We start from the raw sequence: 144,179 nt of genomic DNA, 5'->3' as shown, positions 1-144,179 counted from the left end.
TGTTGCTTTCATTCGTTATTTTTTTTATTCACCGACAAAATATATATATATATATATATATATATATATATATATATATATATATATATATATATATATATATATATATATATATATATAATAAATAAAAACTGCTACGCTGCCTCCTCTTTTCTTTTCTCATTCAGACTAATCAAGTTGTATTAGCTAGTCCATTATCTTTCTGTTATTGGATTTACACATTGGGCTTTTGATATAACTTGGGCCGGGTTCCAATGTTTGTTCTCTAATGGACCGAAATCCATCACTTAACTATTTCAAAATTTAGATGATGAAGATGAGTTATGGGTATGATAATGGTAAACGGGTATGAATAGCGAGATGATTTATGGTTATGCTGATGATTACACGATGGGTATAATGGATAGTATGATAATGATAGTTGATGAATGATGATTGTGATGATGTTATTCGGATGATATTAGATGACGTTAGGTGATAATAGTATTATGATAATGATGATGGTTTGATAATGATAAAATGGTTGAATAGAGTTAAGTTATGAAACAAAACAGAAATGAACGAACAACATAATGGCTAAGGACATTATCGGGTTAGCGGGATGTCGCGGGTTCAACCCCGGACTTGGGCATTATTTTTAGGGCTACTTCCTTAAGGTAGTTATTTATCTAATTATTATTATTATTATTATTATTATTAATGTTATTATTATTATTATTATTATTATTATTATTATTATTATTATTATTATTATTATTATTATTAGTATTTTTAAAATTATTATTAAAAGTATCATTAATATTATTATTAGTATCACTTTTATTAAAAACTATCATTTATATTAAAAGTAACATCATTACTATTATTATTACCATTATTAGAAAGATTATCATATCTATCAAAATTGTTATTATTACTATCATTATTATTATTTTGAAATTAATATTATTATTTTCATGTTATCAATATTATTATCATAATAACTATTATTATTATTATTATTGTAAAATAAAACAACTTTTGGTTATTATTATTATTATCAATATTATTTTGTCAAATAACTATTAGTTATATAAAGCTATATTTTACTACATATAACAATTATATCACTATTAATATGTAAATTCGTTCGATTACAATTATATGTGTTAATATATATATAAATGATATAGGTTCGTGAATCCGAGATCAACCCTATATTTGTTCAATGACGGCATATGTATTTTTACTACAAATTACATTTGGTGAGTTTCATTTGCTCCCTTTTTAATTGCTTTTGCAATATATATTTTTGGGCTGAGAATACATGCGCTGCTTTTATAAATTTTTACGAAATAGACACAAGTAATTGAAAATATATTCTACGTTGAGTTGTGCCACTGGCATACTTCCCTGTAGCTTGGTAACTACTATTTACATGAGGTATTGTAAACGTGAATCCTGTTGATAGATCTCTCGGGCCTGACAACCCCAACCGGACTGGACAACCAGTATTCAATGGTTGCACAGTACTTCGTTTCGTTACTACACTTGGTACAGTGTAGGGAGATTTCATAATATAGGGAATATGCGACGTTGATTAAATGTTAAGTATGGTTACCAAGTGCTCAACCACTTAGAATGCTTTACATACACTTGCGAGTGTATTATGTTTATGAAAACGGAAATCTTGTGGTCTATTAATATATTGAAATGATTGTTACGATAAACCTATGAACTCACCAACCTTTTGGTTGACACTTTTAAGCATGTTTATTCTCAGGTACGAATTAAGTCTTCCGCTATGCATTCGCTCATTTTAAGGACATTACTTGGAGTTGATCATCGCAATGGGACTCAATGTTGATGACTTCGTCCAGGTGGATAAGGACGGGTCTTTACAGGTGGTATCAGAGCGGTGGTCGTAGCGAACCAGGTCTTGCATTAGTGTGTCTAACTAGTAGTTGTTAGGATACATTAGTGAGTCTGGACTTCGACCTAGTAGTTGCTAGGTTATATTAATGAGTCTGGACTTGAACCTGGTCTGCATTTTAAAAGTGTTTGTTTACCACCATTTGTCGAAAAATATCTACTTGTCATTTTCAGTCTCGACGCGTCTTATTGCAATTATTGCATAGACGGTGTACAGAAAAATTCACATCCCATCATATTAAGTCTTGTCTGACACGTTTCCAAAATTCTCTCCGTAATCTACGAGATCTTCTGTACTATACATAGATATTCTATGTAATTAGAATATCATCCCATATCCGAAATTCATTTCATACCAAAAACTCTTTATCTAACCGAGCAAAATGTAACTCACCATTAGTTCAAGCCTCTCGGATTCCGATATGGAGTCCCACTCAAGCTCCGAAAGTAGTATGACCAGAATGGATCAACCAATTCATCTGATGGGTTCGTAGTCGACTGAATCATTGGAGGCAAGAAGAAGGTGATCCTTTCCACCAACCGAATTCACCTCTTGGCGAAGAACCTGAAGCACTTACCGGCGAACCAGTCCAAAACAACATTTTCACCCGCATTTCCTGAATATCTCGTCATGATTATATTCTATCTAAAATTCTAAACCTTATCCATCCCCTTGTTCAAACCGCCAATCATTCCGGAATAATAGAAGAAGTCAACGAATTTCGCGCTCGAGTTGTAGCTTTGGAAAATATGGTGCAGAACCTACCAGCTTCAGCAATATCACCGGCACCAACAGTACCATCAGTAACAGCACCAGTACCATCAACAATCCATGCCTCAACATCTCATTCTATACCTCGAGCATAATTATCGTTCTACGTATCGTTCTATCTACTTTATCTTCGTTCTACATATCGTTCTACATCGATTATCTTCGCTCGACATGGCGATTATGTAATTTCTAAAGTTTTAGAGATTATGTAATCTAGTACTAACGATAAATTAAATGAGTTTAATATCTTATTGACTCATTAAATCCATGATTACATCTGTAGAAAATACATATGCAAGTATATTTTCATAAAGATTGTAATTAAAAATTCTTTCGTACAAACTGTTAATGGTGAAAGTATTTTAACGGGTAGGTAATACCCGAGAAATATTTAGATTTCACATTAATAAGTTACACTGTACATTCTTCAAATCTGATTCAACAGTTATTTACTATCCTACTTACATCCACAGAGATACGAATCCGTTCATCACAGAATAACCATTTTCATTCAATTTCATATTTGGATTTTGACCTATTAGAATCCAACAAGTGGCATAATGAAGAAAACATTGAACAAAATAAAATTTGTTAGAAACAAACGAATTAACTAATTGAAATATTATTAAGAATCCACGCTAACTGTTCCTAGCTAACTGTTCCTAGCTAACTGATTACATTTTACTTATTGCAATTTAATTATCGTAATTTACATTCTCGCAATTTATTTATCGTCATTTAATTTCTGTTATTTATTTTTACACACTTTAAATATCGGGACACGTATACAAGGTTTTGACATATCATATCAACGCATCTATATATATTATTTGGAATCACCATAGACACTCTATATGCAGTAATGATCGAGTTCTCTATACAGGGTTGAGGTTGATTCTACAATAATATATATATATAGTTTGAGTTGTGATCGAGTCTGAGACGAATACGGGTCACGATACGTATTAATTAATTCGAATATTACAGATTAAACTATATATGAATTATTGAACTGCTAACTGTGGACTATCAACTGAGGACTACAAACATTGGACAATAAAAATGAACTAAAATATGGATTATAACATATAAAACTAAACAATTCTTCAAGTTTGCCACTTGATTTCATCTTAAAACTCATTTGTATCTTGACGATTACAATCTCCATTCAAATCCTTTGAAATTCTTGTAATACCTCGGATTGATAACCAACAATTCAGTTATGATAACTTTGAATGATGATGAAGCAGCAAAACTGTAGATGGTCTTAATGGCCAAAAGTTTGATGATAAAGAATGGAGTGTTGGAAACGCTTAATAGAAAAATTGAGTACCGAAAAGCGGATTATGCAAAACTATGAAATAGGCTATGGACAAATCACCAGGATTAAAACCTGTACTTAATGAATCCAGATGATTCTGTATCTGATGAAATCTTTAGCGAATACCTTGCTTCTACTTATTCTAAATCCTTACGGATAAATTTCTTCATCATCTTCCGATCTTAAATATTTTAAATTCTAAGATTTCATTATATCTTTCATTATAAATATCCTCGATATTTCTGAAGATATCTTCATAAATATCTTTATCCGAAATTATCTATCTCCTCGTGCTATCTATGTTACATCATAAATGAAACTGTTTTAGTTTCTATATTCTGTAAAATTCGAGTTTAATTTATGAATGGTTTCTGGAGAAGTGTAGGGAATTGAAGCATGAGTTAGTATAATATAATGCGCTTGCCCAACGTAATTATATTACAGTAAGTCATGTTAAATTTCTAATGGAATGTGATGATGGTTCATAGACCTTATCCTCATCATGTGCCATGTTACACGACTCTTTCATTCTACTAAATTTCTAAGCATATCACGAAAATATTTCTTTGATATTTCTGTTCTTTCGTAACTCCAACAGTCTGCTAATAAATCGTGCTATTACATTTACTTCTGATTAGAAGATTTCCTTAAATTTCTTGAATTTCGGAAATCAACCGTGACTACGTCAAAAGTTAAATCTCTATCTCAATCTTTTGTGATAGCTTCACTCGTACCCTTCGAGTAATCAAATTATCTTACCCATATTACTCAACAGTAATAAAACTCTATTTATTAGCTCAAATTCGTCACAAAAATATTTTTATCGTTAACCATGACCACCTCACTCAAATTTCGGGACGAAATTTCTTTAACGGGTAGGCACTGTAACGACCCGGGAATTTCCGACCAAATTTAAACTTGATCTTTATTTGAATTCGACACGATAAGCAAAGTCTGTAATGTCGAGTCACAAAAATTTTGAACTGTTTAATATATTCGTTTGACTTTAGACCATTCCCAATGATTCACGAACAATTATTCATAAATAGATAACATATATATTTAAATAAGTGTTTATAATTTGAATTTGAAATATAATTTAGAATATTATATAATATGATTATTAGGATTTATATTGTAAAATAAATAAAAATAAAATGCGATGTAATTGAAACTATATTTAAGGATATATGGATATATATAAATATGTATATAAATATTACTTGTAAGTATATAAAGTTATAATAAATCTATTTGTTTAAAAATATATAATATATTTTAGTAATTAAATTTGTTATTTTAAAACTGTTTATATATAGAAAGGGTATATAAATGATTTCAATTAGTAAACATCAGTAATACTCAGAAGACATTTCGATAGCATTCATATAGATTTAATGTAAGTTTATGAAGGATTAAAATAAAAGTTGAAATGTAAATCGATTACGAAGATTTTAGATTTGTTAAAAAGTATTTTTACCTTTTAAGTTTAAATATTAGTACTCCGTACATATAAATCGGAATAGAAAATAAATAATTTTTGAACTATTTTGATCAGGTTTCAAACAGGTAATGAGTGAAATAATTAAATATGTTTAATTTAAAAATTTGAGATTTTTAGGAACACTTTTATATTTTAACTGTTTAGCAGTGGACACGAAACGCTTCCTATTAAAAACTGTCGGCAACAATTATTTTAGAACTATTGTTGTTGCACGTTTCTTTGATTTCTCTATTAATAGGATATTATTATTAAATTATTGTTATTAACCTATTATATCCACTTGTATTTTATATTTATATACATATGCAATTAGATATACACTGCACCAACCATATTTATTTTCTCTGCTTCTGTTTTCGGTTTAAGCTAGAACACCATGACCATATTTTTCCTCTTATTACTACTACCCTACTCAAGGTAGTTGTTTCCTTTCCTTGTCCACACACAAACACCCATCGGTTTAACTACAGCTTTTCGAGACTTCATAAATAACCCAAGATCATAACCTCCTCGTTCAACAACCAACACCATGATCACCCTTGTGATCGCTAACAACCACCCTCGGTTAACTTCTAGCTAAACCCAAAACCAAACCCATCTTGATTGTTGTTATGGCCTACGAGATTGAACACCAAACCGCCACCATAAAAACACGATCACCTTCATCACCCCGAATCCACCACAACACCATCATTCATCGTCACCACTGTTTGAACCACCACAAACCATTGCAACTGCTACACTCGTTAACAGCTACTGCAGCCTAATTTCTTCTGTTTCTGTTAGAAAATTTAACAAAAATTGACAAATATCGAAACCCACCACTATTCATCACCACCTTAAACTTAATATATATATATATATATATATATATATATATATATATATATATATATATATATATATATTTTTATTTTTATTTTTTTCTTCTTCGTCGTTCTTCCTGGTTACTTCTTCTGTTATAACCCTAAACCACAACCACTTACTTTTCAATATCATCAAACCCTTTTACATCTACTGTTACTGTTCCGGTACTCAAAACCACCACCATCGAGCATATTTTTTTTCCTTCTTTCTTTTCTCTGTCGCTGCTACAGCTGCTTCGTTTTTTTTTCTGTTTACTTTCGAAAACCCAAACCAATCGATGAAGAAGTTAACAGCTTATGTTGCTTTCATTCGTTATTTTTTTTTCTTCACCGATAAAATATATATATATATATATATATATGTATATATATATATATATATATATATATATATATATATATATATAATAAATAAAAACTGCTACGCTGCCTCCTCTTTTCTTTTCTCATTCGGACTAATCAAGTTGTATTAGCTAGTCCATTATCTTTCTGTTATTGGATTTACACATTGGGCTTTTGATATAACTTGGGCCGGGTTCCAATGTTTGTTCTCTAATGGACCGAAATCCATCACTTACCTATTTCAAAATTTAGATGATGAAGATGAGTTATGGGTATGATAATGATAAACGGGTATGAATAGCGAGATGATTTATGGTTATGATGATGATTACACGATGGGTATAATGGATAGTATGATAATGATAGTTGATGAATGATGATTGTGATGATGTTATTCGGATGATATTAGATGACGTTAGGTGATAATAGTATTATGATAATGATGATGGTTTGATAATGATAAAATGGTTGAATAGAGTTAAGTTATGAAACAAAACAGAAATGAACGAACAGCATAATGGCTAAGGACATTATCGGGTTAGCGGGATGTCGCGGGTTCAACCCCGGACTTGGGCATTATTTTTAGGGCTACTTCCTTAAGGTAGTTATTTATCTAATTATTATTATTATTAATGTTATTATTATTATTATTAGTATTTTTAAAATTATTATTAAAAGTATCATTAATATTATTATTAGTATCACTTTTATTAAAAACTATCATTTATATTAAAAGTAACATCATTACTATTATTATTATCATTATTAGAAAGATTATCATATCTATCAAAATTGTTATTATTACTATCATTATTATTATTTTGAAATTAATATTATTATTTTCATGTTATCAATATTATTATCATAATAACTATTATAATTATTATTGTAAAATAAAACAACTTTTGGTTATTATTATTATTATCAATATTATTTTGTCAAATAACTATTAGTTATATAAAGCTATATTTTACGACATATAACAATTATATCACTATTAATATGTAAATTCATTCGATTACAATTATATGTGTTAATATATATATAAATGATATAGGTTTGTGAATCCGAGATCAACCCTATATTTGTTCAATGACAGCATATGTATTTTTACTACAAATTACATTTGTTGAGTTTCATTTGCTCCCTTTTTAATTGCTTTTGCAATATATATTTTTGGGCTGAGAATACATGCGCTGCTTTTATAAATTTTTATGAAATAGACACAAGTAATTGAAAATATATTCTACGTTGAGTTGTACCACTGGCATACTTCCCTGTAGCTTGGTAACTACTATTTACATGAGGTATTGTAAACACGAATCCTGTTGATAGATCTATCGGGCCTGACAACCCCAACCGGACTGGACGACCAGTATTCAACGGTTGCACAGTACTTCATTTCGTTACTACACTTGGTACAGTGTAGGGAGATTTCATAATAAAGGGAATATACGACGTTGATTAAATGTTAAGTATGGTTACCAAGTGCTCAACCACTTAGAATGCTTTACATACACTTGCGAGTGTATTATGTTTATGAAAACAGAAATCTTGTGGTCTATTAATATATTGAAATGATTGTTACGATAAACCTATGAACTCACCAACGTTTTGGTTGACACTTTTAAGCATGTTTATTCTCAGGTACGAATTAAGTCTTCCGCTGTGCATTTGCTCATTTTAAGGACATTACTTGGAGTTGATCATCGCAATGGGACCAAATGTTGATGACTTCGTGCAGGTGGATAAGGACGGGTCTTTACAGTCTCCTTCAGCACACTTACTTATGGCAAACACCGATTCAACTTTCTCGGTCCACCGTTCAATCCGATTGGTCCTTCGGTCCCATCAAATTCTGATGGTTTGCAGGCAGTGAATTCCTTGTAGGAGCATCCTACACGATTTCTTGCGCCGTTAGCTGTATTGCTAGATTCAGAGTTATTGTTGGTATGTAGCGCGGCCTGTACTGCGGCTATGTTTGAAGCAAGAAAGACACGAAATTCCTCTTCGCTCATATTCAAGGTGTGTCGAGTAGTCGGTGCCATTTCCTTTAAAATAGTCAAATGAAACAATTTAATCATATAGAATATTAAGAGTAGTCAATAGTATCTCGTAGCATAATATGAATTCATTTATAAAAGCTTTTTCTTCATATTAGCGTTTTATAAGTTTAAATTCGGGTACTATCTACCCGTTAAGTTCATATTTAGTAGCTAATATACAATTCAACTACTACAATTCCATATGAAAAACTGATTATAATAATATATCACATACAAATATTCTTCAAACTTACAACTTCGCTATATTACATATAACATGAAATATAGTACACTATGATACAGGACAGTTTTGAAGATAAATCTAGTTAATACGCAAGTTGTTCAGCAAAGGAAATAAAGACACGTAATTCATAAGTCCAGAAACAAGTCATGCATTCTGGTTTTACTAAGACGAATTCCCATCCTTGGTCTTGTGGAAAATAACCGTTATGACCATTAGCTAGGCAGCATGTTGTAATGCCATCAAAAGGACGAGGGTTTCGTAATGTCCAACAGCCCCGTAATAATCTAAAAACCTTGTTTCTCACCCCAACTACTGAATCCGTCACTTGTGGGAAAGTTTTATTTAAAAGCTGCAATCCGATGTTCTTTTTTTCACTTTGGTAAGAAGCGAATATCACTAACCCGTAAACATAACATGCTTCTTTATGTTGCATGTTAGAAGCTCTTTCTAATTCACGAAATCCTATGTTGGGATATGTTGAGTCAAAATAGGTTCTTAACCCGTAGCGTAAAATTGCATTTAGGTTCCCCGCATTTAACGCTTTAAAGAAAACACGGCGTAACTTAAAGTCTCCCCAATGTGATATACCCCACCTATCAAAGGAAAGCCTTTTATAAACTAAGGCATTTCTGGAAAGTCTTTCACATGTTTGACAAGTTAATTTCGCCATAACTAAATGTGCTGATGAATTCTGACCAACTCTAGACAAGATTTCCTCAATCATATCCTCTGGTAGGTCTTCTAAATTATTCGGTTGTCTACGCTTAACGTCCATTTTGTTTTTATACTATAAAATAGACAAGGATTAGATTCGTAATAACAAACAATACAAGCAATTTTTACATAGAACATAAAAGTACAAGCACACTACAATACATTTATTACACAACATGCTCACACCCCTCTAATCTGAATCACTGGTTTCTTCTTCTTCAGACTTGGTTCTTTTTCCTAATCTTCTAGGGATATATGATGTTCCTCTAATACGAGTCGTCATTTTCCACATTGGTTTAGAAAAACCTGGTGGTTTAGAGGTTCTCGGGTTATTGTCACGATATTGAAAATACGGGTGTTGACGGTACATATAAAGTTCATCGGGGTCGGAATCAGATTTCTCTATTTTGATGCCTTTTCCCTTATTATTTTCTTTTGCCTCATTAAATTGGGTCGAGGTAATTTCTATAACATCATCGGAATCCTCATCAGGATCCGATTCATCGGAAAATTGGTAATTTTCCCAATATTTTGCTTCCTTAGCGGAAACACCATTGACCATTATTAACTTTGGTCCATTGGTTGAGGATTTTCTTTTATTTGACCGGTTTTCTGTGGTTCCTACTATTCCCCCCTTCGGAACCTCTTCTTCTTCCGGTTCCTCTTCTTCCGGTTCCGTTTCCTCTTCTTCCGGTTCTTCGGGAACTTGTGAATCTTGCCAATATATATTCAACTCTTCGTTATTATTAGGTGAGTCAATGAGATTTGTGCTAGAGGTAGACATCTATCACACTATATCAAACATGTTAAGAGATTAATATATCACATAATATTTACATGTTAATAATATATAGTTTCCAACAAAAATGTTAAGCAATCATTTTTAAAGAAAACACGGTCGAAGTCCAGACTCACTAATGCATCCTAACAAACTTGATAAGACACACTAATGCAAATTTTTTGGTTCTCTAAGACCAACGCTCGGATACCAACTGAAATGTCCCGTTCATATTGATTATAAACGTTCCATATTAATTGATTTCGTCGCGAGGTTTTGACCTCTATATGAGACGTTTTTCAACGACTGCATTCATTTTTAAAACAACCATAACCTTTATTTTATCGATAAAGGTTTAAAAAGCATTACATAGATTATCAAATAATGATAATCTAAAATATACCGTTTACACACGACCATTACATAATGGTTTACAATAAGAATATATTACATCAAAAATAACTTTCTTGAATGCAGTTTTTACACAATATCATACAAGCATGGACTCCAAATCTTGTCCTTATTTTAGTATGCAACAGCGGAAGCTCTTAATAATCACCTGAGAATAAACATGCTTAAAACGTCAACAAAAATGTTGGTGAGTTATAGGTTTAACCTATATATTATCAAATCATAATAATTGACCACAAGATTTCATATTTCAATATACATCCCATACATAGAGATAAAATTCATTCATATGGTGAACACCTGGTAACTGACATTAACAAGATGCATATAAGAATATACCCTATCATTCTGGGAAATCCTTCGGACATAATAAAAATGAATTCGAAGTACTAAAGCATCCGGTACTTTGAATGGGGTTCGTTAGGCCCAATAGATCTATCTTTAGGATTCGCGTCAATTAGTAGATCGGTTTACTAATTCTTAGGCTACCAAGCAAAAGGGGCATATTCGGCTTCGATCATTCACCCATATAATGTAGTTTCAATTACTTGTGTCTATTTCGTAAAACATTTATAAACTTGCATGTATTCTCATCCCAAAATATTAGATTTTAAAAGTGGGACTATAACTCACTTTCACAGATTTTTACTTCATCGGGAAGTAAGACTTGGCCACTGGTCGATTCACGAACCTATAACAAATATGTACATATATATCAAAGTATGTTCAAAATATATTTACAACACTTTTAATACATTTTTATGTTTTAAGTTTATTAAGTCAGCTGTCCTCGTTAGTAACCTACAACTAGTTGTCGACAGTTAGATGTACAGAAATAAATCGATATATATTATCTTGAATCAATCCACGACCCAGTGTATACATGTCTCAGGCTAGATCACAACTCAAAGTATATATATTTTTAGAATCAACCTCAACCCTGTATAGCTAACTCCAACATTACTGCATATAGAGTGTCTATGGTTGTTCCAAATAATATATATACATGGGTCGATATGATATGTCAATACATTTGCATACGTGTCTATGGTATCTCAAGATTATATAATATATTAGAATACATCTATAATACAATATAAGTTAGCTAGGATATGATTTGTATAGAATTGTTAATATTTCCCTAAGCTACAAAAATAAAAAAATATTCAATCTTGTTTTACCCATAACTTCTTCATTTTAAATCCGTTTTGAGTGAATCAAATTGCTATGGTTTCATATTGAACTCTATTTTATGAATCTAAACATAAAAAGTATAGGTTTATAGTCAAAAATATAAGTTACAAATTGTTTTTGTAAGAGGTAGTCATTTCAGTCGAAAGAACGACGTCTTGATGACCATTTTGAAAAATATACTTCCACTTTGAGTTTAACCATGATTTTTGGATATCGTTTCATGTTCATAAGAAAAATTATTTTCCTAGAAGATCAACTTTTAAATCAAAGTTTATCATAGTTTTTAATTATCAAACCCAAAACAGCCCGCGGTGTTACTACGACGCCGTATGTCCGGTTTTACGGTGTTTTTCGTGTTTCCAGGTTTTAAATCATTAAGTTAGCATATCATATAGATATAGAACATGTGTTTAGTTGATTTTAAAAGTCAAGTTAGAAGGATTAATTTTTGTTTGCGAACAAGTTTAGAATTAACTAAACTATGTTCTAGTGATTTCAAGTTTAAACCTTCGAATAAGATAGCTTTATATGTATGAATCGAATGATGTTATGAACATCATTACTACCTCAAGTTTTGTGGATAAACCTACTGGAAAAGAGAAAATGGATCTATCTTCAAAGGATTTTGGATGGCTTGAAAGTTCTTGAAGTAGAATCATGACACGAAAACAAGTTCAAGTAAGATTTTCACTTGAAATAAGATTGTTATAGTTATAGAAATTGAATCAAAGTTTGAATATGAGTATTACCTTGTATTAGAAAGATATATTACTGTAAATAAGAAAGATTTCTTGAGGTTGGATGATCACTCTACAAGATTGGAAGTAAGCTAGCAAACTTGGAAGTATTCTTGATTTTATGAAACTAGAACTTGTAGAATTTATGAAGAACACTTAGAACTTGAAGATAGAACTTGAGAGAGATCAATTAGATGAAGAAAATTTAAGAATGAAAGTGTTTGTAGGTGTTTTTGGTTGTTGGTGTATGGATTAGATATAAAGGATATGTAATTTTGTTTTCATGTAAATAAGTCATGAATGATTACTCATATTTTTGTAATTTTATGAGATATTTCATGCTAGATGCCAAATGATGGTTCCCACATGTGTTAGGTGACTCACATGGGCTGATAAGAGCTGATAATTGGAGTGTATATACCAATAGTACATACATCTAAAAGCTGTGTATTGTACGAGTACAAATACGGATGCATACGAGTAGAATTGTTGATGAAACTGAACGAGGATGTAATTGTAAGCATTTTTATTAAGTAGAAGTACTTTGATATGTGTCTTGAAGTCTTTCAAAAGTGTAAGAATACATATCAAAACACAACATGTATATACATTCTAATGGAGTCGTTAAGTCTTCGTTAGTCGTTACATGTAAGTGTTGTTTTGAAACTTTTAAGTTAACGATCTCAATTAATGTTGTTAACCCAATGTTTATTATATCAAATGAGATGTTAAATTATTATGTTATCATGATATTATGATGTATGAATATCTCTTAATATGATATATACATTAAAATATCGTTACAACGATAATCGTTACATATAAGTCTCGTTTCGTAATTCTTGAGTTAGTACTCTTGTTTTTACATATGTAGTTCATTGTTAACACACTTAATGATATATTTAAATATCATTTTATCATGTTAAATATAGTGTATCAATATCTTAATATGATACATATGTATTTAGTAGACGTTATCATAACGATAATCGTTATATATATATATATATCATTTCGAGTTTCTTAACTTAGTAATCTCATTTCTTATGTATATCACACATTGTTAATATACTTAGTGAGATACTTACTCATCATAATCTCATGTCAACCATATATATATGTCAATATATACCACAACATGTAGTTTTTACAAATTTGTAACGTTCGTGAATCGCCGGTCAACTTGGGTGATCAATTGCCTATATAAAATTTATTTCATTTAATCAAGTCTTAACAAGTTTGATTGCTTAACACATTGGAAACATTTAGTCATGTAAATATCAATCTAAATTAATATATATAAACGTGGAAAAGTTCGGGTCACTACAAACATCGTTCTAACTCGCATCATTATAGTCATTCTATCATCACCATGGTCATATCATCATACCATAATCATCATTAATGTTTTTGTCTCCTCAATATTCTCGTAACATTCGATAATTATCATCATGACTATGACATAATCATAATCTTTATCACTTAACATATTATGATCATTATTTATCATCAACCATAATCATACTCATCGACATGGCCATAACATCATCACTAACATCATAAATCATTGATTGTGAATCATAATTATATCATTAACAATATCACGATCCTCATCATCAATTAATCTAAATCATAGTTTATCTAAAGTTCAAAGGACCGTAGCAGCCCAACGAACAAATTGAATTCTTTGCCCAACAACACTTAAAGTCCAAAACTAACTTAAACCTAGCAGCCCACTACATGAATTTTCGGTGACCCAATTTCCCCAACAGAAAATACGGCCCAACAGATTTCACAAATCCAATAGGAAGTCTAAATTCATACGACTCACAAGTTGCATCGTTTGTTAGAATACAACAATTATTAGTGAGGGATTTAGAATCTAAAGAATAAGTCCTTATCATGACCCCCAATCCTCTCCTTTTATTCGTAAATCAATCAAATCAAACAAATTACTTTACTTTAATCAATTTATTTTGCGTTGACAAACAGGAAGCAGAAGCAATTAAATAGGTTCGATCATGGTGGGTTTAACACAGAAGCTGGACTGGTCACCATATTAGCGATAGGATATCACGATGGAAACAGAAAAAAAATATATGTGCAGGTGGGTTTAATGGCGGAATCGATGGTGGTATGGTGGCTTGTAACCGGAACAACAGAATCATAGCAACCGTTTAAATTGGATAGCATGTGTGGCCTGGTTCGATTTCCCTCACCACAGTAAGTTTAATATTTTATGTAAATAAAAAAATTGAAGGTGAAGGTTGTGGCTATTCTTGAGTGTTAGTGAAGGTGACAACTAGAGATGCTGAGGGTTTAGTGAGGGTGTCATGGTGGTCGATGGTTTAAAGCAGAATAGAAGCCTTGTAGCAACAATTAATTTAATGATACTTGGGTTTGGTTGTGAAAGATGGTGGATTTTGGACAAAAGAGATATATAAAGTGAGTGAGATGGTGGTCTACAATGAACCAGGAGATAGGAAGCTTACAAGATGATTCGATGGTTGGTTTATCTTGACTTCGACTTAGTAACAGAAACAGATGGATACTATAGTAGCCTTGTAGTAATATTAGTTACAAGTGTTGGTTATGGGGCTTCGTTTGAAACCAAAACAGTAGCAGTCGACCCAAAAGCTACAAGTAGGTTTTGTTTACTATCGAACATGATGAGGTTTGCTTCAATTCACTACGGTTACGATAATAGAAACAATCAACATAATAGTATCGTAGCAGCAAGTAAGTAACGAAGGTGGTGACTTGTGGTTAAATGGTGATTCTATGATGGCGGTTTATAGTTGTAGGAGGTGGCGGCTTGATGGTCATTGTGTCGGTTTTCATGTAGTGGTCTTGTGGGCTGAAACGACAACCATAGTGTAGGTGGTGCTCGGTTATATGTTGGTAAAGATAGTTATTATGGTGAATATCAAACATGGTGAAGATACCGACGGTAGTGTTGGTCGAATAGATACAAGCAGCGGTAGTCATAGTAGACATGGGTTTTTGGGTTCATGAATGAAGATGAGAGAGGGAGAGTGATGGTTCTATCTATCTGTATATGTATACAATTATATATTATATCGAAAGGTGAAAAGGAAATAGAAAGTTTAACAATCATTCAATTAAGTAAAGTAATTTTATCAATCATAATGTCGATTCACGGATCCATTTTCTTGACATAATTGAATCATAACGTAATAATTTAAATTTAATAATAAATATAATATATTTTAAAATAAAACGTGTTAGTGGGATGAATAAAGAACTAATCAAGCACAATAATAAATTATAAGTTCAATAGATAACAGCCGAATATTTGGATTACACTACCGACACGGATGTGTATCGTGCACTATTTGAAATCAGTGGCAGATAAAAGTGTTCAGAAAAATCTCATATTTTTAAATTAACTGTATTTATTTATTTTGATCATTATGGTATAAAATTCGATCATTAACTATTAAATAAAACTTACATTAATTATTCACTCCTAACCCCAAGTAAAATATAAAAAGTTTTAAAATTTAATAACTAGGTCCTAATTGTATTTTTAGTAAGCCTAAAGTTTATAGAACTCATTTTCGAATCACCAATTATTTTAAAATCATATAAGTTTAAATTTAACTTACTTAATATCATTAGGAACATCAATTGAAAAGTACAATCATTTAATATTTATTTTTAAAATACTTTATTTATATATATAGATATATTGTAGATAATAATTATTATAATATCCTATTTTTATTTTTATTAATTTTAATAACAACAACATATAATACTTCAAATTATATTTCCAATTATTATTTATATATATATATATATATATTTATACACACATATCTATTTACAATTAATTGTTCGTGAATTGTTGAGAGCAGTCGAAGGTCAAATGAATATATATATACATCATTTCAAAATTTTCTAGACTCAACATTACATACTTGGCTTATCGTATTGAAATTATATAAAGATTAAGTTTAAATTTAGTCAGAAATTCCCGAGTCGTCACAGTACCTACCCGTTAAAGAAATTTCGTCCCGAAATTTGAGTGTGGTCGTCATGGTTAACAATAAAAATGTTTTCATGACGCATATGAGTTGATAAATAGAGTTTTATCATTATTGATTAATATAGATAAAACGATTTGATTACGCGGAGAGTATAAATGAAGCTATCACAAAAGAGTGAAATAAATAAATAAAGTTTCTTCTTAACTTTTGACGTTGTCTTGGTTGAATTCCGAAATTCAAGGGATTTAAAGAAAATCTTCGAAATCTAAAAGATTTGATTCTTCGGCGAGTAAGGAAATTAAGTTCTCTATAATTAAATATGGTGATCTGCCTCAATTACTCTGTCTGATATTTCTATTATAAATTAAACTTTTTCCGTTCCATTATTCTCACCATTCCTATACTTTCTTTCTTAGTTCGTATATCCAAAAGATTGTGAAAATGCTTAATCCATTCCTAATCCTTGATATTTTTCTAATTATTATTTATGTCATCTCTCTTTTCAATCTTTCCACCAAAAAAATCTGTTTACTTCTACTATTATCTTGGGGTGATACTATTCTTAATTCTACCGTGTCCTTATAGTGCTATTCATATTAATATCCATGGTTTGTAACCTCCGTGTTGTTATTGGCTTTATATTTTCTCTTATATTTTGAATCTCTTTGCCTTTTTATTATCCTCTCGACCTCTAGTAAAGCGAGCAATGGTCCAGAATTCGTAAGTACAGAGTTTTCGAATGAACTTAATGTTCTAACCAAGAAAGAACGTAATCGTACGATTTGATTTGTCAAATTATCAGAATCATTGAGAATAGAACTATCAAGAATATACTTTCTTGATATGTTCAGAAGTTAAGCAGAATGAAAGAGTTATGTAACATGACACATGATGACGTTATAATCTGTGAATCAACATGTTCCATTTAGAAACTCAGCATGACTTACTGTAATATAATCACGTTGATCAAGTGTCATTATATTATACTAACTCATGCATCAGTTCCCAACATTACTTCAATAACATTCATATTTTAAGCTCGAAAGTTTACAGAATATAGAAACTAACAGTTTCTATATGATGTAACACTGATAGCACGAAGAGATTAATGATTTCAGATAAGAATAGTTATGAAAATATCTTCAGAAATATGGAGGATATTTATAATGAAAGATACGATGATATCTTGGAATTTCTAATATTGAAGGATGGTGAAGAAAATTTGTCCGCAAAAGTTTGGAGTCAGAAGCAAGGTATTCGCTAAAGATTTCATCAGAAACAAAATCATCAGAATGCTTAATGTACAATTTAGTCCTTGTGATTTGTGTAGAGACCCGTCCTAATCCATCCAAATGAAGTCCATATCAATTATAAACGATTCACAATAGTTGATTACATCGCGAGGTACTTGACCTCTATATGATACATTTTACAAATATTGCATTCGTTTTTGAAAAGACAATCTTTCATTACATCAAAAGTTGACAGGCATGCATACCATTTCATAATATATCCAACTATAATTGACTTAATAATAATCTTGATGAACTCGACGAATCGAATGCAACGTCTTTTGAAATATGCCATGACTGACTCCAAGTAATATCTATAAAATGAGCAAATGAACAGCGGAAGATTTGTTTTGTACCTGAGAATAAACATGCTTTAAAGTGTCAACCAAAAGGTTGGTGAGTTCATTAGTTTAACATAAATAATCATTTCATAAATTTAATAGACCACAAGATTTCATATTTCCATTTCTCATAAACATACGTCCCATGCATAGAGACAAAAATATCATTCTTATGGATTGAACACCTGGTAACCGACATTAACAAGATGCATATATAAGAATATCCCCATCATTCTGGGATCTTTAATCGGACATGATATAAATTTCAAAGTACTAAAGCATCCGGTACTTTGGATGGGGTTTGTTAGGCCCAATAGATCTATCTTTAGGATTCACGTCAATTAGGGTGTCTGTTCCCTAATTCTTAGATTACCAGACAAAAAAGGCATATTCGATTTAATAATCCAGCCATAGAATGTAGTTTTAAGTACTTGTGTCTATTTCGTAAAACAGTTATAAAAGCAGCGCATGTATTCTCAGTCCCAAAGATATATATTGCAAAAGCATTTAAAAAGGGAGCAAATGAAACTCACCGGACTGTATTTTGTAGTAAAAATACATATGACGACATTGAACAAGTATAGGGTTGGCCTTGGATTCACGAACCTATATCATTTGTATATTTATCAATACACATAATCGTAATCAAACAAATTTATTTATCATATCTTAATTTATATATTATATATTTAATTTGTGTATATATTCAAAATGATTAACATCTATATAGTTATATTAATATATATTTGGTTAGTATTATATTAAAATACTTAAGTTGTAATATATGAATATTTATATATAAAATGTTAATATGATTATTAAATACTTATATGTAATATTACTAAAAGTATATTTTATATACAAAATATTTATTTGGTAACATAATATCAATAATAGTAATAAAAGTTGTTTTTGATTATAATGATAATATACTACTAATAATAATAACTATAAAAATAATGATATCAGTGTTAGAAATAATAAAATTTATAATAAAAATAATAATAATGAAAATAATGATAATTCTAATAATAATAATTATGATAATAATAATACATTCATTAATAATTAATAATCATAATCATAACGAAGATAATAATAATATTAATAATAAAATTAATAATAAACATGATAAAATTAATGATAATAATAATAATGTTAAGACTACCTTAAGAGGTTTAAAAAAAGATAAAGTGCCCGAGCCGGGACTCGAACCCACGACCTCTCGCTCAACCGCAACCTCTCTTAACCATCGAGCTGTTTATATTTTTCTGAAATAATATGAACCTATATCTATATAACCATTATTCTTTTATCATTTGGCCCAACAGAACCTAGGAAAATGTATCTCGGCCCACGGTAGTTTCATAAGCCCAACAGTTAAATTTTCTAAACTCATTTACTAGCCTAACTCAAAGTCCACTAAACTTAATGGACTGCAGCAGAATAATCACAAAAAAATGTGTAGTATTCTAGGATCGAACCCAGGTCCTTTCGTTAACAACCATCCACCAACCATTGAGCTGTTTGACACTTTCTGTATTTATTATTACACTAAATACTTTTAAACCGTATAAACCTGAATTCATCTTCTTCATGATATCACTGATGTTATGCGAGGCGTATATGAAATAGCTTATATTTTACTAGGAAATACTATTAAATATGATACAATTTTACACAAGATATTTATTTATTTATAGAATGGATATACCTAAACCTTGCTACAACACTTATAGGCAGTATACCTAATCGTACAGTAGTGTAGTTTTTAGTAAGTCCAGTTCGTTCCACAGGGAAATCTTTTAAACAAAGCTTAACGCTATATTAGTTTTATCTTATAAAAATACAAATATATATAAGTAATATTATTATTATAAAAAGGGGGTTTTTACCGTTTAATGACCGGTTTGTCGATTTTTAAAACTTTTAGTCGCAGTTAAAACCTAATGTAAAATATTAAATAAATAAAAGACTTAATTTAAAGCATAAAATAAATAACGATAATGAAATTGCAATAAATAAAAGTGCGATGAAATAAAATTGCGATAATTAAAAAGTGCGATAATTAAAAGTGTAATTAAATACAATGACAATAAATAAAAATGTGATAATTAGAAGTGCAATTAAATATGAAAATAAAGAAATTATGCTTATTTAAACTTACGTAATCATGATGTTTGACGTGTTGATTTTAGTTTATTCCCATGGGTTAATTGTTCTTTGTCCTGGATTATTCAATATGTCCGTCTGGTTTTTGTCCATAACAGTCCGTCAGTCATAAATATAAAGTGCCAGTGTCCTCGTCAAATTATCCTTATACCCGAAGTTAAATATTCCAACTAATTGGGGACTTAAACTGTAACAAGGTCTTAATACTTTGTTTAATAATTACACCAGGGTATCGACTGCGTGTAATTCAAGGTTTTAATACTTTGTTATCAATTATGCCAAGTGTCCTTGTACATAATTTCACCCATGTTTTAATAATTCCATAGACTATTAATCCATTCCCGTATCCGGTTAAATGAACGATTATTCGTACATATAAATATCCCGCCCATCGTGTCCGATTGAGTGTATATGGTTATTTATAGGTATGTCCAATTGTAAATCTTTATATTAAAATTAACAAACTATCATTTAGTTAAACAAATATAAAGCCCATGAATAGCCCATAGTCTAATTTCCACAAGTGTCATTCTTTTGTCCAAACCCCAATTATGGTACAAAGCCCAATTACCCAATTTTAGTATTTAGCCCAACATCATGATTACTTCGGCATTAAATAAGCATAATAATAACTTAGCTACGAGACATTAATGAAAATAACATAAACATAACTTACAGTGGGTGTTATTAGTGTAGTGGTACACGGACAGAGTTTCGACTTACAGAACCTTAAAACATTCGACTAATTGATCCTTATTATTATCACTAACTTAAAATTAAAATTACAAATTGAGATTACGATTTGGAGTGATACTTGATACATAAAAATGGGGAAAGAAAAATATATACAAAATATAAAAGGTATCTATAAATCGTCGAAATGCATGTTCTTTTATAGGCAGAGAGTGCTCCGCGAGTGCGACCTTTTTGGGCTTTCAAACTCCACGAGTGCGAAGGTCATGATTCCAGCTCATCCAAGTTTGGATCTTAGTCTGTCGACGGATTTTATTATAAATATAATATAAATATATAATTTATATAATTAATTATATATTATATTATATTTATATACATAATTAATTTATAATTTCTGATCCGTTGCGTCGTACGTTGAAAGCTGGTTCATGTCTCGGTTCCGGATTTTCAAATGTCCTTTCGTATAATTTAATATCTTGTACTTTGCGTTTTGCGGCTTGTACTCTTATAATTTTGAGACGTTTCTCATCAATAATTGGAACCACTTTGATTGTACTTTGTACTTTTGAACTTTTGAACTTTTTGGTCGTTTGCGTCTTCAATTCATCGCATCTGTCTTTTGTCTTCACCTTTTATTATTTAAACGAATATCACTAGTAAATAGAACAATTGCAACTAAAAGTTTGTCTTTCTTGAGGGATAATGCTATGAAATATATGTTCGTTTTTAGCATTATCAATCACCATTATCATTATCATCACTAATATCCTTGTATCATCATCAAAATTCTTATCATTTTATGTATCATACCACAACTAAAATCATAACCCATTTAACATCTTATCACTATCATAATCATTTTAATACATCATCATCGTCTCCATCGATTCATCAACACAATCATCATCATAATCATCTAACATCACGATCATCATCACAACTATCATCGTCATCATACATCTTCACACCGATATATTATCATCATCACGATAACAGTTAAATCATCATCATCTTATTATCATCATCGATTATCATCAACCCCTTCAGCTATCATCGTTATCAGTTTTCTGTAACATCATCATTCTTCTTCGTTTGATTACAGTAATAGTTGGGTCTCGATGGTTTACACATGATAGTGGCCCAAGAAAGATTGAACACAGCCCAAGTTATACGATCCAACATATCATCTAATTGAAATATAGTGGCCCAACATTCTCGAACAATTTAAGTCCATGTTATCCTTAAATGGCCTGAGTGGAATTCTTGGTAAAAGTGATCGACAATCATAAAGATTTTGGTGCTTGTGTACAGCTGGCTTCCATCAACCAAGAGCCAACAACTTATATAAGGTAATAATTCTCTTACAGCACTAACCTTTTTCTTTTATTACTACCTTTATATCCTATCATCACTTTTCTTTCAATATCCATTTAATCAGAACAAGAAAAATATCATTACGTAGCTGGGTTGTATGTGATTTGTGTCGGTCTGACCCAGAAATAGAAACATAACAGCTGGTAGCATCTTCATGAAGGTTGCAGGTGTTGATGGTGATATTTCGATGGTGGTGGCTGTGGGTTCGAGTAGCAGAAGCCGTATGCTGTTTGTGATGGTTTTGGTTTGGTGATTGTGGTAGGTTATTGGTGATTCATTGATGGTTAAAAGATGGTTGTTTGATAACTTCTAGCATGAAACCAAATTAAGTAGTTGTTGTGGTTTTTGGGTGATTACAACATGAAAGAAGGAAACGAGCAGGTGGTTGTAGGTTATTTGTTGGTTGATAGTAACAACAACACAAGTGGCTTCAATCTTTAGTAACTTACGGTTCAAGGATAATGATGATCGAAAGAAAAAAATAGAATAGAATTGGTGGTTAGCAAGGGTAGTGTAGGGTGACTCACTGTTGAAGAAAGAGGAACAAAGTGGTGTTGATCGTGAGTATTCGAGTGGCGATTACATGGTGAGAAGGGTGAAGAACAGGGGAGCCCGATAGTTTTCTTCAAAATTTCAGTTTTATAATTGTGTTTCTATTCGAATTGCAATAGCAGAGAGTTATGTAAAGGTTAAGTGATATTATTGCTGCATAATTGACTCAATTAAATTTTTGTTTTGTAGTTTGGTGGAATCCACAATAAATATTCGCTCAGAAGGAAAGTTGTAAAAGTAAGATTGACCCTAAATTAATTTTGTTTGTGTTAGAGATAATTGATTCGAGTTGTCAGATCCAGAGGACAGATTCCACAGTTTAGATAACGACTTACAACTGAATATGAAAATTCTCGTATATACATATGTATATATAACCGTATAAATATTTGTATGTAAGTATATAGCTGTATCTTGTGTATATATATATATATATATATATATATATATATATATATATATATATATATATATATATGTATTTATATATATCAGTATTTGTAAAGTTGTGTTTCGATGATATTTATATCTGTATATAAAATATATAATGAAAACATAATAATATCAACTAAATATGCATTAATTTTTTATACTGATGATGAAACTAATAATAACAATAATAATAATAATGAAAGTAATGCTAATAGTATTAATTTATCATTTATATTCAAATTTATAATTTATTATAATACTATATTATTATTTATGTATTATTATAAAATGACATTTATTGAATAGTTAATATTTATATTATATATATATATATATATATTCTATAGAAATAATATATAGATTCATAACAACATATATATATATATATATATATATATATATATATATATATATATATATATATATATATATATATATATATATATATATATATATATATTTTAACAATAACTTATACTAAATATCTTTTTACATTTTAAATTAATGTATACATTATTAATTCAAATTATTATATAAATATATATATACTTATAATTATATTTATATATACATATTTATTTACAAACAAGTGTTCGTGAATCGTAGGTACAGTCAAAGGGTAATTGAATATATGAACATCGTTTCAAAATTTTTCTAGACTCAACATTACATGCTTTGCTTTTCGTGTCGAAAACATATAAAGATTAAGTTTAAATTTGGTCGGAAATTCCCGGATCGTCACAGTACCTACCCGTTAAAGAAATTTTGTCCCAAAATTTGAGTGAGGTGGTCATGGCTAATAATAGAAATGTTTTCATGACAAATATGAGTTGATGAATAGAGTTTTATCATCATCGGGTAATACAAATAAAACAATTCGATTATTTAAAGCATTTGAGTGAAGCTCTCGCAAAAGATTGAAATAGTTAAAGTAAAGATTTATCTTAACTTTTGACAGAGTCAGGGTTGAATTCCGGAATTCAAGGGATTTAAAGAAAATCTTCGAAATCTAAAAGATTTGACTCTTCGGCGAGTAAGAAAATTAAGATCTCTATAATTAAATACGGTGATCTGCATCGATTACTCTGCCTGATATTTCCATTATAAATTAAACCTTTTCCATTCCATTATTTTCCACCACTCCCATTTTCTATACTTTCATTCTTAGTTCTTACTTTTAAAAGGTTTTGAAAATGCTTCATCCAGTTATAATCATTGATATTTTCCTGATTATCCTTTCTGTCATCCTTCTTTTTAATCTTCCACCAGAAGAATCTGTTTACTTCTACTATTACCTTGGGATGATACTATTCTTAATTCTACTGTGTCTTTATAATGCTATTCGTATTAATATTCACAGTTTGTAATCTCCATATTGTTATTGGGCTTTATATTTTCTCTTATATTTCGGTGTTCCTGCTTCTATCTCCTATAATCATTGTCATTCACAGTTAATGCTCTCTCTTATTTACTGCGATTTATACCCCCTTTCTATTTCGGAGCTTCATGCTTTTGTTTTCTTTTCACAGGTATTGGTCCAGAATTTGTAGGTATGGAGTTCCGAATGAACTTAATGTTCTAAGCAAGAATGAACGTAATAGCAAGATTTAATTTGTCAAATTACCAGAATCACTGAGAATAGAACTATCAAGAATATATTTTATTGATATGTTCAGAAGTTAATTTGAATGAAAGAGTTATGTAACATGGCATTTGATGACGATATGATCTGTGAATCATCACGTTCCATTAGAAACTGAACATGACTTACTGTAATATAATCACGTTGATCAAGTGTAATTATATTATACTACTTCATGCATCAATTTCTTTACATTTCTCCAGAATTTATTCATAAATTAAACTTAGATTTTTCAGAAGTTTCCAATATAATGAAACACAGGAAGCACGAAGAGGTATATAATTTCGGACGAGAATATTTATGAAAATATCCTCAGAAATATCGAAGATATTGATGATGATATTTTGGAATTTCTAAGTTCGATGGTTGATGGAGAAAGATTTTCCGCAAGATTTTAACATGATTTTGGAACAAGATATTCTCTAAAGATTTCAACGGATCCAGAATTACTTGGATTCTTTAGATATAGGGTATGGTTCTTGTATTTGTCCTTGTTCTCCTTCGTGGTTAGCTCAATCCGTTTTCCAGTTCCAACTTTTCTGAGCTTTTCCAACATACTATTTTTTTATTATCAAACTTCTGATGATTAAGGTCATTTACGGTTGTCTACGGTTTCTGTTGCTTCATTCAGCTTTTTCAACATTCAGAGTATTGATTTGTAGACTGAGTACTTTTCAGAATTTTAGAATGAAAGATCATAATTCTAAGAGATAAATGTTATACATATAACTGTTGATGTAGATATGCCGTGAGTCTTCAAAGTACTGATTGCTGATTCCCGGTAATTGGTATGGAAGTTCTTGTTACAAGATGCGGATGAGTATATGATAGAGTTTCAATGAATAAATACAATGATTTATCAGAGAGATTTAAGCCAAGAAGCAATGAGGTTGCTGGTACGTCTGCTGGTAATATGGTAGAATATGAAAGGTTCTCCTGTAACAATAAATGAGCATGCATATATATCAAGGTTATATAAGACTAGTACGGTTGAAAAGTCGAAGTTGACTTGCTGGAGCTGTGACAAAATGGGTTAATTCGGAAAAGAATTGCATTGTTATTTACGGTAATAACAATGCCAAAGGAGCTAGCACAGATACGTTTTAAACATTTACTCAGTTTCTGAAAGTTTTTCAGCTGCATAACTATATGGATAAATCTTTCCTTCCGTAGACGAAGTGCGGTTGGTTCATCCTCTCGATTGAGGTGTTTTCAAGAATCATGAATGGTTTGATCGCAGATTGTAATCATCGAGATACAAATGAGATTTAAGATGAAATCAAGTGGCAAACTTGAAGAATTATTTAATTTCATATATTATAAACAATATTTTAATTCATTTTAATTGTCCAATGTTGGTAGTCCTTAGTTGATAGTCCACAGTTAGCAATTCAATAATTCGTATATAGTTTAATATATAATATTCGAATTGATCAATACATATTGTGACCCGTGTACATGTCTCAGACTCGATCACAACTCATAATATATATATTATTATAGAATCAACCTCAACCCTGTATCGAGAACTCAATCATTACTGCATATAGAGTGTCTATGGTTATTCCAAATAATATGTATATATGCGTTGATATGATATGTCAAAACCTTGTATACGTGTCCCGATATTTAAAGTACGTAAAATAAATATAGAAATTAAATGACAATAAATAAAGTGCGTAAAGTAAATAACAGAAATTAAATGACGATAAATAAAATTGCGAGAATATAAATTGCGATAAATAAAATGTAATCAGTTAGCTAGGAACAGTTAGCTGAAAACAGTTAGCGTGAATTCTTAACAAAATTTTCATGATAGTTAATTTGTTTGTTTCTAACAATTTTTATTTTTGTCCAATGTTTTCTTCATTATACCACTTGTTGGATTCTGATAAGTCAAAATCCAAATATGAAATTGAATGAAAATGGTTATTCTGTGGGGAACGGATACATGTATCGGTGGATGTAAATAGGATAGTAAATAATCTTTGAATCAGATTCGAGGAATGTACAGTGTAACTTGTTAATGTGGGATCTAAATATTCCTCGGGTATTACCTACCTGTTAAAATATTTTCACCATTAACAGTTTGTACAAAAGAATTTTTACTTACAATCTTTATGAAAATATATACATATATATTTTCTTCAGATGTAATCTTAAATTTGATGAATTTATATGATATTAATATCATCTGATTTATTGTTAGAACTAGAATACATAATCTCTAAAACATTAGAGATTACATAATCGCCAGGTAGAACGAAGGTAAATGATGTAGAACGATAGGTAGAACGTTGATTATACTCGAGGTACATAATGATATGTTGAGGTGTGTGATGTTGAAACTTGGGTTGTTGGTGACACTAGTATTGATGTTGGTGGTACTGTTGGTGCCGATGATATTGCTGAAGCTGGTACGTTTTGCACCATATTTTCCAAAGCTACAACTCGGGCCCGAAGCTCGTTGGCTTCTGCTATTACTCCGGGATGATTGTCGGTCGGAACGAGCGGATGAATAAAATCTAGAATTCGAGATAGTGTATAATCATGACAAGATACTCTGGAAATGAGAGAGAAAATAGTATTTCGAATAAGTTCGCCGGTAAGTGCTTCAGGTTCTTTGCCAAGAGGTGAACTTGGTTGGTGGAAAGGATCGCCTTCTTTGCGTCTCCTTTGATTAAGTAGACTACGAACCCATCAGATGAATTGGGGATGGCTGATTGATTGATTCATTCTGGTGACACCGCTTTCGGAGCTTAGGTGAATATCCATGTCAAAATAGCCGTCAAAATAACTATCGGAATAGCTATCGAAATATGAGGGACTCGAACTGGTTGAGTGATTCATCTCGTACGATCAGATGAAGGATTTTCGATAAGAAATAGATTATAGGATGTAGATTAGTACCCTGCAATACACAATATTACATTTGCATATATAATACTAAAATCCCATAAGTTACGGAGGAATCTACGAAAGCCGTCAGGCAAAGGTAACAATAACAGATACGCTAAGATATGAATTTATCTATACACTGTCTACACAATAGAGGCAATAAGATATGTCTAGACTAAGAACGATAAGCAGATAATTTTCTAAAGATGATAAGCAGATGATTTCCGACTAGAAATGATAAGCAAAACTTTTGACATGCAGACACGGTCGAAGTCCAGACTCACTAATGCATTTAAACAACTATCAGTTAGACACACTAATGCAAGACCTAGTTTGCTAAGACCATCGCTCTGATACCAACTGTAGAGACCCGTTCTAATCCATTCGAACGAAGTCCATATCGATTATAAATGATTCACAACAGTTGAGTACATCGCGAGGTACTTGACCTCTATATGATACATTTTACAAACATTGCATTCGTTTTTGAAAAGACAATCTTTCATTACATCGAAAGTTGACAGGCATGCATACCATTTCATAATATATCCAACTATAATTGACTTAATAATAATCTTGATGAACTCGATGAATCGAATGCAACGTCTTTTGAAATATGCCATGACTGACTCCAAGTAATATCTATAAAATGAGCAAACGCACAGCGGAAGATTTCTTTTGTACCTGAGAATAAACATGCTTTAAAGTGTCAACCAAAAGGTTAGTGAGTTCATTAGTTTAACATAAATAATCATTTCATAAATTTAATAGACCACAAGATTTCATATTTCCATTTCTCATAAACATACGTCCCATGCATAGAGACACAAATATCATTCTTATGGATTGAACATCTGGTAATCTACATTAACAAGATGCATATATAAGAATATCCCCATCATTCCGGGATCCTCCATCGGACATGATATAAATTTTGAAGTACTAAAGCATCCGGTACTTTGGATGGGGTTTGTTAGGCCCAATAGATCTATCTTTAGGATTCGCGTCAATTAGGGTGTCTGTTCCCTAATTCTTAGATTACCAGACTAAAAAGGGGCATATTCGGTTTAATAATCCAGCCATAGAATATAGTTTTAAGTACTTGTGTCTATTTCGTAAAATAGTTATAAAAGCAGCACATGTATTCTCAGTCCCAAAGATATATATTGCAAAAGCATTTAAAAAGGGAGCAAATGAAACTCACCGGACTGTATTTTGTAGTAAAAATACATATGACGACATTGAACAAGTATAGGGTTGGCCTTGGATTCACGAACCTATATCATTTGTATATTTATCAATACACATAATCGTAATCAAACAAATTTATTTATTATATCTTAATTTATATATTATATATTTAATTTGTGTATATATTCAAAATGATTAACATCTATATAGTTATATTAATATATATTTGGTTAGTATTATATTAAAATACTTAAGTTGTAATATATGAATATTTATATATAAAATGTTAATATGATTATTAAATACTTATATGTAATATTACTAAAAGTATATTTTATATACAAAATATATATTTGGTAACATAATATCAATAATAGTAATAAAAGTTGTTTTTGATTATAATGATAATATACTACTAATAATAATAACTATAAAAATAATGATATCGGTGTTAGAAATAATAAAATTTATAATAAAAATAATAATAATGAAAATAATGATAATTCTAATAATAATAATTATAATTATGATAATAATAATACATTCATTAATAATTAATAATCATAATCATAATGAAGATAATAATAATATTAATAATAAACATGATAAAATTAATGATAATAATAATAATGTTAAGACTACCTTAAGAGGTTTAAAAAAAGATAAAGTGCCCGAGCCGGGAATCGAACCCACGACCTCTCGCTCAACCGCAAACTCTCTTAACCATCGAGCTGTTTATATTTTTCTGAAATAATATGAACCTATAGCTATATAACCATTATTCTTTTATCATTTGGCCCAACAGAACCTAGGAAAATGGACCTCGGCCCACGGTAGTTTCATAAGCCCAACAGTTAAATTTTCTAAACTCATTTACTAGCCTAACTCAAAGTCCACTAAACTTAATGGACTGCAGCAGAATAATCACAAAAAAATGTGTAGTAGCCTAGGATCGAACCCAGGTCCTTTCGTTAACAACCATCCACCAACCATTGAGCTGTTTGACGCTTTCTATATTTATTATTACACTAAATACTTTTAAACCGTATAAACCTGAATTCATCTTCTTCTTGATATCACCATTATCATTATCATCACCAATATCCTTGTATCATCATCAAAATTCCTATCATTTTATGTATCATACCACAACTAAAATCATAATCCATTTAACATCTTATCACTATCATAATCGTTTTAATACATCAGCATCATCTCCATCGATTCATCAACACAATCATCATCATAATCATCTAACATCACGATCATCATCACAACTATCATCGTCATCATACATCTTCACACCGATATATTATCATCATCACGATAACAGTTAAATCATCATCGTCTTATTATCATCATCGATTATCATCAACCCCTTCAGCTATCATCGTTATCAGTTTTCTGTAACATCATCATTCTTCTTCGTTTGATTACAGTAATAGTTGGGTCTCGATGGTTTACACATGATAATGGCCCAAGAAAGATTGAACACATCCCAAGTTATACGGTCCAACATATCATCTAATTGAAATATAGTGGCCCAACATTCTCGAACAATTTAAGTCCATGTTATCCTTAAATGGCCTGAGTGGAATTCTTGGTAAAAGTGATCGGTAATCATAAAGATTTCGGTGCTTGTGTACAGCTGGCTTCCATCAACCAAGAGCCAACAACTTATATAAGGTAATAATTCTCTTACAGCACTAACCTTTTTCTTTTATTACTACCTTTATATCCTATCATCACTTTTCTTTCAATATCCATTTAATCAGAACAAGAAAAATATCATTACGTAGCTGGGTTGCATGTGATTTGTGTCGGTCTGTCCAAGAAACAGAAACATAACAGCTGGTAGCATCTTCATGAAGGTTGCAGGTATTGATGGTGATATTTCGATGGTGGTGGTTGTGGGTTCGAGTAGCAGCAGCCGTATGCTATTTGTGATGGTTTTGGTTTGGTGATTGTGGTAGGTTATTGGTGATTCATTGATGGTTAAAAGATGGTTGTTTGATAACTTCGAGCATGAAACCAAATTAAGTAGTTGTTGTGGTGTTTGGGTGATTACAACAGGAAAGAAGGAAACGAGCAGGTGGTTGTAGGTTATTTGTTAGTTGATAGTAACAACAACACAAGTGGCTTCAATCTTTAGTAACTTACGGTTCAAGGATAATGATGATCGAAAGAAAAAAATAGAATAGAATTGGTGGTTAGCAAGGGTAGTGTAGGGTGACTCACTGTTGAAGAAAGAGGAACAAAGTGGTGTTGATCGTGAGTATTCGAGTGGCGATTACATGGTGAGAAGGGTGAAGAACAGGGGAGCCCGATAGTTTTCTTCAAAATTTCAGTTTTATATTTGTGTTTCTATTCGAATTGCAAAAGTAGAGAGTTATGTAAAGGGTAAGTGATATTATTGCTGCATAATTGACTCAATTAAATTTTTGTTTTATAGTTTGGTGGAATCGACAATAAATATTCGCTCAGAAGGAAAATTGTAAAAGTAAGATTGACCCTAAATTAATTTTGTTTGTGTTAGAGATAATTGATTCGAGTTGTCAGATCCAGAGGACAGATTCCATAGTTTAGATAACGACTTACAACTGAATATGAAAATTCCCGTATATACAGTTTAGATAACGACTTACAACTGAATATGAAAATTCCCGTATATATATGTATTTATATATATCAGTATTTGTAAAGTTGTGTTTCGATGATATTTATATCTGTATATAAAATATATAATGAAAACATAATAATATCAAATAAGTATGCATTAATTTTTAATACTGATGATGAAACTAATAATAACAATAATAATAATAATGAAAGTAATGCTAATAGTATTAATTTATCATTTATATTCAAATTTATAATTTATTATAATACTATATTATTATTTATGTATTATTATAAAATGACATTTATTGAATAGTTAATATTTATATTATATATATATATATTCTATAGAAATAATATATAGATTCATAACAACATATATATATATATATATATATATATATATATATATATATATATATATATATATATATATATATATATATATATATATATATATTAACAATAACTTATACTAAATATCTTTTTACATTTTAAATTAATGTATACATTATTAATTCAAATTATTATATAAATATATATATTTTTATAATTATATTTATATATACATATTTATTTACAAACAAGTGTTCGTGAATCGTAGGTACAGTTAAAGGGTAATTGAATATATGAACATCGTTTCAAAATTTTTCTAGACTTAACATTACATGCTTTGCTTTTCGTGTCGGAAACATATAAAGATTAAGTTTAAATTTGGTCGGAAATTCCCGGGTCATCACAAATTGTTTAGAGACTCCTTCGTAGTTTGCTCAATCAGTTTTTCAGTTTCGAACTTTTTCCGAGCTTTGCCAACATACAATACTTTATCATTAAATTTTGGCTGTTGAGGTCGTTTACAGTTTTTGTTGCTTCATTCAACTTTTCAAAATTCAGAGCATTAATTCGCAAACTGGGTGCTTTTCAGAATTTCAGAATGAAAGATCATAGTTCTAAGAGATAAATGTTATATGGATACATATAACTGTTGACGTAGAAACGTTGCGAGATTCAAAATACTGATTGTTAATTCTCGGTAATTAGTATGGCAATTCTTGTTACAAGATGCGGATGAGTATATGATGAGACTTCAATAGATAAATATAGTGATTTGTCGGAGAGATTTAAGCCAAGGAGCAATGAGGTTGCTGGTACGTCTGCTGGTAATATGATGGAATATAAAAGGTTCCCCGGTAACAATAAAAGAGCACGCATATATATCAAGGTTATAATAAGGTTGTTTATAACGAAAATTCGAAGTTGACTTGTTGGAGCTGTGACAAAATTGACTAATTTGAAAAGAATTGAAATGTTATTTTCGGTAATAACAAGGCCAAAGGTGCTAGCACTGATATGTGTTAAACGTTTACTCAGGTTCCGAGTGTTTTCAGGTACATAACTATATGCATAAATCTTTTCTTCCATAGATGAAGTGCGGTTGGTTCATCCTCTCGATTGAGGTGTTTTCAAGAATCATGAAAGGTTTGAACGCAGATTGTAATCGTCAGGATACAAATGAGGTTTAAGATGAAATCAAATGGCAAACTTGAAGAAATGTTTAGTTTCATATGTTATAATCAATATTTTAATTTATTTTTAATTGTCCAATCTTGATAATCCACAGTCGATAGTCCACAGTTAACAGTCCAATAATTCATATATAGTTTAATTTATATATTCAAATTAATTAATACGTATCGTGACCCGTGTACATTTCTCAGACTCGATCACAACTCAAAGTATATATATTATTATAGAATCAACCTCAACCCTGTATAGCGAACTTGATCATTACAGCATATATAGTGTCTATGGTTATTCCAAATAATATATATATATGCGTCGATATGATATGTCAAAACCTTGTATACGTGTCCCGATATTTAAAGTGCGTAAAAATAAATAACAGAAATAAAATGACGATAAATAAAGTGCGTAAAGTAAATAACAGAAATTAAATGACGATAAATAAAATTGCGAGAATGTAAATTGCGATAAATAAAATGTAATCAGTTAACTAGGAACAATTAGCTAGGAACAGTTAGCGTGGATTCTTAACAAAATTCCTCATAGTTAATTTGTTTATTTCTAACAAATTTTATTTTGTCAAATGTTTTCTTCATTATGCCACTTGTTGGATTCTGATAAATCAAAATCCAAATATGAAATTGGATGAATATGGTTATTCTGTGGTGAACGGATTTGTATATCGGTGGATGTAAGTAGGATAGTAAACGACTATTGAATCAGCTTCAAAGAATGTACAGTGTAACTTATTAATGTGAAATCTGAATATTCCTCGGGTATTACCTACCCGTTAAAATATTTTCACAATTAACACTTTGTACGAAAGAATTTTTAATTACAATCTTTATGAAAACATATATACATATATATTTTCTTCAGATGTAATCATGGATTCATTGAGTTAATATGATATTAAACTCATTTGGTTTACCGTTAGAACTAGAATACATAATCTCTAAAACATTTAGAGATTACTTAATCGCCAAGAAGAACGAAGATAATTGATGTAGAACGATACGTAGAATGATGATTATACTCGAGGTACAGAATGAGATGTTGAGGCATGGATTGTTGATGGTACTGGTGCTGTTAATGATGGTACTTTTGGTGCCGGTGATGTTGTTGAAGCTGATAAATTTTTGCACCATATTCTCCAAATTTATTTTTCGAGCGCGAAGTTTGTTGACTTCTTCTATTATTCCGGGGTGATTGTCGGTTGGAACGAGCGAATGAATAAGGTTTAGAATTTTAGATAGAATATAATCTTGGCGAGATATTCGGGAAATGAGAGAGAAAATAGTATTACAAACAGGTTCGCCGGTAAGTGTTTCAGGTTCATCGCCAAGAGGTAAATTGGGTTGGTGGAAGGGATGGTCTTCTTCGCGTCTCCATTGATTAAGTCGACTACGAACCCATCAGATGAATTGGGGATGTGATAATGCTAAAAACAAACATATATTTCATATCATTATTCATCAAGAAAGACAAGCTTTTAGTTGCAATTGTTCTATTTACAAGTGATATTCGTTTAAATAATAAAAGGTGAAGACAAAAGACAGATTCGACGAATTGAAGACGCAAACGACCAAAAAGCTCAAAAGTACAAAAGACAATCAAAGAGGTTCCAATTATTGATAAGAAACGTCTCGAAATTACAAGAGTACAAGATTCAAAACGCAAAGTACAAGATATTAAATTGTACGCAAGGACGTTCGAAAATCCGGAACCGGGACCAGAGTCAACTCTCAACTCTCGACGCAACGGACTAAAAATTACAAGTCAACTATGCACATAAATATAATATAATATTTAAATAATTCTTATAATTATTTATATATTATAATAAATAATAAAAACCGTCGGCAAGAAAGACTCCAAACTGGACTGAGCTGTAATTTCAATCTCCGCGACTCGCGGAGTTTGAAGGCCAAAAATGCCGCGAGTCGCGGAGCCCCAAGTTTTGAAAGTCCCTATAAAAGCAACCGAATTCTGAGCATTTTTCATCATCTTTTTCTTCTTCTCTCATAATACTAAGTAAATATTTATATTTATATTTTAATTTTAATTTTAATTTTAATTATAATTCTAATAATAAGGGTATGTTAGCGAATGTTGTAAGGGTGTAAGTCGAAATTCTGTCCGTGTAACGCTACGCTATTTTTAATCATTGTAAGTTATGTTCAACCTTTTTATATTAATGTCTCGTAGCTAAGTTATTATTATGCTTATTTAAAACGAAGTAATCATGATGTTGGGCTAATTACTAAAATTGGGTAATTGGGCTTTGTACCATAATTGGGGTTTGGACAAAAGAACGACACTTGTGGAAATTAGACTATGAGCTATTAATGGGCTTTATATTTGTTTAACTAAATGATAGTTTGTTAATGTTAATATAAAAATTTATAATTGGGCATCCCTATAAATTACCATATACACTCAATCGGACACGATAGGCGGGGTATTTATATGTACGAATAATCGTTCATTTAACCGGACACGGGAATGGATTAATAGTCACTAGAATAATTAAAACAGGAGTGAAATTATGTACAAGGACACTTGGTATAATTGATAACAAAATATTAAAACCTTGGGTTACACTCAGTCGACATCCTGGTGTAATTATTAAACAAAGTATTAAAATCTTGTTACAGTTTAAGTCCCCAATTAGTTGGAATATTTAACTTTGGGTATAAGGATAATTTGACGAGGACACTCGCACTTTATATTTATGACTGATGGACTGTTATGGACAAAAACCAGACAGACATATTAAATAATCCAGGACAAAGGACAATTAACCCATGGGCATAAAACTAAAATCAACACGTCAAACATCATGATTACGGAAGTTTAAATAAGCATAATTCTTTTATTTCATATTTAATTTCCTTTATTTTATATTTAATTGCACTTCTAATTATCGTACTTTTTAATTATCGCAAGTTTATTTTATCGCACTTTTATTATTCGCAATTTCATTATCGTTATTTACTTTATGCTTTAATTTAAGTCTTGTATTTATTTTTAATATTTTACATTTAGTTTTAACTGCGACTAAAGTTTTAAAATCGACAAACCGGTCATTAAATGGTAAAAAACCCCCCCTTTATAATAATAATATTACTTATATATATATATATATTTGTATTTTTATAAAAGTAAACTAATATAGCGTTAAGCTTTGTTTAAAAAGATTCCCTGTGGAACGAACCGGACTTACTAAAAACTACACTACTTTACGATTAGGTACACTGCCTATAAGTGTTGTAGCAAGGTTTAAGTATATCCATTCTATAAATAAATAAATATCTTGTGTAAAATTGTATCGTATTTAATAAGTATTTCCTTGTAAAATTTAATAGTATTTTATATACACCTCGCGAAACATCAAGTATTTTTGGCGCCGCTACCGGGGAACTTCTTAAACGCCGGAAGCGCAACGCTAATAGAAAAAAAAAATTTAGTTTACTTTTATTAAAATTCGTTTTTATAAAAATACGTTTTAAAAAATTCGAAAATATAAAAAGAAAAACAAAAATATAAATACTTTTAGGAGTTTGATAAATATTTAAGTTTTATAAAGTTTCTTTAGTTTGTAAAAATATAAGTTTTATTTAATTTATTTTATAAATATATTTTATAAATATAAAAAACTGAAAAAAAAATATAGATATATATAAATCTATTTTTTTTATTGTTATAAAGTATTTTATTTTTATCTTAGTTATTAAAGATAAGTTTTATTTAAATTATATAAATATTCTAATTAATATAAACAGAAAATATAAAAACAGAAAACAGAAAATAAAAAAAATAAAAAAAAAGAAAAACGCGTCGAATTTTAAACCTGTCAGTTGAATTTCTGAACCCCGCGAGTCGCGGGGTTTGGTGCCTTGAATACCGCAACTCGCGGAGGGGACCTGACACCAACAGGAATCCCTAATCCTGCATTTATTACGGAGTATTATTAATTATTATTAATTAATTTGTAATTAGGGTTAAATATTTAATTAATTTAGTATTTAATTTAAGTTTTAATTAATTTGTATTATTTAGTATTAATTAGTTTAATTAATTTATAAAATTAGTAGTTTTAATAAATAAATAATATAAAAATAATATTTTTATAAAAATTGTACTTTTTACAACTTTTTGTATATTTTTATATTTTATCCCTTTTTAATTGTTTTAGCATAATATTTGTATTTTTAGCTCATATTTAGTTTTAAACATAGGTTTTGCCATAGTTATATTTACTTCTAGATTTTTAGGCTTTGCCGTAAAATCCCTTAAGTGCTTTTTATTTAGACTAAGATTTAGGTGCTTTAGAATTTTGCGACGCCTTTTTAAGTTTTAGTTTCTTTTTAAGTTATTTCCATTTGGGATATAGTTTTTCCTGTAAGCTTTAATATTTTTAGACACCTTTTACTATGTACCAATTATCATTCCAATTAGTAATCTCAATTTGCGATTATAATTTTAAGTTAGTTGTAGTAATAAGGTTAGGTTAGTCAAGTATTTTTAAGTTTTATAAGTTTCTTTTATTTTTCCGTCACCTTTTATTTTTCAACCATTTTTCTTTTTCGACCTTTTCCGACGAACTCTTTTTCTTTCTTATTTCTCGCTATTCTAGTTTTAGGACATAGATTTTTATTCTACTTCCTATCTAAATTTTCTTAAAATTACAAAAATTTATTTTAAGTGGTTAAATTGATAGACATCAAAATTTTCTGGTTCGTAGTAATAGTTGGATTTGTACGTGGATCGGGTTATTGGAGCCAAACAGTCCTCAATTATATTGAGACCAAACGAATCCTGCCCCTCTGCTGCATCTTTTGGCTATTCGAAACGTGGGCAAAATCAAAAAAGTCTATTGATTGGATAACTTATTATAATTTTTCTTTCCTTTTAAAAACTAATAGGATATTCAGTGAATGCACCGAGCAAGACGTTCACCACCTTTTGTACGTTCACCACCTGTAACTAGATCAAGACATTTAGCAAATATTACTGCCGTTGATTTTTCTTTAGAATCGTCATCCAGTCAACCAAGTACTTCAGTTCAAATTTACGATAATCCATTTTTTGAACCCGACCTCACAATTGAGAATCCGGAGAATATTCAGGAACGGTTCGTAGATCCTGAACCACTAAACTTTCCTCCGGAACCACCAATCATTCAAACAGAGACTGTTGAGGAATGAACCATTAAATCAGAATCCTCTAGTGATTCCGATTCAACAAATTCAATTATGGAGAATCTGGAACCTTTAAGTATGGAAGACCGAATGAGAGCTAAACGCACTGGCCATGGTCACGCAATTACTCATCCAGACATTAATGCGCCAGATTATGAAATCAAAGGACAAATTCTACACATGGTGACTAATCAATGCCAATTTAGTGGTGCGCCGAAGGAAGATCCAAATGAACATCTACGTACCTTTAATAGGATCTGCACACTATTTAAAATCCGAGAAGTGGAGGATGAACAGATATATCTCATGTTATTTCCCTGGACTTTAAAGGGAGAAGCTAAAGATTGGTTGGAATCGTTACCTGAAGGGGCGATCGATACATGGGATGTTTTAGTTGACAAATTTCTTAAACAATTCTTTCCAGCATCTAAAGCCGTAAGACTTCAAGCAGAAATTGTTACGTTCACACAGAAGCCAAATGAAACTCTATATGAGGCATGGACTAGATATGGAAAGTTGTTAAGAGGATGTCCGCAACATGGTTTAGATACCTGTCAAATAGTACAAATATTCTACCAAGGATGCGACATCACTACAAGGAAAGACATAGATATAGCAGCTGGTGGTTCTATTATGAAGAAAACCGAAACTGATGCTTACAAAATTATTGATAACACTGCTTCTCACTCACATGAGTGGCACCAAGAAAAAGATATCGTTAGATCATCTAAAGCAGCTAGAGCCGATTCTAGCCATGACTTAGATTCCATTTCCGCAAAGATAGATGCTGTCGAGAGACGAATGGAAAAGATGACTAAAGATATTCACTCAATACGAATTAGTTGTGAGCAGTGTGGAGGACCACATTTGACAAAAGATTGTCTCAGTATTGAATTAACAATGGAACAAAGAGAGAATATTTCATACATAAACCAAAGGCCTGGAAATAATTATCAGAATAATTATCAACCGCCAAGACCGATTTACAATCAAAACCAGAATTATAACAGAAATATTCCATACAACAACCAACAAGGTCCTAGCAATCAACAAGTATCCAATAATACTTACAACCAGCAAAGACCTAATTTTCAAAACAAACCACCGCAACAAACCGATGATAAAAAGCCGAATTTAGAAGATATGATGACGAAGCTAGTTGAAACTCAAACGCAGTTTTTCACATCTCAGAAACAAACCAATGAACAAAATGCTCAAGCATTTAGAAATCAACAAGCTTCTATTCAAAATCTAGAACAAGAAGTAAGTAACCTAGCAAGGTTAATAGGTGAAAGAAAATCGGGAAGTCTACCTAGTGATACAAATGCTAACCCCCGGAATGAAACAGCTAAAGCTATTACCACAAGAAGTGGTACAACACTTAAACCACCGGAAATACCTGTAACTTCTGATGAAACTATTCCTACTCTACAAGAACCACAACCTGATCAAGATAAGGAAAAAGAACCGGTAGTTGAAAAGTTTAATGAAGATAACACAGTTAAGGCTAAACCTTATGTTAAACCATACCAACCACCACTTCCTTACCCGAGTAAAATGAAGAAAGAGAAACTTGAAGCCGAGCAATCCAAATTCTTGGATATGTTTAAACAGATAAATGTAAATCTTCCTTTCATTGATGTGATTTCAGGAATGCCTAGATATGCTAAATTCTTGAAAGATCTAATCTCAAATAGAAAGAAAATGGAAGAACTCTCGGCTGTTACTATGAATGCTAATTGTTCAGCAGTGCTGTTAAATAAGATACCAGAAAAACTATCTGATCCAGGAAGTTTCACAATTCCATGTTTTCTGGGTAGTCTTAGTTCAATAGAAGCATTGGCAGACTTAGGTGCTAGTATAAATCTAATGCCGTATTCACTATATACTAAACTAGACCTTGGAGAATTGAAACCAACAAGAATAAGCATACAACTAGCCGATAGATCAATAAAATATCCTAGAGGGATAATGGAGAACATGCTAGTTAAAGTTGGTACTTTAGTATTTCCAGTAGATTTTGTTGTTCTGGACATGGAAGAAGATTCTCAAGTTCCTCTCATATTAGGAAGACCATTCTTAAACACGGCTAAAGCAATGATAGACGTGTTCGGTAAGAAACTGACCCTAAGTATAGAGGATGAGAGTGTTACCTTTTCAGTTGATAGAGCAATGCAACAACCACAATCTGCAGATGATACATGTTATTATATTCAAACTATAGATGCACATGCAGAATTATTAAAAGAATTTCCAGAATTACAAGGAACAGGAGAATGTTCTTTAGGAGAAGGTAATGAACCAATTGATGAAGCTGAAATGTTAGCTACACTTATAGCTAATGGATATGAACCAACAACAGAAGAAATTCAAATGCTAAAAGAAGAAGACAGATATCGATACAAATCATCGATAGAAGAACCTCCGAAATTAGAGTTAAAGCCACTTCCAAACCATTTGGAATACGCTTATTTACATGGTGAATCTGAATTACCTGTAATAATATCATCTTCTCTTACTGAAAATGAGAAATCACAACTCATTTCTGTGTTGAAAGCTCATAAACCAGCCATTGCATGGAAGATTCATGATATTAAAGGAATAAGTCCTTCGTATTGCACACATAAAATCCTTATGGAAGAAGGTCATAAAACGTATGTGCAACGCCAACGAATACTAAATCCTAATATGCAAGATGTAGTTAAGAAAGAGATTATTAAACTGCTAGATGCAGGTTTAATTTATCCAATCTCTGATAGTCCATGGGTAAGCCCAGTTCAATGCGTACCTAAGAAGGGTGGCATGACTGTCATTACAAATGAGAAAAATGAGCTTATTCCTACTAGGACTGTAACAGGATGGCGTGTGTGTATTGATTACAGAAAATTAAATGACGCCACCAGAAAAGATCACTTTCCCTTACCTTTCATAGATCAAATGTTGGAAAGATTAGCCGGAAATAGTTATTATTGTTTTCTAGATGGATTTTCCGGATATTTTCAAATTCCAATAGCACCCGAAGATCAAGAGAAAACCACATTCACGTGCCCTTATGGTACTTTTGCTTACAAACGCATGCCATTTGGACTTTGTAACGCCCCTGCAACCTTTCAAAGGTGTATGATGGCGATTTTTCACGACATGATAGAAGAATGCATGGAAGTATTCATGGATGACTTTTCAGTCTTCGGTGATACATTTAAATCATGTCTAGTTAATCTGGAACGAATGCTAATTAGATGCGAACAATCAAATCTAGTTCTTAATTGGGAGAAATGCCATTTCATGGTTAAAGAAGACATCGTTCTTGGTCATAAAATTTCAAAAGAAGGAATTGAAGTGGATAGAGCTAAAGTAGATGTAATTGCTAAACTTCCACATCCCACCAATGTTAGAGGAGTTAGGAGTTTTCTAGGGCATGCCGGTTTTTACCGACGTTTCATAAAAGATTTTTCTAAAATTGCCACTCCTATGAATAAACTCCTAGAAAAGGATGCTCCATTCATCTTTTCAGATGAGTGTATCAAATCTTTTAATATTCTTAAAGAAAAACTCACTAATTCACCGATCATGATAACACCAAATTGGAATCTACCATTTGAACTAATGTGCGATGCAAGTGATTTTGCAATGGGAGCCGTTTTAGGACAAAGGATTGAAAAACGATTTCAACCTATATATTATGCTAGTAAGACGTTACAAGGAGCACAAACAAACTATACAACTACTGAAAAAGAACTCCTTGCTATTGTCTTTGCTTTTGACAAATTTCGATCATATCTCGTTTTAGCAAAAAAGGTGGTCTATACCGACCATTCTGCTCTCAGATACCTATTTTCAAAACAAGATGCTAAACCAAGATTAATTCGTTGGATCTTACTCTTACAAGAGTTTGATATTGAAATCCGAGATAAAAGAGGAGCAGAAAATCTCGCCTCTGATCATCTTTCTCGTCTTGAAAATCCCGAATTAGAAGTTCTAAATGAATCGGCCATACAATACAACTTCCCTGATGAATATCTATTGAAGATAGATTATAAAGAAATTCCATGATTTGCAGACTATGCAAACTACTTAGTTTGTGGATTCCTTGAAAAAGGATTATCGTACCAAAGACGAAAGAAATTCTTCAGTGATATAAAACACTATTTCTGGGAAGATCAACATCTGTTTAAAAGTTGTCCCGATGGAATAATACGCAGATGTGTATTTGGAGATGAAGCCAGTAAAATATTAAACCATTGTCACACATGACCAACAGGAGGGCATTATGGGCCTCAACTAACAGCAAGAAAAGTTTATGATGCTGGATTCTATTGGCCTACAATTTACAAAGATGCACACCTTCTTTGCAAATCCTGTGATGCTTGTCAAAGGGCCGGAAAAATAAGTCAACGTGATGAAATGCCAAAAAATGTCATCCAAGCATGTGAAGTATTTGACATTTGGGGTATTGACTTTATGGGTCCATTTCCAAAATCTCATAATAATCTATATATACTCGTAGCCATTGATTATGTATCTAAATGAGCGGAAGCACAAGCTCTCCGAACTAACGATGCACGAGTTGTAGTCAACTTTTTAAAACGTCTTTTTGCAAGGTTTGGAACACCGAAAGCTTTAATAAGTGATCGGGGTACTCATTTCTGTAATAATCAACTTGAGAAAGTTCTTAAAAGATATGGAGTAACTCATAAAATCTCCACCGTATATCATCCACAAAAAAGTGGACAAGTTGAAAATACCAACCGAGCTTTAAAACGTATTCTAGAGAAAACCGTAGGATCAAATCCAAAGGAATGGTCCATTAAATTGGAGGATGCACTCTGGGCTTTTAGAACAGCCTACAAAACTCCAATTGGAACTACACCTTTTAGACTTGTTTATGGAAAAGCATGTCATCTTCCAGTAGAAATTGAACACAAAGCATTTTGGGCTTTGAAGACATGTAATCTTGATTTACATGAAGTTGGACGTCTACGATTAAGTCAACTAAACGAATTAGAAGAATTAAGACATAAAGCATATGAAAATTCGTTAATCTATAAAGAAAGAACGAAGAAATGGCATGATAAAAGAATTAGAAGTTCAAAAGAATTTAAAGAAGGAGACAGAGTTCTTCTTTTCAATTCACTATTCAAGCTATTTCCTGGAAAATTGAAATCAAGATGGTCTGGACCATTCATAGTCAAAAGAGTTTTCCCATACGGAACGATAGAATTAATAAATTCAAATGGGATTGAATTTAAAGTTAATGGTCACAGAGTTAAACATTACATACATGGTCCGATGGAAGTCGACAACGAAGTTAATCACAATTTCGACACCACAGCTAACTAAGTGTGGGGAGAATCAAGTCTTTAAAGGATAATATATATTTCTGTTAGAGTTAGATTATCTGTTTTCGTGTAGTTCTCGAAAATGGAACCCGAATGGTGTTTCCCTAGCAGACCCTAAAGAACTAGTCTTCTCCCCCCATTCTGAATTTTTATTTTTTTTAGGTTTTTACAAAATGAAGACTGCCTGTGAACTAAACCATGGTCTAATGCTACACGCTTTGATCACTAAACGAAATAATGACATACTACCGAGTGAATTAGTATCAGTAATCAGAGAAAGAATGGACGGAGTTAGAAAAGAATCCAGATGCGAAGATAATAAGTTACAATTTGGTAAAGGAAAATCAAAATCCGCAGCGAAAAGAAGAGCACGACACCTAGAAAGATGTCACAAATGTGGAAAATGGTCAAATGGAGGTAAATGTTCAAATAATCAAACCTATTCAAATACCGAATTTGTTACTTTATGCAGAGACGGACCGTTCATATGTTTAGAAGAAAAGACACTGAATGCTCGAGGTTACGCCTATGAAGCCATGGAAAACCAATTAAACCGACTATCTTATGAATGGGATAGATCATATAACTAAGAAATCTATTTCACAGATAAGTCTGTACAGTTTTTATTTTATTTTATTTTTATTTTTAACCTTTTGATAATAAACGCTAATTTGTTCGCTAAAAAGTATTAAATTGGTATTAAATAAAATTAGGTTTGGCGACCGAAATTATTGATATCATTCAAAAATTTATTACATCACTGCGAAATTTAACGTTTATTCTTAAGGTATAAATATCTTTAATCTATCAACCCAAAATATTTCAAAAATTCGTCATGAGTTAAATTAGGTTTTGGAACCGAAATTACTTTACCGAAAAGAGGGGCGCATATTTTTGATAATATTTGATTGATTAAAGTGGGATAAAAAGCCAAAAAGATTTTTAATTTTATTTTTACCATGTTTTTAAAATTAATATTTAAATCTTAAATTAATATTGTAAACTTTATAAAAACAATATATTTAAAATTGTAAATATTTGAACCATAATATAAGTTTGGTGTGAATTTATAATATGAATTTTTAAATTAAGTTTGGAGTGAATTTTTAAAATATGAATTTTTAATTTTATGCATTTTAAATTTTAAGTTTGGTGTGAATTTTTAATATTAATTTTGAATTTCATATTTAAGTTGTGTGAATTTAAAAACAAAAATTTACTTTATCTCATTAAGTTAAAAATATGATTTTTAAAATTCGTCGTAAGTTGAAGACTAGGTCTTTGAACCGAAATTACTTTACCCGAGGGAGGGACGAGAACTTTTATTATCATTATTTTTAATCTTATTGAATTAAAGTATGCCAAAAACATTAAAAAACCCCAAAAATCTTAGCTTTTAAAACAATCGCTACAAAAAGACAAATTTTAAAATTTTGTCGAGGGACAGACTAGGACATCGATCCGAAACGACCTCGTCCTCAATAATAAGGGAAACAAAATTTTAAAAATTATTTACTTAATTGTTTTATAAGTTAAAGATTATATAAAAAAAAATAAATATATACCAAACTCCGCGACTTGCGGAGTTTGAAGGCTTAAATGCCGCGAGTCGCGGGAGGACCGAAAATCAGAAAAAAATAAAGAGCTGGAACAGATCAGTCCCAACCCACAAAACACACAAATACTGCGAACATAAACACGCAAAAACCCGAAAAATACACCCCAAAATCACAATTTTTAACCGTTAATCACCAAATTTTTTACTAAAATCATGTTGAGAAGGATGCTATCTAGGAATTACTCAAGAAAAACGGTAAATTTCTACACCTAAACACCATTTAATCCGAAATTTGGTGTTCTTGAGCAATTTTTTCCCCAATTTGATTTTGATGCTTTTTAGTGTAATTATGATTAAATTGTTTATGTATTATGCTTGTATAACCTAGATTGATGCTATTTAACATGATTAGAAGCCTTAAACTTCAAATTTAGAGTAATCTAGGGTTTGTGTTCTTGAGCAAATTTGGGGCTTTTTGATATAAACAGGTTATGGCCAATTTTTGTCATGAATTGTTGCTAAATTAAGTAGTGTAACATGTCTAGGTAGTTAAATGATACAAACTTTGAGCCTAAACATGATTTTGAGAATTAAAGTGGACTTTTTCAAGTCTAAAATTCATGAACTTGATTTTTGAGAGATAATGCCATTTGAAACTTGTTTAATTGCTAGTAATGATTATTTTGACATGTTATTTGAGTTGAATGCTTATGAACTTGGCGAACATTTTCGTATATGCTATTTTGAAAAAGTGTAGATTTAATGAAAATATGAAAATGAGCTTAAGTTTGATATAAATTGATCATGTCATTGTAATTATTTTGATTGATGATTTTGCTGACACTAATGCATATTTGGATGCACAAAAATTGTGTTTGATATGTTTTGCAGACTGAAAGGGGTGAATCTTCATCCCAAGCCCGCAATGCTCCTGCTGAGAATGCGGAACAACAGGAGGTGGATAACTACTACAAGCAGGATATACCTCATCCAGTCATGACCTTTTCTGATATGCACTTGGAAGAGTTGCACCCGAACCTGAGATTTGACAGACTTTGGATAGATTATCCAAAATATCAAAGGGGTTTACATACTCTTCATTCTAAGGTTGTTGAGGTACCGAGGGTCATAGAATGGGGACCCTTAGAAGCTGTAGAATTAGCCGGGCCAATTAGAGAATTACTTGTACAGAGGTATGGTAATTCTACTTTTAATGACTGGGTACGTTTATTCACCATGCGTAGACCTGTATATAAAGTATGGTGTGAAGAATTGTTGTGTAGTATAGAGTTGAATGATCGGGTAGCTAGTTTAACCGATCGTTCTTTTATTAGATTTTTGTTAGGCGGTTCGATGTGCCACATGTCTTTACTAGACATGGCTCAGGCTTTACGTATATATACGCCTGAGGAGTTAGCATCTGCTGATTGTAGAGGGTTGATACTAAACGGTAGAAATATAGATGAAAATTTTGATACACACGGTGTGTGGAGTCAAATGACAAGCCATCACCGTTTCAAAGGGGGAAATTACTCTTATTTGGACATAGTTAGAGCTGAATTAAGAGTAATTCATAGGTTTTTAGCTAATTCAATTACACAAAGGGGTAAGAACAAGGAAAAAGTAAATGAACAGGATTTGTTTTACCATATGTGTATTCGAGACCCACAAAGCGCTGTAAGTATACCGTATTGCGTGGGTTATTATTTATCAGCTATGGTTCGGGGGATGAGACCGCATAGCATAATAGGAGGTGGTATTTTTATTACTTTGATTGCTGAATATCTCGGTGTGGATATAAGTCGGGGGGATTATTAGTGGAAGAACCAGAACCCCGCGATACTATAGGTTTAAATGTATACCATGGTGCGAAAGTTTTGAAGAGGCGAAATAACGCCGCAGTACCATACCATGGTAGACATCCACAGGTTGAGAGAAACCAACAGCAAGGTAATGTAGGAGGGGGGAATGAGATGCAAGAAATGCAAAGGTTTATAGCTTCTCAGGAGTACGAAAATACTAGACAGAGAGCATTTGAAGATTGGCAAGTTCATCAGAACCAAATCATAGCTCATTGCCAACATATAGGTAGAAACTATATTCCTACACCGAAACCCATCTACCCTCCCTGGTCTATAGAGATGCAGCCACCGTATCCTACGTATAACCCTGCCGAAGTATTCTATAGCACCTATGGTTATGCCTGGAACCCCTATTGGTATCAATATCATCCCTAGTCTACTTATTTTTTTTTTTTATTTTGTAATTTGTAATGATTGATACGTTTAATACTTTTGTTAATATTGTAATAGTTTTTATAATTGTCTAACTTTTATTCTTAGATTTTAATAATTTTTGAATGTGGGGTAATATACCAAACTTCAAAAATATGTATATATGTTTGCAGTTTATCTTATGTACACAACAGGGTAAAACAACGCATTTTCAAAGACTGGCATTAAGTTCAGCAAAAGCAACTAATTTTGACGACAAGATGCAAAATATATGTGAAATAACAACAAGACGGAATGAACAAATGATGTGCACCATTTATCATTCAGCAAACAAACGCCAATATATTTGGAAACTTTGGTAAAATTTAATCATTTTCACACAAATCACCCTCAATAATTTAAATTGTTACTGATTTCTTGCAAATGAGGGCATTGCAAGATCTTAAGTGTGGGAAGGGGTTAAATTCTTTCGGATTTTAAAATGTTTACTTTATACACTTGGTTACCATTAAAAATACTAGTAAAGCAGTAGTTGTATTAGAATCTAGTGCTCTCTGATAATAAAGAACAGCCCTAGTCTTATATACTGACTACCCAAATCTAGTAAAATTTTTCAAAATTTTCAATTAAATGAACTCAAAATCATGTTTATACATATTTATGAACGATAAAACTAGGTTTTAACACTGAAATTATTGTTACCTCAAAAAGGACATAAATTGAGAAACAAACCAAAATGTTAAAATTCATTTAAAATGGAATAGAGGACAATAAAAAGGAAAATAAAAGCCAAGTGTGAGAAAATTTACCAAGTTATCTTAAACATATGTCACATATATCTGTAACAAATAACTAAAAATACTTTTGCTTTGGACTAAACTAAACTGTTTTACCCGATGAAAGAAAAGAAAAGATGGATCTACACGATGAATCAATTCCATCATTAAAAGGAAGTAAAGTCTTCCGAAAAAGAAACGCGCTTCTTGATTTAGGTCATGAAGTTGTCGTCCAGACCAGCTGTAGGTTGACAAAAAAAATCTAGAAAAGTCATCACTAAAATCAGCAGGAAATCCACGGACCTCAGCATTAAACAGGGTCGCCAAGTGGTCAGATTTATCCTAACCATGAGAAGGATTTATCTCGTAAAATGGGGGGGCACCATGCAAATTAGCTGGATAAGACTAATGAATCAGATCCCCAGAAAGGATAATCTCCTTAAAGATTAAAAATCAGCTTTTAAGCCTGATATTACTCAATCCTAGAGATTGACCTTAAAGATTGAGAATTACAAACTCATGGAATTCAATGATATCTAAACTCGAGCTTGAACGAGAAAATATTTTGATCAAATTATAAATCGATTTGTTTTCTGAAAACCCTATTTTCAATGCGTTCATTACCATTGAACGTAAAATCTTAGGAATTCACCTGGAATTCATTAGGTCACCTGAACCAAATCGGGTGTTAACCGTAAGAACGGTGGTTGCATAGTGGTCAAAGACAGGACCTTGTGCCAGACCGAAAAATTATGAGGGTGAGCTTTACTATTGCTCCTACAAAGGATAGTAATTGCGTCTGACACGTTATAGACCATAATTAAAAGCATGTCAGGGGACATTGCCTTAACAGTTGCTTGTTCAACGCTTTCCTTTACAACCGGACGGTAGTTTACCGAAAGGTAATATACGGAGCAAGTAAACTGGACGTGTTGCTTCCCAAATACAAGGTTAGCAAGTGGGTGACACAAAACCGCAAGTTTTGAGCTAAAATTTTCAAATCTGAAACCCACTAAACCCACAAAAATATTTTGCAAACACCGGTAAAGGGTTATTCCGGAAAACTTATCTAGGGTAAAAACTAGATTTAATTTTCAAAAGATCAAATGTTTTCATAAAGATCCAATTTCCTTAATGGATCTAAATTTTTATAGTCATGTGGGACTGTAAACCATATCGTTACTACCATTGTTTATACCACCGTATAGAAATCACTGATGTACAAAGTGTGAAGAATAAAGAAGTGATTCTAATATTTCAAGACGATATTGCTTGAGGACAAGCAACGCTCAAGTGTGGGAATATTTGATAATGCTAAAAACAAACATATATTTCATAGCATTATTCCTCAAGAAAGACAAGCTTTTAGTTGCAATTGTTCTATTTACAAGTGATATTCGTTTAAATAATAAAAGGTGAAGACAAAAGACAGATTCGACGAATTGAAGACGCAAACGACCAAAAAGCTCAAAAGTACAAAAGACAATCAAAGAGGTTCCAATTATTGATAAGAAACGTCTCGAAATTACAAGAGTACAAGATTCAAAACGCAAAGTACAAGATATTAAATTGTACGCAAGGACGTTCGAAAATCCGGAACCGGGACCAGAGTCAACTCTCAACGCTCAACGCAACGGACTAAAAATTACAAGTCAACTATGCACATAAATATAATATAATATTTAAATAATTCTTATAATTATTTATATATTATAATAAATAATAAAAACCGTCGGCAAGAAAGACTCCAAACTGGACTGAGCTGTAATTTCAATCTTCGCGACTCGCGGAGTTTGAATGCCAAAAATGCCGCGAGTCGCGGAGCCCCAAGTTTTGAAAGTCCCTATAAAAGCAACCGAATTCTGAGCATTTTTCATCATCTTTTTCTTCTTCTCTCATAATACTACGTAAATATTTATATTTATATTTTAATTTTAATTTTAATTTTAATTATAATTCTAATAATAAGGGTATGTTAGCGAATGTTGTAAGGGTGTAAGTCGAAATTCTGTCCGTGTAACGCTACGCTATTTTTAATCATTGTAAGTTATGTTCAACCTTTTTATATTAATGTCTCGTAGCTAAGTTATTATTATGCTTATTTAAAACGAAGTAATCATGATGTTGGGCTAATTACTAAAATTGGGTAATTGGGCTTTGTACCATAATTGGGGTTTGGACAAAAGAACGACACTTGTGGAAATTAGACTATGAGCTATTAATGGGCTTTATATTTGTTTAACTAAATGATAGTTTGTTAATGTTAATATAAAAATTTACAATTGGGCGTCCCTATAAATTACCATATATACTCAATCGGACACGATGGGCGGGGTATTTATATGTACGAATAATCGTTCATTTAACCGAACACGGGAATGGATTAATAGTCACTAGAATAATTAAAACAGGGGTGAAATTATGTACAAGGACACTTGGTATAATTGATAACAAAATATTAAAACCTTGGGTTACACTCAGTCGACATCCTGGTGTAATTATTAAACAAAGTATTAAAATCTTGTTACAGTTTAAGTCCCCAATTAGTTGGAATATTTAACTTTGGGTATAAGGATAATTTGACGAGGACACTCGCACTTTATATTTATGACTGATGGACTGTTATGAACAAAAACCAGAAGGACATATTAAATAATCCAGGACAAAGGACAATTAATCCATGGGCATAAAACTAAAATCAACACGTCAAACATCATGATTACGGAAGTTTAAATAAGCATAATTCTTTTATTTCATATTTAATTTCCTTTATTTTATATTTAATTGCACTTCTAATTATCGTACTTTTTAATTATCGCAAGTTTATTTTATCGCACTTTTATTATTTTGCAATTTCATTATCGTTATTTACTTTATGCTTTAATTTAAGTCTTGTATTTATTTTTAATATTTTACATTTGGTTTTAACTGCGACTAAAGTTTTAAAATCGACAAACCGGTCATTAAACGGTAAAAAAAACCCCCTTTATAATAATAATATTACTTATATATATATATATATTTGTATTTTTATAAAAGTAAACTAATATAGCGTTAAGCTTTGTTTAAAAAGATTCCCTGTGGAACGAACCGGACTTACTAAAAACTACACTACTTTACGATTAGGTACACTGCCTATAAGTGTTGTAGCAAGGTTTAAGTATATCCATTCTATAAATAAATAAATATCTTGTGTAAAATTGTATCGTATTTAATAAGTATTTCCTTGTAAAATTTAATAGTATTTTATATACACCTCGCGAAACATCAGGATGACTGATTGGTTGATTCATTCTGGTGACGCTGATAGGTGAAACTCCATATCGGAATAGCTGTCGGAATCCGAGGAATTCGAATTGGTTGAGGGATTCATCTCGTACGATAAGATGAAGGACTTTTCGATAAGAAATAGATTATAGGATGTAGATTAGTACCCTGCAATACATAATTTACATATGCATATATAATACTAAAATCCCATAAGTTACGGAGAAATCTACGGAAGCTATCAGGCAAAGGTAACAATAACAGATACGCTAAGATATGAATTTATCTATACACAGTCTATGCAATAGAGGCAGTAAGATGTGTCTAGACTTTATGGATGATAAGCAAATAATTTTTGACACTAAATGATAAGCAAAACTTTTGACATGCAGACACGGTCAAAGTCCAGACTCACTAATGCATCTAAACAACTACTAGTTAGACACACTAATGCAAGACCTGGTTCGCTAAGACCACCGCTCTGATACCAACTCTAATGACCCGTCCTAATTCACCTAGACGAATACATTACATTTGGTTACATCGCGAGGTACTTGACCTCTATATGATACATTTTACAAACATTGTATTCGTTTTTAAAAAACAAACTTTCATTACATCGAAAGTTAACGGTATGCATACCATTTCATAATATATCCAACTATAATTGACTTAATAATAATCTTGATGAACTCAATGACTCAAATGCAACGTCTTTTGAAATATGTCATGAATGACTCCAAGTAATATCTCTAAAATGAGCAAATGCACAGCGAAAGATTTCTTTCATACCCGAGAATAAACATGCTTTAAAGTGTCAACCAAAAGGTTGGTGAGTTCATTAGTTTATCATAAACGATCATTTTTATCATTTTAATAGACCACGAGATTTTCATTTCTCATAAATATACGTCACATGCATAGAGACAAAAATCATTCATATGGTGAACACCTGGTAACCGACATTAACAAGATGCATATAAGAATATCCCCTATCATTCCGGGAAATCCTTCGGACATGATAAAAATGAATTCGAAGTACTAAAGCATCTGGTACTTTGGATGGAGTTCGTTAGGCCCAATAGATCTATCTTTAGGATTCGCGTCAATTAGGCGTGCATTAATTCTCAAAATTAGTGATGTTCCCTAATTCTTAGGCTACCAAGCCAAAAGGGGCATATTCGGCTTCGTTCATTCAACCATATAATGTAGTTTCGATTACTTGTGTCTATTTCGTAAAACATTTATAAAAATTGCGCATGTATTCTCAGCCCAAAAATATAAAGGGTAAAAAGGCAAATGAAACTCACTATACTGTATTTTATAGTAAAAATACATATGACGGCATTGAACAAGTGCAAGGTTGGCGTCGGATTCACGAACCTATATCATTTGTATATATATTAACACATATATTTGTAATCGAACAAATTTATATATTATTATTAATGATATAGTTGTTATATTTATTAATTTATAGGTTTCATTAATAACTTAATTTAATATACATATTTTATATACTTTAAATAAATACCTAGCATTTATTATTATTAATATAATTATGTTATATGTGTTGAATATATTTTTATATAATTAAAAATCATTTGATAAGATAATATCAATAAATAAAAAGTTGTATTATTTATGAAAAATAATAATAGTAATAAAACTTAATAATAATAATAATTATAGTAATAATAACCGTGTAAATAATAATGTTATTAGTAACGATGTTTAAAATGATAATAATAATGATAATAATAGTAATGTTAATACTTTTGATAATACTAGTAATAATATATGATAATAATAATAATATTAATAATCTTTATAATAATAATAATATTAATAATGATACTATTAATAATAATAACATGGTAATTTTAATAAAAAGGATACTTTTCATAATATTACTATTAATAATAAAATGATAATTTTAACAATAATAATAATGATAATACTAATTATATTACTAATGATAATAGAAATTATACCCTCCAAGTCGTCATCGTCATTGGATATTATGACTTTGTCACCATTTCGTTTTCATAATCAAAACTATCATCAACATCGTTCTAACTCGCATCATTATAGTCATTCTATCATCACCATGGTCATATCATCATACCATAATCATCATTAATGTTTTCGTCTCCTCACTATTCTCGTAACATTCGATAATTATCATCATGACTATGACATAATCATAATCTTTATCACTTAACATATTATGATCATTATTTATCATCAACCATAATCATACTCATCAACATGGTCATAACATCATCACTAATATCATACATCATTGATCGTGAATCATAATTATATCATTAACAATATCACGATCCTCATCATCAATTAATCTAAATCATAGTTTATCTAAAGTTCAAAGGACCGTAGCAGCCCAACGAACAAACTGAATTCTCGACCCAACAACACTTAAAGTCCAAAACTAACTTAAACCTAGCAGCCCACTACATGAATTTTCGGTGACCCAATTTCCCTAATAGAAAATATGGCCCAACAGATTTCACTAATCCAACAGGAAGTCTAAATTCATACGACTCATAAGTTGCATCGTTTGTTAGAATACAACAATTAGTAGTAAGGGATTTAGAATCCAAAGAATAAGTCCTTATCATGACCCCTACTCCTCTCCTTTTATTCGTAAAGCAATCAAATCAAACAAATTACTTTACTTTTATCAATTTATTTTGCGTTGATAAACAGGAAGCAGAAGCAATTAAATAGGTTCGATCATGGTGGGTTTAACACATAAGCTGGACTGGTCACCGTATTAGCGATAGGATATCACGATGGAAACAGAAAAAAAATATATGTGCAGGTGGGTTTAATGGCGGAATCGATGGTGGTGTGGTGGCATGTAACCAGAACAACACAATCATAGCAACCATTTAAATTGGACAGCATGTGTGGCCTGGTTCGATTTCCCTCACCACAGTAAGTTTAATATTTTATGTAAATAAAAAAATTGAAGGTGAAGGTTGTGGGTATTCTTGAGTGTTAGTGAAGGTGACGACTAGAGATGCTGAGGGTTTAGTGAGGGTGTCGTGGTGGTCGATGGTTTGAAGCAGAATAGAAGCCTTGTAGCAACAATTAATTTAATTATACTTGGGTTTGGTTGTGAAAGATGGTGGTTTTTGGACAAAAGAGATATATAAAGTGAGTGAGATGGTGGTCTACAATGAACCAGGAGATAGGAAGCTTACAAGATGATTCGATGGTTGGTTTATCTTGACTTCGACTTGGTAACAGAAACAGATGGATACTATAGTAGCCTTGTAGTAATATTAGTTACAAATGTTGGTTATGGGGCTTCGTTTGAAACCAAAACAGTAGCAGTCGACCCAAAAGCTACAAGTAGGTTTTGTTTACTATCGAACATGACGAGGTTTGCTTCAATTCACTACGGTTACGATAATAGAAACAATCAACATAATAGTATCGTAGCAGCAAGTAAGTAACAAAGATGGTGACTTGTGGTTAAATGGTGATTCTATGATGGCGGTTTATAGTTGTAGGAGGTGGCGGCTTGATGGTCATTATGTCGGGTTTCATGTAATGGTCTTGTGGGCTAAAACGACAACCATAGTGTAGGTGGTGCTCGGTTATATGTTGGTAAAGATAGTTATTATGGTGAATATCGAACATGGTGAAGATACCGACGGTAGTGTTGGTCGAATCGATACAAGCAGCGGTAGTCATAGTAGACATGGGTTTTTGGGTTCATGAATGAAGATGAGAGAGGGAGAGTGATGGTTCTATCTATCTATATATGTATACAATTATATATTATATGGAAAGGTGAAAAGGAAACAGAAAGTTTAACAATCATTCAATTAAGTAAAGTAATTTTATCAATCATAATGTCGATTCACGGATCCATTTTCTTGACATAATTGAATCATAACGTAATAATATAAATTTAATAATAAATATAATATATTTTAAAATAAAACGTGTTAGTGGGATGAATAAAGAACTAATCAAGCACAATAATAAATTATAATTTCAATAGATAACAGCCGAATATTTGGATTACACTACCGACACGGATGTGTATCGTGCACTATTTGAAATCAGTGGCGGATAAAAGTGTTCAGAAAAATATCATATTTTTAAATTAACTGTATTTACTTATTTTGGTCATTATGGTATAAAATTCGATCATTAACTATTAAATAAAACTTACATTAATTATTCACTCCTAACCCCTAGTAAAATATAAAAAGTTTTAAAATTTAATAACTAGGTCCTAATTATATTTTTAGTAAGCCTAAAGTTTATAGAACTCATTTTCGAATCACCGATTATTTTAAAATTATATAAGTTTGAATTTAACTTACTTAATATCACTAGGAACATCAATTGAATAGTACAATCATTTAATATTTATTTTTAAAATATTTTATTTATATATATAGATATATTGTAGATAATAATTATTATAATATCCTATTTTTATTTTTATTAATTTTAATAACAACAACATATAATACTTCAAATTATATTTCTAATTATTATTTATATATATACATTTATACACACATATCTATTTACAATTAATTGTTCGTGAATCTTTGAGAGCAGTCGAAGGTCAAATGAATATATATATATACATCGTTTCAAAATTTTCTAGACTCAACATTACATACTTGGCTTATCGTATCAATATTATATAAAGATTAAGTTTAAATTTAGTCGGAAATTCCCGGGTCATCACAAAATACACATCCATTCCTTTCTTTATTTCCTGTCAAAACTAGGGAACGCATGTGTGATTTTTTTTTTTCAAATCAATTCTTTTCTCTTAAAATAACAACTCTAGAACAGAGACACAATTTTTATTTTATTTTTTTACCATTATTTATTATTATATATTCAAAATTAATTGTTCATTTTTATAAATATATAAAAATAATAAGGTAAAGCTGTTATATTCTTATTATGCATCTAAAATAAAAAAATAGATAAAAAAATAGGGAGTAAAACTATCACATTTCTCTGTATAATTTTGGTCATATGACAATAAAATTTGAACAGTAGATAATAACCCTAGTCAGCACCCACAACATATGAAAAACTCGACAAATAAACAAACCAAACTAAATTTAGCCACTAGAAAGGTGGAACTAAAAATACAAGGCAAGAAAACAAACAACTAACTTAGTTACATTCAAAGACGGCTAGGCTAAAGAGCCAACAAAAACAATTATGGCAAACACAACCAACCACCGAAAGAACACCATTTTGGGTTATTCATGATTTATAAGAACCTTTTTCGATCATTCACTCGTTAATCTACACATTTGTAAGAACACATAATAGCTTTAACCACCATTTTCGAAATCAACATTTCATATAGGGTTATTCATGATTCCTGATCAGAGTATTAAGGTTATTTGCACCCATATTGCACCCGAGTTAATTTTGGTGTCACTCCCCCAAACCTTTGTTCCCATAAGATTCTTTTCGTAAACGTTATCGAATTCGCAAACCTTTGTTTCTTCGTACATGTCAAGGTATATTGAATTTTTATCAAACTCTGATTTCCGAGTATTTTACTTATTTTCATCAAAGACGTTATGGTACCGGATTACTTGGTTTTAATATTTTTCATAAAGTAACATCCGCCATACGTCAAGTAGCTTATGCTAAGTCGACCGATCTTTTTTATGAGTATTTACATATGGGTGAACAAACCTCATGTGTGATATTAAATAATATGATAACCGAGGACAACGGGCGTACATTTTGTGGACTCAAGGAGAATTATCGTTCGGTTTGACGTGCACGAGGAACATTTCAAGAAAGAATTGAAGCGCATATGCGGGCGGATGCGAAATTAAGAGATGTGGGCATTCATCGACTACTACGAGATATGCTTGTCGAACACGTATTTAGTCTTCCACCTAATTGTCGTATTCGCCATGATCCGACGATAAATCTAAACAATCAAGACGATGAAGGACCTTCACACGTTCATGATGACGAAGACGAAGACGAATAACTTTTATATTTTTATGTAATTTAATTTTTAACTCTATGTTTTAATTTTAATTATTGTAATGTTTTTAATTTTAAATAAAAAAGTTTAGTTTTATTTAAATAAGTATTTAATTTTTGGAAATAATTAAAAAATGAAATGAAGGAATGTGACTGTTGGTAGTGTTTAGTCCTGGGAAGGAAGTGCTGATGTGGTGCTGATGTGGCGCCCAGGACTAAGAAGGGAGTAACTACTCCATTGAGAGCACTCTAAGTTCCCCCACCACTCATGTGACTCATACCTATTTCCGTCAAAGTACCACCTCATCAGGAGGTATCAAAATCTTATTATCCATCAAATGTAATGCTATATCATTTTTTTGGATTTAGATTAAAGTTAACGCAAGATTTCAGCCATACGTTTTGAACCTACGACCTCTCACAATAAGTTCAAAACCTCAACCATTAGACTATATTGAAAAATTTATTGCAAGTACTAATAGTGATTTCATTATAGTTGAAAGCAAAATTGTATGTGTATTGGTAATACTTTTTGAATAGTTAGAGTGAGTATTAATAGTGAATTATTATATCTTAGTATTCTTATCAATCTGATTATGTTTGTACATTATTAATTCGTGCGTTGATGTTTAATTATAATTAAATGATTGATCGTCGAGTGTCTGATTCTCAGGTGGTGGTTTGGTGGTCCGGTAGTGGTTAGATGGTTCGGTAATGGTTAGATTGTCCGTTCATGTTTTGGTGGTCCGGTGTTGCTTATTACCACTATTTTACATGATAAATCGAAGTACTAAAGCAGTTCAAATTCTCTGACTGAGGCTTGTTAGTGCCCATAGATCTATCTTTAGGATTCGCGTCAATTGGTGGCAATTATCATAAACACCAATTCTTAGGCTACCAAGCTAAAAAGGGGCATATTCGGTTCGATAATTCAACATAGAATGTAATTTCGATCACTTGTGTCTATTTTGTAAAACATTTATAAAACTGCATGTATTCTCATCCCAAAAATAATAGATTTCAAAAGTGGGACTATAACTCACAATACTGTATTTTGTAGTAAAAATACATATGACGATATTGACCAATGCAGGGTTGGCCTTGGATTCACGAACCTATATCAGTTATATATATTAAAACATATAATAACATTTAAACAAGTTGATATTATTAATATACTAGTTTTATTAATGATCTATATGTTACCCTAAATAAATATATTAACTATACCTATTTTATATATTTTAGTTACATAGTTAATATTTATATATATCGGATTCTTATTAAAGTATTTTAATTAAAATATATATGATATATTAAAATTTAAATTTAAGGTTATATTAAAATATATTTTTAATAAGCCTAAAATTTATAAAACCCATTTTCGGATCACCGTTTATTTTAAAATCACATAAGTTCGTTTCTAACTTGATTAATAACTATCAAAATGACAAACGAGCGCTACGAGCATTTATTAAATAAATTCTAAATCATATATATATATATATATATATATATATATATATATATATATATATATATATATATATATATATATATATATATATATATATATATATATATATATATTTATAGTAATATCATATATTATTTTATTTACACAAATGAATTAAATCATATAAGTTTCTATTTCAAATTTATATATATATATATATATATATATATATATATATATATATATATATATATATATATATTTAAATATATGTATTTATTTACAGATAGTGATTCGTGAATCGTCAAGAATAGTCGAAGGTCAAATGAATTCATAACATAGTTCAAAATTTTTGAGACTCAACCTTACAGACTTTGCTTATCGTGTCAAAATCATCTAAAGATTAAGTTTAAATTTGGTCGGAAATTTTTGGGTCGTCACAAATTAGTATATCGTTCCTTCTTAATATCATGGTTATGACATGAAAATTACAAAATATATTTTTAGGACCCTTTTTAGAAGTCCTAAATTAGTCACACTAGTTTAGGGTTTCATATTGATATCATGGCCATTATAGAATATCTATATTAGGACCCTTATCGGTCGTAATATAGGGTCCCAAAAATGTTTTTAGGACCAATTTCCTTCGTAATAAAGGGTCCTAATATGTTTTTAAGGATCAGTGTCCATCGTAAAAAAGGGTCCCATTTAGTCTTTAGGACCTTCAATAAAGGGTCCCAAAATGTTTTTAGGACCTTTAATAAAGGTTCCCAAAAACCCCATTACTAATGTGGATCGTCACATGATAGGACCTTTCTGGGGGTCCTTATAGGTCATTTTTGTTGTAGTGTGTGGGGTACTGGGTAAAGGTTTAAGAACAAGTAACCGTAATTACTCCAAAAAAATTTCAAAATACTTTTTTCGAAAGTAATTAGCAAAGGAGTATTTGGATAATTCAAAAAATTCTCACCTCGTTCCAACCAAACGATTCTATAAAACTGCTGAAATTAGTTTTCTAAACATCTACTAGAACGGAACGATTAAGCTAAAATTTGTGATTTTCGTCAAAAGATTTCTTTCAAATAAATGAATAAAAGGCTGCGTATGACCAAGCACGACCCCTACTCCTAAAAAGGTAAGGAAACTTGGACTCAAAGTGTAGTGACCCGAATTTTTCCATGTTTATATATATTAATTGAGATTGATATTTACATGATTAAATGTTTCCAACATGTTAAGCAGTCAAACTTGTTAAGACTTGATTAATTGAAATATGTTTCATATAAACAATTGACCACCCAAGTTGACCGGTGATTCACGAACGTTAAAACTTGTAAAAACTATACGATGACATATATATGGATATATATATAGTTAACATGATATTATGATAAGTAAACATATCATTAAGTATATTAACAATGAACTACATATGTAAAAACAAGACTACTAACTTAATGATTTTTAAACGAGACATATATGTAACGATTATCGTTGTAAAGACATTTAATGTATATATATCATATTAAGAGATATTCATACATGATAATATCATGATAATATAATAATTTAAAATCTCATTTGATATTATAAACATTGGGTTAACAACATTTAACAAGATCGTTAACCTAAAGGTTTCAAAACAACACTTACATGTAACGACTAACGATGACTTAACGACTCAGTTAAAATGTATATACATGTAGTGTTTTAATATGTATTTATACAATTTTGAAAGACTTAAATACACTTATCAAAATACTTCTACTTAACAAAAATGCTTACAAATACATCCTCGTTCAGTTTCATCAACAATTCTACTCGTATGCACCCGTATTCGTACTCGTACAATACACAGCTTTTAGATGTATGTACTATTGGTATATACAGTCCAATGATCAGCTCTTAGCAGCCCATGTGAGTCACCTAACACATGTGGGAACCATCATTTGGCAACTAGCATGAAATATCTCATAAAATTACAAAAATATGAGTAATCATTCATGACTTATTTACATGAAAACAAAATTACATATCCTTTATATCTAATCCATACACCAACGACCAAAAACACCTACAAACACTTTCATTCTTCAATTTTCTTCATCTAATTTATCTCTCTCAAGTTCTATCTTCAAGTTCTAAGTGTTCTTCATAAATTCTACAAGTTCTAGTTACATAAAATCAAGAATACTTTCAAGTTTGCTAGCTCACTTCCAATCTTGTAAGGTGATCATCCAACCTCAAGAAATCTTTGTTTCTTACAGTAGGTTATCATTCTAATACAAGGTAATAATCATATTCAAACTTTGGTTCAATTTCTATAACTATAACAATCTTATTTCAAGTGATGATCTTACTTGAACTTGTTTTCGTGTCATGATTCTGCTTCAAGAACTTCGAGCCATCCAAGGATCCGTTGAAGCTAGATCCATTTTTCTCTTTTCCAGTAGGTATATCCAAGGAACTTAAGGTAGTAATGATGTTCATAACATCATTCGATTCATACATATAAAGCTATCTTATTCGAAGGTTTAAACTTGTAATCACTAGAACATAGTTTAGTTAATTCTAAACTTGTTCGCAAACAAAAGTTAATCCTTCTAACTTGACTTTAAAAATCAACTAAACACATGTTCTATATCTATATGATATGCTAACTTAATGATTTAAAACTGGAAACACGAAAAACACTGTAAAACCGAATTTACGCCGTCGTAGTAAGACCGCGGACTGTTTTGGGTTAGTTAATTAAAAACTATGATAAACTTTGATTTAAAAGTTTTTATTCTGGGAAAATGATTTTTATTATGAACATGAAACTATATCCAAAAATTATTGTTAAACTCAAAGTGGAAGTATGTTTTCTAAAATGGTCATCTAGACGTCGTTCTTTCGACTGAAATGACTACCTTTACAAAAATGACTTGTAACTTATTTTTCCGACTATAAACCTATACTTTTTCTGTTTAGATTCATAAAATAGAGTTCAATATGAAACCATAGCAATTTTATTCACTCAAAACGGATTTAAAATGAAGAAGTTATGGGTAAAACAAGATTGGATAATTTTTCTCATTTTAGCTACGTGAAAATTGGTAACAAATCTATTCCAACCATAACTTAATCAACTTGTATTGTATATTATGTAATCTTGAGATACCATAGACACGTATACAATGTTTCGACCTATCATGTCGACACATCTATATATATTTCGGAACAACCATAGACACTCTATATGTGAATGTTGGAGTTAGCTATACAGTGTTGAGGTTGATTCCAAAATATATATAGTTTGAGTTGTGATCAATACTAAGATACGTATACACTGGGTCGTGGATTGATTCAAGATAATATTTATCAATTTATTTCTGTACATCTAACTGTGGACAACTAGTTGTAGGTTACTAACGAGGACAGCTGACTTAATAAACTTAAAACATCAAAATATATTAAAAGTGTTGTAAATATATTTTGAACATACTTTGATATATATGTATATATTGTTATAAGTTCGTGAATCAACCAGTGGCCAAGTCTTACTTCCCGACGAAGTAAAAATCTGTGAAAGTGAGTTATAGTCCCACTTTTAAAATCTAATATTTTTGGGATGAGAATACATGCAGGTTTTATAAATGATTTACAAAATAGACATAAGTACGTGAAACTACATTCTATGGTTGAATTATCGAAATCGAATATGCCCCTTTTTATTAAGTTTGGTAATCTAAGAATTAGGGAACAGATACCCTAATTGACGCGAATCCTAAAGATAGATCTATTGGGCCTAACAAACCCCATCCAAAGTACCGGATGCTTTAGTACTTCGAAATTTATATCATATCCGAAGGGTGTCCCGGAATGATGGGGATATTCTTATATATGCATCTTGTTAATGTCGGTTACCAGGTGTTCACCATATGAATGATTTTTATCTCTATGTATGGGATGTGTATTGAAATATGAAATCTTGTGGTCTATTGTTACGATTTGATATATATAGGTTAAACCTATAACTCACCAACATTTTTGTTGACGTTTTAAGCATGTTTATTCTCAGGTGATTATTAAGAGCTTCCGCTGTCGCATACTTAAATAAGGACGAGATTTGGAGTCCATGCTTGTATGATATTGTGTAAAAACTGCATTCAAGAAACTTATTTTGTTGTAACATATTTGTATTGTAAACCATTATGTAATGGTCGTGTGTAAACAGGATATTTTAGATTATCATTATTTGATAATCTACGTAAAGCTTTTTAAACCTTTATTGATGAAATAAAGGTTATGATTTGTTTTAAAATGAATGCAGTCTTTGAAAAACGTCTCATATAGAGGTCAAAACCTCGCAATGAAATCAATTAATATGGAACGTTTTTAATCAATAAGAACGGGACATTTCAGTTGGTATCCGAGCGTTGGTCTTAGAGAACCAGAATTTTGCATTAGTGTGTCTTATCGAGTTTGTTAGGATGCATTAGTGAGTCTGGACTTCGACCTTGTTTACTTGAAAAATGATTGCTTAACAAATTTTGTTGGAAACTATATATTTTTAACATGTGAATATTATGTGATATATTAATCTCTTAACGCGTTTGATATTATGTGATAGATGTCTACCTCTAGAACAAGTCCCATTGACTCACCTAATAATAATGACGAGTCAAATGTAAATTGGAATGATTCATGGACTGATTCACAAGTTCCCGAAGAGGAACCGGAAGAAGAGTCGGAACCGGAAGAAGAATCGGAACCGGAAGAAGAATCAGAACCGGATGAAGAAATAGAACCGGTGGGGGAAATAATAAAACGGTTAAGTAAAAGAAAACCCTCAACCAACCGACCAAGGTTAATTATGGTCAATGGTGTTTCCGCCAAGGAAGCAAAATATTGGGAGGATTACCAATTCTCCGATGAATCGGATTCCGACGAGAATTCCGATGATGTTATAGAAATTACCCCAACTGAATTTAAAAAGGCAAAAGAAAATAATAAGGGAAAGGGCATAAAAATAGAGAAATCTAATTCCAACCCCGATGAACTTTATATGTATCGTCAACCCCCGAAGTCCTTAAGTTGTAACAATGACCCGGGAACCTCTAAACCACCAGGTTTTTCTAAACCAATGTGGAAAACGACGGCTCGTATTAGGGGAACATCATATATCCCTAGAAACTTGGCAAAACGAACCAAAACCGAAGAAGAAGAAACAAGCGAGTCGGAATAAGATAGTTGTATTCGTGTGGTGTAATATATGTAATATAGTGTGCTTATGCTTTATGATATATGTAAAAATTGCTTGTATTAATAAGTATTTTTTTTATGAATCTAACTCTTGTCTATTTTACAGTATAAAAACACAAAATGGATAGACAACCCAATATTTTAAGAGACCTACCCGGAGACATGATTGATGAAATCTTGTCTAGAGTCGGTCAGAATTCTTCGGCACAACTATTTAAGGCGAGATCAGTTTGTAAGACATTCGAAGAACGTTCCAAGAATGCCTTGGTTTATAAAAGGCTTTTGTTCGAAAGATGGGGGATATCACATTGGGAAATCCATAAGTTACGATGTGTTTACTTTGACGCATATATTGCGGGGAACCCAAATGCTATTTTACGCAATGGGTTAAGAAATTATTTTGACTCAATATATCCGAATATTGGACTTCGTGATTTAGAAAAAGCGGCTAACATGCAACATAAAGATGCATGTTATGCTTATGGATTAATAATGTTCGCTTCTCACCAAAGTGAGAACAAGAACATCGGGCTATAACTATTAAACAAAACGTTCCCACAAGTGACGGAGTCGGTAATTGGGGTAAGAAATGAGGTTTTTAGATTGTTACGGGACTGTTAGACATTACGTAACCCTCGTCCCTTTGACGACGTTACAACACGCTGTCTTATCAATGGCCATAACGGTTATGTTCCACAAGACCAAGGATGGGAAGTAGTCCTAGTAAAACCAGAATGCATGACTTGTTTCTGGACGTATGAATTACGTGTCTTTATTGCCTTTGCTGAACGACTTGTGTACTAACTAGAATTATCTTCACAACCATCTTGTATCAAATTTATTGTGTGCTATATTTCATGCTATATGTAAAATAAGCGGTATTGTAAGTTTGTAAAATATTGTGTAAAAGTTTGAACGCGAAATATTATTATAATCAGTTTTTCATATAGAATTGTAGTAGTTGAATTGTATATTAGCTACTAAGTATGAACTTAACGGGTAGGTACTACCCGAATTTAAACTTATAAAACGCTAATATGAAGAAAAAGCTTTTATAAATGAGTTCATATTATGCTACGAAATACTATTAACTACTCTTAATATTTTGTATGATTAACTTGTTCCATTTGACTATTTTGAAGGAAATGGCACCGACTACTCGACACACCGTGAATATGAATGAAGAGGAATTCCGTACTTTTCTAGCTTCAAACATAGCCGCAGTACAGGCAGCGCTACATACCAACAATAACCTTGGATCTAGCAGTACAGGAAATCGTGTAGGATGCACCTACAAAGAATTCACTGCCTGCAAACCTTTGGAATTTGATGGAACCGAAGGACCGATAGGATTGAAACGGTGGACCGAGAAGGTCGAATCGGTGTTTGCCATAAGTAAGTGTACTGAAGAGGACAAAGTGAAGTACGCTACGCATACCTTCACAGGTTCTGCGTTAACATGGTGGAATACCTATATAGAGCAAGTGGGACAAGATGATGCGTACGCACTACCGTGGTCAGCATTCAAGCACTTGATGAACGAGAAGTACCGTCCCAGAACCGAGGTCAATAAGCTCAAGACAGAACTTAGAGGGTTACGAACCCAAGGATTTGATATTACCACGTACGAAAGACGATTCACAGAATTGTGCCTATTGTGTCCGGGAGCGTTCGAAGATGAGGAAGAGAAGATCGACGCATTTGTGAAAGGATTACCGAAAAGAATCCAAGAAGATATAAGTTCACACGAGCCCGCCTCCATACAACAGGCATGTAGAATGGCTCACAAACTAGTGAACCAGATTGAGGAAAGAATTAAAGAACAGACGGCTGAAGAGGCCAATGTGAAGCAAGTCAAAAGAAAGTGAGAGGAAAACGGTGATAAGAATCACCAATACAACAACAACAGCAATTACAATAATAATCGCAAAAATTATCCCAACAATCGCAACATCAATCGCAACTATAACAAACGGCCCAACAACAACAACAACAACAACAACAACAACTACAACAATCATCCCAACAATAATAACAACCGCAACAACAACAACAATTAGAAGCAGCTATGCCAAAGGTGTGAAAAGTATCACTCGGGGTTCTGCACCAAATTTTACAGCAAGTGTAAAAGAAATGGTCATAGCGCGGTGAAGTGTGAGGTCTACGGACCAGGGGTTAATAGAACGAAAGGAACAAATGGTGTCGGAACGAGTAATGGCGGAGCAAGTAGTGTCGGAGCAAGTTATGCCAATGTAGTTTATTATAAATGTGGAAAACCGGGCCACATTATTAGAAATTGCCCGAACCAGGAGAACACGAATGGACAAGGCCGCGGAAGTGTTTTCAATATTAATGCGGCAGAGGCACAGGAAGACCCGGAGCTTGTTACGGGTACGTTTCTTATTGACAATAAATCTGCTTACGTTTTATTTGATTCGGGTGCGGATAGAAGCTATATGAGTAGAGATTTTTGTGCTAAATTAAGTTGTCCATTGACGCCGTTGGATAGTAAATTTTTACTCGAATTAGCAAACGGTAAATTAATTTCAGCAGATAATATATGCCGGAATCGAGAAATTAAACTGGGTAGCGAAATATTTAAGATTGATTTGATACCAGTAGAGTTAGGGAGTTTTGATGTAATAGTTGGCATGGACTGGCTGAAGAAGGTGAAAGCAGAGATCGTATGTTATAAAAATGCAATTCGCATTGTACGAGAAGAAGGAGAACCCTTAATGGTGTACGGAGAAAAGGGCAACATGAAGCTACATCTTATTAGTAATTTGAAGGCACAAAAACTAATAAGAAAAGGTTGCTATGCTGTTCTAGCACACGTCGAGAAAGTACAAACTGAAGAAAAGAGCATCAATGATGTTCCCGTCGCAAAAGAATTTCCCGATGTATTTCCGAAAGAATTACCGGGACTACCTCCACATCGATCTGTTGAATTTCAAATAGATCTTGTACCAGGAGCTGCACCAATAGCTCGTGCTCCTTATAGACTCGCACCCAGCGAGATGAAAGAACTGCAAAGCCAACTGCAAGAACTATTAGAACGTGGTTTCATTCGACCAAGCACATCACCATGGAGAGCTCCTGTTTTGTTTGTCAAGAAGAAGGATGGTACATTTAGGTTGTGTATTGACTACAGAGAGTTGAACAAACTTACCATCAAAAACCGTTATCCACTGCCGAGAATTGACGACTTATTTGATCAACTACAAGGCTCATCGGTTTATTCGAAGATCGATTTACGTTCTGGATATCATCAAATGCGAGTAAAGGAGGATGATATTCCAAAAACTGCTTTTAGGACGCGTTATGGTCATTACGAGTTTATGGTTATGCCGTTTGGATTGACTAACGCACCAGCTATGTTCATGGACCTTATGAACCGAGTGTGTGGGCCATATCTTGACAAGTTTGTCATTGTTTTCATCGATGACATACTTATTTACTCAAAGAATGATCAAGAGCACGAATAACATTTGAGAAAAGTGCTAGAAGTATTGAGGAAAGAAAAACTGTACGCTAAGTTTTTAAAGTGTGCTTTTTGATTGGAAGAAGTTCAATTTCTCGGTCACATAGTGAACAAAGAAGGTATTAAGGTAGATCCGGCAAAGATAGAAACTGTTGAAAAGTGGGAAACCCCGAAAACTCCGAAACACATACGCCAGTTTTTAGGACTAGCTGGTTACTATAGAAGGTTCATCCAAGACTTTTCAAGAATAGCAAAACCCTTGACTGCATTAACGCATAAAGGGAAGAAATTTGAATGGAATGATGAACAAGAGAAAGCGTTTCAGTTATTGAAGAAAAAGCTAACTACGGCACCTATATTGTCATTGCCTGAAGGGAATGATGATTTTGTGATTTATTGTGACGCATCAAAGCAAGGTCTCGGTTGTGTATTAATGCAACGAACGAAGGTGATTGCTTATGCGTCTAAACAATTGAAGATTCACGAACAAAATTATACGACGCATGATTTGGAATTAGGCACGGTTGTTTTTGCATTAAAGACTTGGAGGCACTACTTATATGGGGTCAAAAGTATTATATATACCGACCACAAAAGTCTTCAACACATATTTAATCAGAAACAACTGAATATGAGGCAGCGTAGGTGGATTGAATTGTTGAATGATTATGACTTTGAGATTCGTTACCACCCGGGGAAGGCAAATGTGGTAGCCGACGCCTTGAGCAGAAAGGACAGAGAACCCATTCGAGTAAAATCTATGAATATAATGATTCACACTAACCTTACTACTCAAATAAAGGAGGCGCAACAAGGAGTTTTAAAAGAGGGAAATTTAAAGGATGAAATACCCAAAGGATCGGAGAAGCATCTTAATATTCGGGAAGACGGAACCCGGTATAGGGCTGAAAGGATTTGGGTACCAAAATTTGGAGATATGAGAGAAATGGTACTTAGAGAAGCTCATAAAACCAGATACTCAATACATCCTGAAACGGGGAAGATGTACAAGGATCTCAAGAAACATTTTTGGTGGCCGGGTATGAAAGCCGATGTTACTAAATACGTAGGAGAATGTTTGATGTGTTCTAAGGTCAAAGTTGAGCATCAGAAACCATCAGGTCTACTTCAACAACCCGAAATCTCGAAATGGAAATGGGAAAACATTACCATGGATTTCATCACTAAATTGCCAAGGACTGCAAGTGGTTTTGATACTATTTGGGTAATAGTTGATCGTCTCACCAAATCAGCACACTTCATGCCAATAAGAGAAGATGATAAGATGGAGAAGTTAGCACGACTGTATTTGAAGGAAGTCATCTCCAGACATGGAATACCAATCTCCATTATCTCTGATAGGGATGGCAGATTTATTTCAAGATTCTGGCAGACATTACAGCAAGCATTAGGTACTCGTCTAGACATGAGTACTGCCTATCATCCACAAACTGATGGGCAGAGCGAAAGGACGATACAAACGCTTGAAGACATGCTACGAGCATGTGTTATTGATTTCGGAAACAGTTGGGATCGACATCTACCGTTAGCAGAATTTTCCTACAACAACAGCTACCATTCAAGCATTGAGATGGCGCCGTTTGAAGCACTTTATGGTAGAAAGTGCAGGTCTCCGATTTGTTGGAGTGAAGTGGGGGATAGACAGATTACGGGTCTGGAGATAATACAAGAAACTACCGAGAAAATTATCCAAATTCAACAAAGATTGAAAACCGCCCAGAGTCGACAAAAGAGCTACGCGGACAGTAAAAGAAAAGATATAGAGTTTGAAATTGGAGAAATGGTCTTGCTTAAGGTGTCACCTTAGAAAGGCGTTGTTCGATTTGGTAAACGGGGGAAACTAAATCCAAGGTACATTGGACCATTCAAGATTATAGATCGTGTCGGACCAGTAGCTTACCAACTGGAGCTACCTCAACAACTCGCGGCTGTACATAACACTTTCCACGTCTCAAATTTGAAGAAATGTTTTGCTAAAGAAGATCTCACTATTTCGTTGGACGAAATCCAAATCAATGAAAAACTTCAATTCATTGAAGAACCCGTCGAAATAATGGATCGTGAGGTTAAGAGACTTAAACAAAACAAGATACCCATTGTTAAGGTTCGATGGAATGCTCGTAGAGGACCCGAGTTCACCTGGCAGCATGAAGATCAGATGAAGAAGAAATACCCGCATCTATTTCTAGAAGATTCGTCAACACTTTCAACAGCTTAAAATTTCGGGACGAAATTTATTTAACGGGTAGGTACTGTAGTGACCAGAACTTTTCCATGTTTATATATATTAATTGAGATTGATATTTACATGATTAAATGTTTCCAACATGTTAAGCAATCAAACTTGTTAAGACTTGATTAATTGAAATATGTTTCATATAAACAATTGACCACCCAAGTTGACCTGTGATTCACGAACGTTAAAACTTGTAAAAACTATATGATGACATATATATGGATATATATATAGTTAACATGATATTATGATAAGTAAACATATCATTAAGTATATTAACAATGAACTACATATGTAAAAACAAGACTACTAACTTAATGATTTTTAAACGAGACATATATGTAACGATTATCGTTGTAAAGACATTTAATGTATATATATATATCATATTAAGAGATATTCATACATGATAATATCATGATAATATAATAATTTAAAATCTCATTTGATATTATAAACATTGGGTTAACAACATTTAACAAGATCGTTAACCTAAAGGTTTCAAAACAACACTTACATGTAACGACTAACGATGACTTAACGACTCAGTTAAAATGTATATACATGTAGTGTTTTAATATGTATTTATACACTTTTGAAAGACTTAAATACACTTATCAAAATACTTCTACTTAACAAAAATGCTTACAATTACATCCTCGTTCAGTTTCATCAACAATTCTACTCGTATGCACCCGTATTCGTACTCGTACAATACACAACTTTTAGATGTATGTACTATTGGTATATACACTCCAATGATCAGCTCTTAGCAGCCCATGTGAGTCACCTAACACATGTGGGAACCATCATTTAGCAACTAGCATGAAATATCTCATAAAATTACAAAAATATGAGTAATCATTCATGACTTATTTACATGAAAACAAAATTACATATCCTTTATATCTAATCCATACACCAACGACCAAAAACACCTACAAACACTTTCATTCTTCAATTTCTTCATCTAATTGATCTCTCTCAAGTTCTATCTTCAAGTTCTAAGTGTTCTTCATAAATTCTACAAGTTCTAGTTACATAAAATCAAGAATACTTTCAAGTTTGCTAGCTCACTTCCAATCTTGTAAGGTGATCATCCAACCTCAAGAAATCTTTGTTTCTTACAGTAGGTTATCATTCTAATACAAGGTAATAATCATATTCAAACTTTGGTTCAATTTCTATAACTATAACAATCTTATTTCAAGTGATGATCATACTTGAACTTGTTTTCGTGTCATGATTCTGCTTCAAGAACTTCGAGCCATCCAAGGATCCGTTGAAGCTAGATCCATTTTGCTATTTTCCAGTAGGTTTATCCAAGGAACTTAAGGTAGTAATGATGTTCATAACATCATTCGATTCATACATATAAAGCTATCTTATTCGAAGGTTTAAACTTGTAATCACTAGAACATAGTTTAGTTAATTCTAAACTTGTTCGCAAACAAAAGTTAATCCTTCTAACTTGACTTTTAAAATCAACTAAACACATGTTCTATATCTATATGATATGCTAACTTAATGATTTAAAACCTGGAAACACGAAAAACACCGTAAAACCGGATTTACGCCGTCGTAGTAACACTGCGGGCTGTTTTGGGTTAGTTAATTAAAAACTATGATAAACTTTGATTTAAAAGTTGTTATTCTGAGAAAATGATTTTTATTATGAACATGAAACTATATCCAAAAATAATGGTTAAACTCAAAGTGGAAGTATGTTTTCTAAAATGGTCATCTAGACGTCGTTCTTTCGACTGAAATGACTACCTTTACAAAAATGACTTGTAACTTATTTTTCCGACTTTAAACCTATACTTTTTCTGTTTAGATTCATAAAATAGAGTTCAATATGAAACCATAGCAATTTGATTCACTCAAAACGGATTTAAAATGAAGAAGTTATGGGTAAAACAAGATTGGATAATTTTTCTCATTTTAGCTACGTGAAAATTGGTAACAAATCTATTCCAACCATAACTTAATCAACTTGTATTGTATATTATGTAATCTTGAGATACCATAGACACGTATAAAATGTTTCGACCAATCATGTCGACACATCTATATATATTTCGGAACAACCATAGACACTCTATATGTGAATGTTGGAGTTAGCTATACAGGGTTGAGGTTGATTCCAAAATATATATAGTTTGAGTTGTGATCAATACTGAGATACGTATACACTGGGTCGTGGATTGATTCAAGATAATATTTATCGATTTATTTCTGTACATCTAACTGTGGACAACTAGTTGTAGGTTACTAACGAGGACAGCTGACTTAATAAACTTAAGACATCAAAATATATTAAAAGTGTTGTAAATATATTTTGAACATACTTTGATATATATGTATATATTTTTATAGGTTCGTGAATCAACCAGTGGCCAAGTCTTACTTCCCGACGAAGTAAAAATCTGTGAAAGTGAGTTATAGTCCCACTTTTAAAATCTAATATTTTTGGGATGAGAATACATGCAGGTTTTATAAATGATTTACAAAATAGACACAAGTACGTGAAACTACATTCTATGGTTGAATTATCGAAATCGAATATGCCCCTTTTTATTAAGTCTGGTAATCTAAGAATTAGGGAACAGACACCCTAATTGACACGAATCCTAAAGATAGATCTATTGGGCCTAACAAACCCCATCCAAAGTACCGGATGCTTTAGTACTTCGAAATTTATATCATATGCGAAGGGTGTCCCGGAATGATGGGTATATTCTTATATATGCATCTTGTTAATGTCGGTTACCAGGTGTTCACCATATGAATGATTTTTATCTCTATGTATGGGATGTGTATTGAAATATGAAATCTTGTGGTCTATTGTTACGATTTGATATATATAGGTTAAACCTATAACTCACCAACATTTTTGTTGACCTTTTAAGCATGTTTATTCTCAGGTGATTATTAAGAGCTTCCGCTGTCGCATACTTAAATAAGGACGAGATTTGGAGTCCATGCTTGTATGATATTGTGTAAAAACTGCATTCAAGAAACTTATTTTGTTGTAACATATTTGTATTGTAAACCATTATGTAATGGTCGTGTGTAAACAGGATATTTTAGATTATCATTATTTGATAATCTACGTAAAGCTTTTTAAACCTTTATTGATGAAATAAAGGTTATGGTTTGTTTTAAAATGAATGCAGTCTTTGAAAAACGTCTCATATAGAGGTCAAAACCTCGCAACGAAATCAATTAATATGGAACGTTTTTAATCAATAAGAACGGGACATTTCACAAAGTATCTATATGAACATTATACTCTACAGAACTTTGCTATTTCATTTGATGAGCGTGCCGGTGTACGGTTTGAGTTAGAACTTGGATTTGACATACGTTTCAAGACCAATGGTTAGTAAGCGCCATACGTGGTGTAGGTGCGATACTTCCTTCGAAATCATTCTGAATAGAGAAGACCAAAACCACCTATTTTTATTCCCATTCCACTTAAAAACCCGACCAACTCACACCAAGAGTTGATGAATCATAAACAGTTACCCCCAATCACTATCCAAAATGCACACTACCCAATCAACTTCATTCCCTTCCTATTTTAAAAAGAACCAGAGACCAACAAAGAGATAGATCGATCAGGCTCACTTCAAAAGCACTAGTCAAAAAGATTTCAAAACCCTGATTGTTTTTGATAGGTCAAAGATCTATTTCCATTAAAATATCACTTCCTCTCTGGGCACCAGGAAGAAGAGACAACAGTTATGAAGAAAAGGGTATGCCAATATATATATATATATATAGAGAGAGAGAGAGAGAGAGGGGGGGAGAGAGAGAGAGAAGTCTCTAAATAAAGGCAAGAAAAATCCGAGGAAAATCAAAAGAAGAAACACCGGAAGAGCCAAGAAAAATTCTAGACAAAAGTCTTTGAAAATCCGCGTCTTCCGAAGAACTCATCATGAAAACTCGAGCCACTTTATATCCCAAAAGAATACTCTAGAGATCCAAAATCTATCAATTCTCTCAAAAGTCAAAAGTTCCTCAAAACTTTCACCTCTTTATTTCAAATCTTACCCTTTCTCTGCCAACCAACCTTATAACCCGTCTTTCTCTTGAAAGAATGCCTAGGAAGAAGATCAGTGCCGTTCAAACTTAACCGGTCAAGCTTATGATGATAACCGTTACACGACTGGCTTCTGAGCGACAATACAATTAGAATAGGACACCCTAAACACTTGAGTGATATGAGTGATCCGATAGTGAGAAGCTTAGACGTGTATACTCTACAGCTGAGAGTTGGAAAGTACGGGTTTTTCATATACGCGATCGAAATCTGGCGACAAAATCATCGAGTTTGAAACATTCTCTACTACTTTCGAAAAATGTGACGATTTTTTATCAAAGCATAATAAAAGAATTCTAGGGTGGGTGAGAGAGAATCTATTACAAGTCAGCCTTATATTCCCGCTTATTGCTTGAGGACAAGCAAAGCTAAGTGTAGGGTATTTGATATTGGCCAATAAGTCACATTTTTACCCCCGATATTAAGCCCTAAATAAATAAAGTTCCAAGTTTATCGCCAAAATAATCGTTTTATCGGTTTATTTTGTAGATTTAGTAATTACAAAGGCGTTGCAGAAAGAATCAAGTAAAACGGAGCTAAAACGAAGAAACTAGAGCGAAAACAGTGAAAGACAAGTTACTACCTCGGAAACCAAGTTACGATCTCGTGAACGAGCAAAACGATCCAAGGAATAAGACTGACCAAGAACGAATTCGGGCTCAAGATACGACTTGCCCATATGGTTTGCCACCATCAATACGGCATGCCACTGGTACCAGAAATGGCTGTGCGATCCGGGTTGCCGAGTGATCCGGGTGTCCAATCCGAGCACTCGATACGGCTTGCCCACCCTTCAGAATTGGCTTGCCAGGCAGTATTTACCCATCAGTTCAACTATAAAAGGGCTCATTTGGACTCATTTTAATACACACTCAATTTACAATTCAATTCATATTTTCAAGTAGTTAGGTAGTTTTAGTTAGTTAGCTAGCTTAGCTTTTATTTTTCGGAGGATATCCCGGCGAGTCCCTGTGATCCCGGACAGATTTCTTCAGTCTTTTTTCAGGTTTTATTCCAAACGATTGTCTTGTTTATTAAGCATGTACTCTTATCTTTTATGTTTAATAATGTGCTTTGATATTACCATGATGGCTTAAGTTATTTGTATGTTGCCATGATATAAGTTTGGGTTAGCATAGTTATGTTAATATAGTACGATTACTGTTGTTATGCTGAACTTGTGACCCCGATAGGTTTGTATGCTAGCTTCTTAAGGATTGACCAACCTAAGTTGTGACTAGGACTTGTCCACCCATATGAACTTAGCTACTTCATACAATTAAGACCCCTGGTTATACTGTACCGAAGATTCTATGAACTCGGTATGGCCGGTGTTCCCGAGAGGCATTACGCTTTCAGGACACGGAACCTAGGAATTGAGACATGAATGACCTAGTATACCTATTAACGGTTCTGAAGAGACCTCTTAGGAGCTGTTAAGATCTAGTTAGTGCCATAACTGTGTGACCCAAGCATATTGCATGTTCTTGTTTGATTGTTGCCCTAGGTCTAAGTCGTGTCAACTGTTTAGGTACCCACTAGGTTTCTATCTATTTTACTTTCAGTATATCAACTATAATGCTGTATAATGTTTAGACTGGTATGATCTCACTAGTATGATGAAATGGTTGTTATTTTCATTTAAGGTTTTGTCAACTTGATCCGACGGACTCCTTCCGTTTGTGATCAGTGTTCACTCAACACGGCACATTATTATTTAGTTCCCAAAATTGATAACGAAGATTAGGATTAGAACTCAACCCACTAATAAACCTAGTGCTTTACCGAGGATAACCTCCAAAGTATGGTCACACTTCAATTACGCAACCAAGTGACATACTTCTCACTGCTCAAAGAGAACTCCGAGAGTCCAGAGTTAAGTAGGTCTGTGTAATTAGCTCATCCAACCAGATCTTCACCATTATAATCATAACCATAACCATAACCTAAACATAATTACCTTTCCCTAACCCAAACCGATATCTTGGTCAACATTTCCTTGATCTGCATACTCCGGATATCCGTCCATCACTTTTACTTTTCTGTCTTTAGGAACCATTAGCTTAAAACCAACTACTATCTTCTATCTAGGTGATTTACCCAAAGACTTTTATCCACTTGATCTTCAATTTGTTAAACCATTCAAAAAACACGACCCTAAGTTAACTTACACTTTCTACCTTAGAGAGATAAAGATAATTTAGGCCCTGCAAATATAAATAAAATAACAAGAGGTACCTCCTGTTGGTAAGTTTATATCGGCACCTTGCGACCTAACGACATCGCATAAATAAACCGTCCGATTTAGACATATCACAAATCTTCTGGGAATACTTGTGGAAACTCTCAGACAATTGGAACGTCTTCTAACCGAATTTCCATAGTTTTAAGTTCTTTCACGTGTGCAAGAATGGCTAGATATCCCTTCATTAGATATTTTCTAGCTTTCATGCAAGAAATAATATTGAGATTTGTTTTGATTCTATCTCCTTGGATAACCAATACCTCACCACTCTCAAGAGGTATACGAATAGACTTTTCTGCACAATTAATGTCCGCATAATTCTTAGAACATCAACTTCCTAACCAATCTATACCAATGACAACATCAAAACTTCCTAACTCAACGGGCATTAAATCAACTTCAAATAGATTGTTAGACAGATTCAAAACACAACCTCGCATAATCTTATCTACTTTTATCAACTTACCATTTACCAATTCTATATCATATCTAGTGTTTAAGGCAGTTAAAGGCCTATTAATCGCAACACTAAAATATTTAGCTATAAAACTTTTATCAGCGTCGGTATCGAATAAAATAGATGCTAAACAATTATCGAGAATGAACGTACCCGTGACTAACTCTAGGTCCTCACGAGCTTTTTTCGTAGAGATCTGGAAAGCTCAGCCCTTCACCACTTCTCCCTTTTTCACCTTAGGACATTCTTTCTTGAAATGCCCCGCTTGCCCACAATTAAAACAACCACTTATCTTGCCCTTTTCATTTTTATCATTCTCTAATAAACGAACTCTACAATCCTTTACGAGATGCCCTTGCTTCTTGCATTGATCACAAACTATAGTACACACACCAAAATGATGTCGTGTACACCTACTTCAATATGGTTTTCGCCCTGCATAACCATTGCTCGGACTCCCAACTTTATTGTTTCCTTGCTTCTTGGAATTACCTTCTTGATTTCAGTTCCACTTACGCTTCTCAGTAGTAATCTTTACATCCATATTAACATTGATTGGCTGACATCGCACTACTTGCGCCATCAAATGATGCGCCATAAGAATAGCACTCTGGATGGTTTCGATGACAAAACATTCCCTTGAATGTCTTCCGACAAACCCCAAATATACCTCTCAATTTTCTTATATTCGGGAGTGACCATGGTTGGGCACAGTAAAGCTAACTCAAGGAATCTATTAGTATATCTTGCGATATCAGTTCCTTCCAACTTTAAGTTCCACAACTCGGTTTCTAGCCTTTGAATCTCGTTCCGCGGGCAATACTCATCCATCATTATTTTCTTAAATTCTTCCAAAGGGGTAGCATATGCTTCATCAACGCCGTTTGATTTAGAAAAGGAATTCCACCAAGTTAAGGCTCCATCTAAAAGAGTACATGATGCAAACTTCACTCGATCATTGTATGTGCACTCACTAATTCTAAATACTGATTCTAGTTTTTCAAGCCATCTCATTAACCCTACAGGTCCTTCTGTTCTTGAAAAACTCTAGGGCTTGCAACCCATAAATGCCTTGTAATTGCACCTTTGCTGAACATTTGCCACTTCGGGTCTCCTCTCATTCGCGGCATTTGCTGCACGTCCTGCTTCAGCATTAGCAAATGCTTCCAGTACTCTTTGAGATATCATCTCCTCAATCTGAGCGGCACTCATTCCCGCGTTTGGATTTCTTCTTGGAGGCATTTTCTAACAAAAGAAAGACAATTCAAATACTTGAGATATTATAAGTAATATATGCATACTTGTTTATACTTACAAAAATGAACTAAATAATTATAATATAAAAATCATCAATTAAGATTTCCTTTTAATATTAAAAAATTACGAGCATTTAACCTACCCGTTAGTTCCATTCATAGAAAGAACTACTACATTAATAACTTCTCCTATAATATTCGAAATATAAGAACATCTTAAGAGTGTAAAAAAGAAAATTAACACTCCGAACCTTAACGGTAGGTCTACTCTGGAACAATGGCATTAACCACCTAGACCACTTCGTTTAACTGAACCCTCATGCTCGACATCTGTGTCACAAGGTCATGATTCCTTGTCGATAAATTGTAGTAACCCGTCCTTATCCATCCGGACGAAGTCATCAACATTTGGTTACATCGCGAGGTACTTGACCTCTATATGATACATTTTACAAACATTGCATTCATTTTTAAAAGACAAACTTTCATCACATCGTAAGTTGATAGGCATGCATACCATTTCATAATATAACCAACTACAATTCACTTAATAATAACCTTGATGAACTCATCGACTTGAATGCAACGTCTTTTGAAATATGTCATGAATGACTCCAAGTAATATCTCTAAAATGAGCAAATGCACAGCGGAAGATTTCTTTCATACCTGAGAATAAACATGCTTTAAAGTGTCAACCAAAAGGTTGGTGAGTTCATTAGTTTATCATAATCGATCATTTTCATCATTTTAATAAACCACAAGATTTTCATTTCCATTTCTCATAAATATACGTCCCATGCATAGAGACAAAAATCATTCATATGGATTGAACACCTGGTAACCGACATTAACAAGATGCATATAAGAATATCCCCTATCATTCCGGGACATCCATTGGACATGATAAAACAACATCGAAGTACTAAAGTATCCGGTACTTTGGATGGGGTTTGTTAGGCCCAATAGATCTATCTTTAGGATTCGCGTCAATTAGTAGATCGGTTTACTAATTCTTAGGCTACCAAGCAAAAAGGGGCATATTCGGCTTTGATCATTCAACCATATAATGTAGTTTCAATTACTTGTGTCTATTTCGTAAAACAGTTATAAAAGCGCATGTATTCTCAGTCCCAAAAATATAAATTGCAAAAGCATTTAAAAAGGGAGTAATGAAACTCACTATACTATATTTTGTAGTAAAAATACATATGACGGCATTGAACAAATGCAAGGTTGGCCTCGGATTCACGAACCTATATCATTTGTATATATTTATTAAAACATATAATCGTAACTGAACAATTTTTTTATTTATTTATTATATCTTAATTTATATATTATATATATTTAATTTATGTATATAATAAAATGATTAGTATTTATATAGTTATATTAGTATATCCATATTTACATATATATAATTGTTTAGTGTTATATTTAAAAATCAATAGTTTATTATATGTAAGTATTTATATAAATAATATTAATATGTTTATTCAATATTTTATGTAATACAATATAATTATGTATCAAATATGTTTTTATGTATTAAAAATAATGTTAATAATAATAGTAATAATAAAAATAATGTTAATGATAAAAATAATAATAATACTAATATTGATAAATAAAATGATAGTTTTAATAAAAATGATAACTTTATTAGTAATGAAAATTTTAATAAAAATGCTATCTTTTAATAATAAATGATAATAATCATAATAATAATAATAATAATAATAATAATAACAACAACAACAACAACAACAATAATAATAATAATAATAATAATAATAATAATAATAATAATAATAATAATAATAATAATAATAATAATAATAACTATAATACTAATAATCTTACTACTAATGTTAATAATATTACTAATAATAATAGTAATAATAATGATAATGATAATGAATAATAAGGTAATAACAATAGTAAGTAAATAAGTAACTACCTCCAAGAAGTAGTCCTAAAAAAAATGCCCAAGTCCGGGTTTGAACCCGCGACGTCCCGCTAACCCGATAACAATCCAAACCATTGAACTATTTTTGTGTTTACTTTTTCTTCTACAACTTTCATCGTCATCTAACTTCATTTCCTTCTATCATCATACTCATCTTCGCATCATTTACTCGTAATTAATCTTATCACCTCAAATAATCACGAACCATCATCTAACTTAAACTATCATCTTCATTACTGATGTTAAAGCTAGGGGGTATAAAATACTATTAAATTTTACAACGAAATACTATTAAATATAATACAATTTTACACAAGATATTTATTTATTTATAGAATGGATATACTTAAACCTTGCTACAACACTTATAGACAGTGTACCTAATCGTACAGTAGTGTAGTTTTTAGTAAGTCCAGTTCGTTCCACAGGGAATCTTTTAACAAAGCTTAACGCTATATTAGTTTTATTTTATAAAAAAACAAATATATATATAAGTAATATTATTATTATAAAGGGGGGTTTTTACCCTTTAATGACCGGTTTGTCGATTTTTAAAACTTTAGTCGCAGTTAAAACCTAATGTAAAATATTAAAAATAAATACAAGACTTAATTTAAAGCGTAAAGTAAATAACGATAAAGAAATTGCGATAAATAAAAGTGCGATAAAATAAAATTGCGATAATTAAAAAGTACGATAATTAAAAGTGTAATTAAATACAATAACAATAAATAAAAGTAAGATAATTATAAGTGCAATTAAATATAAAATAAAGGAAATTAAATATGAAATAAAAGAATTATGCTTATTTAAACTTCCGTAATCATGATGTTTGACGTGTTGATTTTAGTTTTATGCCCATGGATTAATTGTTCTTTATCCTGGATTATTTAATATGTCCATACGGATTTGTCCATAATAGTCCATCAGTCATAAATATAAAGAGCGAAAGCCTTCGTCAAATTATTCTTATTCCCGAAGTTAAATATTCCAACTAATTGGGGATTCGAATTGTAACAAGGTTTTAATACTTTGTTTAATGAATACACCAGGTTATCGACTGCGTGTAAACTAAGGTTTTACTACTTTGTTAACAATTACACCAATTACCCTTGAATGTAATTCACCCCTGTTTCAACAAGTCTATTAACTATTAATCCAGTTCCGTGTCCGATAAAATGAATAATTATTGGTATTTATAGATATCCCGCCCACTGTACCCAGTCAAGCGTATGTGGTTATATATAAATACATCAAATTATAAGTTTGTATATTAAATTAACAAGGTATTGTTTAGTTAATATAAAACCCATTAATAGCCCATAGTCTAATTTCCACAAGTGTTGTTCTTTTATCCAAACCCCAATTATGGTACAAAGCCCAATTATCTAATTTTAGTAATTAGCCCAACATTATGATTACTTCGGTATTAAATAAGCATAATAATAACTTAGCTACGAGACATTAATGAAAATAATATAAACATAACTTACAATGATTAAAAATAGCGTAGCGTTACACGGACAGAATTTCGACTTACACCCATACAACATTCGCTAACATACCCTTATTATTAGGATTTAAAATTAAAATTAAAATTAAAATATAAATTATATATATATATATATTTACGTATATATTGAGAGAGAGATAGATTATGGATATATTTTACGATCAAACTGCGTTTGCTTTTATAGGCAGTTTTTGAAATTGGGGCTCCGCGAGTCGCGGGATTTTTCTTCTTCAAACTCCGCAAGTCGCGAAGTTCGTAAAACCAGCTCACACCATTTTGTCTTTTAATTTGCCGACGGTTTATATATAATATAATATATATATTAATTTTAAGAATTAATTATATATTATATTATATTCATGTGCATAGTTGACTTGTAATTTTTAGTCCATTGCGTCGAGCGTTGAGAGTTGACTCTGGTCCCGGTTCCGAATTTTCGAACGTCCTTGCGTACAATTTAATATCTTGTACTTTGCGTTTTGAATCTTGTACTCTTGTAATTTTGAGACGTTTCTTATCAATAATTGGAACCTCTTTGATTGTATTTTGTACTTTTGAGCTTTTTGGTCGTTTGCGTCTTCAATTCGTCGAATCTGTCTTTTGTCTTCACCTTTTATTATTTTAAACGAAAATCACTTGTAAATAGAACAACTGCAACTAAAAGCTTGTCTTTCTTGAGGAATAATGCTATAAAATATATGTTCGTTTTTAGCATTATCAATATTTCCACACTTGAGCGTTGCTTGTCCTGAAGCAATATAGTCTTGAAATACTAGAATCACTTCTTTATTCTTCACACTTTGTGCATCAGTGATTTCTTTACGGCGGTATAAACAATGGTAGTAACGATATGGTTTACAGTCCCACATGACTATAAAAATTTAGATCCTTTAAGGAAATTGGATCTTTATGAAAACATTTGATCTTTTCGAAAATTTAATCTAGTTTTTACCCTAGATAAGTTTTCCAGAATAACCCTTCACCGGTGTTTGCAAATTCTTTTTGTGGGTTTAGTGGGTTTCAGATTTGAAAATTTTAGCTCAAAACTTATGGTTCTGTGTCACCTACTTGCTAACCTTGTATTAGGAAAGCAACACGTCCAGTATACTTGCTCCGTATATTACCTTTCGGTAAACTACCGTCCGGTTGTAAAGGAAAGCATTGAACAAGCAACTGTTAAGGCAATGTCCCCTGACATGCTTTTAATTATGGTCTATAACGTGTCGGACGCAATTACTATCCTTTGTAGGAGCAATAGTAAAGCTCACCCTTATAATTTTTCGGTCTGGCACAAGGTCCTGTCTTTGACCATGCTATGCAACCACCGTTCTTACGGTTGACACCTGATTTGGTTCAGATGACCTAATGAATTCCAGGTGAATTTCTAGGATTTTACGTTCAATGGTAATGAACGCATTGAAAATGGGTTTTTAGAAAACAAATCGGTTTGTAATTTTGATCAAAATATTTTCTCGTTCAAGCTCGAGTTTAGATATCATTGAATTACATGAGTTTGAATTCTCAATCTTTAAGGTCAATCTCAAGAATTGAGTAATATCAGTCTTAAAAGCTGATTTTTGATCTTTAAGGAGATTATCCTTTCTGGGGATCTGATTCATTAGTCTTATCCAGCTAATTTTCACGACGTCCTCCCCATTTTACGAGACAGATCCTCTCATGGTTAGGATAAGTCTGACCACTTGGCGACCCTGTTTTATGCTGAGGTCCGTAGATTTCCTGCTGATTTTAGTGATGACTTTTCTAGATTTTTCGTCAACCTACAGCTGGTCTGGACGACAACTTCATGACCTAAATCAAGAAGCGCGTTTCTTTTTTGGAAGACTTTACTTTCTTTTAATGATGGAATTGATTCATCGTGTAGATCCATCTTTCTTACAATAAATCGGGTAAAACTTTTTAGTTTAGTCCAAAGCAAAAGTATTTTGTATCTTTAAAAATATGTGACATATGTTTAAAATAACTTGGTGAATTTTCCCACACTTGGCTTTTATTTTTCCTTTTTGTTCTCCTCTATTCCATTTTAAATGAATTCTAACATTTTGGTTTGTTTCTCAATTTATGTCCTTTTCGAGGTAACAATAATTTCGGTGTTAACACCTAGTTCATAAATATGTATAAACATGATTTTGAGTTCATTTAATTGAAAATTTTGAAAAATTTTACTAGAATTGGGTAGTCAGTATATAATACTAGGGCTGTACTTTATTATCAGAGAGCACTAGATTCTAATATAACTACTGCTTTACTAGTATTTTTAATGGTAACCAAGTGTTTAAGATAAAAATTTTAAAAATCCGAAAGAATTTAACCCCTTCCCACACTTAAGATCTTGCAATGCCCTCATTTGCAAGAAATCCGTAATAATTTAAATTATTGAGGGTGATTAGCGTAGAAAAATGATTAAATTTTACCAAAGTTTCCAAACATATTGGCGTTTGTTTTCTGAATGATAAATGGTGCATATCATTTGTTCATTCCTTCTTGTTGTTACATCACATATATTTTGCATCTTGTTGTCAAAATTAGTTGCTTTTGCTGAACTTAATGCCAGTCTTTGAAAATGCGTTGTTTTACCCTGTTGTGTACGTAAGATAAACTGCAAACATATATACATATTTTTGAAGTTTGGTATATTACCCCACATTCAAAAATTATTAAAATCTAATAATAAAAGTTAGAAAATAAAAAAAAACTATTACAATATCAACATAAGTGTTAAATGTAGTAACATTACAAAAATAAAATAAATAAAACTAAATAAACTAGTGTTGTTACTGATACCAGTAGGGGTTCCATGCATAACCGTATGTGTTATAAAATGCTTCGGCTGGGTTATAAGTAGGATACGGTGGTTGCATATCTATAGACCAGGGAAGGAATATGGACGTTGGAGTAGGAATATAGTTTCTACCTACATGTTGGCAATGAGCTATGATTTGGTTTTGATGAACTTGCCAATCTTCAAATGCTCGATGTCTAGCATTTTCATACTCTTGTGAAGCTATAAACCTTTGCATTTCTGTCATTTCATTTCCCCCTCCCACATTACCTTGCTATTGATTTCTCTCAACCTGTGGATGTCTACCATTATATCATATTGCGGCGTTATTTCACCTCTTCAAAACCTTAGCACCATGATATACATTTAAACCAATTGTATCGTGGGGTTCTGGTTCTTCGATTAATAATCCCCCCGACTTATATCCACATTGAGATACTCAGCAATTAATGTAATAAATATACCACCTCCTATTATACTGTGCGGTCTCATCCCCCTAACCATAGCTGATAAATAATAACCCACACAATAAGGTATACTTACAGCGCTTTGTGGGTCTCGAATACACATGTGGTAAAACAAATCCTGTTCATTTACCTTTTCCTTATTTTTACCTCGCTGTGTAATCGAGTTTGCTAGAAATCTGTGAATTACTCTTAACTCAGCTCTATCTATATCCAAATAAGAGTAATTTCCCCCTTTAAATCGGTGATGGCTAGTCATTTGACTCCATACACCATGCATATCAAAACTTTCGTCTATCCTCCTACCATTTAATATCAACCCTCGACAATCGACAGATGCTAGCTCCTCAGGCGTATATATACGTAAGGCCTGAGCCATGTCTAGTAGAGACATGTGGCGCATCGAACCTCCTAACAAAAATCTAATAAAAGATCGATCGGTTAAACTAGCTACCCGATCATTTATTTCTATACTACACAATAATTCTTCACACCATACTTATATTATATTTTTGTTTTTATACATACAAGATTAATTTTTTTTTTCAAATATTTACAATTTTAAAAAAAAAATTACAATATTAATTTAATATTTATATATTAATTTTAAAAACATGGTAAAAATAAAATTAAAAATCTTTTTGGCTTTTATCCCACTTTAAACAATCAAATATTATCAAAAATATACGCCCCTCTTTTCGATAAAGTAATTTCGGTTCCATGACCTAATTTAACTCATGACGAATTTTTGAAATATTTTTGGTTGATTGATTAAAGATATTTATACCTTAAGAATAAACGTTAAATTTCGCAGTGATGTAATAAATTTTTGAATGATATCAATAATTTCGGTCGCAAGACCTAATTTCATCGAATACCAATTTAATACTTTATAGCGAACAAATTAGCGTTTATTATCAAAAGGTTAAAAATAAAAATAAAAACTGTACAGACTTACCTGTGAAATATATTTCTTAGTGATATGCTCTAGCCCACTCATAAGATAGTCGGACTAATTGATTTTCCATGGCTACATAGGCGTAACCTCGAGCATTTAATATTTTTTCTTCTAAATATATGAACGGTCCGTCTCTGCATAAAGTAACAAATTCGGTGTTTGAATAGGTTTGATTATTTGAACATTTACCTTCGTGTGACCATTTTCCGCATTTGTGACATTTTTCAAGGTGTCGTGCTCTTCTTTTCGCTGCGGATTTTGATTTTCCTTTACCAAATTGTGACTTATTATCTTCGCATCTGGATTCTTTTCTTACTCCGTCCAATTTACCTCTGATTAATGATACTATTTCACTCGGAAGTGTGTCATTATTACGTTTAGTGATCAAAGCGTGTAGCATTAGACCATGGTTTAGTTCACAGGAAGTCTTCATTTCGTAAAAACCTAAAAAAAATAAAAATTCAGAATGGGGGGAGAAGACTAGTTCTTTAGGATCTGCTAGGGAAAGACCATTCGGGTTCCATTTTCGAGAACTACACGAAAACAGAAAATCTAACTCTAACAGAAATACATATTATCCTTTAAAAGACTTGATTCTCCCCACACTTAGTTAGCTGTGGTATCGAAATTGTGATTAACTTTGTTGTCAACTTCCATCGGACCTTGTATGTAATGTTTAACTCTGTGACCATTAACCTTAAATTCATTCCCATTTGAATTTATTAATTCTATCGTTCCGTATGGGAAAACTCTTTTGACTATGAATGGTCCAGACCATCTTGATTTCAATTTTCCAGGAAATAGCTTGCATCGTGAATTGAAAAGAAGAACTCTATCTCCTTCTTTAAATTCTTTTGAACTTCTGATTCTTTTATCATGCCATTTCTTCGTTCTTTCCTTATAGATTAACGAATTTTCGTATGCTTCAAGTCTTAATTCTTCTTATTCGTTTAATTGACTTAACCGTAGACGTCCAGCTTCATGTAAATCAAGATTACATGTCTTCAAAGCCCAAAATGCTTTGTGTTCAATTTCTACTGGAAGATGACATGCTTTTCCGTAAACGAGTCTAAAAGGTGTGGTTCCAATTGGAGTTTTGTAGGCTGTTCTAAAAGCCCAGAGTGCATCCTCCAATTTAATGGACCATTCCTTCGGATTTGATCCTACGGTTTTTTCTAGAATACGTTTTAAAGATCGGTTGGTATTTTCAACTTGTCCACTAGTCTGTGGATGATATGCAGTGGAGATTTTATGAGTTACTCCATATCTTTTAAGAACTTTCTCAAGTTGATTATTACAAAAATGAGTACCCAGATCACTTATTAAAGCTTTCGGAGTTCCAAACCTTGCAAAAAGATGTTTTAAAAAGTTGACTACAACTCGTGCATCGTTAGTTGGGAGAGCTTGTGCTTCTGCCCATTTAGATACATAATCTATGGCAACGAGAATGTAGAGATTATTATGAGATTTTGGAAATGGACCCATAAATTCAATACCCCAAATGTCAAATACTTCACATACTTGAATGACATTTTGTGGCATTTCATCACGTTGACTTATTTTTCGGGTCCTTTGACATGCATCACAGGATTTGCAAAGAAGGTGTGTGTCTTTGTAAATTGTAGGCCAATAGAATCCAGCATCATAAACTTTTCTTGCTGTTAGTTGAGGCCCATAATGCCCTCCTGTTGGTCCTGTGTGACAATGGTTTAAGATTTTACTAGCTTCATCTCCGAATACACATCGGTGTATTATTCCATCTGGACAACTTTTAAACAGATGTGGATCTTCCCAGAAATAGTGTTTTATATCACTAAAGAATTTCTTTCGTTTTTGGTACGACAATCCTTTTTCAAGGAATCCACAAACTAAGTAGTTTGCATAGTCTGCAAACCATGGAATTTCATTATGATCTATCTTCAATAGATATTCATCAGGAAAGTTGTCTTGTATGGCCGATTCATTTAGAACTTCTAATTCGGGATTTTCAAGACGAGAAAGATGATCAGCTGCGAGATTTTCTGCTCCTCTTTTATCTCGGATTTCAATATCGAACTCTTGTAAGAGTAAGATCCAACGGATTAATTTTGGTTTAGCATCTTGTTTCAAAAATAGGTATCTAAGAGCAGAATGGTCGGTATAGACCATCGTTTTAGCTAGAACGAGATATGATCGAAATTTGTCAAAAGCAAAGACAATAGCAAGGAGTTCTTTTTCAGTAGTTGTGTAATTTGTTTGTGCTCCTTGTAATGTCTTACTAGCATAATATATAGGTTGAAATCGTTTTTCAATCCTTTGACCTAAAACGGCTCCCATTGCAAAATCACTTGCATCGAACATGAGTTCAAATGGTAGATTCCAATTTGGTGTTATCATGATCGGCGCATTAGTGAGTTTCTCTTTAAGAATATTAAAAGATTTGATACATTCCTCTGAAAAAATGAATGGAGCATCCTTTTCTAGGAGTTTTTTCATAGGAGTGGCAATTTTAGAAAAATCTTTTATGAAACGTCGGTAAAAACCGGCATGCCCTAGAAAACTCCTAACTCCTCTAACATTGGTGGGATGTGGAAGTTTAGCAATTATATCTACTTTAGCTCTATCCACTTCAATTCCTTCCTTTGAAATTTTATGTCCAAGAACGATGCCTTCTTTAACCATGAAATGGCATTTCTCCCAATTAAGTACTAGATTTGATTGTTCGCATCTAATCAGCATTCGTTCAAGATTAGCTAGACATGTTTCAAAAGTATCACCGAAGACTGAAAAGTCATCCATGAAAACTTCCATGCATTCTTCTATCATGTCGTGAAAAATCGCCATCATGCACCTTTGAAAGGTTGCAGGGGTGTTGCAAAGTCCAAATGGCATGCGTTTGTAAGCAAAAGTACCATAAGGGCACGTGAATGTGGTGTTCTCTTGATCTTCGGGTGCTATTGGAATTTGAAAATATCCGGAAAAACCATCTAGAAAACAATAGTAATTATTTCCGACTAATCTTTCCAACATTTGATCAATGAAAGGTAAGGGAAAGTTATCTTTTCTGGTGGCGTCATTTAATTTTCTATAATCAATACAAACACGCCATCCTGTTACAGTCCTAGTAGGAATAAGCTCATTTTTCTCATTTGTAATGACAGTCATGCCACCCTTCTTAGGCACGCATTGAACTGGGCTTACCCATGGACTATCAGAAATTGGATAAATTAAACCTGCATCTAGCAGTTTAATAATTCCTTTCTTAACTACATCTTGCATATTAGGATTTAGTCTTCCTTGGCGTTGCACATACGTTTTATGACCTTCTTCTATAAGGATTTTATGTGTGCAATACGAAGGACTTATTCCTTTAATATCATGAATCTTCCATGCAATGGCTGGTTTATGAGCTTTCAACACAGAAATGAGTTGTGATTTCTCATTTTCAGTAAGATAAGGCGATATTATTACAGGTAATTCAGATTCACCATGTAAATAAGCGTATTCCAAATGGTTTGGAAGTGGCTTTAACTCTAATGTTAGAGGTTCTTCTATCGATAATTTGTATCGATATCTGTCTTCTTCTTTTAGCATTTGAATTTCTTCTGTTGTTGGTTCATATCCATTAGCTATTAGTATAGCTAACATTTCAGTTTCATCAATTGGTTCAGTCCCTTCTCCTAAAGAACATTCTCCTGTTCCTTGTAATTCTGGAAATTCTTCTAACAATTCTGCATGTGAATCTATAGTTTGAATATAATAACATGTATCATCTGCAGATTGCGGTTGTTGCATAGCTCTATCAACTGAAAATGTAACACTCTCGTCCTCTATACTTAGGGTCAGTTTCTTACCAAACACGTCTATCATTGCTTTAGCCGTGTTTAAGAATGGTCTTCCTAATATGAGAGGAACTTGAGAATCTTCTTCCATGTCCAGAACAACAAAATCTACTGAAAATACTAAAGTACCAACTTTAACTAGCTTGTTTTCCATTATCCCTCTAGGATATTTTACTGATCGATCGGCTAGTTGTATACTTATTCTTGTTGGTTTCAATTCTCCAATGTCTAGTTTAGCGTATAGTGAATACGGCATTAAATTTATACTAGCACCTAAGTCTGCCAATGCTTCTATTGAACTAAGACTACCCAGAAAACATGGAATTGTGAAACTTCCTGGATCAGATAGTTTTTCTGGTATCTTATTCAACAGCACTGCCGAACAATTAGCATTCATAGTAATGGCCGAGAGTTCTTCCATTTTTTTTCTATTCGAGATTAGATCTTTCAGAAATTTAGCATATCTAGGCATTCCTGAAATCACATCAATGAAAGGAAGATTTACATTTATCTATTTAAACATATCCAAAAATTTGGATTGCTCGGCTTCAAGTTTCTCTTTTTTCATTTTACTCGGGTAAGGAAGTGGTGGTTGGTATGGTTTAACATAAGGTTTAGCCTTAACTATGTTATCTTCATTAACCTTTTCAACTACTGGTTCTTTTTCCTTATCTTGTTCAGGTTGTGGTTCTTGTGGAGTAGGAATAGCTTCATCAGAAATTTCAGGTATTTCAGGTGGTTTAAGTGTTGTACCATTTCTTGTGGTAATGGCTTTAGCTATTTTATTCCGGGGGTTAGCATTTGTATCACTAGGTAGAATTCCCGATTTTCTTTCACCTATTAACCTTGCTAGGTTACTTACTTCTTGTTCCAAGTTTTGAATAGAAGCTTGTTGATTTCTAAATGCTTGAGCATTTTGTTCATTGGTTTGTTTCTGAGATGTGAAAAACTGTGTTTGAGTTTCAACTAGCTTCGTCATCATATCTTCTAAATTTGGCTTTTTATCATCGGGTTGTGGTGGTTTGTTTTGAAAATTAGGTCTTTGCTGATTGTAAGCATTATTGGATACTTGTTGATTGCTAGGACCTTGTTGGTTGTTGTATGGAATATTTCGGTTATAGTTCTGGTTTTGATTGTAAATCGGTCTTGGCGGTTGATAATTATTTCCAGGCCTTTGGTTTATGTATGAAACATTCTCTTTTTGTTCCATTGTTAGTTCAATACTGAGACAATCTTTTGTCAAATGTGGTCCTCCACACTGCTCACAACTAATTCGTATTGAGTGTATATCTTTAGTCATCTTTTCCATTCGTCTCTCGACAGCATCTATCTTTGCAGAAATGGAATCTAAGTCATGACTAGAATCGGCTCTAGCTGCTTTAGATGATCTAACGATATCTTTTTCTTGGTGCCACTCATGTGAGTGAGAAGCAGTGTTATCAATAATTTTGTAAGCATCAGTTTCGGTTTTCTTCATAATAGAACCACCACCTGCTATATCGATGTCCTTTCTTGTAGTGATGTCGCATCCTTGGTAGAATATTTGTACTATTTGACAGGTGTCTAAACCATGTTGCGGACATCCTTTTAATAACTTTCCAAATCTTGTCCACGCCTCATATAGAGTTTCATTCGGTTTCTGTGTGAACGTAACAATTTCTCCTTGAAGTCTTACGGCTTTAGCTGCCGGAAAGAATTGTTTAAGAAATTTTTCAACTAAAACATCCCATGTATCAATCGCCCCTTCAGGTAACGATTCCAACCAATCGTTGGCTTCTCCCTTTAAAGTCCAGGAAAATAACATGAGATATATCTGTTCATCCTCAACCTCTCTTATTTTAAATAGTGTGCAGATCCTATTAAAGGTATGAAGATGTTCATTTGGATCTTCCTTCGGCGCACCACTAAATTGGCATTGATTAGTCACCATGTGTAGAATTTGTCCTTTGATTTCATAATCTGGCGCATTAATGTCAGGATGAGTAATTGCGTGACCTTGGCCAGTGCGTTTAGCTCTCATTCGGTCTTCCATACTTAAAGGTTCCAGATTCTCCATGATTGAATTTGTTGAATCTGAATCACTAGAGGATTCTTATTTATTGGTTCATTCCTCAACAATCTCTGTTTGAATGATTGGTGGTTCCGGAGGAAAAATTAATGGTTCATGATCTATGAATCGTCCCTGAATATTCTTCGGATTCTCAATTGTGAGGTCGGATTCAAAAAATGGATTATCGGAAATTTGAATTGGAGTACTTGGTCGACTGGATGACGATTCTAAAGGAAAATCAACGGCGGTAATATTTGCTAAATGTCTTGATCTAGTTACAGGTGGTGAACGTACAAAAGGTGGTGAACGTCTTGCTCGGTGCATTCACTGAATATCCTATTAGTTTTTAAAAGGAAAGAAAAATTATATAAGTTATCCAATTAATAGACTTTTCTGATTTTGCCCACGTTTCGAATAGCCAAAAGATGCAGCAGAGGGGCAGGATTCGTTTGGTCTCAATATAATTGAGTACTGTTTGGCTCCAATAACCCGATCCACGTACAAATCCAACTATTACTTCGAACCAGAAAATTTTGATGTCTATCAATTTAACCACTTAAAATAAATTTTCGTAATTTAAAGAAATTTTAGATAAGAAGTAGAATAAAAATCTATGTCCTAAAAACCAGAATTGCGAGAAATAAGAAAGAAAAAGAGCGCGTCGAAAAAGGTCGAAAAAGAAAAAGGTTGAAAAATAAAAGGCGTCGGAAAATAAGAAAGAAAAAGAAAATGACTATAAAACTTTAAAACACTCGACTAACCCAACCTTATTACTATCACTAACTTAAAATTAAAATTGCAAATTGAGATTACTAATTGGAGTGATAATTGATATATAGGTAAAAGGCGTCGAAAAATGGAAGTAAGAAAGTAGCGCGTCAAAACTTAAAAAGGAACTAAAAACTAAAAATTAAAAGTTGCGTCTAAAAATATTAAAGCTTACAAGTAAAACTATATCCCAAATGGCAATATCTTAAAATGGTACAAAAACTTAAAAAGGCGTCGCAAAATTCTAAAGCACCTAAATCTTAGTATAAAGAAAAAGCACTTAAGGGATTTTACGGCAAAGCCTAAAAATCTAGAAGTAAAAATAACTATGCAAAAACTATGGCTTAAAACTAAATATGGGCGAAAAATACAAAAAATTATGCTAAAACGAATAAAAAGGGACAAAATAAAAAAATATACTAAAAGTTGTAAAAAGTACAATTTTTTATAAAAAATATTATTTTTATATTATTTATTTTATAAAACTATTAATTTTACAATTTAACTAAACTAAATAAAACTAAATAAAACTAAATAAACTAATTAAAACTAAATATTATAATAATAATACCCCAATTAGGGTTTAAAATTAATAATAATAATAATTATCCCGTAATTAATGCTGTTAGGGTTTCTGTGTGGCCCGTGTTAGACAGCTCCGCGACTTGAGGTTGGCCCGGTTCAATATCTCCGCGAGTCGCGGAGTTTACAGGTTCACGTGCACCAGGTTCAAATTTCGACAGGTCAGTTTTTTATTTATATATATATATATATTTTTCTGTTTTTAGTATTTATATAAAATATTTATATTAATTAAATAAAAACTTATGTTTTTTTTAAAACTAAAATAAAAATAGAAATACTTTATAATTTTATAAATAAAAATCTTAAAACTAGATTTATATGTATATTTTTTTTTCGGTTTTTTAATTTTTATGTTTTAAATAAAAACAAATATATTTAAATAAAACTTATATTTTTATAAAATAAAAATAAAGAAACTTTATAAAACTTAAATATTTAACAAACTCTTAAAAATATTTATATTTTTGTTTTTCTTTTTATATTTTTGAATATTTAAAACGTATTTTTACAAAAGCGTATTTTTTTTATAAAAGTAAACTAAAAATAATTTTTTTTTTATATTAGCGTTGCGCTTCCGGCGTTTAAGCTAGATTTTAAGTTCCCCGGTAGCGGCGCCAAAAATACTTGATGTTAAAGCTAGTGGGTATAAAATACTATTAAATTTTACAACGAAATACTATTAAATATAATACAATTTTACACAAGATATTTATTTATTTATAGAATGGATATACTTAAACCTTGCTACAACACTTATAGGCAGTGTACCTAATCGTACAGTAGTGTAGTTTTTAGTAAGTCCGGTTCGTTCCACAGGTAATCTTTTAACAAAGATTAACGCTATATTAGTTTTATTTTATAAAAATACAAATATATATATAAGTAATATTATTATTATAAAGGGGGTTTTTACCGTTTAATGACCGGTTTGTCGATTTTTAAAACTTTAGTCGCAGTTAAAACCTAATGTAAAATATTAAAAATAAATACAAGACTTAATTTAAAGCGTAAAGTAAATAACGATAAAGAAATTGCGATAAATAAAAGTGCGATAAAATAAAATTGCGATAATTAAAAAGTACGATAATTAAAAGTGCAATTAAATACAATAACAATAAATAAATAAAAGTACGATAATTAGAAGTGCATTTAAATATAAAATAAAGGAAATTAAATATGAAATAAAAGAATTATGCTTATTTAAACTTCCGTAATCATGATGTTTGACGTGTTGATTTTAGTTTTATGCCCATGGGTTAATTGTTCTTTGTCCTGGATTATTTAATATGTTCATACAGATTTGTCCATAATAGTCCATCAGTCATAAATATAAAGAGCAAAAGCCTTCGTCAAATTATTCTTAATCCCGAAGTCAAATATTCCAACTAATTGGGGATTCGAATTGTAACAAGGTTTTAATACTTTGTTTAATGAATACACCAGGTTATCGACTGCGTGTAAACCAAGGTTTTACTACTTTGTTAACAATTACACCAATTACCCTTGAATGTAATTCACCCCTGTTTCAACAAGTCTATTAACTATTAATCCAGTTCCGTGTCCGGTAAAATGAATAATTATTGGTATTTATAGATATTCCACCCACCGTACCCAGTCAAGCGTATGTGGTTATATATAAATACGTCAAATTATAAGTTTGTATATTAAATTAACAAGGTATTGTTTAGTTAATATAAAACCCATTAATAGCCCATAGTCTAATTTCCACAAGTGTCGTTCTTTTATCCAAACCCCAATTATGGTACAAAGCCCAATTACCTAATTTTAGTAATTAGCCCAACATTATGATTACTTCGGTATTAAATAAGCATAATAATAACTTAGCTACGAGACATTAATGAAAATAATATAAACATAACTTACAATGATTAAAAATAGCGTAGCGTTACACGGACAGAATTTTGACTTACACCCTTACAACATTCCCTAACATACCCTTATTATTAGGATTTAAAATTAAAATTAAAATTAAAATATAAATTATATATATATATTTACGTATATATTGAGAGAGAGATAGATTATGGATATATTTTACGATCAAACTGCGTTTGCTTTTATAGGCAGTTTTTGAAATTGGGGCTCCGCGAGTCGCGGGATTTTTCTTCTTCAAACTCCGCAAGTCGCGGAGTTCGTAAAACCAGCTCACACCATTTTGTCTTTTAATTTGCCGACGGTTTATATATAATATAATATATATTAATTTTAAGAATTAATTATATATTATATTATATTCATGTGCATAGTTGACTTGTAATTTTTAGTCCATTGCGTCGAGCGTTGAGAGTTGACTCTGGTCCCGGTTCCGGATTTTCGAACATCCTTGCGTACAATTTAATATCGTGTACTTTGCGTTTTGAATCTTGTACTCTTGTAATTTTGAGACGTTTCTTATCAATAATTGGAACCTCTTTGATTGTATTTTGTACTTTTGAGCTTTTTGGTCGTTTGCGTCTTCAATTCGTCGAATTTGTCTTTTGTCTTCACCTTTTATTATTTAAACAAAAATCACTTGTAAATAGAACAACTGCAACTAAAAGCTTGTCTTTCTTGAGGAATAATGCTATGAAATAAATGTTCGTTTTTAGCATTATCAATTACCCTAACCATTATACCATCATCATCATTAACCTATGCTTATGTAACACCATCATCATTTATCATAAACACAATCAATCATCATCTTTTATACGCGTATATCATAAACTTAATAAAAATCATACTAAGTTATCATCAACTTAATTGAAATGAGGGGGTGTGATGAATTTGGGCTCGATGGAAAGCAAAAAAATTTGGAACACAACCCATTAGCAGAACCCGAAATACAGCCGAATATAAAATGATTAGATTTGTTTTACGACCCAATCATTATAATCATAGTTTAATATGCAGTCCACAAGAAAATAAAAATTCTCTTAGTTCGAAAGTAAACAAGAAAGCTGTCATCAATAACGTCTCACCTAATCCATCGTATGCATCATAAAAGAATCAAAACGTCCCTATATGTGGTCCCTTACGGTCCGCCATGAATTCTTATTTGGTTCCACTTGCAATTTAAATAAGTGTTCTAATATTCCATGTTCTCAAGTGGACAAAACCTCAAACAAAAGTGTGGTACAGCTTCGTTCAACAACTGCACTCTTTTCTTGTTCCAATGCATCGAACGAAACAAAAAATATAATAGCAAAAGGTTACGGTAGTACATCAGTTCATTGTTTAATAATGTTGGGCTCCAAAAGGTGACGATTTGGGATGGATAAAAGACAGCAGTAGCAACGTACAGTAGGGCTGCAGTTAAAATAAACGAAGGAAGCGATAGAGACAAGTATTATAGCAGCTGTAGTTTCAGGGTGGTGTTGGTGTTTGAAATAAAACCGGAATAGTAGGTTGATTCGTGATAATTGTGATCAAAGTGGAGTCGTGAAGGGTGGCGGTTATGTTGGGTTTTATTGCAACAGTAAAAGAGGCATAGCAGTAGCTTTAACATCGATGTTGGGTTGGACTTAAAAATCGGTGATGGTGGTTTGTAGTTATCAGGTCAGAGAGAAAAAAAATGAAGGGTTTCATGGTGATATTGTGGTTTTCGAATGGTGGTGATGTTTGGTCTCAGGTTCCTTATAAACTGTAACAAATGATGGTGATTATTAACGGGGAAGAATAGTAGCAATCGAAGTAATAGTAGGATAGCATGTATGATGGGTTGTTGTGTCTATCATACAAAGAAAGAAAAGAAACAGAAACAAATGCAAGTGATGGTGATCATATTAGTTATTAGAAGGAAATTGAAGTGGGTTTAATCAAGAAGAAAGGTGGCGGTGGTTGGGTGGTTTAAGGTGGATGGTGATCTTAGAACAAAGGTGTTTATAATCGTGATGGGTTTGGTTCTTGGTTTGTTAAACCAAAATATACAGAAAGATGTGTGTCATGTATATGTAATGTTTACAATATAGATAAAGATATATAGATAGATAAGAATAGATATAAGTGGCGTGTTGTGGTGATTATGAAGATTAAAAATAGAATCATGAAATGATTTGTTTAATTTAAACCTGAGAATTGGTGTCGAAATATGAGGATGAACAACGAGCATTGTTGAAGATATACGAATATGAATCATGTGAGTTTATGATGATCATGAGCACTGTACGAGCCTAAATTAATAAGCATATGATATTTTGATTTTCTGTGTTTTGTTTATCTCTATGGACATATGTATAACTATATTATAAGTATGAGAGTGAACAAGAGAGAGAGAGAGAGAGGAAGGGAGATAGATAATGAGTATGTATGAGTCGACAATCTATCACAGGCAAATAGGAAGTGAGGAAAAAAATCTGGAAAGTGGATGTTGAAGTATAACAGACTACACTGATTGAATTGATTCCACCTATGTATAATTAATATTATTAATTAGTATATATAAATATATTAATAATAATAATATTAATAATAATATTAATAATTATATTAATGATGATAATAAATAATAATGATATTACAAATGTTAATATGGATATCAATAACATTAGTAATAGTAATAATATAACAAATTAAATGTATCAAATATATATATATATATATATATATATATATATATATATAATCATAATAATAATAATAATAATAATAATAATAATAATGATATTAATATTAATATTAATTTTAATATTAACAATGAAAGTAATAATACAATAACTATATTTTTAACTTGCAAATAAATTTAATATATTAGTATTACATATTATTAATTATTTAGTAATCATTCAAATAACAAATAATATTCATACCTTTTATATATATATATATATATATATATATATATATATATATATATATATATATATATATATATATATATATATATATATATATATATATTCTAATATCCATATCAAAATAATCATTTATAGAAATAATATGTGTCCACATATAGCCTTATTTTAATAATCACTTTATTTCCTTGCATCTTATTTTACATATTTAATTTCAATAACAACAACATTTAATATTTCAAATTATACATCCAATTATTATTTATATATATACACACATATCTATTTACAATTAGTTGTTCGTGAATCGTCAAGAACAGTCGAAGGGTAATTGTATAAACATAGTTTTAAAATGTTTAAGATTCAATTTAACAAACTTTGCTCATCGTGTTGAAATTATATAAAGATCAAGTTTAAATTTGGTCAAAAATTTTCGGGTCGTCACACAAATCATCCACCCGATACTTCAACAACTCGATCTCTTCTTGCTGCATATACTGAACTGCCTCAATGTCATAGAAACGAGAAATATTTCCATCCTGATTCTCCTGTGAGTACAAATAGTCAACCGTTCCTTAAAGTCGGTCAATCCGTCCCTCAAGCCTAAAAATTCTAGCTAACAAGGTATAAATCGTATCCTAAAGTGATTGACCCATTAAACTATCCCTCCCATTAATGGTCGGATGCACATTATGTTCAAGGTACGGGGTTCCCTCTTCCTGATTCCATCGACCTATGAGATCTCGTACCCACATCCATCGTCTCCAAAATGGTTGGTACCCCTCGAATTCATTCCTGCTAGAGTCGTCGTCCGAACTAATTTCTATAGGTACGGTAGAGTTGGATCCCATGGAACTAGACGATGCCATCTTAACATACATAACATTTAAAAGTTAGCCTATAAATTTTCGACGAGTAAAAATAATAATATATGACTCAAAAAACAGTAGAGACCAGAAATTTTTTGACTCGGTTATATGTTGGACACACTAATACGATCCTAGTTGGTCAATTTTAGACACACTAATGCCATTCACATTCCCTATAACGCAAGCTCTAATACCATGTCTGTCACGACCCCCGTCTCGATTTCCGAGATGTGATGTGAACTTTAATATTGTGTCCCAGGGTATAGTTAATGTCTGCAGTGGAAACATACATTTTATTACATCACGGTCTCTGTTTTAGTTTTGGTACATCGTGGTTACAAAAGTACAGATACAAACATAGTACAAATACAATACATTACAATCTAGCCTATCAATACTAGATTTAAACAAAAGATGTCCGACCTGAAAATGCTCCCAAAAGGCTAAGTACCTGAGAAAAATACTTAAAACGTCAATATAAATATTGGTGAGTTCATAGATTTAGTTATAATGCATAGTTAATGGACCTCGAGATTTCATGTATAAAACAATTGAAAAGTTATTCTAGTCTATGAGCTTTTGATATCGAACGTTAACGTAATAGTACCCGAAAACAAGAGTCACTTAAGGTCTAAGTGCAAATGGTCGAAGGTTATGCATCTAATAGCCTAGAAGGCCTATCCCGATGTGAGGAGTCATCCTCAAATAGATCTATTCATATTTTTCACGTTCACCAAACCGCTAATTAACGATATCAAAATCGGGCTTTCTAAAATGACCTTTGTTACTCTAACATAGAATATAGTTATATGTACTCAAGTCCAATATGTAAAATAGTAAAAAAGTATTTTCTCATCCCATAAGTATAAAAGATTGATTTAAAATGGGACTACGAACTCACCGATGATGTTATGCGGTATAAAACTTGGAAGTGCGGTTTAAGTACTTTGAAGTACTCCGGGCTCGAAACCTAAATACATAAATTAAGGTCAGAGGTGTGTTATTACTAATATTAGTAATACTAATGATTTGATTTATGTTCAAATATAACATAGTGTACTCGGTTTTTAAAGGGCGGTTTCCCGGTTTACAAGTTAAGGTTTCTATGTGGACTGTTTTGACTAGTTTAGAGATTAATACCACTAAAAATAGTAAATCAACTAATTTAGACCTAATATTTTGAAGACTTACTCTAATTTAGTTATATTTTGGTTCTATAATTCGTTTTGCTCAGAAAACATAAGTTGAATACGTTTTTATATAACCTAAATGATAATAGTTTTTCAGCAAGTCTAAACCTAATGTCTAAATGTACAAGGCCATATCTTAATCATTTCTTAAGCTTTTGACATGATTCCAAAGCCTAACATCATCCATTTTTAGTCTACTTTACAATGGATATTTTATAAGTTTTCATATCTAGATGTTGGTACCTCATTTTTGGTGAAACATGAGTGTTGGACAGGTTCTGTCCAAAACAGTCCCTATTAAAAGTAAAAATACAAAATAAATACTTAGACTACTTTATAAATCATGGGATTTTTCCAGAAAGTCTATGACTCATATAAGTTTAACAATCTCAAAATTACTGTAGTAAAAGTGAGTGTAAGTATTTTATAAAAATTCCACCAAATGGAGGCTGATTTGGTTTCTATGAAACTTAAAGACTAACAAGTGATCTTAACATGTTCTAGCCATATTGGTTCTTATTCTAAGTTCATTTTAGGTTGGTTAACATATGTAAAACATATTTTAAGTTACTTATGATCAAGATTAGATTTAGCCATGTAATCATCATTGAGTGTCTTTAACACTCTAGATTGAGCTTTTACACCCATTTCTCTTGAAAGTAACTTAGTAAGGAATAAAAGAAGTGTTCTTAGTGATTATACCTTGAATAAAGATGATTTATAAGTTGATGAACAATGAAGAAGGAAATGGATGGAACTTAGAGAGAGTTTATGAAATGATTAAGTGTAGTAACTGAGTATAAGAGTAAACAAGTGGTCTTATAGTGATAATGTTGTAGGCATGGCACAAGGGGATGGATATCGGCTAAAAAGTCACGTTTTTACCCTCGATATTAAGCCCGAAAACAATAAAGTTCCAAGCTTTATCGCCAAAATAATTAGTTTGTCAATTTATTTTGTAGATTTAGTGATTACAAAGACAACGCAAAAAGAATCGAGTAAAACGGAGCTAAAACGAAGATTCTAGAGCAAAAACGGTAAAAGACAAGTTACAACCTCGAAAATCAAGTTACGATCCCGCGAACAAGAAAAATGATCCAGAGAACAAGGATGATCACGCACCAAAACGGGCACCAAAAACGGCTAACAAAAAAGGCTTGCCCTCAATGGAAACGGCTTGCCCACTGCCGAGCACGGGCATCAAACACGGGCTCAAGAAACGGCTTGCCCGGTGAAACGGCACCCCAAAACGGCTAACAAAAACGGCTTGCCACTCCTCCAAAAATGGCTTGCCCAGCCGTTTTTGATGTCCAGTTTACCTATTTAAGGAGTCATTTGTCACACCATTTCCACACACTTCAATTCACTTCTTTCTCTCTCTTTCTACAATAAATTAGTCATATTCTCAAGGCCTTTGACTCAGAGTGGGAAATTAAGTACCCGCAGAAGAACGATGAAGATTGTATTAAGAGTGGTCTGGAGTCTTGAAGTTGTCACTTTTGTACTTTCGGAACTCGATTAATCTACTGGTACTTCTATCCCTTTATCTTTATATAATGTCTTTCATTGTTGTGATTTGTGATGTTGTTACCATGATTAGCGAGTAGTTATCTTTAGTGTATGCTATGATGTAGTTAGTTATAATGTCGAAATACTGTTATGGTTTGTGTATGTCGTAGGAATGCTTTCCGATTATGCTTTAAACTCAATCGCTTTTCCAACTAATAGAACATAGTTATCGGCTCTGATATTGGGAAGTCGTGAACCCCGATCCAGAGTACACTATCTGTGTCACCCCTTGGTAAGGGAAGTCTTTTAGATACAATGCAAGTTTGACCGAGGCACACTGGTTGTAGTAGGTCTACTAATATTTGGATTCCAATTGAGGACTCTTTTCTAGTGAAACACCTAACTAGGACCCTAGTACATTGTCGGTCATAAGACCATGCTAGTGTAGTCACCAAGCATACAAACTTCGTACGTGCACGCTGAAGCACAACGGTTGTTGTAAGCTGTACCTCTGCTAAGTAAGGCCATGGAAACCGGTCAGTGCTGATTAGTACACTGCACCATAACGCGATCTCAAGCATTGTACCCCGCTTGAGGGACTCATAGTTAATTAAGGAACTATTTGTTTAAACACATAAAGGATTGGACAGTTAGGATAACCGAACGTGTTCATGAAAGTTAAAACTAACTTGGCCATGGTGTTCTTTATGGTTGAACTCTTTTAAAGGGCCTAACTATCTTTTAAAACTCAATCATTAACGAAAGCATTAATACGCATCGCGTCTCTCGAATTTGGTAAATCTCATATTTGATTATGCTTAAGAAAGTTTAGACCATTTTCGGGGAGTTAATACGTCACCCAACCGAGTCGCTCAATTGGATGAGCCGTTTGAACGTGTATGCCTGTAGTCAGACTGCACGGGCGTCGGGGGAAAGGGACATTGCTGTCTATTCAGAATCTTCAAGCCTAACGTATTACCCAGTGACATGTCTTTATGACAGGGGCGGTAGGACCACTGTAATAAATATGAGGTCACTGCCTATTCATGAGCCAGCAACCCATAACCTCGGCAAAGTAACTAACAAAATCATAGTATGCACTTGCTTTAACCTTATCTGAATTACAAATTTTATGGTATTTATCTTACTTTATCTTATTACTTAGAAAACCCAAAAATTAGGCAACTACAGCTACTCCCCTACTTATAAATTATCTTAAAGATTTTAATAGGTGCGATAATACTGATATCTCAAAAATACGACCCTAGTTCATACTTCCCTTACTCATAATAGGGAGTAGTAAGGCTTAGGCCCCGCAAAATATAAATATTAAAACTACCGTCATCCCCTGACCAACCGGATCTGACGCCGTGCGGCCTGACGACACCGCGCAATCAGAAACCGTCCGTTTCAGCCACATCAGGGGGTAAAAAGTTTTTTGACGCCGCTGCTGGGAAACCGGTATCAGTTAATACTGCTTTTTATCAAACTTATTTACGAGCCTTCAGTGGTGTCTAAGAAAGACTATTATACACGGACTTGGTTGTTGTATTTTTCGAACAGTCTACAATTATATTGGAACCAAAAGGATCCTGCCTCTCCGTAAGTCGATATGGCCACTTGGTTTGTTGAGTAAGTTCGTGCGAAGCTCTGTTATTGAAATACCAGGGATTCAGTAGCAAGAACCAAAAACATACTAGAACTTTAGGATAATTTTAAATATCTTAGATTACTTTAGGATACCTTAGCCCAATACCTTAGATTACTTTAGCCAGTTACCTTAGATTACTTTAGATTACCTTAGACTACCTTAAGAAAATTACCTTAGATTACTATTAGGATTACTCTAGATAAAAATAAGAACTTAGTTTATTTATCAGAAAGACAAAATAAGAGGGCATACTCGGTGTATGACCCACAATAAGAGGGCATACTCGGTGTATGACCCACACCTGATCTAGACCAGGGCCATTTTTATTCGTACCTGATCCATACACAATCATCTATAAAGCATGCAAGGAAGAACGAATCAAAAATCGAATGGCGTTACGCATTACTCTAGCAGAAAATACCAAACTCTGGATTGAAGGTCGAGGAGGACCGATCAGATTCCCAAAGATTCAAGGACAATCATTCGAACTTAAGCATCACATCATACAGCTCACCCAAAATGCCTGTCAATTTCACGGATTACCGGATGATGATCCCAATTCTCACCTTGATAAATTCATATATCTTTCGAACTCCTACAAACAGGCAGGGATAGGATAAGATATAGTCCAGCTATACTTGTTTCCCTATTCTCTCTCTGATCATGCGCAAACATGGTTTGAAGGATTGGAAAAAGATTCCATCATGTCTTGGACGAAGATGGCTACCAAATTCCTAACCAAATATTTCCCTCCTTCTAAATAAACCAAACTTAAGAATGACATCATTAACTTTAAACAAAGTTATGATGAATCTCTTTACACCGGATGGGAGCCTTTCAAAACTCTGCCGAAGAAATGCCCTAATCACCAACTAGAAAGGTCAAACCAAATCTGTACCTTCTACAATGGTGTTACAGTAAATCATAGGATGACGATCGATGCAGTAGCTCAAGGAAATTTGATGAACCAAACGACCGACGAAGCATGGGAATTGCTCGAGAATATGACGATGCATCATCATGACTGGAACTGTGGTGAAACAGTTTCATCATCCGCTCTACTCTCTGTGCTTAACAACCAAACAGAGGCCATCAAGACCCTCACAGACAAGATGGAATCTCTCGCCAAACAATTGGGAGAATTGAAGACGCAGCCGCAGCAAGTTAACCAGGCTCAGTCCTGTGTCAACTGTACCAACCCTTAACCCACTGAAGAATACTAAGTTGAGTACGAAAACTCTGACGGTTCAGTCTATTACGTTCAATACCCTGCTCGTCAATCCAATCCCGGATTCAATCAACAACCTAGGGTTAACCAATTTCAAAGGAGTAACCAACCCTTTCGCTATCGTTATCCACCTTCCTACCCAACAACCTCAATTAAAATTCGATCAACCACTCACTGGACCACCAACTGAGGAAAACTCCCCAACCACCCAAATTACAAAAGTTAACAACCCTATTATCAGGATTGATGATTAATTGACTCAGTTCATTCAAGGTCAACAACAGCTAAATCAGAGAACCGCATCTAGACAAGACCAAACAGAAATACTTATGCGAAACCAATTGGCTTTGCTCAAAAGTCTAGAAACACAGCTCGGACAGTTATCCCAATGCCTAGAAACCCGACCGCAAGGAAGATTACCTAGTAATACTATCCAAAATCCCCACATAGAGGAAGAAAAGCAAATGGATTTCATTCTACCAAAGGAAGCACCAAGGAGGAGGTCAGCTAGTCTCAAGAACAAATCAACGTACACTCAGAAGCTGCCCGCGCAACCTCCAGTCCGTGTACATTATCCCGGAAGACTACTGGAAGAACCATCCAAGCTAGAAACGTACAAACTTGATGGAAGATTCTTGGACACTATGTCCAAGGTTCCCAACCAGAAGAGATATATACGAAGGATTCTTTCTACAAAGGAGAGGATACCAGACTCCAAGATTCCACTGAGTGAAGAATGTTTAGCATTACTCAGGAACTCTCTACCCAAGAAACTAGGAGATACGGGCTGATTCATCTTTCCATGTTCAATCTACCAATCTGGAACCATTCATGCACTAGCAGATTTAGGAGTAAGCATCAACCTATTGCCCTATTCTATCTATAAGAGATTAGAGCTAGGAGACTTGACACCAACGCAAATGATATTCCAACTAGCCGATCATACTATCCGATATCCGAAAGGCATAGTTGAGAATGTCTTGGTGAAAGTCGACAAATTCTTATACCCTACGGATTTCGTAGTAATGGAGATTAAGGAAGACCTACATACTCCAATAGTATTATGGAGACCTTTTATGAACACGGCTAGGACTGTCATTGATGTGTACAATCAAACCTTGATCTTACGATCACACGGAGAGAGCTTTTCCTTCAAAATTGACCGACCTATTGATCTTTCTGAACATGCATAGATATTTTCTATTTCCACCAGATGGATCACTTCCGATGATGAATCCTCACCACCAGCCGATGATGTCAAAATGAGTATCGAATCACACCCTGCCGACGATTCGGAAATGGAAGAGGAAGACCCCAATGAAGAAATAGTGGAAGAAACGGAGGAGGAAGATGAAGGAGGCACAGGAAGAACCACTCTATGCTCAGGAATAAACAACGCACCACACGAAGAAGTAATGAGGCTAGAGACGGAAGATCATAGTTTAATTCTTCGCTTCAAGAAGACAAAGGGTAAGGTGGCTGAATTTAAAGATATCGAGATTGACTCTGCTAGTTTGAAAGTAATCCCTCAGAATACCGAAGATACCCGTCCCTCAGAAGAATCTAGTGACGAGAGCTATACCGATGAGGACGAGGCAGAACACGATGAAGAAATTCTGGACGATTCACCTTCTCAAGAAGAGCCGGACTCTTCAGATCTCTCAGAGGCACCAGTCATATCTAATCTCGCCGATATGATAACATTCATTGACCATAACGATGGATTCGAAGAAATTTTGGAAGCCATCCACCATTCAACAATTGAGTTTACTCAACGGTTGAAGGATCGGGTCAAGGCTATTGAATAAGAGTATAATCTCTATCTTCTTATGGAAGACAACAACAAGGAACCATTAGAAGATCAAATTCAGGAGTTCATCACCAATATCCACGATCACATATTTAGAGAAGAAAGGCAACGAGAACAAGAATCAGCAGTACGCGCTATCCTCGAAACACGGTTTTGCATGGAGCAGAAGGTCATCTACTCTAAGGTCTACAACGCCTTAGCAGGATCTGCCATCCCTTACTCATCATTCCAATGATCGCTGCTCGCTCTTATCCGGAAGCATATGGATCATTCCGCTGGATATCCGGCCTTTCACTCTGACTCCAGAATGATTGATGACATTCATAGTTTTCTTGCTCTCTTAGCAAGACATAATTTTGACAGCACGCGACACTGATCATCAAAGAATTACAAGATGTAGTAGCACAAGAAGCAAGACGCAACAATCCATTCTCGAACTTAGATCCCAATCGAATCACATTGCCACCTTGTGACAAAGCAGCTTGAGCGCATCTTCAACACAAAAACAATCGTACCTGGCACCTTCAATGCAGGATGTCTAAAAATCTACTCAAAGACTGTCACAATGTTGCTCGAATCAGGACTACTATTCACTTTTGTGATGCCCCGTACAAAATTAACGTGTACGGATCATCAATAACAGGATCATTACAAGGTCAAACACTATAAGCTGTTTTAAAATAAGTTTGCATTCATGAAAAGGGTAACGTCTTTACCGACATCAAATGTTTTACAAACAGTAGTGTGCTTCTATGAATAGAAAGCATTAACATAGTATGTGACACAAAGGTCATTATAATTTCATTGTTTAAAATGTAACATAGGTTATGAATGCAAGGTAAAAGTTTCATGCGGAGACATCTCTAACAAAGCAGCGGGAGTCTACACATCAAGTCTAACAGCGAGACTAATACAGCGGAAGCATCAAACGTCTAAGCACCTTAGAAATAACATGCTTAAAAATGTCAACACGAATGTTGGTGAGCTATAGTTTAATTGTAACAGTAAGTAAGGTAGGCTACGAGATTTTTTATTTCAAAACAGTATGAAAAGTATATGCTTAACCGTGGGCACTTGGTAACTAACCTAACTTAAATATCACCCCCTAAAAGTACACTTGGAGAGTGCGTAAGTTTAAGAAGTATTAAACACCCGTTAAATGCTAGCGCGACTAGCCCGAGTGGGGATGTCAAACCCTATGGATCCATATCTAAGATTCGCATTCACCGGTTCAAAAACCAATGACTAAACGTTACCGAGCTAAGGGAAAAGTTTATGCCGTTATATAACCCACACATACATAAAGTTTAAGTACTCATGCCTAGTAAGTAAAACGTAAAAAGCGCATGTATTCTCAGTCCCAAAATAGTTTAAGTAAAAAGGGATGCTATAACTCACAGTGAATAAGCAGTAAAAGTTGATACGAGATAGGTAAGCAAGTAAGTTGGTCCGAAAGGTCCTTAACCTAAGTCAAAAGTTACTAAGTCAGTAAATCATTCCCAAAGGTTTGAAAGTACGTAAGTTAAATCTTAAGTATCATCATCATAATCATCGTACGTAAAAAAGTAAAGTAAGTTTCAATCAACAATAGAGATCGAAACAAAGGCTGAATTCGTTCAGCTGTTACGACCTCTATACAAATCGAAAAGACACGTAGTCAGTGGCGATGGCTCCGTATGTAAGTCCCCTAACCGCTGACCAATTTTCAGAACCAAATTCGTCTTAGTTTGACCGTGGCGACGGTTTAAGTGCGAGTAGGTCAGAAATTTCAGGACAACATTACAAAGGCGTAGTGACTTTCGGAAGGCTATAAATCCTAAACCGTACATCGGACTAAGATGAGTCTTAAATGAAAAGTCATCTACTCGAACCGAAATATCTGGAAATCAGCTTTTACAGAAGCCCAGGGGCTTGATCAGACCCTAAAAACAGTAATAAAGTAATCTGGTGGAATTCTTGGTGCTTGATGCTCATCACGGTTCTCATCCTTGATGCTTGTAGCTTCAAGTGTACAACTTATTGATGTGTTAGCATAACTTTGACCTAGGTTTTACCATCAACACACAAGAGTCAAGACTAAGAATTAAAACACAACTCATGTGAGAGTTTGAGCAAGGTGATGAACCAAAGTTACATCAATTTTCTTAGTTTCAACACAAATACAAGTCTTATTAAGCTATAAACTTTGAATCAAACTAAATAAGCAAGACCTTAAGCTAGAGAACTTAGATCTTAACTAGATATTAAATATCTTAGACTAAAAAGTCTAGATCTCATGTTCTTGGTGAAACCCTAAGTCAAAACACTTAGACTTTTAACTTTTACACTACCATAAGTTATGAAACTTAGATCTTGTAAATTAAAGTGATCACAAGTTAATGAACTCTTGTTTTAACAAGTTATATGACCATAAGTTATATAACTTAGATCAATCTTAGATGAGTGAAAGTTATAAACTAGTAAGCTTAAACTTTCTTGTTCTTGAACTTTCAAAGCTAGATTTTGGTTACAAGATTTATGAGATCAAAGTTAACAAGTAATCTTTGACCAAGTAACTTATATAAAACGAATTCTACAAACAAAAATGATAGATTTAAAGTTAAAAATAAACAAGTTCAAGTTTGGATCTTTTATACAAAGAGATATCAAGTTACAAGCTTGAATCTTCATGAAATGAATTTTAAAGTTCCAATACTTGAACATAAAGAGGATCTTAAAGTATTTGATCCTTAGATTTATTACAAGTTTCATGTAGAACCAAAAGCTACAAAGCTTTGATCCTTGTTCTTGCTTCTTTATCATAAAAGTGATTAAAGATTGCAAGATAACATGAGGAATTAAGTTATAAGAACCAAAATCCAAAAATAATAACGATGATGATGATTTATGGTTTTGGAGCAAAGAAAAGGAAAGAAAAAGAGTTTAAACCTTCAAGTTCTTCAAGAAAAATTAGAGAGAAACTTGAGAGAAAAAGAGTGTGTGTTTTTGAAATGAAAATGTGAGTGTTAAAATAAAATGGTGGTGATGGTGGGAGCCCTTGTAGGCTGACGGTTGTATGGGGCATGTGGGGGGGACCATTTGCTTGCCATTGGATGGTAGTACATGGTGGTGTATGTACATGTTAGGTGGCATGGAACGAGATGTTAAAACATGTAAGTAATGGTACACTAGCATGCTTAATACTTGTCTTATTTGCTAATGGATTTCGTCTTATGCTTCATGGGCTAATTTAGTCCATTAACTAGTCCATTTAGTGAGCCCATTACTTGAGTAGGTTGGGCTATGGAAGTCCACTAAGGTAATTAGTAAGCATTAGTAACCACTAAGCGTAATTAAATATGCCCTTAAGCCATGTAATTATTATTACAAATAACAATTAAGTTTACGCAGTCATAATATTCCAATTATGACAAAAGTTTAACGTGTACCAAGTAGGTATCGCGTTTAAAATAATAAGTGACACTAACGGTCATAAAAGCAATCAAGTATCATGTTAAGTAACCAAGTACTTAAAAACACATTATATATAGTAATGAAAGTAATTATCATCATTAATGATCCCAGAAGATAGTCAGTACGCACAAATATGCAGTTTCGCGAAAGTAATAAGTAAAATTATAAGTCGAAAAAGTCGGGTCTTTACATTACCCACCTGTTAAAGAAAATTTTGCCCCAAAATTTTAAGCTGAGGTAGATGGTGGAGTCGAGAAAAGGTGAGGATACTTCTGCATCATTTGATCCTCTCGTTCCCAGGTAAACTCAGGTCCTCGTTTAGCATTCCAACGGACTCGGACAATTGGGATCTTATTGTGCTTCAAAGTCTTAACCTCACGGTCCATGATTTCGACAGGTTCTTCCACGAAGTAGAGTTGGTCATCAATCGTAAGCTCTTCTAGTGGTATGACAAGTTCCGGTTCAGCAAGACACTTCTTCAGATTTGATACGTGAAAGGTAGGATGAACGGAGCTCAATTGAGTCGGAAGATCCAAACGGTAAGCAACGGGTCCAATACGCTCCAAGATTTCAAAAGGACCAATGTATCGCGGATTCAGTTTCCCACGCATTCCGAAACAGATTACACCTTTTCAGGGTGCAACTTTCAGCATAACGCGGTCACCTACTTGAAATTCGCGATCTCCACGTTTGAGGTCAGCATAACTCTTTTGACGATCACGGGCCATCTTGAGCCTCGCTTGAATTTGGACAATCTTCTCGGTTGTTTCATGGACGAGTTCGGGTCGGGTGATTTACTTCTCACCTACTTCGGCCCAACAAATAAGAGAACGACATTTACGCTTCAAAAGGTGCGGCATTAATGCTCGACTGATAACTATTGTTGTAAGAGAATTTAGCTAGCGTCAAATGCCTATCCCAAGCCTTTCCGAAATCAATAACACAAGCACGCAACATGTCCTCCAAAGTTTGAATCGTGCATTCGCTCTGTCCTTCGGTTTACGGGAGATACCCAGTACTCATGTCGAGACGTGTTCCCAAGGCTTCTTGCAAAGAACGCCAAAATCTAGAAGCGAAACGGGTATCGCGATCTGAGATAATAGATAAGGGCACACCATGACGAGATACAATTTCCTTTATGTATAGCTGAGCGAGTTTCTCCAACGTATCAGTTTCCTTCATGGCTAGGAAGTGTGCAGATTTGGTAAGACGGTCAATAATAACCCAGATGGTGTCGTATCCGCCCATAGTCTTTGGTAGTTTTGTGATGAAGTCCATTGTTATCCTTTCCCACTTCCATTGCGGGATTTCTGGTTGCTGAAGTAACCCAGATGTCCTTTGATGTTCGGCCTTAACCTTCGAACAAGTCAAACACTTCCCAACATAAGTAGCAACATCCTTCTTAAGATTTGGCCACCAATACCATTCCTTGAGATCGTGGTACATCTTACCGACTCCTGGATGAATCGAATATCTTGACTTGTGGGCTTCATCTAGAAAAAGGCTTCATAAATCCCCATAACTAGGCACCCAAATCCTTCCGGCAAAGTACCGGAGTTCGGTTTCCTTGACCTTAAACTAGGAAGCGAGAATGTTCAAACGTTCTTGAGAAATATTCTCCTCTATGAGAGCCTCTTCTTAAGCTACACGGATCTGGCTATTGAGGTTTGAATGAATGGTGATGTTCAAGGCTCGGACACGAAGAGGTACCATTCTCTCCTTTCAGCTCAAAGCATCAGCTACAACATTTGCCTTGCCAGGATGGCATGGAGTTCACAATCATAGTCATTCAGCATTTGGATCCACCGTCGCTGTCTCATGTTCAGTTGCTTCTGATCGAATACATGCTGGAGACTTTTGTGGTCGGTGAAGATAGTGCTCTTTGTTCCATAAAGATAGTGTCTCCACAGTTTTAGTGCAAAGACAACGGCTCCAAGTTTGAGATTGTGCATTGTATAGTTTCGCTCATGAATCTTCAGTTGTCGAGAGGCGTAAGCAATAACTTTCGTTCGTTGCATTAGTACACACCCAAAACTATTTTTTGAGGCATCGCAATATACAACAAAATCATCACTGCCTTCGGGAAGTGATAGGATAGGTGCAGAGGTTAACTTTTTCTTCAGTGTTTGGAATGCCGACTCTTGCTCGGGCTCCCAAACAAACTTCTTCCCCTTATGAGTTAACGCAGTCAAAGGACGCGCAATCAACAAGAAACCTTCAATGAACCATCGGTAATATCCAGCGAGACCTAAGAATTGGCGGATATGAGTAGGAGTAGTGGGGGTTTCCCACTTGCAGATGGCTTCGATCTTTGCGGGATCAACTTTGATACCCTGATCGCTCACGATATGACCAAGAAATTGGACTTCCTTCAACCAAAACTCACACTTAGAGAATTTGGCATAAAGTTGCTCTTATCTCAAGAGTTCCAACACTAGTCGAAGATGTTGCTCATGTTCTTCTTCGCTTTTGGAATAGATGAGGATATCATCTATGAAGACGATAACGAACTTGTCCAGGTATGGCTTGCATACTCAATTCATGAGATCCATGAACACAGCAGGTGCGTTGGTTAAACCGAGTGGCATCACGAGAAACTCATAACGACCATAACGGGTTCTGAACGCAGTCTTCATCACATCGCTCTCTTTCACCCTCAACTGGTGATAACCTGATCGTAAATTGACCTTAGAGTAAACGCTTGATCCTTGCAGCTGATCGAAAAGATCGTCAATTTTGGGAAGGGGATACCGATTCTTGATCGTCAATTTGTTCAATTCACGATAATCGATACACATGCGAAAAGATCCGTCCTTCTTCTTTACAAACAAAACAGGAGCGCCCCAAGGCGAAGAGCTTGGTTGTATAAATCCACGGTCTAGAAGTTCTTGTAGTTGACTCTGCAACTCTTGCATTTCGGAAGGTGCGAGTCGATAAGGTGCACGAGCTACAGGTGAAGCTCCTGACACTAGATCAATCTGAAACTCTACTGCTCTCGGTGGGGGTAATCCCGACAATTCTTCTGGAAAGACGTTGGGAAATTCGTTCACAATTCGTACATCATCTACGCTCTTCTCCTCAATTTCTAACCTCTTCACATGTGCCAAAATAGCGAAACGCCCTTTCCTCATGACTTTCTGTGCCTTCATACAACTAATGAGGTCCAGCTTCGGGTTACATCTCTCCCCGTAAACAATCAATGGCACACCGTCTTCACTAGGTATGCGGATAATCTTCTCTCCACAGACAACTTCTACTCTTACTTTGGACAACCAGTCTATACCGACAATCACATCAAAGCTTCCCAACTTGATGGGTATCAAATCGATCTCAAAGTCTACACCAGCTAGGTTTATTATACCTCCTCGGCCAATTTGGTCAGCTTTCTCAAGTTTCCCATTGGCTAATTCAACAAGAATACTCTTGTCTAAAGGTACTAACAACCAGTCTATCTTAGAACAAAAATGTCTACATACATAACTCCTACCGGCACCAATATCGAATAAGACAGAAGCTAATAGGTTATTGATAGTGGATGTACCTGTGACCAAGTCAGGATCCTCTCGGGCATCCTTAGCGTTCATGTTGAAGACTCTTCCACGTGCTGGCCCACCGTCCTTCTTCTTGTTCGGGCATTCATTCTTGAAGTGACCCTGCTGACCGCACTCAAAACACTTCTTTGGTCCAGTAGGGTTTGTCCTCACAGCTGGGGTGGTGATCTTGTAATCTTTGCCAACGTGGCCAGTCCTCTTACACTTTTCACATACCATATTGCAGTACCCAGTATGATGCTTATAGCATCTCTTGCACTGCGGAAAACTACCCTTGTAATTAGGGTTCGAGCTAGGGTTCGGGTTAGGGTTCCTCCAGTCGTTGTTTCCCTTGAAACTCTCATGCCTCTTAGCTGTGTTTTGATCAAAGACTTTTCCCCTGTTTCCGTCCCACTTACGTTTCTCATTACTAGCTCCTGTTTCTGATTTCGCTTTCTCTGGTTCCTTGCGGGTGATCTGGTTCATCAGGGTGTGCGCCATGTGCATAGCTTCTGGGACATCTGCTGGTTTCGAAGAGGTGACATTTCCCCAGATGGTCTTGGGAAGTCCCCATAAATACCGTTCAATTCGCTTAAATTCAGGGGTAACCATCGTGGGGCACATCAAAGCTAACTCCAAATACCTTCGGTTATAGCCATCAAGGTCAGTTCCTACAAACTTCAGTTCCTAAAATTCCGCTTCCATTTTCTGAATCTCCGTTCTAGGGCAGTACTCCTCAATCATAGCCCCCTTAAACTCCTCCCACAGTGTAGCATAAGCCTCGTCAATTCCCTTAGCCTGGGCAAGTGTGTTCCACCAGGTTAAAGCGCCATCCGACAGCGTGCATGAGGCGTACTTAGTTTTGTTCACTTCGGAGCAGTCACTCACACGGAATACTGATTCTAACTTCTCGAACCATCTTATCAGCCCAACTGGCCCTTCAATACCACTGAAATTGTGGGCCTTGCAGCTCTAAAATTCCTTATAAGTACACCCGTTCTGAATGTTCTGGTTAACCGGTGGAGCTTGGGGGTTGGCATCTGCCATAGCTGCGGCTACTCGTGCAGCTATCATCTCCTCAATCTATGTGGATGTGGGTGTTTCCCTTGGAACTCTTCTGTTTGCCATTGATCTTCTAAACAAAAATTTCGACTTAAGTCAAAATTCAGAATTCAACAGTTCGTAATATTATAGTATATGGTAACCAATATGGAAACATCACGTCACACGTTAACTAAGCATGGCAAACAAGTCACAGATAGCATAAAAACCATCACGTAATAACTTAAATAGAACATCGTATAATAATTAAACAACATTAAGTTTCATTCATTAATAAGAAAGTTGCATACATCCGCATAAGGTTCGTACAATACATGAGTAAAACATGAATCTACTAACGGGATTTCGCAATGAAATCTAATACAATAGCCCTATGGTGACGGTGGGTAGAGGATGTTTATCATGTGGGACACCTGTTCCTCGAGCTCAGTCACTCGAGCACGTAATGCACGTACTTCCCTCGTCAGCTCCTCGATGGCGGGAGATGCTGGCGGGGCAGGTGGTGCCGGTGGTGTCGGTGGTGCAGATGGTGCAGCACCAGAAGTAGATGGCGCGTAACGGGCAACCTTACGCATGAATGGATCAGCAGGGTATGGCACAACCCGCTTACGGGCGGTAACCCAAACCAACTGTCCACGTGCGTCCACGAACGGTCTTCCTCCGTTAACCCCTGAAATAACAATACCATCGATACCGCTTCTTCAGCGGGGTAGAGGGCAGCTGCACGGGCTCCTCCTCGGATCCCTCCTCAGAATCCTCCTCGGAATCCTCCTCACTGGTGTCATCGGATGATGAATCGTCTGAATCATCTGAGGGTGGATGTGCCTGACCGGTGGTCATAAGTCGATATCTGCCAGGTAGAATCGGCACGACTCGTCCATCAGCGGTGCGTCTAGCCTAATGTCCACGCTCATTACGGAATGGACCGTCTCCGTTCCCCCAAGAATCACAGTACCACCGGAATGGTGCTGTGTCCTAGGAGTCTAGGGCTGGGTGGAGCTGGAATCTCCTCTGGATCCTCGTCTCCATCTGAGATGATCGTCAGGTCAGGTGCGTGGCTACTGTCTCCAGAGGATGAACCGCTAGACTCGCCGAAGGGTAGCGATGACTGGATCTATGAGTCAACAACAATAGTAGGCGAGGTAGCAGATGAATCTGAGTCACTCTCCAAGTCAATGATAATGGGCGGTATGTCCGACATCTGAACAAGAAAAAATAACTTTTTCCATGTCAGTAAGATATATAGCAAGCACGTATCAGGCAAAATAACTACAGCAGCCTAGATCGTCTACGGCAGTACATAGCATGGCAAAATAACAAAATCCTAAAGAAGTATCATGCAATCGAAGCAGATAGTAGCATGCGTTAGCGAGAATAAGCAGTAGCATACAACAAGTACACATAGCAGTAAAAGTAAGCAGTAGCATGCAGCAAGTTCCACAGAAATAAGTAAACAAGCAAGTTGTAGATTAGTCCTATTAGTGAATCCTACTCGGTCTGATCTAGACTCACTAATGCAACCTAATTCCCTACAACCAATGCTCTGATACCAAATGTAACGCTCCATACAAAATTAACGTGTACGGATCATAGGATCATTACAAGGTCAAACACTATATGCTGTTATAAAATAAGTTTGCATTCATGAAAAGGGTAACGTCTTTACCGACGTCAAATGTTTTACAAACGGTAGTGTGCTTCTACGAATAGAAAGCATTAACATAGTATGTGACACAAAGGTCATTACAATTTCATTGTTCAAAATGTAACGTAGGTTATGAATACAAGGTAAAAGTTTCATGCGGAGACATCTCTAATAAAGCAGCGGGAGTCTACACAGCAAGTCTAACAACGAGACTAATACAGCGGAAGCATCAAATGTCCAAGCATCTGAGAAATAACATGCTTAAAAATATCAACACGAATGTTGGTGAGGTATAGTTTAATTGTAACAGTAAGTAAGGTAGGCCACGAGATTTCGTATTTCAAAACAGTATGAAAAGTATATGCTTAACCGTGGGCACTTGGTAACTAACTTAACGTAAATATCACCCCCTAAAAGTACACTTGGCAAGTGCGTAAGTTTACGAAGTATTAAACACCCATTAAATGCTAGCGCAACTGGCCTGAGTGGGGATGTCAAACCCTATGGATCCATATCTAAGATTCGCATTCACAGGTTCAAAAACCAATGACTAAACTTTACCAAGCTAAGGAGAAAGTTTATGCCGTTATATAACCCACACATACATAAAGTTTAAGTACTCATGCCTAGTAAGTAAAACGAAAAAAGCGCATGTATTCTCAGTCCCAAAATAGTTTAAGTAAAACGGGATGCTATAACTCACAGTGAATAAGCAGTAAAAGTCGATACGAGATAGGTAAGCAAGTAAGTTGGTCTGAAAGGTCCTCAACCTAATTCAAAAGTTACTAAGTCAGTAAATCGTTCTCAAAGGTTTGAAAGTATGTAAGTTAAATCTTAAGTATCATCATCATAATCATCATACGTAAAAAAGTAAAGTAAGTTTCAATCAAGAATAGAGATCGAAAAAAGGGTGACTTCGTTCAGCTGTTATGACCTCTATACAAATCGAAAAGATGCATAGTCAGTGGCTATGGCTCCGTATGTGAGTCTCCTAACCGCTAAACAATTTTTAGAACCAAACTCATCTTCATTTGACTGTGGCGATGGTTTAAGTGTGAGTAGGTCAGAAATTTCAGGACAACGTTACAAAGGCGTAGTGACTTTCGGAAGGCTATAAATCCTAAACCGTACATCGGATTAAGACGAATCTTAAACGAAAAGTCATCTACTCAAACCGAACTATCTGAAAATCAACTTTTCTGGAAGCCCAGGGGCCTGATAAGACCCTGAAAATAGTAATAAATTGCTCCGGTGGAATTCTTGGAGTTTGATGCTCATCACGGTTCTCATCCTTGATACTTGTAGCTTCAATTGTACAACTCATTGATGTGTTAACATCACTTTGACCAAGGTTTTACAATCAACACATAAGAGTCAAGACTAAGAATTAAAACACAACTCATGTGAGAGTTTGAGCAAGGTGATGAACCAAAGCTACATCAATTTTCTTAGTTTCAACACAAATACAAGTCTTATTAAGCTATAAACTTTGAATCAAACTAAATAAGCAAGACCTTAAGCTAGAGAACTTAGATATTAACTAGATATTAAAGATCTTAGACTAAAAAGTCTAGATCTCATGTTCTTGGTGAAACCCTAAGTCAAAACACTTAGACTTTCAACTTTTACACTACCGTAAGTTATGAAACTTAGATCTTGTAAAGTAAAGTGATCACAAGCTAATGAACTCTTGTTTTAACAAGTTAGATGAAATGTCCCGTTCTTATTGATTAAAAATGTTCCATATTAATTGATTTCGTTGCGAGGTTTTAACCTCTATATGAGACGTTTTTCAAAGACTGCATTCATTTTTAAAACAAACCATAACCTTTATTTAATAAATAAAGGTTTAAAAAGCTTTACGTAGATTATCAAATAATGATAATCTAAAATATCCTGTTTACACACAACCATTACATAATGGTTTACAATACAAATATGTTACATCGAAATCAGTTTCTTGAATGCAGTTTTTACACAATATCATACAAACATGGACTCCAAATCTTGTCCTTATTTTAGTATGCAACAGCGGAAGCTCTTAGTATTCACCTGAGAATAAACATGCTTTAAACGTCAACAAAAATGTTGGTGAGTTATAGGTTTAACCTATATATATCAAATCGTAACAATAGACCACAAGATTTCATATTTCAATACACATCCCATACATAGAGATAAAAATCATTCATATGGTGAACACCTGGTAACCGACATTAACAAGATGCATATATAAGAATATCCCCATCATTCCGGGACACCCTTCGGATATGATATAAATTTCGAAGTACTAAAGCATCCGGTACTTTGGATGGGGTTTGTTAGGCCCAATAGATCTATCTTTAGGATTCGCGTCAATTAGGGTGTCTGTTCCCTAATTCTTAGATTACCAGACTTAATAAAAAGGGGCATATTCGATTTTGATAATTCAACCATAGAATGTAGTTTCACGTACTTGTGTCTATTTTGTAAATCATTCATAAAACCTGCATGTATTCTCATCCCAAAAATATTAGATTTTAAAAGTGGGACTATAACTCACTTTCACAGATTTTTACTTCGTCGGGAAGTAAGACTTGGCCACTGGTTGTCCACAGTTAGATGTACAGAAATAAATCGATAAATATTATCTTGAATCAATCCATGACCCAGTGTATACGTATCTCAGTATTGATCACAACTCAAACTATATATATATTTTGGAATCAACCTCAACCCTGTATAGCTAACTCCAACATTCACATATAGAGTGTCTATGGTTGTTCCGCAATATATATATAGATGGGTCGACATGATAGGTCGAAACATTGTATACGTGTCTATGGTATCTCAAGATTACATAATATACAATATAAGTTGATTAGGTTATGGTTGGAATAGATTTATTACTAACTTTCACGTAGGTAAAATGAGTAGTTTTTATCAATCTTGTTTTACTCGCCATTTCTTCGTTTCTAATCCGTTTTGAGTGATTCCAGTGGCCACGGTTTCGTATTGAACTTAACTTTATGAATCTAAACAGAAAAAGTATAAGTTTATAGTCGGAAATACAAGTTACAAGTCATTTTTGAAAGAGGTAATCATTTCCGTCGAAAGAACGACATCTTGATGACCATTTTGAAAAACATACTTTCACTTTGAGTTTAACCATGATTTTTGGATATAGTTTCATGTTCATAAGAAAAATCATTTTTCCATAAGTATAGCTTTTAAATCAAAGTTCTTCTTAGCTTTTAATTATCCCAACCAAAACAGCCCCCGGTTTTACTACGACGGCGTATATCCAGTTTTATGGTGTTTATCGTGTTTCCGGGTTTTAAATCATTAAGTTAGCATATCGTATAGATATAGAACATGTGTTTAGTTGATTTTAAAAGTCTAGTTAGAAGGATTAACTTTATTTGTGAACAAGTTTAGAATTAACTAAACTATGTTCTAGTGATTACAAGTTTATAACGTTGAATAAGACAGCTTTTTATGTATGAATCGAATGATGTTATGAACATCATTACTACCTCAAGTTCCTTGGATAAACCTACTGGAAATGAGAAAATTGGATCTAGCTTCAAAGGATCCTTGGATGGCTTGAAAGTTCTTGAAGCAGAATCATGATACGAAAACAATTTCAAGTAAGATTTCCACTCGAAATAAGATTGTTATAGTTATAGAAATTGAATTAAAGTTTGAATATGATTATTACCTTGTATTAGAAATATAACCTACTATAAGTAACAAAGGTTTCTTGATCTTGGATGATTACTTGGAATGGATTTAGAAAACTTGGAAGTAAACTTGCAATCTTGGAAGTATTCTTGATTTTATGAAACTATAACTTTTGGAATTTATGAAGAACACTTAGAACTTGAAGATAGAACTTGAGAGAGATCAATTAGATGAAGAAAATTGAAGAATGAAAGTATTTGTAGGTGTTTTTGGTCGCTGGTGTATGGATTAGATATAAAGGATATGTAATTTTGTTTTCATGTAAATAAGTCATGAATGATTACTCATATTTTTGTAATTTTATGAGATATTTCATGCTAGTTGCCAAATGACGGTTCCCACATGTGTTAGGTGACTCACATGGGCTGCTAAGAGCTGATCATTGGAGTGTATATACCAATAGTACATACATCTAAAAGCTGTGTATTGTACGAGTACGAATACGGGTGCATACGAGTAGAATTATTGATAAAACTGAACGAGGATGTAATTGTAAGCATTTTTGTTAAGTAGAAGTATTTTGATAAGTGTCTTGAAGTCTTTCAAAAGTGTATGAATATTAAAACACTACATGTATATACATTTTAACTGAGTCATTAAGTCATCGTTAGTCGTTACATGTAAGTGTTGTTTTGAAACCTTTAGGTTAACGATCTTGTTAAATGTTGTTAACCCAATGTTTATAATATCAAAAGAGATTTTAAATTATTATATTATCATGATATTATGATGTACGAATATCTCTTAATATGATATATATATACATTAAATATCGTTACAACGATAATCGTTACATATATGTCTCGTTTCAAAATCATTAAGTTAGTAGTCTTGTTTTTACATATGTAGTTCATTGTTAATATACTTAATGATATGTTTACTTATCATAATATCATGTTAACTATATATATAACCATATATATGTCATCATATAGTTTTTACAAGTTTTAACGTTCGTGAATCACCGGTCAACTTGGGTGGTCAATTGTCTATATGAAACCTATTTCAATTAATCAAGTCTTAACAAGTTTGATTGCTTAACATTTTGGAAACACTTAATCATGTAAATAACAATTTCATTTAATATATATAAACATGGAAAAGTTCGGGTCACTACAGTACCTACCCGTTAAATAAATTTCGTCCCGAAATTTTAAGCAGTTGGAGGTGTTGACGTATCTTCTGGAAATAAGTGTGGGTATTTCTTATTTATCTGATCTTCTCATTCCCAGGTGAACTCGGGTCCTCTACGAGCATTTCATCGAACCTTAACAATTGGTATCTTGTTTTGCTTAAGTCTTTTAACCTCACGATCCATTATTTCGACGGGTTCTTCGATAAATTGGAGTTTTTCGTTGATTTGGATTTCATCTAACAGAATAGTGAGATCTTCTTTAGCAAAACATTTCTTCAAATTCGAGACGTGGAAAGTGTTATGTACAGCCGCGAGTTGTTGAGGTAACTCAAGTCGGTAAGCTACTGGTCCGACACGATCAATAATCTTGAATGGTCCAATATACCTTGGATTTAATTTCCCTCGTTTACTAAATCGAACAACGCCTTTCCAAGGTGCAACTTTAAGCATGACCATCTCTCCAATTTCAAATTCTATATCTTTTCTTTTAATGTCAGCGTAGCTCTTTTGTCGACTTTGGGTGGTTTTCAACCGTTGTTGAATTTGGATGATCTTCTCGGTAGTTTCTTGTATTATCTCCGGACCTGTAATCTGTCTATCCACCACTTCACTCCAACAAATCAGAGACCTACACTTTCTACCATAAAGTGCTTTAAACGGCGCCATCTCAATGCTTGAATGGTAGCTGTTGTTGTAGGGAAATTCTGCTAACGGTAGATATCGATCCCAACTGTTTCCGAAATCAATTACACATGCTTGTAGCATGTCTTCAAGCGTTTGTATCATCCTTTCGCTCTGCCCATCAGTTTGTGGATGATAGGCAGTACTCATGTCTGGACGAGTTCCTAATGCTTGCTGTAATGTCTGCCAGAATCTTGAAATAAATCTGCCATCCCTATCAGAGATAATAGAGATTGGTATTCCATGTCTGGAGACGACTTCCTTCAAATACAGTCATGCTAACTTCTCCATCTTTTCATCTTCTCTTATTGGCAGGAAGTGTGCTGATTTGGTGAGACGATCAACTATTACCCAAATAGTATCAAAACCACTTGCAGTCCTTGGCAATTTAGTGATGAAATCCATGGTAATGTTTTCCCATTTCCATTTCAGAATTTTGGGTTGTTGAAGTAGACCTGATGGTTTCTGATGCTCAGCTTTGACCTTAGAACACGTCAAACATTCTCCTACGTATTTAGCAACATCGGCTTTCATACCCGACCACCAAAAATGTTTCTTGAGATCCTTGTACATCTTCCCCGTTCCAAGATGTATTGAGTATCTGGTTTTATGAGCTTCTCTAAGTACCATTTCTCTCATATCTCCAAATTTTGGTACCTAAATCCTTTCAGCCCTATACCGGGTTCCGTCTTCCCGAATATTAAGATGCTTCTCCGATCCTTTGGGTATTTCATCCTTTAAATTTTCCTCTTTTAAAACTCCTTGTTGCGCCTCCTTTATTTGAGTAGTAAGGTTATTGAGAATCATTATATTCATAGATTTTACTCGAATGGGTTCTCTGTCCTTCCTGCTCAAGGCGTCGGCTACCACATTTGCCTTCCCCGGGTGGTAACGAATCTCAAAGTCGTAATCATTCAACAATTCAATCCACCTACGCTGCCTCATATTCAGTTGTTTCTGATTAAATATGTGTTGAAGACTTTTGTGGTCGGTATATATAATACTTTTGACCCCATATAAGTAGTGCCTCCAAGTGTTTAATGCAAAAACAACCGCGCCTAATTCCAAATCATGCGTCGTATAATTTTGTTCGTGAATCTTCAATTGTCTAGACGCATAAGCAATCACCTTTGTTCGTTGCATTAATACACAACCGAGACCTTGCTTTGATGCGTCACAATAAATCACAAAATCATCATTCCCTTCAGGCAATGACAATATAGGTGCCGTAGTTAGCTTTTTCTTCAATAACTGGAACGCTTTCTCTTGTTCATCCTTCCATTCAAATTTCTTCCCTTTATGCGTTAATGCAGTCAAGGGTTTTGCTATTCTGGAAAAGTCTTGGATGAACCTTCTGTAGTAACTAGCTAGTCCTAAAAACTGGCGTATGTGTTTCGGAGTTTTCGGGGTTTCCCACTTTTCAACAGTTTCTATCTTTGCCGGATCCACCTTAATACCTTCTTTGTTCACTATGTGATCGAGGAATTGAACTTCTTCCAACCAAAATGCACACTTTGAAAACTTAGCGTACAATTCTTCCTTCCTCAATACTTCTAACACCTTCCTCAAATGTTCACCGTGTTCTTGGTCATTCTTTGAGTAAATAAGTATGTCATCAATGAAAACAATGACAAACTTATCAAGGTATGGTCCACACACTCGGTTCATAAGGTCCATGAACACAGCTGGTGCGTTAGTCAATCCAAACGGCATAACCATAAACTCGTAATGACTATAACGCGTCCTAAAAGCAGTCTTTGGAATATCATCTTCTTTCACCCGCATTTGATGATACCCGGAACGTAAGTCAATCTTTGAATAAACAGACGAGCCTTGTAGTTGATCAAATAAGTCGTCGATTCTCGGTAGTGGGTAGCGGTTCTTGATGGTAAGTTTGTTCAACTCTCGGTAGTCGATACACAACCTGAATGTACCATCTTTCTTCTTGACAAACATAACAGGAGCTCCCCACAGTGATGTGCTTGGTCGAATGAAACCACGTTCTAAAAGTTCTTGTAATTGACTTTACAGTTCTTTCATCTCGCTGGGTGCGAATCTGTAAGTAGCACGAGCTATTGGTGCAGCTCCTGGTACAAGATCTATTTGAAATTCAACGGATCGATGTGGGGGTAATCCCGGTAATTCTTTCGGAAATACATCGGGAAATTCTTTTGCGACGGGAACATCATTGATGCTCTTTTCTTCAGTTTGTACTTTCTCGACGTGTGCAAGAATAGCATAGCAACCTTTTCTTATTAGTTTTTGTGCCTTCAAATTACTAATAAGATGTAGCTTCGTGTTACCCTTTTCTCTGTACACCATTAAGTGTTTTCCTTTTTCTCGTATAATGCGAATTGCATTTTTGTAACAAACGATCTCTGCTTTCACTTCTTTCAACCATTCCATACCAATTATCACATCAAAACTCCTTAAATCTACTGGTATCAAGTCAATCTTAAATGTTTCGCTAACCAGTTTAATTTCTCGATTCCGACATATATTATCTGCTGAAATTAATTTACCATTTACTAATTCGAGTAAAAGTTTACTATCCAAAGGCGTCAATGCGCAACTTAATTTAGCACAAAAATCTCTACTCATATAGCTTCTATCCGCACCCGAATCAAATAAAACGTAAGCAGATTTATTGTCAATAAGAAACGTACCCGTAACAAGCTCCAGGTCTTCCTGTGCCTCTATCGCATTAATATTGAAAACTCTTCCGCGGACTTGTCCATTCGTGTTCTCCTGGTTCGGGCAATTTCTAATAATGTGGCCCGTTTTTCCACATTTATAACAAACTACATTGGCATAACTTGCTCCGACACTACTTGCTCCGCCATTACTCGTTCCGACACCATTTGTTCCTTTCGTTATGTTAACCCCTGGTCCGTAGACCTCACCCTTCGTTGCGCTATGACCATTTCTTTTACACTTGTTGCAAAATTTGGTGCAGAACCCCGAGTGATACTTTTCACACCTTTGGCATAGCTGCTTCTAATTATTGTTGTTATTGCGGTTGTTATTGTTGTTGGGATGATTGTTGTAGTTGCTGTTGTTGTTGTTGTTGTTGTTGTTGTTGGGACGTTTGTTGTAGTTGCGATTGATGTTGCGATTGTTGGGATAGTTGTTGCGATTATTGTTGTAATTGCTGTTGTTGTTGTATTGGTGATTCTTATCACCGTTTTCCTCCCACTTTCTTTTGACTTGCTTCACATTGGCCTATTCAGCCGCCTGTTCTTTAATTCTTTCCTCAATCTGGTTCACTAGTTTGTGAGCCATTCTACATGCCTGTTGTATGGAGGCGGGCTCGTGTGAACTTATATCTTCTTGGATTCTTTCCGGTAATCCTTTCACAAACGTGTCGATCTTCTCTTCCTCATCTTCGAACGCTCCCGGACACAATAGGCACAATTTTGTGAATCGTCTTTCATACATGGTAATATCAAATCCTTGGGTTCGTAACCCTCTAAGTTATGTCTTGAGCTTATTGACCTCGGTTCTAGGACGGTACTTCTCGTTCATCAAGTGCTTGAATGCTGACCACGGTAGTGCGTATGCATCATCTTGTCCCACTTGCTCTAGATAGGTATTCCACCATGTTAACGCAGTACCCGTGAAGGTATGCGTAGCGTACTTCACTTTATCCTCTTCAGTACACTTACTTATGGCAAACACCGATTCGACCTTCTCGGTCCACCGTTTCAATCCGATCGGTCCTTCGGTTCCATCAAATTCCAAAGGTTTGCAGGCAGTGAATTCTTTGTAGGTGCATCCTACACGATTTCCTGTACTGCTAGATCCAAGGTTATTGTTGGTATGTAGCGCAGCCTGTACTGCGGCTATGTTTGAAGCAAGAAAGGCACAAAATTCCTCTTCGCTCATATTCAAGGTGTGTCGAGTAGTTGGTGCTATTTCCTTCAAAATAGTCAAACGAAACAAGTTAATCATACAGAATATTAAGAGTAGTCAATAGTATCTCGTAGCATAATATGAACTCATTTATAAAAGCTTTTTCTTCATATTAGCGTTTTATAAGTTTAAATTCGGGTAGTACCTACCCGTTAAGTTCATACTTAGTAGCTAATATACAATTCAACTACTACAATTCTATATAAAAAACTGATTATAATAATATTTCGCGTTCAAACTTTTACACAATATTTTACAAACTTACAATACCGCTTATTTTACATATAGCATGAAATATAGCACACAATAAATTTGATACAAAATGGTTGTGAAGATAATTCTAGCTAGTACACAAGTCGTTCAGCAAAGGCAATAAAGACACGTAATTCATACGTCCAGAAACAAGTCATGCATTCTGGTTTTGCTAGGACTACTTCCCATCCTTGGTCTTATGAAACATAACCGTTATGGCCGTTGATAAGACAGCGTGTTGTAACGTTGTCAAAGGGACGAGGGTTACGTAATGTCCAACAGTCTTGTAACAATCTAAAAACCTCATTTCTTACCCCAATTACCGACTCCGTCACTTGTGGGAACGTTTTGTTTAATAGTTGTAGCCCGATGTACTTGTTCTCACTTTGGTGAGAAGTGAACATTACTAACCCGTAAGCATAACCTGCTTCTTTATGTTGGTTGTAAGCCGCTTTTTCTAAATCACGAAGTCCTATATTCGGATATATTGAGTCAAAATAATTTCTTAACCCGTTGTGTAAAATAGCATTTGGGTTGCCCGCAATATATGCGTCAAAGTAAACACATCGTAACTTATGGGTTTCCCAATGTGATATCCCCCATCTTTCAAACGAAAGCCTTTTATAAACCAAGGCATTCTTGGAACGTTCTTCAAATGTCTTACAAACTGATTTTGCCATAAATAGTTGTGCCGAGGAATTCTGACCGACTCTAGACAAGATTTCATCAATCATGTCTCCGGGTAAGTCTTCTAAAATATTGGGTTGTCTATCCATTTTGTGTTTTTATACTGTAAAATAGACAAGAGTTAGATTCATAAAAGATACTTATTAATACAAGCAATTTTTACATATATCGTAAAGCATAAGCACACTATATTACATATATTACACCGCACAAATACAACTATCTTATTCCGACTCACTCGTTTCTTCTTTTTCGAACTTGGTTCTTTTTGCTAAGTTTTTAGGGATATATGATGTTCCCCTAATACGAGCCGTCGTTTTCCACATTGGTCTAGAAAAACCTGGTGGTTTAGAGGTTCCCGGGTTATTGTTACAACTTAAGAAATACGGGTGTTGACGATACATATAAAGTTCATCGGGGTTAGAATCAGATTTCTCTATTTTTATGCCCTTTCCCTTATTGTTCTCTTTTTCCTTTTTAAATTCGGTTGGGGTAATTTCTATAACATCATCGGAATCCTCGTCGGGATCCGATTCATCAGAGAACTGGTAATCCTCCCAATATTTTGCTTCCTTGGCGGAAACACCATTGACCATAATTAAGTTTGGTCAGTTGGTTGAGGATTTTCTTCTACTTAACCGTTTTATTATTTCCCCCACTGGTTCTTCTTCCGATTCCGATTCTTCTTTCGGTTTCGATTCTTCTTCCGGTTCCGACTCTTCTTCCGGTTCCTCTTCGGGAACTTGTGAATCAGTCCACGAATCATTCCAATTTACATTTGACTCTTCATTATTATTAGGTGAGTCAATGGGACTAGTTCTAGAGGTATACATCTATCACATAATATCAAACACGTTAAGAGATTAATATATCACATAATATTCACATGTTAAAAATATATAGTTTCCAACAAAATTTGTTAAGCAATCTTTTTTTTTTCTTTCAAGTAAACACGGTCGAAGTTCAGACTCACTAATGCATCCTAACAAACTCGATAAGACACACTAATGCAAAATTCTGGTTCTCTAAGACCAACGCTCGGATACCAACTGAAATGTCCCGTTCTTATTGATTAAAAACGTTCCATATTAATTGATCTCGTTGCGAGGTTTTGACCTCTATATGAGTCGTTTTTCAAAGACTGCATTCATTTTTAAAACAAACCATAACCTTTATTTCATAAATAAAGGTTTAAAAAGCTTTACGTAGATTATCAAATAATGATAATCTAAAATATCCTGTTTACACACGACCATTACATAATGGTTTACAATACAAATATGTTACATTGAAATCAGTTTCTTGAATGTAGTTTTTACACAATATCATACAAACATAGACTCCAAATCTTGTCCTTATTTTAGTATGCAACAGTGAAAGCTCTTAGTATTCACCTGAGAATAAACATGCTTTAAACGTCAATAGAAATGTTGGTGAGTTATAGGTTTAACCTATATATATCAAATCGTAACAATAGACCATAAGATTTCATATTTCAATACACATCCCATACATAGAGATAAAAATCATTCATATGGTGAACACCTGGTAACCGACATTAACAAGATGCATATATAAGAATATCCCCATCATTCCGGGACACCCTTCGGATATGATATAAATTTCGAAGTACTAAAGCATCCGGTACTTTGAATGGGGTTTGTTAGACCCAATAGATCTATCTTTAGGATTCGCGTCAATTAGGGTGTCTGTTCCCTAATTCTTAGATTACCAGACTTAATAAAAAGGGGCATATTCGATTTTGATAATTCATCCATAGAATGTAGTTTCACGTACTTGTGTCTATTTTGTAAATCATTCATAAAACCTGCATGTATTCTCATCCCAAAAATATTAGATTTTAAAAGTGGGACTATAACTCACTTTCACAGATTTTTACTTCGTCGGGAAGTAAGACTTGGCCACTGGTTGATTCACAAACTTATAACAATATATACATATATATCAAAGTATGTTCAAAATATATTTACAAAACTTTTAATACATTTTGATGTTTTAAGTTTATTAAGTCAGCTGTCCTTGTTAGTAACCTACAACTAGTTGTCCACAGTTAGATGTACAGAAATAAATCGATAAATATTATCTTGAATCAATCCACGACCCAGTGTATACGTATCTCAGTATTGATCAAAACTCAAACTATATATATATTTTGGAATCAACCTCAACCCTGTATAGCTAACTCCAACATTCACATATAGAGTGTCTATGGTTGTTCCGCAATATATATATAGATGGGTCGACATGATAGGTCAAAACATTGTATACGTGTCTATGGTATCTCAAGATTACATAATATACAATATAAGTTGATTAGGTTATGGTTGGAATAGATTTATTACTAACTTTCACGTAGGTAAAATGAGTAGTTTTTATCAATCTTGTTTTACTCGCCATTTCTTCGTTTCTAATCCGTTTTGAGTGATTCCAGTGGCCACGGTTTCGTATTGAACTTAAATTTATGAATCTAAACAGAAAAAGTATAAGTTTATAGTCGGAAATACAAGTTACAAGTCATTTTTGAAAGAGGTAGTCATTTCTGTCGAAAGAACGACATCTTGATGACCATTTTGAAAAACATACTTTCACTTTGAGTTTAACCATGATTTTTGGATATAGTTTCATGTTCATAAGAAAAATCATTTTTCCAGAAGTATAGCTTTTAAATCAAAGTTCTTCTTAGCTTTTAATTATCCCAACCAAAACAGTCCCCGGTTTTACTACGACGGCGTATATCCAGTTTTATGGTGTTTATCGTGTTTCCGGGTTTTAAATCATTAAGTTAGCATATCATATAGATATAGAACATGTGTTTAGTTGATTTTAAAAGTCTAGTTAGAAGGATTAACTTTATTTGCGAACAAGTTTAGAATTAACTAAACTATGTTCTAGTGATTACAAGTTTATAACGTTGAATAAGACAGCTTTTTATGTATGAATCGAATGATGTTATGAACATCATTACTACCTCAAGTTCCTTGGATAAACATACTGGAAATGAGAAAAATGGATCTAGCTTCAAAGGATCCTTGGATGGCTTGAAAGTTCTTGAAGCAGAATCATGACACGAAAACAATTTCAAGTAAGATTTCCACTCGAAATAAGATTGTTATAGTTATAGAAATTGAATTAAAGTTTGAATATGATTATTACCTTGTATTAGAAAGATAACCTACTGTAAGTAACAAAGGTTTCTTGATCTTGGATGATTACTTGGAATGGATTTAGAAAACTTGGAAGTAAACTTGCAATCTTGGAAGTATTCTTGATTTTATGAAACTAGAACTTTTGGAATTTATGAAGAACACTTAGAACTTGAAGATAGAACTTGAGAGAGATCAATTAGATGAAGAAAATTGAAGAATGAAAGTGTTTGTAGGTGTTTTTGGTCGTTGGTGTATGGATTAGATATAAAGGATATGTAATTTTGTTTTCATGTAAATAAGTCATGAATGATTACTCATATTTTTGTAATTTTATGAGATATTTCATGCTAGTTGCCAAATGATGGTTCCCACATGTGTTAGGTAACTCACATGGACTGCTAAGAGCTGATCATTGGAGTGTATATACCAATAGTACATACATCTAAAAGCTGTGTATTGTACGAGTACGAATACGGGTGCATACAAGTAGAATTGTTGATGAAACTGAACGAGGATGTAATTGTAAGAATTTTTGTTAAGTAGAAGTATTTTGATAAGTGTCTTGAAGTCTTTTAAAAGTGTATGAATACCTATTAAAACACTACATGTATATACATTTTAACTGAGTCGTTAAGTCATCGTTAGTCGTTACATGTAAGTGTTATTTTGAAACCTTTAGGTTAACGATCTTGTTAAATGTTGTTAACCCAATGTTTATAATATCAAAAGAGATTTTAAATTATTATATTATCATGATATTATGATGTACGAATATCTCTTAATATGATATATATACATTAAATGTCGTTACAACGATAATCGTTACATATATGTCTCGTTTCAAAATCATTAAGTTAGTAGTCTTGTTTTTACATATGTAGTTCATTGTTAATATACTTAATGATATGTTTACTTATCATAATATCATGTTAACTATATATATAACCATATATATGTCAACATATAGTTTTTACAAGTTTTAACGTTCGTGAATCACCGGTCAACTTGGGTGGTCAATTGTCTATATGAAACCTATTTCAATTAATCAAGTCTTAACAAGTTTGATTGCTTAACATGTTGGAAACACTTAATCATGTAAATAACAATTTCATTTAATATATAAAACATGGAAAAGTTCGGGTCACTACATTAGATGACCATAAATTATATAACTTAGATTAGTCTTAGATGAGTGAAAGTTATAAACTAGTAAGCTTAAACTTTCTTGTTCTGGAACTTTCAAAGTTAGACTTTGGTTACAAGGTTTATGAGATCAAAGTTAACAAGTAATCTTTGACCAAGTAACTTATATAAATCGAATTCTAAAAACAAAAATGATAGATTTAAAGTTAAAAATAAACAAGTTTAAGTTTGGATCCTTTATACAAAGAGATATCAAGTTACAAGCTTGAATCTTCATGAAATGAACTTTAAAGTTCCAATACTTGAACATAAAGAGGATCTTAAAGTATTTGATCCTTAGAATTATTACAAGTTTCATGTAGAACCAAAAGCTACAAAGCTTTGATCCTTGTTCTTGCTTATTTATCATAAAAGTGAATAAAGATTGCAAGATAACATGAGGATTTAAGTTATAAGAACCAAAATCTAAAAATAATAATGATGATGATGATTTATGGTTTTGGAGCAAAGAAAAGGAAAGAAAAAGAGTTTAAACCTTCAAGTTCTTCAAGAAAAGTTACAGAGAAACTTGAGAAAAAAAAAGAGTGTGTGTTTTTGAAATGAAAATGTGAGTGTTAAAATGAAATGGTGGTGGTGGTGGGAGCCCTTGTAGGCCGACGGTTGTATGGGGTGTGTGTGGGGGGACCATTTTCTTGCCATTGGGTGGTAGTGCATGGTGGTGTATGTACATATTGGGTGGCATGGAACAAGATGTTAAAACATGTAAGTAATGGTACACTAGCATGCTTAATACTTGTCTTATTTACTAATGGATTTTGTCTTATGCTTCATGGGCTAATTTAGTCCATTATCTAGTCCATTTAGTGAGCCCATTACTTGAGTAGGTTGGGCCATGGAAGTCCACTAAGGTAAAGTCCATTAAGGTAATTAGTAAGCATTAGTAACCACTAAGCGTAATTAACTATTTAAGCCATGTAATTGTTATAACAAATAACAATTAAGTTTACGCAGTCATAATATTCCAATGACGACAAAAGTTTAACGTGTACCAAGTAAGTATCTCGTTTAAAACGATAAGTGACACTAATGGTCGTAAAAGCAATCAAGGATCATGTTAAGTAACCAAGTACTTAAAAACATGTTGTAGATAGTAATGAAAGTAATTAGCATCATTAATGATCCCAGAAAATAGTCAGTACGCACAAATATGCAGTTTCGCAAAAGTAATAAGTAAAATTATAAGTCGAAAAAGTCGGGTAATTACAACTTCGTGCCAACTTCGAATCTTAACCAATTTATGTCGCACATCCAACTCCTTCTATGGAGACCATAATTCTGAAGACTTTGAGATAATGAAGATTCGTTTTCTAACACTATTTGAAGATCTCCGCAACAATCACCTAAGACGAGAAGTAATCATAACTAGCACAGCCACGATGATTGATATTCATGGACCAACAAGTAAGGTTGTAGACTTCGTTCTCCTGGGACTTCAAGATTTGTCACGTGCAACAACTGCCCATTATCTCGCCTTCAGAAGACCTTCAAGAGAAATCCCGGACTTACTACCAATGATGGTCCGACACTTTCTCAGGATTTGCCCACCAAGACTCACTTTCCCTCAAAGTAACAACAAAGATACCATTCAGAGGGAGATATCTACTTTCCACCAGTAGTCATCACTACGGTCGAGCCAACGAACCTAAACAAAAGCGCTTCTCGGGAGGCAACCCGTACAATAATGTAGAGTATGAACTAATAAAGGAAGATAAATGACCCAAGGACGTAACTTTGGAGATCGCTGGAACAACCTGCATTCACAGCCAATTTCTTCAACCTCGACATTCCGTTGGGAAGTACTCGTTTCTTTTCACTCGTTATTACCTATTTAAATTATGCCACATCCTAGCTTATCACTAAGTGTGGGATTCCAGCCCAATTAAACACTAGACAAATAATCCCAAAATCTTTAACTAAAACTCCTAAGTGTGGGATACACTAGGAAAATTAGGGACAATGTTCGTCTAAGTGTGGGATGTTGGTATAATATTTGCATGTCATATCACAATAAGCCCATTACAAAGATTCATTGTTCTTAAAGGCAAATTTCAAATTTTTTAGCAAAAAGAGAGCCTTTCCGAAAAAGTACTTTCGAAAATAAAAAACGTTTGTAAATAAAAAGTAAGGCTTAACTAAGATAGGAATCTTGTTTGGACGAACCGATTCTCTAATAGAGCATTGCATGACTAGGCATTATCGACCTAAATTGATTATAGTGAGACACCCTAAATGCTTTATATCTGCATTTTCGAGCAACAAAATGTGATATAGGTATAACTAGAAGAGCTAGCCATTTGTCAAAACCTTGCCACACCACCTACTCTGACCTCATGAAAAACACCACCAATATCACCCGGTAAACTTTTTCAAGACCTTTGCCATGATTCTTGGGAAGTTTATGACTTTGGGTTATCAGAGGAGTAAGTGGTGTGGTAAGGTTTTGACAAATGGCTAGCTCTTCTGGTTATACCTATATATATATATATATATATATATATATATATATATATATATATATATATATATATATACCTATATATATATATATATATGTATATATATATGTACATGTATATGTATATATATATATATATATATATATATATAAGCAAAGCTTATAGAGAAACGCCGAAGAAAACTCGACCGAAGAAACGCCTAAAAAAACTCCGAAGGAGACAAAATCTAGAGTGCTTCTCAAAATAAACTTTTGCACTCCATTTTCGAAATTCATAAATAAAGTCTTTAAAAAGACTATTTCACCCTTCAAAACTTCACCACCACTCCATAAATCCTTTTTCACCATCCAAATGACAAATGACCTAGAAGCTATGGTTATCACTGCCTTCACACTAGTAGAAAGAATTTGAGTCTTTATCAAGCTTATGACGATGAGTGCAACATGACTGGCTACGAGTGAATTTATTTCTTAGATTTATAGGGAACCTCAAACACTTGTGTGATTTAAGTGACCCGTGAGAGGTAGCCTATGTCATGTAACCTCCTTGCATGCTTGCAGAGATAGTTTCAAACCCTAACACAGAGAACTCGTCTTATCTTTTGCTCTTATAAATAAAAAGCAAACCGCTTAGGCTATTAGAACGAAAACTTCGAAAAGATATCTTGAAGTTAAAAACGAGAAATTTGCTTGAGGACAAGCAAAGTCTAAGTGTTGGGATATTTGATATCGGTTAAAAACTCACATTTTTACCCCGATATTAAGCCCGAAAACAATAAAGTTCCAAGCTTTATCGCCAAAATAATCGGTTTTCAGTTTATTTTTGTAGATTTAGTGATTACAAAGACAACGCAAAAAGAATTGAGTAAAACAGAGCTAAAACAAAGATTCTAGAGCAAAAACGATAAAAGAAAAGTTACGACCTCGAAAACCAAGTTACGATCCCGCGAACAAGCTAAATGATCCAGAGAATATGGATGATTAGGCACCAAAACGAGCACCAAAAATGGCTAACAAAAATGGCTGGCCCTCAATGGAAACGGCCTTCCCACTGCCGAGCATGGGCACCAAACACGGGCTCAAGAAACGGCTTGCCCAGTGAAACGACACCCCAAAACGGCTAATAAAAATGGCTTGCCACTCCTCCAAAAATGGCTTGCCCAACCGTTTTTGATGTCTAGTTTACCTATTTAAGGAGTCATTTGTCACACCATTTCCACACACTTCAATTCACTTCTTTCTCTCTCTTTCTACAATAAATTAGTCATACTCTCAAGGCCTTCGACTCCGAGCGGGAAATTAAGTACTCAGAGAAGAACGCTGAAGATTGTATTAAGAGCGGTCTAGAGTCTTGAAGTTGTCACTTTTGTACTTTCGGAACTCGATTAATCTACTGGTACTTCTATCCCTTTATCTTTATATAATGTCTTTCATTGTTGTGATTTATGATGTTGTTACCTTGATTAGCGAGTAGTTATCTTTAGCGTATTCTATGATGTAGTTAGTTATAATACCGAAATAATGTTATGGTTTGTGTATGTTGTAGGAATGCTTTCCGATTATGCTTTAAACTCAATCGCTTTTCCAACTAATAGAACGTAGTTATCAGCTCTGATATTGGGAAGTCGTGAACCCCGATCCAGAGTACACTATATGTATCACCCCTTGGTAAGGGAAGTCTTTTAGATACAATGCAATTTTGACTAAGGCACACCGGTTGTAGTAGGTCCACTGAGCTTTGGATTCCAATTGAGGACTCTTTCGTAGAGAAACACCTAACTAGGCCCTAGTACATTGTCGGTCATAAGACTATGCTAGTGTAGTCACCAAGCATATAAACTTCATACGTGCACGCTGAAGCACAACGGTTGTTGTAAGCTGTACCTCTGCTAAGTAAGGCCATGGAAACCGGTCAGTGCTGATTAGTATACTGCACCATAACGTGGTCTCAAGCATTGCACCCCGCTTGAGGGATTCATAGTTAATTAAGGAACTGTTTATTTAAACACATAAAGGATTAGACCGTTAGGATAACTGAACGTGTTCATGGAAGTTAAAACTAACTTGGACATGGTGTTCTTTATGGTTGAACACTTTTAAAGGGCCTAACTATCTTTTAAAACCCAATCATTAACGAAAGCATTAATACGCATCGCGTCTCTCAAATTTGGTAAATCTCATATTTGATTATGCTTAAGAAAGTTTAGACCATTGTCGGGGAGTTAATACGTCACCCAACCGAGTCGCTCAATTGGATGAGTCGTTTGAACGTGTATGCCTGTAGTCCGACTACACGGGCGTCGAGGGTAAGGGACGTTACTGTCTATTCAAAATCTTCAAGCCTAACGCATTACCCAGTGACATGTCATTATGACAGGGGCGGTAGGACCAGTGTAATAAATATGAGGTCACTGCCTATTCATGAGTTAGCAACCCATAACCTCGGCAAAGTAACTATCGAAATCATAGTATGTACTTGCTTTAACCCAAAAATTTTATGGTATTTATCTTACTTTATCTTATTACTTAGAAAACCCAAAAATTAGGCAAACTACAACTACTCCCCTACTTATAAATTATCTTAAAGCTTTTAATAGGTTCGATTCTACTAATATCTCAAAAATACGACCCTAGGTCATACTTCCATTACTCATAATAGGGAGTAGTAAGGGATAGGCCCCGCAAAATATAAATATTAAAACTACCATCATCCCCTGAGCGGATCTGACGCCGTGCGGCCTGACGAAACCGTGCAATCAAAAACCGTCCATTTCGGCCACATCAGGGATCAAAAGAGAAGTATGACAAGACAACTCCATGCAAGTTCATGCAATTGTTCCTAAGATCTTTAAGACGCTAGGATATAATTATGTTGCATATGTTTAAGACAAGGCATAATCCTTATGATGAAGGTGGTGGTGGCGAGTAATATGGAGAAGAAAAGGAGAGTAATTAGTAAGCTTAAGTTATGTATGGTTTAGATATGTGTTCATGCATTAGTGTCTAGCATCTTTAAGATAAAAGAATGTTTAAGTATTATGAGGCTTAAGAGACAAAAGAAATCTTATGGTGATGATGATGATTTCGTGGCTTAAGGAGAAGAACAAGAGAGGATGACAAGGCTAGTTGATTGATTTGTTTATGCATTCCATGATATTCCATGCAACCTTGCTTAACATCTTGAAGACAAGCATGAAATGAAGGTTTAGGAGACAACATACCACCTCATGAAGATGGTGAAGGTGGCGTGGCATTATGGGGAAGAAAAGGAGGTTATTACTAATCAAACTTACTAATGAATCATGCATGGGAATGACATGTGGATGTAATGTGGCTTGCATGCAATTAACCTTAATTAAGTATGATAAAATAGTGATCTTATAATGATGGTGATCGTGATTTCGTGGCAAGGGGGAAAGAAAAGGAGGGTGGTGAGTAATCTTAAGCTCATGCATGGTTAGACAAGTGTTTATGCATGGAATATTAGTTTAATTGTATGCTTGCACATGAAGATTGCATGGTTTGGTTCTTTTATTGGTGATGACATGGATGATGATGATGATGATTGACGATTTAATGATGATTATCGAAGACACTTTGTTAATTTTGGCATTTAAATGTACATGTACTTGTGTAGTTTAACTAATGTATAATCTAAGGTGTTAAGTTGTAAGGTTAAGGTTTAGAAAGTAAGCTCATATTAGGTTCTAATCAAGATAGGTTAAGGTTGGTTAAATAGAAGTAATGGCTAAGTACAAAGTGATCAAGACTAGATGTGAGAATGATTGAGTGTATAAAAGTCTTAACTTATAATCTAATGTCCAAGTGAATTAGTTACAAATCCTTAATCTAAATACTTGGTTAAAAAGTTTACTTTATTAAGTTATTATATATGAAGGTATTGATTATAAAATCTAGGGTTTATGGTGATAAGCTAGGGTTTCAGGACATTATGCAAAATGTGTGAGACAATACTTAGACAAGTAAGACCTAAATGCGACCTTAGAGTTATACAAACTCTAAAAACAAACCAAGACATAAATCATCAAATTTACTCGTCAACTCAGAAATTGTAACTTAAAGAAGTCGAACTAGACAACTTAAGTCGAAAAGCTTGAGTTATGACACATTACCCATAACCTCCTTAGATAAAACCCATAAATTCCTTAGCTTTAACCCGTTTGAAAACTCGTTTTGAAATCACCCGAGCATACCCCCGTCGAAGTATTTTATTTATACTAATAATATCTTAAAATAATATGGAGTAAACATATACATATATATATATATATATATATATATATATATATATATATATAAATCGATTGAGAGAGTTTAGAGAAAAATATTTTCAATTTTTATGAAATAAAGAAACCTATTGAATTCTATTTATAATAGATTTCTGAATTATTAAAGTGAATTATTAAAGTATGAATCATTAAAGTTAATGTAAAGTAAAAGTAAAGTAAAAGTAAAGTTAAAGTATAAAGCTATGTACGTATAATACGCGTATAAAAAAATAATAAGAATATTTATTTAAATCTTTATATATATATATATATATATATATATATATATATATATATATATATATATATATATATATATATATATATATATATATATATATATATATTTCAAGAAATAAATATAGTTTTCTTTCAAAACGCTTTATATTCATAAGTAAAATATATTCTAATAATATACTTTTGTTAAGTGAAAAAATAATAATAATAATATCGTGGAACGTTTTCATCTTTGAATTTAAATTTATATATATATATATATATATATATATATATATATATATATATATATATATATATATATATATATATATATATATATATATCGGGTTTTGAGTTTTAAATTACAGTTTGTTCGTGAATCGTAGGATAAAGTCCAATGGTAGTTAAATGTATGAAACATTTTAATTTAACACGTCAATTTGCTTATCTTGTCAGAATTTATCAGAGTTTAAACTTGATCGAAATTTCCGGGTCATTATAGTACCTACCCGTTAAAAGAAATTTCATCCGAAATTTGGCTAAGAATAGTTGATTTCAAAAACAAGATTACTTTCATATCGCGAAAATCTGATATAACTTAAATTCTTAAAATGAATTTGATTGTTCATATAATCATTATCAAAGAAAATGATAAGATCGATGAATAGAGTATTTTGAATACCTTAAATGGGTCGAATTTCATTTTATAATAAGCACGAGTTCAATAAATATAGAATTTCTCACCATTGAGAAATATGAATGAAATGATTAAGTTACTAGAGATAAGATTGCAAAAGAATGTATGAAGTAATAATTATTTGCCACGCCTTTTAATTCAAACATGTTGAATTTTTTTGAATTTAAAGATTTTAAAGGAAATCTTCATAATTAATATAGAAATGGATTCTTCCATAATTAAGGAAATTAGGATTTCTTTGAATCGGTAAGAATTGGTTTACGGCGAATAAGGAGAAATTAAGATCTTCTGCAATTAAATATGGTGATTTGCCTCAATTGTTCTGATTCTTTTACTATAAATTTACCACCTTCGTATCATTATTTTTTCATCTCCTATCTTCTCTTCCTCGATTCTTATTCTAAAGATTATGAAGATGCTCAATCCAGCCCTGATCCTTGATCTTATCCTGACCATTGCAACAATTGTCCTACTTTTTCAACTCCCGCGGAGGAATCTGTTTACTTTTACTATGCTCTAAGGATTGTTGTATTTATCATCCTTCCGTGTCTTTATATTGTTATACGCATTGATATACACGATTTGTAATTTCTTGTTTGCTATCGTTTATATTCTTGTTTATATTTCAAAGCTCCATGCTTTTGTTTTTTTCCTTCCTGACTTGAAATAAAGCAATTTAAAACATCTCGAGCTTGTAGATATTTTTAGGAAATTTAGAATAAACAAACTAATGTGCTAAGCAGAAAAGAAAAATATAACGGCACGATTATATTAGCAAACTGCTGGAATCATGGAAAGGATAGAACTATCAAGAAAATACATTCTTGATATGTTCAAATATTAAGTAAAATAAAAGAGTCGCGTAACATGGTACATGGTGAGGGTAATGTTGATCAAGTATTACCATCATCACATTCCATTAGAACTTCAGCATGACTTACTGTAATATAACCACGTTGATCGGGCGTCATTATATTACACTAACTCAAGCTTTCATCCCAACACTACTCCAAAATATCAATGAATTTAAACTCGAATGTTTTGAGATTTTAGAAACTAAAACAGCTTCCCACATGATGTAATACAGATAACACGAAGAAATAAATAATTTTGGACAAGAATAGTTATGAAGATATCTTCAGAAATATTGAGGATATTATAACGAAAGATACGATGATATCTTAGGATTCCTAAAATATTTAAAATTGAATGATGATGAAGAAATTCTTCTGTAAGAATTTAGAATACGTAAAGAGATTTAATATCTTGTGAGATTTCTATCAAAAACTGAATCGAATAGATTCTTTAGGTACAGGTTTAGTCCTTGTGATTTGTCAACAACCTCCTTCATGGTTTGCTCAATCCGTTTTCCAGTTCCAAATTTTTTCTTTTGAGCTTTTCCAACATACCATTCTTTATTATCAAACTTTTAACCACTAAGACCATCTACAGTTTTTGCTGCCTAAACAGTATCTTCAAGGTCAATGAATCCGAATCATTGATTAGCAATCCGAGGTGTTTTGAAGAATTTTGAATTAGAGTGTTTGAACGCAGGTTGTATCCATTAGTATATGATGGTGTAGGTGAAATCATCGCGAATTATAAAAGATACGAATAATATTCTCATGGGTCTTATGAATAAAGGTGATCTTCTAGCACATTTTGAATTCAAAGTATGATTTTCAAGGATGTAGGAATTTAAGAGTGATGACACCTGTTAAATCTTGACTTAGATTCTGATCTATCAAAATCAGAATATGTAATTGAATTGGTATAAAAAATGGTTGTCTTGATTTTTGTGAAATGATGTACATTGCTGTGAAAGGAGAGAGTATAATTAACGATTGTCGAAACAACAATGAAAATGTACATTGTAATATATTAATGTGAACTTAAGTATTTCTCGGGTATTACCTAGCCGTTAAAATAAAATTTCACATGTAATATTTTTTACAAAAGAATTTTTATTATAATCTTCATGAAAATATACGTACATGTATATTTTTCTTTAGATGTAACATTGAATTAATGAGTTAATATTACTTTAAACTCATCTGATTTACGGTTGGAACTTGAAATGAATAATCTCTAAAACTTTTAGAAATTACATATTCTCCGCTGAATATTTCTCCAATAAAGTTATGAATCAATACTTCATCGTTTATTGTTGTTGGTACTCCTTGGTATCTATGGTACGTATGATGTTGATGTTCGTGGCGCAGATTGTGATGGTGAGACTTGTGATGCTACTGATGTTGTTGTTGATGGTACCGTTGTTGCTGGTACTGGTGGTGCTGGTGGTGCTGGTGGTGCATGCGGTGGTACATGCGGTGCTTGCAAATTGTGCACCGTATTCTCTAGTGCCACTACTTGAGCACGAAGTTGATTCACTTCATCTACCAGGTTTGGTTGATTGTTTAAGCAGAGCAAAGGTTGGATAGCCTCAATAATATTAGTAATATTATATTTGTGGTGACATATCCTGGAAAGGAGAGAGAAAATGGTATTTCGTACAGGTTCGTCGCTGAGTGCTTCAGGTTCTCCACCAAGAGGCGAATTTAGCTAATGGAAAGGGTCACCTTCTTCCTGTCTATACTGGTTAGGTCATCCCCAAACCCATCCCTAATTCATCCAGAATTGATGATGACTGATGGTTTGGTTCATTCCGGTTACAATGCTCTCGGAACTTAAATAAATCTCCATATCGGAATGGTTGTTGGAATCTAAGGAATTCGAACTAGTTCAGGATCCATATTTGTACGATTGAGGAAATGATTTTTGATATGAAATAGATTATAGGATTTAGATTGGTATTCCTCAATACATAATTTACATATGTATATATAATACCAAAATCCCATAAATTCCGAAAGAATTTACGAAAGATGGCAGGCATAGTTTACAGTAATGGATATGCTAATATATGAATTTATATGTACACTATTTATGAAATAATTACACTAAGACGTGTCAAGACTAAAATGATAATCAGGTAATTTCGGACAAGGAATGATAAGCAAAACTTATAATATGAAGATCCGATCGAAGTCCAGACTCACTAATGCATCCTAACCAAGACCCGTTAGACATACTAAAGAAAAATCTGGTTCGCTAAGACCTCCGCTCTGATACTAACTGAGACGACCTGTCCAAATCACTTTAGACAATGCACATCATTCATCGATTTCATTTTGAGGTTTTGACCTCTATATGATACGTTTTATAAACATTGCATTCATTTCAAAAGAAACGCTTTCTGTACAAGAAAGTTTTTAAAATCATTATACATTTCTAATGTATATAAACAAATGGTTTCGACATATGACAAAAATCACATAAATACAGTCCCCATAAATAATTGTTTTCGTACACTATCATCTATAATGATATAATCAATAAATTAAATGATGTATATTGAATTCAAGTTTTCTTGAATAAATCATGCAAGACTCCATGCACATAGCAGTTAAACAGTGGAAGCTTGTTTAATACCTGAGAACAAACATGCTAAAAGTGTCAACCAAAAGGTTGGTGAGTTCATAAGTATATCATAAACAATGATTTTTCAACAATCTTTATAGACCACAAGATTTCAATTTTAAACAACATACAGGAATCACATCTGTATAAAATCATTCTCACGATAAGTTACCTGGTAACCGACATTAACAAAAATGCATATAGAATATCCCTAATATGCAGAAATCACATCTGTATAAAATCGAAGTACTAAAGCATTCAAATTCTCAGAATGGGGGGTGTTAATGCCCATAGATCTATCTTTAGGATTCGCGTCAATTAGTGTCGATTATAATGTACACTATTTCTTAGGCTACAAAGCAAAAACAGGGATATCCGGTATAACAATTCAGTCGTAGAATGTTTTTAAGGTACTTGTGTCTATTTCGTCAAAAATTTATAAAAATAGCGCATGTATTCTCATTCCAAAAATATTTATAGTAAAAGCTTGTAAAAAGGGGACTATGAAAACTCACATATCAATATTGTGGTTCAATATTGCAGAAAAATATGCAGACGTAACGTAAATGATAAGTGCAAAGTTGGCCTTTGATTCAGGAACAATATTCCCGAACATTACCCATAACCTGCTTAATATAACCCATAAATTCCTTAGCTTTAACCCGTTTTAAAACTCATTTTGAAATCACCCGAGCATACCCTCGTCGTAGAATTTTATGTATACTAATAATATCTTAAAATAATACGGAGTAAATATATATATGTAAATCGATTGAGAGAGTTTAGATAAAAATAATTTCAAGTTTTATGAAATAATGAAACATAATTCTATTTATAATAGATTTCTGAATTATTAAAGTGAATTATTAAAGTATGAATTATTAAAGTTAAAGTAAAGTAAAAATAAAGTTAATGTACAAAACTATGTACGTATAATATGTGTATAAAAAATAATAAGATTATTTATTTAAATCTTTATATATATATTTCAAGAAATAAATATAGTTTTATTTCAAAACGCTTTATATTCATAAGTAAAATATATTCTAGTAATATACTATTGTTAAGTAAAAAACAAAATAATATCGTGAAACGTTTTCATCTTTGAATCTAAATTTTATATATATATATATATATATATATATATATATATATATATATATATATATATATATATATATATATATATATATATATATATATATATATATCGGGTTTCGAGTTTTAAATTACAGTTTGTTCGTGAATCGTAGGATAAAGTCCAATGGTAGTTAAATGTATGAAACATTTTAATGCAACACGTCAATTTGCTTATCTCGTTGGAATTTATCAGAGTTTAATTTGATCGAAATTTCCGGATCGTTACATTAAGTTTATATCTTCATATACTTATACATATACATATCATCTTTATATTCATAATCATATATAAATTAAAGTTCATATCTTTTATCAAGTTCATTTACTTATATCATGTTAACATTCATCAACTTAAATTCATACATAAACATAGTATTAGCAACATACAAGTTAATGATTATATGTGTAATTAATTCTTAGGTTTATGGTGTACCTTGGGAGTGTTTTAACAAGAAAAAGAGAAGGTTTTAATGGTAATTAAGTATCCGTACAGCAGCAGAATTCAGCAACAGTTTCAGCAGCAAACAAAGGAGGTTTCGGGTGGTGGTTTGGGGTGGCCGAACCAGAAACAGGAGCAGCAGCTAAAGCCGCAAGTGAGGGCTGTTCTTGCGTGTTTCCAGCGGTAAAAACGCAGATTTTAAAGAGTGGGGGAGGTGGTGGTTTGCGACGATTCACAGCAGCCCAAAAAGTGGTGGTGGTGATGGTTTTTTTGTGGTCGAAGGTGGTGATTATGAGGGTGGTGGTGGTGCCAATTTTTAGAGAAGAGGAGGAGGGGTTTTTGCCTTGAGAATAAATGAATGAAGAATGAGGGGTCCTATTTATAGTCTTAGGATTAGGGTTTTAGGGTTAAACTTGGAGTAGGGAACATGTTAAGCTTAGGCACCAAGAAATCTAGAAAGTTCCATAAAAAAGATCCTTATTTTATTTCTTTCCTTATTTATTTATTTATTTATTTATTTATTTTTCTTTCTTT

The sequence above is a fragment of the Rutidosis leptorrhynchoides genome, chromosome 11 (assembly GCF_046630445.1).
Source record: "Rutidosis leptorrhynchoides isolate AG116_Rl617_1_P2 chromosome 11, CSIRO_AGI_Rlap_v1, whole genome shotgun sequence".
NCBI lineage: Eukaryota > Viridiplantae > Streptophyta > Magnoliopsida > Asterales > Asteraceae > Rutidosis > Rutidosis leptorrhynchoides.
Note: the sequence above shows the minus strand (reverse complement) of the source record.